Source organism: Camelus ferus, chromosome 1, assembly GCF_009834535.1.
Source record: "Camelus ferus isolate YT-003-E chromosome 1, BCGSAC_Cfer_1.0, whole genome shotgun sequence".
NCBI classification, from domain to species: Eukaryota; Metazoa; Chordata; class Mammalia; order Artiodactyla; family Camelidae; genus Camelus; species Camelus ferus.
In genome coordinates, this window is record NC_045696.1 from 2,317,483 (window position 1) to 2,457,546 (window position 140,064).

General features: G+C 52.0%; 2 protein-coding genes across 10 annotated transcripts; one reads left to right on the top strand and one right to left on the bottom strand.

The window, feature by feature from the left end:
• Positions 1–11,309: 11,309 nt before the first annotated feature.
• On the bottom strand, positions 11,310–36,606 carry RRP1B (ribosomal RNA processing 1B). 5 transcript variants are annotated; one of them, XR_004325839.1, is made up of 17 exons: positions 36,443–36,606; positions 28,480–28,562; positions 26,899–26,956; positions 25,649–25,734; positions 25,240–25,301; positions 24,796–24,925; positions 24,103–24,167; positions 23,382–23,563; positions 21,839–21,933; positions 21,138–21,235; positions 20,031–20,050; positions 19,101–19,232; positions 17,874–18,565; positions 16,165–16,314; positions 15,063–15,126; positions 12,213–14,119; positions 11,310–12,115 (listed from the first exon to the last, which is right to left on the bottom strand). XR_004325839.1 is itself a non-coding variant. In XM_032496605.1 (16 exons), exons 1-16 carry the CDS (start codon positions 36,570–36,572, stop codon positions 13,926–13,928), a joined length of 2,238 nt encoding a protein of 745 aa, XP_032352496.1. In that variant the 5' UTR covers positions 36,573–36,606; the 3' UTR covers positions 11,310–13,925. The 5 variants fall into 5 exon arrangements, 4 of the variants coding, with proteins under 4 accessions (XP_032352496.1, XP_032352387.1, XP_032352622.1 ...); XM_032496605.1 differs by having other exon boundaries at positions 11,310–14,119; positions 19,101–19,229; XM_032496496.1 differs by having other exon boundaries at positions 11,310–14,119.
• Positions 36,607–36,653: 47 nt separating this feature from the next.
• On the top strand, positions 36,654–101,765 carry HSF2BP (heat shock transcription factor 2 binding protein). 5 transcript variants are annotated; one of them, XM_032496805.1, is made up of 9 exons: positions 36,719–37,064; positions 37,532–37,789; positions 38,601–38,751; positions 46,984–47,087; positions 55,247–55,396; positions 57,120–57,252; positions 66,239–66,356; positions 75,156–75,259; positions 101,031–101,765. In XM_032496805.1, the coding sequence occupies exons 2-9, from the start codon at positions 37,754–37,756 to the stop codon at positions 101,237–101,239; spliced, it is 1,005 nt and encodes a 334-aa protein (XP_032352696.1). In that variant the 5' UTR covers positions 36,719–37,064; positions 37,532–37,753; the 3' UTR covers positions 101,240–101,765. The 5 variants fall into 5 exon arrangements, with proteins under 5 accessions (XP_032352824.1, XP_032352696.1, XP_032352788.1 ...); XM_032496933.1 differs by lacking the exon at positions 37,532–37,789 and having other exon boundaries at positions 36,654–36,827; XM_032496897.1 differs by lacking the exon at positions 37,532–37,789 and having other exon boundaries at positions 36,719–37,502.
• The last annotated feature ends 38,299 nt before the right edge of the window (positions 101,766–140,064 follow it).

Sequence of the window (140,064 nt, forward strand, 5' to 3'; positions counted from 1 at the left end):
CATTTAAGAAGCACTTGAATTGTGTTCTGCCAGACTACAGAAAGGGGGAGGCTGATAGAGGCAAAAAAGACACAAAGTTATGAAATTGTTTGCCAAGAATTAGGACTGGAGCTGGAAGAAGTTAAGGGTGCTTGTTAAGCAAGGATTGGCTAGGGTTGGAAATGATTACATAGTTGAGAAGCCTGTGTCCAGGGGGTACTTTGAAACTACAAGCTTGCAGCTGGCAGCTGGCAGGGGCCAACATACTGTTTAGGGAAAGGTTTGTGTATCCTTGATTTTGATACAGTTCAGAAAATTCAAGTTCTTGATGCAGGAATATTTTGAAACCACATCCACAATGGCCACCCATCTCCATTTTGGATGCCTGAACCACAGTTACTCCGTTTAGAGTTTTAAATGATCTTAAATATGTCATCAGGAGGTATAGGGTCTTCTGTTGGCCTCTGCTATCACGCCAAACAGGCCAGCCTCTCCTCAGCCCAGGGCTGACCCAGACCTGATCGCACAGCGTCAGAGCCTGTGAGAGTCCCTGGCTCGCCCACCTGTGGTCCTTACTAAGGACTGTGCAAGCCCGAGGTGAACCCTCAGCTCACCTCTGCCTAATCTGGAAAACGGGGCGATAACAGCATCGCTGGCTCAGATTTCCTGTGGGAATCACATCAGATGATACACACAACACATGCTTATGGGTTCTGTCCGTCATGGGTTTTGTCCAGCAAAAATCCCACTGCGGAAGGATGAGATTACTCAAGACTGTATCAGGTCAAGAGAGTGAGAGGGAGCCGGAGACCAGCCCCTCCAGAGCTCCGGTATTTATTGAGAAGAGTCAGACAAAGAGCCAAAGTGAAATGCGCCGTAGGAATGAGTAAAGGGGACGGTGCACGTGCAGGGACGCAGGCCAGCGGTTTCAGTTAGTGAGAAACAGAAACATTGTGATCTTAATTTATACTCGAGAGAAGGTTACAATATTGACCGTACAAACGGTTATTTTAAGCCTCAAACAATCATGAGCGAGGTTACAGTGTTCCCAACAATTGATAATGAAAACCCAGACCACCGCAGAGTCGCCGCACAACGATCAGAAGTCGTCTGAGCGCGCGAAGCAGCCCCGCTGTCCCCAGCCGAGGGCTCGGGCACTGTCTTCTGCGAGCAGGAGAGGCCCACGCTGTCCACCTGCGCCTGATGAGCGAAGCGTGTCCTGCCGGTCAGGGCGGGGGATGAGCTGTGGCTTTCCATGAGCGCAAGCAGCCCTGAGCCTAGGACCTCGAGCTCAGCAAAGCGAGCAGAGCGTGTCTCTGCTTTTTACGGAGAGGAGACAGTTTGTAGCAGGTCCCGCTGGCAAAGCGGCTCCGAGGCAGCTGAGCGAAGTTCTGCAGATGAGGAGGGGACTGGTATCGAGAGTTCAGCCTTTGTGCTGTGGGACACTTTGCTTTGAAGCAGCAGCACAGTGACAAGCACAGAAAGCGTGGGCTTTGGTTATACATGTCTTATGTGCCTACATAAAGGAGAGAATACGATTTGGTAAAGCGATCATTACAATATCGAAATCTGTTAACCCGAGCGTGTGCTCCCACATGTGCTGGTGATTAATAAAACCAGCTTCCCACCAGGCTAACTCCTTCAGGGCAGGGACCAGTGCTGGCTGGGGTGGAAGCTTCCAGAAGCAGTAACTGCAGGAACAGTGAAAATCATGCTTGACAAATGGCTGGAGGCTGAGTGTGGACTAACTTGAGAGTTAAAAACCCTTGGGGAGGGGACACATTGAGGCGGGAGGGTGTTGCCTCCAGGAGCACTTCCAGGGCCCAGCTGTAAAGATGGAGAGAAACGCCAGCCCTCCAGCTTGCTGTCCCAGGTGACCAGAGAAAGATGACTCAGAAATGCTTCTGAGCACACACCCAGGGAACTTCTCTTTACATTTCTCACAAGGCAGGTCTGCTGGCAACAAATGCCCCAGGTTTTGTTTGTCAGAGAGTCTTTCTCCCTCCTCCACTTTTGAAGGAAGGTGTCACTGGGTACGGAGTGCACGCTGGTTCTTGTCCTTTGAACACGCCAACTATCTCACTGCACCTCCTCCTGCCCGCGTGGTTTCTGGGGACACGTCAGAGGTAATCCTCACCCTTGTGCCTCCACAGGCCAGCTGGTTTTTTCCTTCAACCTCTTTTAAGTTTCCCTCTGTCTTTGGTTTCCTGCAGTTTGCATATGACATGCCTGGGTGCAGTCTTTTCGGCATTTATCCCACTTGGTGTTCTCTTAGCTTCCTGGGTCTGTGCTTTGGTGTCTGCCACTGGTTTTAGACAATCATCAGCCATCGTTCCCTCAAATGTTTCTTCTGTTCCTTTCTCTCCTTTGTCTCCTTCTGGGGTTCCAGCTGCGCGTGGGCTACGCCTTTTGTAATTGTCCCATAGTTCCTGGATCTTCTGTTCAATGTCTTTCTCTGCTTTTGAGCTGGTTTCTACTGATGGGTCTTCAAGCTCCTCAAGTCTTTCCTTGGTCATGTCAGTCTGCTGATACCCCCAGGTGCAGCCTTGATGTGGCCCTGCGTGGCAGCCTTCTCTCATTTGGAGCTCTAGGTAACAGAGTTCAGCCTCCTATCTGTCTGTGAGTCGCTGTGTTGTGTTCCACCATCAGAGAATGCAAAGAATATACAAAACATACAAAAATATACAAAAGATGTCCAAAATATACAAAGAATTCTTAAAACCTGATAATAAGAAAACAAACACCCCAATTAAAAATGGGCAAAAGACCTGAACAGACCCCTCACCAAAGAAAATACGCACGTAACAAGCATGTAAAGCTTTGCCAGCGTTATATGTCACCGGGGAAGCGCAAACTAACGCAGCTATGGGGGATCATTTATCAGGATGGCTCAAGTTCAGAGCCCTGACAACACCAGATGCTGACGAGGGCGTGGAGCCACAGGGACTCCCATTCACTGCTGGCGGGAACACAACATGGCACCTCCACTTTGGAACAGTCTGGCTGCTTTTAAAATAAAGCTACACGTAGTTTTGCCATAGAGTTACATTCCTTGATATTTACCTAGTTGAAAACTTACGTCCACACAAAAACCTGCACATGGACATTTATAGCAGCTTTATTCACAACTGCCAAGGGTGAAAGCAACCAAGATGCCCCTCAGTAGTTGAATGGATGAGCAAACCGAGTGGAATGTTATTCTGAAGTTAAACAAATGAGCTATCAAAGCACAAATGACCTGGAGGAAACAGTGTGTATTGCTGAGTGGGAGAAGCCAGTCCGAAAAGGCTACAGGTGATTCTGACTGTGTGACACTTTGGAAAGGGTCAAACTACAGAGGTTGTAAGAGAAAATCGGTGGTTGCCGGGGGTAAGGGGGAGAGAGGGGTGAACAGGCGGAGCACACAGCATTTTTAGGGCAGTGAAACTGCTCTGTGTGAGACGTTAATGGTAGACACGTGTCATTACACATTTGTCAAAATCCATCGGATGTACACCACCAAGAGCGAACGCTGTGCAAACTGCAGGCTTTAGTTACTCATAATGTTATAACGCCGTCTCACTGATTGTAACAAATGTACTACACTAATTCCAGGGGTTAACAACAGGGGACACCATGTGTGTGGGAGGGGTATATGGACATTTTCTTTACTACGTCCTTAAGTTTTCTATAAATGTAGAACTATTCTAAAAACTGAGATCTATGAATTAAAATAATACATGTTTATAAATAAAAATTGTGTGTAATTCTATGACCCATTGGTAGTATTTTGATGTAAACCTAGAATTTTTATGTTTCTTTTTAAGAGTAAAATAGATCTGTCACATTATTTTAGAACCTACCATTTTCATTAACATACGGTGGTATGCGTCTTCCCATGTCAAGGATAATTCTGGGGGGAGGGGAGGTAATCAGGTCTATTCATTCGTTTGTTCCAAATGGACGTACCGGGGAGGCGGCCCGGGCCCCGCGCAGCGGCGCACGCGCTCGGCCGCTGAGCCGCGCCCCCCTCCCCCCCGCCCCGCGCTCACTTCACGCCGCTGGTTTTCGTGGCAGTTGGACTCGGACACGTGGACGTTCTTATTTTTCTTCAGCAAATCCTGGTCCCAGTTAATGGATGTTTAGGTTGTCACTACGTTTTCACTCGAGTCTCACTTAACCTGCGTGAATTCAACTCCAGGCTCTGTTCTGGCCGCCCGAACTGACCAACAAACAGAGATATTTTTGTGTGGCATTAATATAATTCTCTAGGAGTGCATACGCCACACAAATTGACAGAAGATTGCGCTTCGCTTTGTTCTGATCTTCACCTAGCTCTGCTCATCATTTCATAAAACCGGGTTTCCAATGGCAACCCCTGATGGGATCTGAGTGGTCCATTCAGTGCGTCTCCGCCTGCATCTCTGGCTTCTGTCATTGCTCATTGTGGTGCTCAGCACGTCAGCCCAAGCACAGTCCTCACCCAGCCACTCACGTGTCGAAAGCAGGTGTTCTAGTTACAAACGTGTTTCCCTTTATATTACAAAGCAGGGAAGCGTAGCAGGCTCATTTCAGGGAGGAGGTGTTCAGGGTTTGCTATAGGGGGACCTTGGGTCAGACAGGAGGAAGTATTTTGTTCAGGGATCACATCCTCCCCGCCAGACACAGGACCCTAAGAAGCTCGTCTCCTGACTGTGACCCCACCCCCGAAGCCGTCCCGCTCGCTTTGACACATCTCCCCACACATTCCTGTTGAGGGAATGCGGACTGCCGGCTCTGTCACCGCTGGGGTTCAAAACCAGCCCCGCTGCTTCCTGCCTTACGCCACCTTTCTGTGCCTCGGCGCTCATTTGTGAAGATGGGGCTTTGAGGGCTGCTGTGACAGAGTACTGCAACCGAGCGGCTCAAACAACAGAGAGGTGTTCCCTCTCAACTCTGGGGGCTGGAAGTCGAGACCGAGGCGTGGGCAGGGTCGGTTCCTTCTTGGACTTGGAGGGAGACTCCGCTCCAGGCTCTCCGTAGTTTCTGGCGACGTGCTGGCCATCTCTGGGGTTCCTCAGACTCGAGAAGCATGGCCCCGATCTCCGCCTTCGTCTTCATGTGGTGTCCCCCTGTGCGCCTCTGTCTGAATCTTCCCTTCTCACAAGAACGCAGTCTAATTAGGATGAGGGCCCACCCTGATGACCTCGTCTTAGCTTGACTGTCTGCAAAGACCTTTTTCCAAATAAGGTCACAAGCACAGGTACTGGGGGTTTGGGCTACTGCTGCATTTTGGGGCCACAGTTCAATGCCCAACATGGGGTTAGGAATAGGGGGGACGACATGGAATGATGTGAGGGCTGGATGCTCTCCCAGGGTAGCACCATGGACTCATAGCACCTATTCCAACAGTTCACCGACTCCAAAGCCTGGGCAGGGTCCACAGTCAGCCAGGAGGGGTCCACTGAGGGCTCAGTGCATTCCCAAACTCACTGAGCAGCTCCTACGGGGCCCTGGGATTCAGAACTGGCTGGGAAGGGTGGGGGGGCCTTCCAGCCAAGGGATCCCCACGAACCAGAGGGCTTGCGGAGGAGGTGGTGAGCCGTGCGGTCAGAATGGGGCAGGGGAGGGGAGGGAGGCTCACGGTTCTGAAGGCAAACAAGGGGGACTCTGTCCAGCACCTTGGGACCAGATTGTGGCAAAGCATGCCTGCGTCCCCTCCAGCCTCATGCTCACCTTTGCAGCATTTTCATGGGCAGACTTCCGCACGTATTCATGCATCCATCATTTAAGATAAAGTTGCCGATCTAAAAAGAAGGACACAAAAGAACTAATTTACAAACCAGAAACAGACTCACAGACATGAAGAACAAATGTATTTACCAGCGGGGAAAGGGGGTGAGAAAGGAAAAATTGGGAGTTCGAGATTTGCAGATACTAACTACTATATATAAAATAGATAAACAGCAAGGTCCTACTGTGCAGCACAGGGAACTAGACTCAATACCTTGTAGTGGCCTATGATGAAAGAGAATATGAAAAGGATTCAGAATTGTAGAGCAGATAAACAAGATTATACTGTATAGCACAGGGAAATGTACACAAGATCTTATGGTGGCCCACAGAGAAAAAAATGTGAATATATATATGTTCATGTATAACTGAAAAATTGTGCTCTACACTGGAATTTGACACAACATTGTAAAATGATTATAAATCAATAAAAAATGTTAAAAGAAAATATAAAATTAAAAAAAAGCATATGAAAAGGAATACACACATATATAACTGAATCATTATGCTGCGCACCAGAAATTAACACATTGTAAATCAATTATACCTGACTTAAAAAAAAAAGAATAAAGTGACCAGCTCAGCTGTGTTAAAAATAAATAGCGTTGCCAGAATGGCTCCTGGGGAGGAAAGGGCGGTGACATCTCCTCTTACTACCAGAAAGTCAGTGATTGGGGGAAATTCTGGGCGTGGAACCTGCTGCCTTTTCAGAGTCATCATGGTCAGTGTGACCCTCAGGCCAGGACGTGGGCGCAGGGGGAGCAGCCATGGCGCTCGGGAGGAAGTGCCTGTGAAATGGGACTCACACCCCGGAGCTGCCACTTGAGTATATTGTCGACGTTTGTTGTTAAAAACCTCGGTCGAGAAGTAATTATAGGATTTAAAGACTGACAGGCTACAGCCTTAGTCAGCAGGCTGTGACTCATGCCGGCAGGAATTGCAGGGGTTCAGGCATCTGACAAACACGAGGCTGAACTGAGTCAAAATGCAGGTGGCCCGGCCCCTGTCTCATCGGCTTAAGAACTCAGTGTGATCTGCGTCTCCAAAGGGAAACGTAGCGTCATAGCCCACAAGGGGGGACAGCTGCCTCCTCTGGGGTGGTTCCGGAGCCGCCAAGAGCCCCCACCGTTAGGACCAGAACAAGGGCCTCCCGGGGGACCTGGCCCCACCCTTGCTGGCCCCCTGCCCACGTGGGGCACCTCTTTGGGTGGATGTTCCCAGAGAAAGGTCAGAGGGCACAGTGGTGTATGAACCCGCTGGCCCTGAAGGGGACCCCACTCTGGAAGCCCCTCACCTGTCACTTCCCCTCAAACCTGTCAATGAAAAATTAATCCATCAATCTAAAAAAGAAATGGAAAACTTCATTCAAGCTAAATCTGAGGATTATAACCTGAGAACAGCATCTCAGAGAACTTAGAACTGTTCCACCCCTTAGAAATAAAGGCACGGCAGGTGTGGGGGGCAGGGAGAGGGTGGAGCTCAGTGGCAGAGCGTGTGCTTAGCATGCACGAGGTCCTGGGTTCAACCCCCAGTACCTCCATTAAAAAAGTAAATAAAAAGCCCAATTACTCCCCTGCCAAATAAAGGCATATTTGTAGAAGTTTATGAGACAAAGGGCCACACATCAAATGATGTTCTCTTGACAGTTTATGCACAACCCAGATATAAGCGTCACCGTGGCTCCTAGCAAGACCAGGAAGGAATGTTAAGGAGCTGCCCTGCTGGTGCTGGGAGAATGCTGCGCCCTGAGGTTGAACAGGAGTTTCTGCCGACGGTGGGGGGTGTGTGGTGGGCGCATTAACGCAGACACACGGTGCACAGTGAGAGGGGAGAGGAGGCCGAAGGGCAGAGAGAGTGCTTCACGGTTACATTTTTCTTGTCTTGCCATAAACTCTGAATTTTATTTCACAAGCCCCACAGCGAGTGGCCTTGGGCCTCCTCCTTGCCAGGCTGGGGGTGACGGTGCCTGGTCCAAAGGCCAGTCTGTTTTGTAAATGAACTGAAGACCAGGTCTGCCTGACACCCAGGTCCCGGTTTTCCTCAGAAAGGAGGCACGGGCTGGCCTCCGCCTTTGCCAGCCTCCGCGGGCTCCTTCCTTCACTGAGCGTTCGCGGGGTGGGAGCTCTAGGTCTGCCCGCAGCTGCGCCACATGGGCAGGTGGCACGGGGTGGGGGGCTGGGCGTCCCCACCTCCCAGTCCCCCAGCGGCATCACCGCAGGACGCTCAGGCCGGCGTCGGACTCGGTTCCAGGAGGCGCTGCAGGCTCAGGAAGCAGCGCCAGCCCTGCCGCCGTCCTGCGTTCATGCTGTGCTTTTAAACAAAACTTGGACTTGGCTTAAGTTTCATTTATAGAAAAGTGAGATTTAGTTGGGGGAGGGTTGGTGAAATAATAGTTTATCCCAGAGTTTTGGCGACTTCTTAGGCAATCCAGCCACATATGTGTCTGCTGCCCGTGCGCTAATTCCAGAGTTTACGGACCCCTGAGGTCCCAAGTAGATCCGCAGCTTGGAGGCAAAGGCAGACGATGATTTGTGCTGGAGGAGGGGCACTTCTGGGGGACGGCGCCCTGTTGGGGCCGGCCGGAGTGTCTGGGATAGAACGCCATGCCGTCCATCATTTTCCCTGAGAGGGTTCAGCTGAGAGGAATCTAAGCCAACCCTTGGCCGGCGTCGGTGTCAGCTCGCTCTGGACGGTGTGTCTCCGGAATCGGCGGGGCTGTTTGCTCTGCTCACATGTAGCTCAGAAACATCAAGGCCACGGGGAGTGCTGAAGCTGAGGGCCCTGGCAGGATTCCTCCAGCCTGGACCTGGTGGATGCAGAGCGAAGGAACCCCTTTGCTCTTGTAGGTTTGCAACTGGGTTGATTCAGTTCAGCAAGTATTGGCTGAGGAAGCTTCTATGTCCAGGGACCCAGGCTAACGCTGGTCTCTGCACCAGCGCATCTCCCACTGTGTGTGTCTGAAGCCTGGGGTTCTGGGGGCCCTAACCCTTAGCTACATGGCGGGACCAGGGCCTGGTGGCGTTGGGGTGGGGGGGACCTGGGCTCCGCAGATGGGGGAGCTGGGATCAGCCACGTGTGAGCTGTGAGGTCTAGGCCAGAGCCCGACGTCTCCAAGCCTCCTTTCCCGTCTGTGACCGTGGACTCATCCTGGAACTTACCCTCCAGGAAGCAGTGAGGACTAGATGCAATGGCTTCTGTAAAGCAGAGCCTGGCAGGAGGGGGTCCCCCTGGGAGAAGCCCCCACATCTCCCTGGGGCTGCAGAGACACAGGCTTTTGCTCCAAGTGGCAGGGTCCCCCTCTGTCTGCATTTCAGAAGGCGCGCCCTCACAGCGCCTAGGCAGCCCTCACCCGCCTCCGGCCCTGCCTGTGTTCCGGGGCGGCTGTGGAAGCGGTGAAGTTACTCATCAGCTGCTGGGTCTACAAGGCCACGTGGAAAGGCTCCTGCACCCCAGGGAGGCCGGGGGGGAGGGGGCCCCAGTGCCAACCCACTGAAGCCGGCTCTGCAAGGCGGGGCTCTGGGTGCAGCCCCTCGCTTGACTGACACAGCCTCCTCTGTTCGCCGCGTCTGCAGATGTTACTGAGTAAATGCTTCTCAATTTGAGCTGAGCCCTTTGCTGTCTTTTGGGACTCTGGATGACTGCCAGTTTTGAGCAGCACGCCAGGCCTCTCCTGGGAGAGGTTTCCCTGAGCCCGTCAGGTGGCCATTCTCCAGGCCCCACCTCTGCTCGCTGCTCTTTGAACTCGCTGCACACGCCCCTGCCCCAGGGTCTTTGTACGTGCTGTGTCTTCTGCTTTCGATACTTGCTCTATATACGTCCGTGGCTCATTTTTCAATCTTTTGATCTCTGTTCAAATGTTACCTTCTTGTAAATAGTCCTTGCCCCGCAGTCAGGTAAAAAAGACAAAATTAAGTTTCAATTTAATATTCTTCCCAACACTTTATAAAACTAGCAACTGCTTCCAGATTGTCTTTATGTTTCTTTGTGCTTTAAGTTCATTAGAAACTGAGAAGGGCAACACGTTTGTGAAGTCTGACACCAATCTTACAAAACTGGCCAGACCTGCGGGTGGGGGCTTATCACTCACAAGACAGCACTTGGCCCTGATGCACTCCTGGCCTTCTCCCCGCTTTGTTTTCTCCCATTTGGGGCTCTTGTCCCCAGCTGACATAGCTTGCGGGGTCACCTGCTGTCCCCAGTGGGTCAGCTTCGTCGGGGTACTGCTTTTGTCTGCGCTGTTGCGGCCGCGGCAGGGAGCACAGAACAGGGCCTGCACACGGCAGGCGCTCAGCACTTGCAGACTGAGTGATGGAGAGAGAGGATACATTGTCAGTGTTCTGTGGTGCCTTCTAAGGAGGGTGGCTCCAGCCACAGGCGAGGCTGTTGTCTGCAGTGTAGGAAGCGGGGTCCCTCCTCGCTGAGCGCGCGGGGAGGGGCTGCTGGGTGGAGCTGAACTGTATCAAGACCGTGGGTGGGAGCATGGGCACTGGCCCACCCCAGGCTCAGAGCCAGAGGCATGGAAATGGTGTGACATCCCCAGAAACCCCACTCCGAAAAATGACGTGTTTCCAGCGTGACTTTAGATTGTTGGGGGTGACCGGGCCCTGCCCCTAACCCTAAACCTTCAGGAACAGTTCTGTTCCCGATGCCTGCAGTGTCTTGGGGCAGGGGGGCAGGACGAGGCCTCGTGCCCCACATCGGGGGAAGGAACGGGGAACAAGAACCGGGCAAAGGCGAACAGCGGAGCCCGGGTGTCCCCGAGAACAGACCCTGCTGGGAACCTGCATGCACCTCAGGGAGCTGCAGACTGGACTCCTCAGCTGACACCTGAGCTCTGCCTAGAACAGCAAGAGACTGACCTGGAAGTGCGCCCCTTGCTGCAGGGAGGGGTGAGCAAAGGCAGTGTCACGTGACCAAAGCCTCGGGGTCCTGCAGCTGGGACTGGGGTGAGGGCAGGACACGTGCAGGGGGCGCCTTCCTGGATTCTAGGTATTACTTTATGAGTTAAGTGACCCTGTGTGGGATCCAAAGCACAACAGGGTTTGCTCAGGGAACATCAAAGCGAAGGGCACAAAGGCTGTGTTCTGCCTGCCCCACGGCCGGCCGGGCGGGCCAGGCTGGGTAACAGGAGGGGGTCCATTTGCCCCCACCTTTTTAATACTCTGTGCTCACGGTGCAGTAAAAGTTAGAAAGGACAGTACATTTGTAAAGTGTGGTACAAATTGTACAAAACCGATCAGTCCAATGGGGCACAGGGGGAGACGGCCATCTTACAAAGTACTGTGAGATCACCAGCAGGAGGGGGTCCCCAGTGGGGAACACTTCTCTGGGGTGGAGCCCGGGGCCCCCGCCCATCCTCAAAGACATGGAGAAGCGGGAGCATCCGTGAGCAGCCGCAGAGGAAGATGTGCCCAGCACCCCCGTCACCGGCTCTGGCAGTGGCCGCACAACAGGGCAGGTGCCCCAGACTCCGGCTCTCAAACACTAACCACCGACCTGACACCCTCACCTGCTGCTTCATAGCAGTTCCCAGGGAGGCAGGTTATGCGCATCCCGACGGTCAGAATCAAACACAGATCTGAGGGCAAGGATGGATTTATTACTGGACTTGGCTTTGACACATGCTGATGAACCCTGCAGACATGAACATGAGTTGATTGTGGACAGACAGCCCTTGTCAGAGTCAGGAAAATTCAGAGAACACACACACACAAGTCAAACAACGGATTCGATTTCATCTTCTCTCCGACACCGGGACTGCCCCCGCCTTTTTTGTACTCTGTGCTCACGGTGCAGTAAAATTTAGAAAGGACAGTACATTTGTAAAGTGTGGTACAAATTGTACAAAACCGATCGGTCCGATGGGGCACAGGGGGAGACGGCCATCTTAAAAAATACTGTGAGATCACCAGCATTAATTTAAATATTTAAATTATTTCCTTTTTTGGGAAACTGCCAAGTCCCTCTGGCGATTTCATTTAGGAAAATAACATGCATCAAATAGAAAACCAGTCGTCTAAATACATTCTGCTCATGTGACGCTCTGGTGAGTACACGGAGTAAGAATTTTAAAAAATTGTTTTTGTTTTCCCTTCTCTTGTTGCCAAAATGTAGGCATTAAAAATGAACCACAGTAAACCTACTGTTCTCACCCACAAAATGGGGTAAGTTAGGACAGATTTAGAGGGCAGATGGAGTCCAAGGCACACTGCCACGCCGAGGCCCCGGCCCACAGGCAGGGCGCTCCCCTGGTGCCTCAGCCAGAGCGAAGGCGCTCCTGCACGAACCTGAACAGACACGCCTCTTTTGCCTTTGGGTGTCCTGCTAGGACATCTTAACATCACTGGATTACGTGGCCCATTTGGCTAGAGGACCCTCTTTAAAGCTGAAATAAAAAGTATTAGAAAAATAATTTGACCAAGGATAATGACGCTTTCTTCTTTAAACAGAAAGTTAAAAATATATGACTTTCCAAATCTCACCTTTCACACCGTCAGTGTCGGTTTCGATGTGATTTAAAGCATTACGTCAAGCGCAGCGCGCCGAAAACCACGCAGCCACCCCAGCAAGGCTGGCGTGCGCAAGACAGGGCCGCTCAGGCACAGCAGCTAACAGCAGTGTTGGCTCTTTTCATGGCCTAATTACAACAAAACTTAATTATAGAGCAGGCAAAGAGCAAAGTTCACACTTCCTCCTTCCCACCAGGGCCCCCGGAAGGCCAGCCCATCTGACCCACAAAGTTATCAACAACAGTCTTTGCAGAGGGAGGGCTCCACCCTGGTCACGTGACGAAGGAAACCAAAGCCAAATCAACGCAGCCCTGCGACTCCAGTGGGCCTCCCCGTCTCCCCCAGTTGTGGCTAGGACGACCGAGGCAATGCTGGGGTCCTTTACTGGGGAAGCGAAGGCGACTGGCCCGGCGTTTTGGCGAGAAAGCGGGGTTCCTGCGTGGGGAGGTGGGTGGGAGGCAGCTGTCACTTCCTGGAGGCCCGAGATTCCCCGGGATCCCCTGAGCCAAGAGAAGCCACGTCCTCCCCCGAAGATGCCGCCCCTGCCCCCTCCCAGGCTGCAACCTGTCAGCCTGTAAACTCAAGACGGAGGCAGGGAGGCGGCGTGCCCGGGGGGCAGGGCGGGGCTGGGGCTGCGGCTCCTCGCGCACCGCGTGCTCCATGCCGCGCCTCTGCTCCTCCAACTGACGTCTGGGCCTTTCCCACCCCCAATTCTATTAATTAACTAAAATTATAACTCTATAAAAATCTGTAAGTACAAGTGTCAATGTTCGAAAAAATGGTAGCTATGAACAAAGAAATAAGCGCAGACAGCTCTCGGCGGCCGCTGCTGTCTCCCGCTTCCGGCGGGCATGCAGGTGTCAGGCAGCACTGCCCTGCCTCCGCAGCCAGAGTCCGGGTCAGGGGTGGGAAAGCTGCTCCTGGGGCCGCCAGCCACTCCGGTTGGGGCTCAGACACTTTTTACAAGAGTAACCGAGCACAAGGGCCTGGAAGCGGGCGTGCCGGCCAGGCTGAGAGCGAGGGGGTGCCGGCTGTCACCGCTGAGGGCGCCCTGGGCTGGCCCAAGGGAGGAGGCCGGGGCAGGAGACCGGGCCGAGGTGGAGGGAGGAGGCGCCCCCAGGGCAGAGGTGTGTCTCTCCTGCCCCCTCACAGGGTCACCCCCACTGAGTGCACACAGAGAAAGTGCGGCACTGCTGATGTGGTGACCAGACTCATCTTGTAAGATGCCAAATACCCACAGGCGTGGGAACGAGGCCCTGCGCACCTTTTAAAAGGAGAAAGACCATTAGACTAAAACCACCCAGAAAACTAGCCCAGCAGGGCAGCCCGGGCCCAGCCCAGCAGCGCTGCACACGCCGGCGGCTGGCGGGGAAGCCCGGATGCTGGGAGCCAACGGTGCGACCCCGTCTGAGCGCCCAGCCACCACACCAGTGGGGGCACTGGAGGGACCCACCGCCGTGGACCCCCAGGGGCTCCGGCACGGACGACGTGGGCAGCAAAGGCTTCACCCAATGCCCGCAGCCCCTGCTGGAAGGGCCAGGGCCACAGAAGTGCCAGAGCTCACACTCAGAGCCACATGGACAATTCATGGGAATTTACAAAACAATAAAAAGGCCCCATCTTTTAAACGTTACAATTTATAGAACATCCTGTGCAAACGCAGTCTTTAAAAGGACTCTGCTACTATCAGATGAAGTCCACAGCCGTCGGCCTTCTCTTTGGCGTGGCAGTCAGTGGCTTCTTGGTCCCCAGGGGGGTGCTGGCTGGCGAGCTCGTGGGGGTCTTCAGGACCCCGTGGAGGGGCCTCTGCTCGGGGTTGAAGGCCACCCGGGAGGGGCCTGTGGGGCTGACCAGGATACTCTTGTCTGTCTTCTTGAATTCTGCCCCAGGTGAAAGCAAGGCACACATCAACAGGGTGCGATGCCTCTGTCCTGCCACCAGTCCCGCTCCCGCAGGCCCTGAGGGCCAGGACGCTCCCTCCCAGCAGGGCAGGACCCTGCACCAGGCCCCGCAGAGAGCGCCTGAGAGCTTTGGGAGAAAATGGAACTCACTAGCAAGGCTACTTCCCCCCACAGACACCAGCGGGTCAGGTCCCGAGGAGGCACTCTTAGGGGTGGGGGTAGTGATGAAACACATGCCCAGTGAACCCCGTGTTTGGGTCTCGGATGAACCCTAGGTTTAAACCGTTGCAGGAGGAGCCTTTCCTTCCTGGCAGATCTGTTCCTCCCATTTTCTCCAGCTCTAAAGACAAGAGCTTCTCAGGTCCTCCCAGAGGGCCCTGGCCCACCGCACACACACAGGCACACACACACACAGACACGTTTCCTTTTGGTCCCTAAAATGAGCCAGTCCTAAACTCATTACGTACTTCTAGAAAGTTTGGTTTCCTTTCAAAAAACAAAACAAAACAAGTGAATTGCAACAGTATTAAAAGCAGTAAGATAGAGTGTCCTAGGTGGGGGGCACAGCTCAGTGGCAGAGCGAGTGCTCGGCATGCATGAGGTCCTGGGTTCCATCCCCGGTGCCACCATCAAGGGGGAAAAAAAAAAGAAAAAGAGCGTCCCCCTTTCCCTTCTCTTGGCCAGGGAGGCTGCAAATCTCAGCGGAGGCAGCTGCAGCTGACAGACCCTTAGTCCCAAGCCAACACGGCTTTGGAATCCGGGCCAGCAGCCTGGAAGGCGGCGTCTCTTGGCGTCCTCTACCAGAGCCCTCCTTCCAGAAAACCGCCGCCTCCTGCCCGCTGCACCCCCGCTCCCACCAGACAGCCCAGGCCCTCTTCCACAGAGTGGACCCCACTGCCTCGAGGAGCAGACCTGCACTCACCCGCAGTCATGTTCCTGCTCAACCCAAAGGTCACCTTCTTGGAGCTGGATGGTGTTCTGCTCGCCTGCAGAAGAGAAACAACAGAAGGACTAAAGTGACAGCCGAGGTGTCCCCAAGGACGCCTGGTGCCGCCAGCCTGTGTAGCAGCTCCGCCAGGCCTGGCAGGAAGCTGCCTCGCCTGGGACGAAAGCAGAGCAAACTGATGGGGTCTGAAACAGGACACAGCCCACCGCCGGAGCACGAGAGGCTCCCACCTGGTGAGCACAGTGGACCAAAACCCGGTACCGGAGCCCGACTCCCTCCTGTGGGCAGTGGACAAGCACTTCCAACTTTTTGTGCACAAGGACTCAAAACTGACTTGCATATTCCAACAACTCATCAAAAATTAAGTAACTGTTCCCATTTAGCAGATTCCTGGAAGTGGACCCACTCTGCACGATGAAGAACTTTATCAAATTCCTTCTTCGAATCTCAAGTTTCTGCGGGAACCCCACAGTTCTACCTGGTATTGCTTTTTGCTTTAACATCAACACTTCACGAGAGGAATGTGACCTGTGCAAGCCCTGAGTCATTTAACAAATCTCCCTAAATGTCTTCAGGCCACTTACACGCCCACTTGCTGTGGGCGTCCCTGCAGGGCCAGCCCAGGCACGCCCGCCACCACAGCAGGCGTCTGCCCCGTGCGGCTCCACCAGGACCTCGGTCTCCCAGAGGCAAACGGGATGCACATCCCATGGCCCGGCCTGCACCTGCACCACCTCCCAGCATGCCTGGCAGAGCCAACCTCCCTTCCTGGACCCTGCGCGATCCCCCGGGCACGGTGACAGCCCTCTCCCACCACTGCACCTGGCTCTCTGACTGCTCGCCTCGTGAATTCGAGGACGCGGCACCCCAGTCCTCCTGACGCAGAATGGTGTTATGGACCGTACCTCAGAGCTGACCCCGCTCCCGGAACAGGGACCCGCATGCCGTGGACAGTAGCAGAGTTGAAAAGACGGCTGCAAGCGGGGTGGGTCAGGAGGGCAGCAGAGCCCACCATCTGGGCGTGGGGCAGCTGCGGAGGGACGGCAAGCAGAGGGACAGCTGGTGGCCAGGTGGGTACCTGCAGGGGGGCGCCCGGCGAGGTGGTGGCAGTGCTGCCCTTGGCCTTCCTGAAGAACAGGGGCTTTGGGCAGAAGGAGGCGTCGAACTTCACGAAGTCCTTCTCTGTTCTCAGCTTCTTCTTCAAAGGGCTGAGCGCCCCACTGCTCCCCTGGGAGGAGGGGCGAGAGGGTGGGGCCACTTGCACACAGAAGCTGACAGCACAGGGGTGGGAGACAGGACTTGGAGCATCTCAGACCCCTCCCCCTTCTCTTGTACCAGGTGGGTGCACACTGTGTGCAGACCTTGCGCACAAACCCCACTCTGCACACTGGCACCCTGCCGAGGGCTGGAAGTCTCCCGGCTGCTCAGCCACAAGAACCCATTTTCACTCATCTACGGACTTACACCCATGTTCTGAAAATTTCTGCCTTTCAAAGGCCACCTATTAAGTAATGACTCACTTTCTCATTTCTGATCAAAGACAACACTGTCCATGGAAAGCCTGGCAGGAAGAGCCAGCATGATGCTATCAGTTCTGCAGGCCCGTGATGGGCGGATGAAGGACGTTCGCTGGGGGTTTTACAGCGGACCACCACCCACAGCAGACCTCGTGCCAGTCCTGGGGCCTCAGGGCCCTGGGAGCCCCGTGAAGCGGCGGCCCCTGCAGACCCCACGGTGCCACAGACACGGAACGCCCTGCCGCCCCTTCGCAAGGAAAACCTCCCTCAACCCTGTGACTCACTTAGCAGCCTCTCCAACCCTCCCCAGGAGGCTTGAGGAATGAGACATGGAGGAGGAAACATCTCCATGCTCTTGCTGAAGAAAGTGTCAAGTGAACAGCGATTGAAGGGCAGAGGCTGCAGAGCCGAGGACGGTGACACAGGGCATGCGGAGGGCAGGGAGGGCCGCAGATGAGGCTCCCTGAGCCCCCACGGAGGCTTGCATCCCCAGACGGACCTTCTACTGACCATCAGTGACTCGCCTCCCCACCCAGGGCTCCTGCACCATGAGGCCCGGACCAGCGTTTCACCAGGTCCCCACGAGCTCTGTAAACAAAGGCCTCTGCGTCGTAACCACTGCCAAGCAGGGGACGCAGACGCGTGGGCAGGGTCAGGGCCATGCCGTGGGGGGGGCCAGGGAGCAGACGCCCAGCTCTGCAGAACCCCCTACTCAACTCTGCCAGGAGGGGCAGAAGCAGCCATGGAGAGCCAGGGAAACTGTGTCTGCCCCCCACCCGCACAAACGCACAGCCTGTCCAGAGGGGACACTCAGAAATGCAGATTCAGAGTCCAGTTCCTGGTTTACATCTGGCTCTAGAGATCCAAGTGGAAAAAAACTTTTTGTTAAAAAGGTAAGTGAGGTAAGAGAATCTGGGGCTGCTGCTTCTGCCAGGGGGGGCCCAGGATGGCGATGAGTCGGAGAGGAAAGACAAGACCAGCGTTTGATGGAGACACACATCTGGCTGTGTGGCCATGGGGACACCTCTCCCAGCTCGATGCTGGCCCTTCCTTCCTTCCTTCTGCAGCGCGAGTAGCCCGGTGTGGGGGGAGGGGAGGGGAGGTGGGGGGAGGAGGAAGCAGAGGGGAGCAAGCTGCTGAGATGGGCCACTGTGTAACCGCTGATGCAGGGTGTTACGAGCACTGCTGGCTCCCCGGCCCAGGGGTCTGACTGCGCCCCGGCCCGCCCCATCCAGGGCCCTGCACCCCTGCCCCGGCCTGGCCGCCTCACCAGAGCCTGGATGAGCCTGGCTCCTCTGTGCTCCAAGTTCGACATCTCTTTCATCTTCTTCCTCTTTTTCAGGATGGTGGTTTTCTGTGTGGACGGGTTGCAGCATTCAAGTCTGCTAGGCACCCCCTTCTTTTTCTTCGGTTTCCCGCCCTGGGGTGGGGCGGCAGGGCAGTCCTCTCCATCTGCTGGGCTGGCTGGAGGTCCCTCCCTCCGGGGCAGGGGCCAGGCTAGCGTGGGGGGGACAGTGCCGTTGACCAGGGGAGCCCCGAGCGTCCGCTTCCTCTTCAGGACTGGGGCGCCACTGGCCAGGGAGGCTCTGGGGGCTGGTCCCTGAACAGGACCGCCTGGAGGCAAGCCCTCCTCAGGAGACGCTGCCGACCTGGCGCTCTCCACCTGGACCCCCAGCCTCCTCTTCCTTGGTCGTTTCCTCCTGCTGTGTACGGAGAGCTGCTCTGAGCCACTGCGCTCCTGGGCGCCAGGTGCGGCCACTGCCCCCAGCTCTGCCAGGCTCATCTTCTGGGCGCTTCCCGGCCGGGCCCCTGGCTCACCACTCCCATTCTGCTCTGGGCACGTGGCCTCACCACCGGCCCCTAAGTGTTCAGGCCGCAGGTGGTTCTTCTTCTTCTTTTTCCTCTTTCTCTTCGGAATCCCACCTTCACTCTCCTCTTCCTCAGCAGGAAAGAACCTGGCTCCTAGGAAAACATGTAAACCCATCAACATGCACCCCAGCGCCAAGGCAGCAGGCCGGGCCTGGCCGGGAACTCTGGGGCAGCGTGAGGGCAGACGCAGCCTCTGCCTCCTGCCGGGAGGCTCTGACCCTCCTCCGCGCACTGGAACCCTACAGGCTCCCTCATCTGGCCCCCCCACTGTGACTGGAAACCTTCCTAAAGCCTATTTTGATATAAAAGGACCTGAAATAGTCTTCAGATTCCTAGTAATTTCCAGGCTCAGATCCAGGGCAGTAATAAAACAAATGTCCCGAAGGGCAGTGTTTTTCCAGCACCCTGCACGTCCTCACCCACTGCCCCCAAAGATGCCACCAGGAGTGAAAAAATGTTTTCAGGTTAGGAAGGCTGGAATGTGGGTCCACAGAAAGTAGCCAACCCCTGGCAAGCCTCATCACGTCTCAGCAGCTCAGAGCGGAGGCTTCTGCTCCTTGATGATCCGGGAAGATGAGAAGAGACGCCCGCCCCCTGACTGGCTCCCCACACGGACACAGAGGCTCACCTCCCTCTCCTTCCACGCCCGCTTTCTCCACAGGTTTCTTTCCTTTTTTCTTACACCTTCCTTGACTAAGGGCCTGGTCATCTTTGTCAGCAGATGTGTCCTCAGCAAAACTGAGTTGAGAGATACTGCCTGCTGGACACCAAAGCATGTGGTCAGCTCTCAGGCCCTTCACAGCTGTGTCCGGGATCACAAGCCCGCCCCCTGCATGCAGGCAGGTTTTAGCGCTGACTTCCACCACATTGCTGGGCCTCATGGCTTCTCCAACCCAATCCTGAAGGCTGCTGAACAGGAACTATGGACCTAAAGGCCAGTGGCTTCCTCGTCCGAGGTGGGGACAGACATGCAGACCTTGGGTGGCACCTCTACAGCTCACCCCGGGGGCTCGGCCACGCCATTCCCACCGTCCAGTGAGGTCTGGGTGCTCTCCGCATTTCAAGCACCCCAGGAGCACAAGGGAGGGTGGGGGAGCAGTGGATTCACCTACTCGGTCACATGTAACCAAGCTTATGGGCAGCAGCTCCCCAGGGGGACAACTGATCCCAACAGCAAGTGAAAGGGACTCTGAGACATCAACCCTCCTTCTTTGTGAAGGATCACAACGGATCCTTCCCAGGGTGGAAGGAATCCTCCTGTCAACTCCCTGTCCCCGGAGTTTATCCCCGTCTTGGCACTGGCGGGGAGAGGCCCCGTCTGGCTCAGCCTTGGTCCCGGGGGCAGGGCGGGGGTGGGTGGCCTGGAGAAGGTGGGACCCCATGTTCTTGCGAGGCTCCCGCTCAGCTGAGCAGCTGGTGGTGGGACTGATGGGCTTTCACTATTTCTAATGCTTTCAATGAACGTCTTCCAATCCTGTTTGTCAATATTTGGCATAAATGCCCTCAGTGGGGTCCATGCTCACGTAACATCACCAGTTACAGTCCTGATTTTCCTCACCTTCAGACAGATCTTGGAATCTGAAAAAGAGAACAAAGGTGTCCTAAAGAAACCACGTCTTTCTGTCTCCTACAAACACGTGCACTGAACTTTTAAAATGCAAGCTGGTATTGGGAGTTTGTTAGTTCACGTTCCTTTCTTCTCGAAGAGCAGGCTGAAGAGGTGGTGTGATGCGAAGGCCACAAATGAAGGACAAACCCACCCTCAAGTGGCACAGCATCCCTGACGACGTGGTGACGTAGAGTCCGTCTCGGCGCACCCGAATACAACCGAAGAAGCCGAAATTTCTTTTTATTCCTCAGACTGAAGGAGCTCAGGCCTCTACTTACATTCAGGTCTCCGCTCGCCAAGTGGAGACAAGCCCAGAGTGTCCTGCGCCATACACTGTGGGATGTCGGAACAAGGGGGGTGCAGGCGGTCTGCGTGGGGAGGTGCGGGGCCCGCAGGGCAGGACGGGGGAGCACACGGGCCTGAGTGCTGCTCCGTGTCCGGAAGCCGCAACCCCAGGCAGCCCGTTACATTCCCTGTGCGCCACGTGACCCATTTGTAAAATGGAGAAATTACAGACATGAAATAATTCATGTCAAGTGCTCAGGACGGTGCCTGCTCAGACTGCGGTCAAACTGAGCTGCTACGTGTCACCGGGCACAGCGAGCCCAGGGCTCTGCGGTGAACTGCCCGTCGGTCGGGATGGCGTGAAGGCCCGCACTTGGGGTGGACACACTGGGGACAGGGGGTAGGACCGAAGGGCTGTCTATGTCAACCCCGTGCCAAGAGACAGCACCGAACAGCATGGCCACGCCGCAGCGCCTCAGGTCTGTGGACTGGAGACTGTTGCCCACAGACGCCCTTCCCCCGCCTCACGGACAGCGGAGCCTGCGACTTGAGCGGCACCTGCAGAGCGGAGCTCGAGGGGCAGGGCCTCGAGGGGCCGTTCGCACGGACTCTTGCAGGTTGCCTGGCGTGAGTCCCGAGACTGTGGGCAGGAAACACTGAAAGACCAAGAAGACAGGTCCGCACGGCGACAGCCTGTCTCATGCTGAGGGAAGCAGGGGGCTGGCCCTGAACGCGGACCACGACCAGGTGCAGCCTCCTCCCCGCACTTACTTCCTGATGAGTCTGCAGAGGCGCTTCCTGTTGAAGGGAGGGATGTGCTTCCTGGTGGTGATTCCCAGGAGTCGCTCAGCAACGGCCTTGTAGTCAAACTGTGCGAGGAGAGAAACCAAAGGCCGGCCCCAGCATGGCGCCACTGCCGGACCTGGGACTTCACACGCCCTGGCGACAGACACCCCGCAGCACGGGGTCCTGGACGCCCTCAGCTACAGGCTGGTCTAGCCCGCACGCGCCGAGGCTTGCCAACCCAGGGCCTGAGCGATAGCTTTGGAAAAGTCCTTCTATTTATTCTTGGGAGAAGCTAGTCTCTATTTGCTCTATTTATTCTTCCCTAAGAGAGAGCTGCGGTAAACGCACCACATAAACTGTACCTGGGTGTGCTTTTCTGTCAGTTTGCACCTGGTAACACAGTAAACGTTCTTTATTTGAAAACCACCAGCGAGCTGGCTTCGCTGGAGGGACAGGGCAGATCTTAGCAACTCACGCCAGTAAGGACTGATACCTTTCAAAGCTTCATTCTATTTAAATTTGTCTCCAATAAGCGCATTATAGGAAGTGACATCAGTGACCAAAGGGATTTAAAAAGAACCTCACACATTAGACCTGGGCCTTACTTAGCTCTGACCCCAGTTCCCAAGTAGCCAGGCGGCCCCACAGCAAACCCGCATCTATGAAAGGTAACAAGAGCCACCAACCTGGAGGGGCAGCCCGCCGTCCTCCCCGCTTCCTCCACCGGCCGCGGCACCCTCATCGCTGGCTCCCTCTTTTTTGGGGTGATATTTGCACGGGGCTATCAAAACAGCCACAGACACAATTCTTCAAATACACAGCAATGGCTACTCTCAAACGAGCTACTGTCCAATTAAGTGTCTCAGGGAAAAAAAGAGCATCCGTTTACAGAGAAAACCCTGCAAATACATTTAGAATTTCCCAAAGATGTTTTGGTTTTTCAGCCTCTAGACATTAAAAAAAAAAACCTGAGAGAAATTGCACATGTTGCCTCTTGATTACCCCAGACCAAACCCCTGCCGTGGAGTGCAGCAGAGGTGGTCGGGGGAACTCCCGGGTTAGGGGCTCGGCCAGTGGTTTCAGTGGGTCTGGGCCGCGGTGAGCGCTGTGCAGCAGTGCACTGACACCGCGTGGCCGCCTCGGGAAACACAACAAGCTGATTTTAACATGAAAATAATTCAAACATTAAAACACAGCCACTAATGAAATCTCTCAGCTTCTTCAAGGTGTACTGTTTCTGGAATCTATCAGCCCCTCAGCAGTGTGGCCTCAGGGCAGGGCGTGGAGGAGACAGAGGGCCCCCTGCGAGCACCTGGCAGACGACACCAGGAGAGGGTCTCCAGAGGCGCCCGTGGAAAGTGGGGATGCCTCCAGCTTAGACAGAGACAACGCAGAATCTGCTCAGGGCCAGTTAGTTAATTCTGTCCCCACGTTGAATTTAAAATTAGAACATTTCTTCTTTTCTTTTTTAAAGGTTTGTTTTTTTCCTGACTAAAAATATATGATCATTGTAGAAAACTTAGAAAAGTACAAAGATAATAGAAACCACCCACAGTTTTGCCACACGGGGCTCACCATCACCATCTTGGTACACATCCTTCCAGACACATACACACCATGTCTAAACATAAATGTTTAAAACAAATCAGGCACCTTCTACAGAGATTTGTGTCCTGCTTTAAAAATTTTTTAAAAATTAAATTTTCGCTGGCTGTTACTTTGTGAAAACTAATGCAAGCCCCACACAATCCCCGTGGGTGTGAAAGGGTGCTGAGAACGTCTGTCCGCAGCGGGAGTTACACACCCACAGGAAAGAAAAAGAGCCCCAGGAACTCGGGGATCAGAAAGGAGAGCTCCGGAAGCACGTGAGCGCTCCCCACCGGAACTGTAAATCGGCTCTCCGGCACGGGCCCTCTTACAGACACGAGTCCACATCGCACCAGCAAAGCTGAAACAGAGAAACCACAAAAACCCCAGAGCAACGACAACGGAAGTAAAACCCTCAAAGAAAGTGCTGCGACACTGGGAGATACAGAAATGTGCGCGGGCCCTGGTTGGGACCAGGCCTTGAGCAACCACTCCCCTGCTTCCTCTCTCGGGTGGGGCCCAGGCAGAGCCACCTCTGATGGATTCTAGGGTGTGGCCAGTGAGACCCCAACACATGCATTAAAAAGGGTCGGTTTGACAAGAACTTCACCTAAAAAAGACCACTCAAGGAACTCCTCTCACCTCTTCTCTTTTTACTGATGGGTTTTCTCCACGTCGCCTCATTTTCAGGTATCTCTTCCTCAGAGAGGCCACCATCACTGCCTTTAGGTTTCTGGCCCTCCACTGCCTCTCCAGGCACAGGAGGAGACTGCTCTACGATGACGTGGAGAACAGCCCGGGCTATGGTCTGCGCCAGCGCGCGGCTGGGGGCGGGAGCACAGCGTGCGCGTGGTCAGACAGCCAGCCTGGGCTCCGACCCCCACAGGACCGGAGGGTGAGAAGCTGGGGGGGGGGGCCCTGCACGGCCAGTCTCAGCCCACCCAATGCCGAAGTGATCAGCGTACTCCCCACCAACCGACTGCAGCCACGAGGAGCCAGCTGACTACCTGTGATGCAGCGGGGGGAGGGATGGCAGACCGAGCTCTGGGCGTGGGGGTCGGGTTGTGACTCCCGGAATGACTGGGGCCAACCCGCTAGGGAAGTCAAACTCTTGGTTCTTCAAATGCCTTGCTGATGGGAATTAGGAATTCAGTTGTTTTTTTGGGGTGTGGGTACAGCTCAGTGGTAGAGTGCATGCTTAGCATGCATGAGGTCCTGGGTTCAACTTCCAGTACCACCATTAAAAAAAAAGAGCTGTTCTTAGCTTTGGGTAATACTAGGTACCTTGCATCATGTCCTACCTATAATCTCACCCAATTAAGTGCCAAACGAAGCAGTAAAAACAAACACGTGCATCACTTACTCCTTAGTCTTGGCGGCGATTTTGCAGAATGGATCAATAAACTTGAGATTTTGATCTGCCAAGAGCTGTAATTTAGAAACAGGAAAGAAAAATATGGGGGCGGGGGAAGAGAGCAGTTTCTCCTTTCTGATGTGCCCTTGCAAAGGGAACCACCTGCTGTTTTCACAAAAGCTATCAGACCAACACCACTGCACTGCAGCCTGGAGCTAAAGGTCCTCCACCCACTCAGCGCAGGGGCCAGACGACACTGCACAGCCCAGCCCACACCGCTCTGCTCCATGACCCCGCACATGGCCCTCCTCTGTGGGGCAGATCTATATGGATGCTACAGAAACTAAGAGGAAGGAATTAAAAGAATGACATTGCACTTAAATTAAAAACATACACGTTCATTGCAGAGCACCTGTAAGACGCATTGTAACTGACTATCCTTCAATTAAAAAAAAAAACTTATGAAAGAAAAAAGTAAACATTGCTTCCAATCCCAAACTCAGATAACCACCCGCAGGCTAAAAAACGCGTTTCCTTTCCAGCCTTCGTCTGTTCACACAGGAACATGTGCTTTAAGAAAAGTCACACTATTCCCCAGCTTTGCCTACTGCCTTTTTTCCTTCTGCTTTTTACAAACTCAGCATCACAAGCAGTTCCTCACGTTACCGAATTCTCTGTGCAGGGCATCTGACCACTTCTTACCTCCTTCCCTCCCACTTTGGATAGTTCATCCACATAAATGTCAATGAAGTGGAACTTCACTCCGTTAGGAGACTGACTCTCGGGACGCAGGATCTCCTTCATCAAGACGTCCAGAAAAAGCTTGATTCGGCTAAAGGAAACAAGACACATGGTGCCAGTCACTACAGCACCCCCCACAGAAAACAGCAACATTCAGACTCCTTAACAGGCAAGGCGAGGCTGGAACAGTTCGACAAGGAGAAAGGCAATCCCTGAAACCAGTGTAAAATGCCGACTGCTGGATTCTAAGTTCTTTACGTGGAAGGATGCTCTGCCCTCAATACCCAGAGTGGAAAGCACAGATCAGGCAATTCAAACTTGCTGATTAACTGAAAGACTTGGAAAACACACTATCACCTTAAAGGTTTTAGGGCCGCCGACACCTAACCCAAATAGTTCACCAACCTTTCTTCCCAGCCGTTTCGCTTCAGAACTTCAAAGGACTGCCTCAGAACCAGACGGATCAGCTAGAGACAGACAGCATTTGTTACACAGGGGAAAGTGAGAAACACGGCTCAGCTCAGCAGAGTGGGGAGACCAGGGAAGCTCACAGAGCCTGGATCCCAAAAGTGAAAAAATTTCCACAATAATCACATTTAACTTCTAAATCAAAAAATGTTAACTAAGGAGGCCGAAACTCATATACCTTTGAGCACATACTCAAATGCGATCTGATGATCACATAATAGGTGTCACACCAAGCCTGGAACTTGCTTTGCTTCAAAAATAAGCCTTTCCATTGTTTTTAAGACGCTCAACACTCTTTCCTGCCCCGAGCTCTGAGGCGAGCTGGGGGCAGGCCCCCGGGGCTCACCATGTAGAACTTGTCCAGGCGCAGCTGGTCAATGCCCTTCCACTCTCGGTTCATGGTTTGCCAAAAGGTCTGAATGAACAGGTGCTCTGCAGTGAACAAAGGGCTCTGAATGCTGGGGTTCAGGTTAACACGTCACCACATAGCAAGAAAGTCAGGAAGAGGAACAAACCAGGATTATTTATTTACTGTTCTCAAGAGTTCTTGGTCAATAATTAAGTACGCTCAGTAATTTCTGTTCCACTTAAATAAAAGCACATTATCACGACAGGGAGGCTGGTCATGTTCCACTGCTCGCCTAGAACGCTCCCCGGAGCCTTCTGATTTATCTGTTGCAAAGTCATGTTTCTATCAAAATCAAAAGATTCCCTGAGCCGCAGCTGCTGGCCCCTTCCCCCCGTCTCTCCTAACAGTCAGCCCAAGGCCGTCAACCCCGATGAACACCTGGGTGACCCACACTCAGCGTCAGCTGGGGGGCGCTAACAAAACAGTCTGTTTTTCTCTTCTGAGCCATGAAATTAGCACTTTTTCATCCAAAAATAGTTTGTTTTTCTGCTCTATTTCTTCTTGCATAACTTTCTTGATATAGGAAAAGCTATTGTAAATTCCACGTGTAGAATTTTGTCCCTTACTAGTCAGCGGGGACCCTGCTAAAATCTAGAGAACCACTGAGGGTTGATAAGGTCATTAGGATGGTTTTGTTCTGAGAAGTGCTAAGCAAAATAGATGCTTTTTCTTCGTTTGTAAATAGTCAAAGCTTGAAGGAGCTGGAGACAATCAGCCTCTCCCTGTTTATTCTTTTTGGTAAATGGGGTCACTTTACAGTTACTACCAGCGACGCCCTCAGACAGCTCTGGTCTTCAGAAGGGTAACCTGGCACCTAGAGGCTGCTGCAAACACTGGCATATTCGCACACAGCCTCCAAGAATGTCATGTTAACTCAGAATCTGAGAACTCTGGAGAACTGTTACTTCTCAAAATGTTTCTTTGAAGACGTCACGTGTGACATTCCACCAGACACCCCCTCCATTCACCTCTCACAGAGGCAGCACCTACATGTAACAGCTTTCCCCAAAGGACGGGTCTGTCGCCCGACATCACACATGAGCAGCCCAGGCTCACGTGACGCTAGCCCACTGGGAACGGAAACTCTGAAGGAAGGAGAAGCAGCAACACTGACTAAATCTCTCAGGCAAGTTACCAAATCTGACGAGCAGGGAGGTTGTGAAAGCCAGGAGAACACCAGGACTTACGGGCCTCTGAGTTGTTAACAACATGGATGAGCTGGGAAATAGTGTTCGCTAGCTCCTCCTGCAAAGGCGGGGTTGGGGAGAAACACGGGGGTTATTACGTGATACCAGCAGGGGGAAACAGCATCACGGCCTGCGCCTCTCCCCACGGGCCGGGGGGTGGGCGTGGGGGTCCTGCACCATCAGTTTTCAATGTCACTTCCTCTAAGAAGTGTGTGCTTGAGTATCTGGATTTTATCAAGTGTGAAATTCTCAATTTCACTGGACTATCGTGTCAAGTTAAAATGCTTTTGAGACTTGCTCAAGCTGCATGTTTACATAAGTATCTCTAGTTATGAGTTCAAATGACCTACAGAAGAAATACATTAGCTGTCAACACTTCTTGGCTTTCAGAATATATTCTAACAAATTGAGATTCCATCCGAATCCCCCAAATAATGGGAACACAGATGCCAGCGAGGGGGAGTCGCCAGAGGGCAGACAGTGGGGACTATCACAGCGTTAAGGCTCCGGGTGTGGACCAGGACGTCCTGTCCTCGGCTGGCTCAGAGACACACTGCAAAGGCAGGGCGGCAGGACGCAAAGGTTAAGGGCACCCTACTTGCACGCGAAGAGCCCGGCCTGCTGAGATGCACCGGCCCGCCTGCGGGGAGAACTCCGAGCTGCGGGTCTGTGAAGAAACCTGCCTTGGGGAGGGTCAGCAGAAGAACTCTGCTGGTGACTCACGTAAGAACTTGGCCTTTACCTAGACTCAGTCTTTCTCACCCATCTTACATGAACTCCCAGACTTGAAAGTGTTCCTGTACATCTGTTTTCTTCCTCCACTAAAGCTGTTGGTTGTTACTTTGAATGTAATTTAAAAATATTTTGCTCTGCTATCCTACTCAAAACATGTTCAGTGGAGTAAAGGCAGTTAATCAAAGCAAGCTATTACATGGCTTAGGGGGAAGGGGTAAAGTTGCACATTAGAACCCAGACAAGTAAAACAGGCTTACCCCTTACTCCTGCAAAGGCAGGCTGGCTTCTACACACCAGAACAAAGCTCTGTAAAGAGTCTAAAACATTATCCTAACTAGTGTTGGTGGTGGGGCTCACGTACACCTGTGCCAAGCTTCCACTGACCTGAAGGGTGAGGCCATCAGATCTGGGGCCACTGCTCACCCTGCAGAGTGTAGACCCCAGCAAGGTGGCTGCCCAGCTTCCTGGGCACCCGCAGAAGAGGGGGCCTGGAGCCCGGGGAGTGCACAGGATCTTAGAATAGAGATATGCTATTTTTGACCACAGATAATAAAAGATGAAACAGAAACATTAAAATAAGTCACGTAAAACCTACCATGGAAACTATGAAACTGTGACAGAGAAATAATACATCTGATTTACGAGCCTTTTTTGAAAAGACAATTATGCACAGCACTGGGCACACTGCGCCTTTCCATTTGGATGAGGGTAAGAAAGTGAATCCTTGAAGCAATGACTTTCAATTTGTTTATGTGCGTCAGGGAGGGATACAGCATAACACAGGCAAGTCTTGTTCATCCAGTTGTGCCCCCAATCCAGTAAAGTGACAAAGGGAGCTGGTGTTACCTGCAGAAGGGGTTCGTCCTGCACCCACATGCAGTAGAAGAGCCCTTTCCATATTTTCAGAAGTTCTTCTTGGCTGAAACCCCCTAGAAAGCAAAACAGCACAAAGACCGCATTTTAGTCTCCACGTTCCCTAAGCTTAGAACTGCCACACAAGCAGCGAAAGGGACACCACATACATTTTCCTTCACAAATGTCTTTTTTTTTTTTTAATTCGAAGCATTCGTTTTGTTGTCACCAAATAAACACGTATAAGTTAAGCGGTTTATCAGCTGTGGGGCGGGGGTGGTGGTGGCATGTCCTCATCTGTGTAATGCATGGAAACAAATGCCACCACGACAAAAATGTTAACCGACAGAGTGGTCACTTATAAAACAAGTTCCCCTCCCTACTTAAAACTAGCACCTCACCCTGCACACCAACATCTCTATTGGTCTTGCAAAGTAAAATTGCAAATCCACGGAAGACGAAGGACTTGCTCAGGTCCCACACAACTGGCCCCAGGGGAAGTGGAAAGCTTTGGGATCTTTTTTTTGTTGTTGTTGCAAAGATGACCCTTTTAAGGATCCTGCTATGAGGTCAAACATGGCTGTACCCCGACCTCTCTCTCTGCCGGTCACGGTTTTCATCTACTGGGCAAGCACAGTCTTGTTTTAAGTGGCATCACTTTGGTCAGTCTTACTCCCACTCACTATTCGAGCCCTTTACCACCTAACCACAAGCTGCACACAGACTCTTGCCTCCTGGGTCGACCCCAGGTGTCTTGCAACAATTGCGGAGTAACATAAGAAATCACAAAATCAGGTAAGTGCACACTCTTGGGAGTTTCCAAGCCTATGGAGAACAAACAGAATCCTCAAGCCCTGATGGATGATACAAATGGTCTTCATGAAGATTTCACTCAGAAGGTACTAGGAAAAGTCTTCTGGTGTAGCCAAGGATAACTTAGGTGAGTGTAAACAAGCCGGTATTTGGAAACAATGTGATTTCAATAGTCCAAAAGATAATTAAATTAAAAAGTGACAAATGGACCCCTTTTGACAGAATGAAGTTTACTTAGTGCACTTGCCATAAGCGTTAGAGCATTATACTGACTTCCAAGTTACTAAAGACCCTTCTGCCAACGGTGTCATTATGGTGCGTTTTGATTCTTTGTGATAGTCTCTAACTTAAAACCAACACACCATAAACTACAGTGTAATTAGTTTATTAAAGTGCATTTCCTTTAGGGGTTGGGCAAACAATACTCCCACTGGATTCCCTCCCCAGTTGTTACAAAGAAGCCACACTGGGATCTTCCCGCAGACACACAACTATGCTGTGAGTCATCGGTCCCACCAGAGCCGAGCCAATTGCTGTTGCAAGGGCAGTAACTTGGTCATGGTGACCTGGGTTCATATTCAGCCCTGTTAAGACTAATGAATTCGTGGATCTGGGCAAGGATGGTCAATGTCTGCTAAAACATCAGATGAAAAAACATGGAGGAACTTTGAAATGGATACATCAGGCTCACAACACCAAACCCACTGATCCATGTTAACTCGCGCAGGCAACAACTATGCATTACATGCCACAAGTGATGGGACAGGAGGAACACGGCACCACCTGCTGACTATTCCTACAGAAACAGACAAGCTAAGCGACACCGCTGCAAATTCAACTTCTAACATCAGTCTGCAGGGAGCACAGGGGACAGAAGGACATGTCAAATGAGGCCGTGGACGCCGTCAGCAAAACCCCCAATGTCGGAAACTACAGGACAGACACCTTGCAAAGAAAAAGAAGCTGGGTGAGAACTGTCAGAATTTAAGAGTCTTAGCAGTCATACCAACCAAATGTAATGGGTAGGTCTCATCTGATTCTGATTTCATGAATAATTTATGAGATGATGGGAAAAACTCAATAGATTGGAAAAAAATTTAAAAGATGTGACAACAGTCCTGTGGTTATGTTGAAAACAGCCTGTATCTTTTCAGGATACATCCTGAGGCCTCGGGAGATGACATGAGATGCCACGGATTTGCTTCCCAAAAATCTAGGAGAAGCAGAAAGGGGCCAACCGATGTGTGAGTGCACTCTTTGTGTATTTGAAATATTCCTTAACACAAAGAAGAAAAAAGGACTGCATGAGACTACGAAAATTTTATCATGGGTTGCTTTCTTCTTTTTATTGTTCAGAAAATTTTTAATAATGAAACCGGAAAAGCACGAACACTGATGAACTTGGAAGCAAACAGGATTTAAAAGACACTAGTTCCTGCAGGAGGCCCGGTCCTGGGCGTTCCGTGTTTGCCAAGCAGCTACACTGCTGTCCCCTCCAGGGCTGACACCTTCAAGGCCGGGCCTGGGAGGGAGGCAGTGGGCTGGGAGGGCTCACTTACATGGAGGGAAGCAGCCAGCCGCGCTCACACCAGAGCAGCATGGGTCACCCCACTGCAGGTCAGATCCTCCTCCTCAGGCCTTAGGAAGGACCCAAGATCTCTCCCAGGAGACTTGGAGAGAAGACACAGCCTGCACCTGTGCTCAGTCACCCTGTTAAGTGCTGGGCAGCCTGACAGCAAACGGAACCAATCTGGGGGAGCAGAGTGTGCTATGGAGAAAAGCTAGGGTCCGGTGCCATTGGTGGAGCTCCTGCATTTGTTTTTTTTTTCCCTGAAAACTAGTGTGGCTTGGATGTTCTGTCAAGTTCCAACTGCAAAAGAGTCCCAACCAATAAGAATATATTTTTATGGCTTAAAGACTTAAACGTAAGACAAGACACTATAAACCTCTGAGAAGAAAACATAGGCAAAACATTCTCTGACATAAATCTTAGCAATGTTCTCCTAGGGTAGTCTACCCAGGTAATAGAAATGAAGCAAAAATTAACAAATGGGACTTAGTTAAACTTACAAGCTTCTGCACAGCAAAGGAAACTAGAAGCAAAACAAAGACAACCTACAGAATGGGAGAAAATATTTGCAAAAGATGAGACTGACAAGGGCTTAATTTCCAGAACATATGAACAGCTCATACAATTTAATAAGAAAAAAACAACCCAATCCCAATCCGAAAATGGGCAGAAGACCTAAACAAGCAATTCTCCAGTGAAGACATATGAACGACCAATAGGCATATGAAAAAACGCTCAATGTCGCTAATTATCAGAGAAGTGCAGGCATCACCTCGTATCTGTCAGAATGGCCGTCATTAAAGAGTCCACAGACAAGAAACGCTGGAGAGGGTGTGGAGGACAGGGAGCCCTCCCACACTGCTGGTGGGGATGTAGTTTGGTGCAGCCACTGTGGAAAACAGTATGGAGATTCCTCAAAAAACTAAAAACAGACTTACCCTGTGAGCCAGCAATCCCACTCCTGGGCATATATCTGGAGGGAACTCTTAATTCAAAAAAGATAACACGAACCTCAGTGTTCATAGCAGCACTACTTACAATGGTCAATAAACAACCTAAATGTCCATCAACAGATGACTGGATAAAGAAGACATAGTATATTTATATAATGGAACACTACTCAGCCATAAAAAGGAACGAAATAATGCCATTTGCAGCAACATGGATGGACCTAGAGATCATCATTCTAAGTGAAGTAAGCCAGAAAGAGAAAGAAAAATACCATATATCCCTTATATATGACATCTAAAAAAAGACACAAATGAACTTATTTACAAAACAGAGACTCACAGACACAGAAAATAAACTCATGGTTACCAGAGGGGAGAGGGGGTGGGAATGGGTTAAGTTGGGAGTTGGAGATTTGCAGATACTAACTAGTACATATAAAAGAGATAAATGACAAGTTTCCACCATGTAGCACAGGGACCTATATTCAGTATCTTGCAGTAACCCGCAATGAAGAAGAATCTGAAAAGGAACATATATATGTATACGTATGACTGAAACGTGCTGCTGCGCACCAGAAACCAACAGAACACTGTGAACTATACTTCAGTTAAAAAAAGAAAATAAAGATGTAATAAAAACCATGCAATTCACATACTGTATCAGAGGGTACAACGGAGAGCGCCTTATTCACCACCCCAAACCCCAGTCCCCCCACCAGAACCACTGCTCCCGCCTGGTGTGCACCTTTCCAGCGCGTGTCCGCAACACTCACACGTGATATAGAAACGCGCAGTGGTGTGTGCACAGCCTCAGTACACTGCATTCTGACATATTCTGTATTCTGACCTTTTCACTTAAAAAGAGCACAGTGAATATTCATCTGCAGATGTTCCTGCAAGTGCGGCAGCACGTCAAGCGATACCGCGAGCTACCCACGTGCCTCGGGAGAGCCCACGCCTGTGACGGGCAAGGGCACGGTGTGACGCGCTGCAGGGGCCTTTGCGAGAGAAAACAAGTCGATTTTGACAAAGTAACAGGGGGAGAGCAGATCCTGGACAGCGGGCCAGAAGGGAGCTGGACATGGAAATACTTTGTTTCACCCTATGTGAAACAAAAAAGCAGAGTGGAAACAAAGTGCTGGTTAGGCCCCAGTCTGCTGTCACCAGCTGTGCACTACTAGAGGTCCGCCAACTACCCCTTGAGCCTCAGTCTCCTCACCTGTGACGCACGCAGGGTCCACAGTTAAGGTCCAAAGTACGAGCAGGGGTGAGACGCGCTTTGTAAGCGCAAAGCGCTGCTCAGCTGGCGGCTATGGTGCGATCACCTCCTGTTCCCTCCCCAAGATCAGGGAAGCTCTTTTCTCTTTAAAAACAGCTATTTTCAATATATGTATAAAAACCACTTGTTTTCACCCACGAATTTAGCTGGTAAAATCTAGGTACCCATCGTTGAAGCGTTTAAAGCAAAACAGAGAAATGCACATTTTCTGGTTTCTTTCCGAACCCTGAAGGTGAAGACCTCTAGAGCCGAGGCAGTCCTGTTCCATGACTGCCTTTTATCTTTTCTTCTTGAGGTTGAGTTTCTTAAACTCAACACAACCAAGTTTCTACAGCAATATAGATTCAGTTATTTCAAAACAAATGAGGTTACCATGAAGGTGAGATGTGGAAACAGTAAATACTAACAAACCATGAGATGAGAAAAGTCCAATAGCCTCTCTCATCACAAAACAGCCCAGGAGCCGTTTTAGGTGAGACGTAAAGTGTTAGACCCAACCCACACCTGTGACGAAACAGCAACAGCTCCCAGTTATTCCAACTACTGGGTCGAGACCCCAAACCCTGTCTGTATGAAGAAACTCGCTTCCTCCCTCGCATCATTGAATCTACGACACCATCAGCTATGTGACTGTTTATTTCACGTGCCACCAGAAGAAAGCAAGAGTGCAAACAAAAGTCACAAGGATGATTTAAAAATTTACCCCAATTTTAGCAGATGTTAAATGTTTAAGGTTGCAGAATGGACAAAACAGGCAGAGACTTTTGTATGTTTTGCTCACTGCTCTGTTCCCAATCCCAAGAGTGGCGTGCAAAATCCCAGCACACAGTAGGTGCTCCGCGTGTGTGCTCAGCACACGAGTGAATGAACAGGGACAAGTGGGCCCTTCCGAGTAAACCCACGGTTTTATTCTACGAAGGTAAAGGATCAACACGAACACTCAAAGCAGCAGAGCAACATTTAGTTGCTTTTAGTTCTACAAAGTTTTCAATTTGCTTTTAAAATCACACTATCTACATTGCTATCGGACAGTGAGTACAATTTCAGCCTGCCTTTACCATGCCTGAGACAAGTCACACAGACATCTGAGCCTGTCAATGAGATGCCATGGTCAGGCAAGTTATTCCCCAATCTGTGTTTCTGTTCTGACGAGCACGGCGGGGTAGAAGTCCTGTCTGCACTATGCCATCAGCGCCGTCCGTGACACTCACTCTACACTTGCTTTTCTGAAGGCCCCTGCACTCCCTGCAAGGCGGACGTGATGGGGAACAAGATGTAGGTGTGGCGGCATGAAGCAGCCAGCACCCTGGGCCCTGGTGCAACCCCGTGGGCCCCCTGCCCCTCAGCACTTGACACGCTGCGCCTCTTCCCCCAAGGGCCCCGCACAGCAGGCTCTGTCCGGCCGGCTGAGCCCCGTGCGTAGTGCGTCTGGTGTTTTCTCTTTCTCGGCGTGCACAGGCCGGCATCGTCCGTCTGGATGTGCTCCCGTTTCCAGCTAAGAGAACAGATGGAAGCTTACATTGTTTTGGGTGAAGAATGATACATCAGCTGATAACTAAGAAGCAGTGTAGCTAAGGGCCACAACAGAGACACACTGGGTATTTCAGAATCCTAGAGGAATGGGGTGAGACAGGAGGGAAGGCATTTGGGAGCGAGTGATGCTGAAGCGAATACTGGGATTGGATCCAGCTGGGAATCTTTTCAGTAAACAGGGGAAGTGAAGGCAGAGAGGTGAGAGCTGGCGCACTGTGCACCAGGAACCAGTGTGGAGCTGTCATACCGGGGCTGAGATGGAGAGAGAAAGGCAGGGGGGACAGATCACGATCTACAGACCTGGAATTCCAGGAAAACAGTGACCTGATGGAACTGCTTCAGGAAGATGAGCCCAGACTTATTCATGGAGCACAAGTTCAAGGGGGCACAAAGGGAGATGAGATCAGTTAGGAAGTAAGCAGGTACAGAAATCTAGAGCAGATGAAGGGTGCCTCTGGTGAGGGCAGAGTAACTCAGGGAAAGAAACAGGTAGAACCAAAGGATACTGGATGCAGGGCTAGGGGAGAGGATGAGGAGGAGGAGTCCAGGACAACATCATGTGTCCAGCTAGAGTCTGCGGGGTGATGGGACCTAGCGCCCAAATGAATGAGCACAGGCAGCAGAGCAGCACCAGGACACGAGGTTGTGGGGGGAAGAAAATGAGTCATTTTGGGCATGGAGTCTGAGGACATCCAGGTGGAGATGCCAGGTGAGGAGGGCATTATCTAAGCTGAAAGTAGTAAAGGTATGGCTTAGAAAGTTAGGTTCAGGAACCTCTAGCATATAGGGGATGAGAGTAAATTAAACCTGTCAGGGTGACGCCTAATAGAATTCAAGTCAGGAAGTTTGGCTTCACTCCTCCTAGCAGACTTCCCACGAAGTTGTACTTTCTTTTTCCTGTGTAGTCTTTTGTGATTTCTCTTCAAAATAAAACTAAGAGCGTCAGTACAGGGGGAAACATAAATTCTTTCAAGTAGACTCCAGATATTAGTACTAGCGAGAAATAAATCAGACTTTATCTTAGTGCAATAAAAAACTCCATTTCACACTGGAGTTCATACCCTCCAGGGTTTACAGATTGTATTTTGAATCAGGTAAATGGAATCCTTCAACGGCACCCCAATGCAGTCAGAACCCATACTACAAAGCCTTGTGCGACCTGGCCACTGCCTACTTTTCCAACTTCACGTCCAACATCGTCGCCCTCTCCCTTACTGATCTTCCAGCTCTTCCCGCCCGCCTGGGTTCAGATCTGCCGAATGCCGCCCTGGAGAGGCCTCCCTGGAACAGCCGATGTCGAGCCGCTCCTTCTTTCCTCGGTTTTCATTTCCTTTTAATATTCCTCCCTAGATTTACTGAGACAAGTTCCTCGAGAGTAGCGATTCTATCTTCTCTCTTGTAACCCATGCACCTTAAGGTGTTGGTCAGAGGAAGGAGTAACTCAGTGAAGAGAGCACCAGAATAAACCAGGCTAAGCCCAGGGATCCCACGTGCAGGCTCGGGGTACGACAGACTGGGCCTATTCTCCGCTTCCCTACTCACCGCGACTTTCAGCACGCCACCTAACACTGCCGGCGGCTGTCTCTCAACCGAAGAACCGGACGAGACGCAGCAGGGAGCGGACACGCAGAAGCACACGATAGGGGCGCGAGTCAGTGCCCCACGCTCTCCCCGCCCCGCCCGCGGCTCCCTTGGGCTGGCCCCCTCCCCACACCCTCTGCCCGGCTCCCCACCCCCGACCCCGCGGTCCCCGCCCACCCTGGGCCCCCCGGGCCCGGCCGCCACGTGCGCGGCGGACCGCCAGGCGCCCACCTGTCTCCCTTTGCGTCTTCACGCTGATGTACTGGCGCAGCTTCTTCACCGCCCGGTCCCGGATGCCCTTCTCGTGGGACGCCAGCCGCTGAGCGAACTGGATCTCGGCCGGCTGCATGGCGGGGGCCATCGCGCCTGTTGGGGCATCCCCGGCCGCAGCCAGCCGCCGCCAAGCGCCCGCCGCTGTACAGCCCGGGCCGCGACTGCGCAGAAGGCGGCGGCGCGCCAGCTGATGGCGTCACAAAGGTGCCGCCGCTCGCAGGGCGTTCTGGGAGCGAGCGCGCCCGGCCCGGCAGTCGGCGGAGCAGCCCAGCCGGCGTTGGCGTCGCGCCTCCCCGCCTGCGCTGTCTCTCGGGCGCCAAAGCTCGGGGCTGTTGACGGCGAGGTTAGCCAGCGTTGAGTGTTGGCCAAGAAGAGGCGGGCAGCCAGTTTTAAGTGGTCTAGAATCTTTACGCCCACTCCGCAAAATTCCCCTCTGATCGGCTGCTGTTCCGCCAAATACGCGGAGCTGTCTTCGATCGTGTTGAGCTCCTGAGGCCGCCTGCGCCGGGTGGAAGCTGGGAAGACGGGCCGGCCTGGGTTTTTTGGCGGGATGCCTCGGGCAGCACCATCGAGGGCCCAGGTCTGGGTCCTGGGCCGGGGCAGGGGCGAGGATTTGGAGCGTGTGCTCCGGAGACTCGGGCAGGGGCAGCTTGCGGCCGGTTTCAGACAGACGAAGTCTTACGTGTACGGTAACCCGTACATTTGAACCCACAGGCTGCACCGTAGTTTGCGAGCTCATTGGGCGTATTGGGGCAAGTGAATGGACCAGGTGGTGTCTCCGAGCTCATGGCGGTCATCTCAGTTCCTTACCAGCGGGCTGGACTAAGGCTCCCACTGCACGCAGACCTCCGGAGCAGCCTGTTGTCAGAAAGCTTCGACCTTTGCTGATGGAGCTTGGAGCTGAGCGCGGGAGCGGGCCCCCTCGCTGTCCGTTCACTAGAATGTGTCGCCCCTTCGTCTAACATACCTCGCCAAACCGGAAAGGGCCGATTCGATTTATTCTACCAGACATTCAAACGTGGGTCTCACTGTCCTTATACTTTGCAGTTAACAGGTTTACAAACCCGGCTAAGCCAGAAGAGCCAACGCGGGATCCCGCAGACCCACCCCTTGTCCTTGGGGCCAAGAATGCTGCAAAAAAGCTACGCGGTCTGAGCCTCGCGGCTCTCTGTACCCGAGCCCCGGCGTGGACACTTCCCACGCTTTCTGGCGTGAGGGGTCAGAGGGCGCGCCGCCGCGCAGGCGCACAGAGCCGAGGCCGCGACGGCCATGGGCGAGGCGGGCGCCCCTGAGGAGGCCTACCGGGTCAGTACGGGGGCCGGGGTCGCCGCCCGTGGGTCCGAGCTGTCGCCGTCCACTCGCCTGTGCCGTGTCGCACCGCAGCCCGCCTGGGCCTCGCCCAGTGCGCTCGGGAAGGCCTTGGGCCCCGTCCGTGGACAGCGTGGCCCGGGCCGGCAGTGGGGGGGTGGCGACCCTCGCCTCAGAAACCGCGGGTGCAGGTCCAGGAGGCCGCGCGGTGGCGCGGTGGGCCAGCTCCTGTGCCACCCTGGGCCCGGGCCGCCCTCGAGGCCCTAACGCTGTTTCGGCATCGCGGTGCCCGGCTGCTGCAGCCGCTGCACGGGATGCTGGAGCAGGAGCTGGACTTGGGAGCCACACCTGGATTCAGATCCTGGTGTGCCCCTGGTACTGGTGTTACTGTGAGTCTCCTCGCCCCGCTGTGCCCTGGTTCCTGACCCGGACAGCCTTGAGGGTCGTGGGGAATACGAAGTCAGGTGGCCCGCAAAGGGCTGGCGCTCCCACTGGGAATCCAGTAAAATTCCTTTTCCTCCTGATTAGCTTGGCTCTGGAATGTTAAGAAAATATTGCTGGCATTTTCTTTGGCTTTTAGGAATAGGGCCTCGTTTGTACTTAGAAAAAATTGGCTCGCAATTTGAAGGCTGGAGCTTCAGCTCTCAGGATATAATATGCATAGCAGAGGGCACACGTTTTAGAGACAATTAATGAGCACACACACAAAAAAGAGGCCTTAAAGAAAAGGAAGCCAGCTGACTTGGGCTGCTAATTTCAGTCATCTGAAGGGAAGTGTAATAATCTTAAGATCTGCTTGTCCTTTTAGCACATGGGAACTAAAGAAGAATTTGTTAAAGTCAGAAAGTACGACCTGGAACGTCTGACAACTGAAGTGATGCAAATCCGGGACTTCTTACCCAGAATACTAAACGGGGAAGTACTGGAAAGCTTCCAGAAATTAAAGACTGTAGAAAAAAGTGAGTCTTACTTCATCTTTAGCAGTCATTGATGGTGACAGCAATCTGTTTGAGCAGATTTACTTTATGTAAATAACCATGAAGTGATTATAAGTAAACTTTAAGATACCATTACAGTCTTTGTAATTACGTTTGGGAGAGTCAGATAAGACATAAGTAAAGGAGATGCCCACAGATGAGTAACTTGGATGTGTAAGTTTGTGTTGGAGGAAGGGTTGCCAGCTTTCTGAGTATCTGTTAACCAGCTTTTCTTTCTCCTCCTTTCTTCCTCGGCAGGAAATTTATAGCTTAAAAGCTCTATTCTAAGAATTAAGCCCTTGTCTGTGTAAGTCAGGGGTCTTGCCACGAGGCAGCCTTGCATGGACTCCGGTGTTTCTCTGGGCTGAGGAGCGGGCCAGTTTCTAGCGCTGGTTTGATTTCAGGCTCACTAGGGCTTGTCCGTGTGGATGCTGAGATTTGAGCTTGGCTATGGTGTCAGGTGTCAGCCTGCAGAAGCTCTTGGAGTGGTTTCGGGATTGACACAGCACTTGTCTGATGGAGGGTGCGTTACAGTTACACAGCCTGCAGTGGTTAAGGTTCACTTCCCACGTTGCTTTTGACTGCTAGCCATCACTGCGTAGCCTCTAGAGGAGATGTATCTTGGGGGGCCGGTTCACGTCTTTAGCACTAGACAAGGACGTATCTTGAGTTTCTGGTTTGAGGAGATGTATCCGGTCAAGGCGGCAGCCATATCCAGTTAGAAGGGGGAATGCTCATGGCTACCATGTGCCCTGCCTGTTTATTCTCTCTTTTGAATCCTCAGATCCACTCTACTCTGACCCGTGGTGTGCGGGGAGGTGGACTGCTGCGGACTGCATGCCTCTTGCTTCCTTGCTGGCTGCCGGTAGGGCTCACCAGTGGAAGGCATCAGTGGGCAGAAAACGGTTGGGATGTTTCCTCCTGCTATTTCCACTGTGCCTCCTGCTCAGGGGCCTTCTCTGCAGTCCCAGCTCTCACTGGGCTCCAGCAACCTTTTTCTTCCCTCGTTCTTTCAGCCAGAGGGTGCTGCTAGTCCTGGGTGCCTTTCCATCCCTTCTTGGGTTTCTTACCCCTTGCTGTCTCTTCTGTAAGTAGCCCTTCTCATAAAGTGAACATCTAGTTTGCTTTGTTTCCTGTTGGGACCCTGCCAGATAAGCTCCAGGTCACTGGCTTCTTGATCTCCCTAGTTCTGACCTCTTGCTCCGTCAGCAACTTTCTGAGAGCAGTTAGTCATCCTCTGTGCATTTGTCTTCAGGGAAGGAAAGTGCCAACCAGCAGCTGAGGATGTCAGCCTGCTGGGTAGTTTATGTTTCTTGTTGCACATTAACTTGGCATTCTGAAAAGTACATCAAAGTCTCAAGGGTTGCTTAGCATGAGTCAATTTTTGGAGATTAGTCCTCTGCCAAAATCATACTAGTGCTTATAAAAGGGAGGCCTACAAACACATGCGTAGTGACTTGATCAAAGTTGAGCTTCAGGAGATCTTGCTCCCCAGTCCTTGGCCTTCCCCAGCCGTGTCGTCACCTCTTTTCCTCCTGGCCTCTCTGGCTGTTTCTTCTCAGTCTGCTTAGCTAGTTCATCTTTCTTTGCAGCAGCCTTTCAGCTGGTGGAGTTGCTTGAGGCTCAGGCCTAGGCCCCCTCCTGTCCTCGCTCCATGGCCTCTCTGTGGGCAGTCTGTGCACACACATAGCTTTAGTAGCCATCTTGATGCTGGTGGTTCTTGGATTTATCCTTCCTGACCTCTCCTCCAGGCTCAGGGCGCTGTATCTGACTCCTCCTTGGCATTTCTTCTCGCATGTTTTACATTCATTACAAATTCTAAATGTTTGTTTTAGCCTGATTGGCCTGCAACCGTCAGGAAGGACCTGTAGTCTGACAAGGTCAGATTACTGGCTCGTGAAATAAGGGAGACCACACACCAGAGGAAGTGAGCATCTTGCCAACAGAGGAAAGGGCTAGTTGCTCTAGGATTTGGAGCAGGGTTCAGTTTAGATGAAATACAGATGAAGCTGTGTTTTCATGGGCTCCAAGCAAGGTAGGGCTGTGTGTGAAGGGGTCAGCATCAGGTCTCACTGCAGTGGACCCAGGTCCTGTTTCCTTGAAAACCACAAAATTTAGATAGCTGGTAGAACGTGGTGTTTAGAAATCCTCTATTTGAAGCTCTGCAGCTAGCTGGGTATCAAGGCTGCTGCTCTGTGTCACAGTGCCTTCCACCCTGCAGGAGACAGCGGATGCTTCCTCCTTCTTACTGATATAATTCCAAACAGCAAAATTTCTGGAAGTCTAGGATTTTATAGAAGGGACTTTCTCTGAACAAGAAATCAGCAGTCACTGAAAGAAGGGGTCATTATGACACTTCACTCTTGCAGTATGTCCTTGAGAGAAACTATTTCCCATTAACTTGGTGGCCAGCTTTATGTGTCTTGTATCCCAGCCTAGCAAGTTTCCCTTCCCCACTCCACTGGACACTGGGCTTTCTCAGCCTCCCCAGGGCACCCCCATCCAGACAGAGACCTGGGATCCTCCTTGTTGCTCACCCTTCCTCTCACTATTCACTTCCCTTCCACCCCCAGCCCCTCTGCCAGTAAGTCCTGTGCCATTCCCTTCGTGGCTGCATCCAGAATTTGTCAGCCCGCCTCCATTGCCACTGCCTTCACCTATGTCCAAGCCCTGCCATTTTGTCTGAATCTCTGCTTCCTCAGAGTGTCCACTCATTGCCCCTTGCCAGTCCATTCTGTATACCACAGCTTGAAGAATTTTTAACAAGCCAGTCTGCTTAAGTCAGCTTCCATTGCTCTTAGGATAAAGACCAAAAAACTTGAATATGCAGATGCTTTGGGGAAGAGTGGGGGAGAAAGTGGAGCTCACTCACTTAAGTGTGTTTCCTTCTTCCCTAGGTCTTGGCTCTCAAGGCCTGTGTGACTTGGTAACTCTCAGTTACCTTGAAACAGTTTTTTTGGTTTGTTCAAATTCCACTTTTTGGTTATTCTCTAGGGAAGACTGATCTGCTGTACCACCGTGCTAGCTGGAAGTGGAAGTTCTTCCGCATGTGGTATTATGATTTTTAAGTTGTTAAAAATATATTGTTTGAGGTCATACAGAAAAGACAGGTTATGGAGATGTTCCAAATTAAAGGGGACTAAAGCTACATGACAGTTAAATGCAATACCTGACCTTAGACTGGATGCTGTACCTTGGGGGGAGAGAGTGCTGCAAAAGGCAATTTTAGGTCATTTGACAAAATTTCTAATGTTCGTGGTAGGTTAGATAAATGTATTAATATTAATTTTCCTGGAGTTGACAACTGTATACTGGGTACCTAAGACATTATCCCTATTCTTAGAAAATATTCACTGACGTATTTAGAAATAAAGGGCCACGATATATGTAACTTACCCTAAACTGGCTGAAAAAAATGTGTGTGTGTGCAGGTGATGAGCAAATGTGGAGAAGTGTTGACGGTAGGTAAGTCAGGGTAAAGGGTGTGTGGGTGGTATTTGTAGTATTTTTATTTATACGACATTTTGTAAGCTTGAAATTACTTCCAAATAAAATGATTAAAAACTTATTGTAAAATGGAAATACTAATTAAAGATTTACAGAACCATGAGCATCCCTGAGGCCTTGGGTTCTTAGCAGTGGGGTTTGAGAAGCACTGCACTGCATGATTTCTGAAGCAGTTGTAGGGGTTTTGAGATTAATTTCCCAGCAGTTTGATATTAATGAGAAGAGAGTAGACCTCTGTTTCAGCTCAGCGAAGAATTATTCTGGCCGGTAGAAACATGAACGGGAGAGATAATCGATGAAGGGTGGGATAATCATTGAAGAATGGGTGCCAAGAAGAGATTAATTTGACCCGAAGTTTATGTATTGTGGCCCAAATTTGATAATATCAGAGTGTGTCAATCCAAGTCCTGGCAGGAGACGGAAAGGGAGACTGAGAGTGGTGAAGGGATGACAGACAGGTGTGGGGCAGGGTTTAGGGGACCGTAAGAGTGGGGCCCTGTGGTCTCCCAGGGAGCTTCCGGACCAGCAGGGGGCCGGGCGCTGGTAGGACCAGGGCCTCAGCTGGGAGGAGGAGGTCACTGCTGCTTGAACCTGGCAGGGGTGACTCAGTGGGCAGGTAGAAGTCCCATCTGCCTCCTGTCCTCGTTTCCTGTGGGGGCCGTCACTGTGCAGTTCCAACAGGAAGCCACAGGAGGGGAGCCCGGTTGCTGTGGGTGCTGACTGAGCCTCCTGGGGCAGAGCAGGATGAGAGCAGATCTGAAGGGCATGTGGGGACTGTCCAGAAGGCAGGGCCTGGGAAGGGGGAGACAGACATGGGGGTCTAGGGACAGAGAAGGAGAAAGGTAGTCAAGACATCCGTTACTTGAATGTACCGCTCTTGCCCAGCCAGCATTCTGTTTGTGTGCCAGTAAATGAAAAGCACAGGTCCCTGACTCTGGTTCATTTGGGTTCAGCAAGATTGATCTTAGTGTTTTGTGGTAGAATTCAGTTGATAAATCAGGCAGGCAGGTATTCTCAGTATGACGCATTTGCCAAGGTCCGCTGGGTAACGTGGGCATATAACAAGGGTAAGATGGGATCCTTTCCCTGGCAGTTCACAAGCAGACTGAGCTCCACCGTGGAGATGGGAAAAGGTGGTGCGGGTACGTTGGCAGCACCAGGGGAGGACAGATTCCTATTAGTCACACATTTGTTTCTCTTGTAAAAGAGTGTTCCAGTGGCCTTTACGTTAGAAAAAGCAGCAGATTTTTGGCAGTGCAGGACAAAAACGCTATTTCCATATTCTGGTTTCAAGTCTCCTCCCCATCCCTTAGGTTTGTTTTAAAATTTTGACAGCTAATTAGTGTTGTTTGCCTGGAAATGCATTTAAGCTCTTTAACTGAGAAGTTTGTTTTTTTTTTTAAATGAGTCCTGGAATATTCTCATCTTTTCACTTTTTTAACTTACATTTTTGAAGGCTGGTTAAATTAGGATCAGGTCTTTGGGGTGGGCCCTAACCCAGTATGACTGGTGTCCTTATAAAAGGAGGGAATTTGGATACACAGACGGACACCCACAAAGGGAAGGTAACACGGAGAGACGGGGGGGGGGGGGGGAACAGGCAGAGGCGGGGTGGGAGCACACTGCCGCAAACCCAGGAGCGCCTGGGGCCACCCGAGGGGGAACGAGGCAGGAAAGGGTCACAGATTTCAGAGGGAGCGAGGCCCTGCCGGCACTTCGATTTCAAACTGTAGCCTCCAGAACTGTGAGAGAACGCGTTTCTGCTCTAAGTCACCCAGTTTGTGGTACTTTGTTATGTCTGATCTGGGAAACTAATACACCCTTCAAATCGCAGCTCAAAGTAAAGAAGGAATCCATCAGTATGTAATTCTAAATTCTTTTCTAAACTTGTTAGTGATAAGAAGCCAGAAGTTGATTGCTTAAAAAGCCTTTATTTTGGATTTGAGACTCCTTACTGAGCTATTTTAATTAACAAACATTTTCATATTAACATGAATTATCTGATAATGTATTAAATAATATAAATGGAAACATAAACATGCCAGATGATAAAGGGCAGGAGACATTGATTCCTTTTTTTTATAGTGTAAATTTCTTTCACTGGGTTTTGGTAGCCCTGCTTCTCATCTATGGCTCTCTGTATCCTGCCTGTGAATGAGCTGATAGTCACTGTCATGTAATTAATACCATCAAAAAAGTAAATTTCAGAAGATACATAGATGTTGAGGTGGCCTGTGATTTAGATTGTTTCTGTTTGTTTTTGAGTGCTTAAACTTCGTAGTTGAAATACAGTCCAGGCTGGGTGGCAGCCCCTTCCTGTTCTAGTACTGAGGCTGGGTAAGATAATGTCTTACTCATATGCGATGTATCATTCACTGTCCGTAAAAAATCATTCTGTCCCTGATTCTTAAAAAAATTGCAAAAGCTATATATCCTTGTTATAGAAGAGACATGTAATCAAAACAACCGTGTTTTTTCCTCTATCCAAGGATTAGCAGAAGGAATAAAGAAATGAAATTCATTTACATGGCAAATATTTATTAAGTGCTTACTAGGTGCCATGTACTGTTCTAGGCATTTGGGATGCATCAGGACCCATGACGATCCTTGCCCTCATGTAGTTTAGGTAGCAGGTAAGCCCTGGGCCAAGTCAAAAATGCAAGGAGGGTGTTTTGTCTGGAGGTGGCAGCAGTGCTCCTATCTGGCCACACGGTGGTGGCCTTGGACAGCACAAAGGCACCTGCTTTCTGGAGAGCTGGGGTGGGTGGTGGGGCAGGGTGAGAAGGTTTAACCCTGTCCCTTTGTTATGATAACTTATAATAAGGTCATAAGCAGCTGTGTAGAGAGAGAGACTATGAAATTAGCTTAATGGAAGAGTCTTTTGGGTGGTCTTAATTAATTCCTACATATTTTTACCCCTAAGGCTTGTACCACGTTTGAGCACCATACAGTTTAATAATAGAAGAAAAAATGAAAAGTTAACTGCAAAGAAACAGTTTTATGCCATCAATGATCTTACCTTAGCTTTAAAAAAATTTTTCTTTTTGCCTGCGACCATTTGCAGTTCATATTTCACTTGTAATTAAATGTGTTTTCATTTAACGTTACAGAAGGCAGATACGTAGTTTTCAAAGCATAGTGCTTGATTGGTATAGTTGATTTCGCGGGTGGCCAGGATTAGTGGGACAAAGTAAAGAATCCTGGTGAAAGTCATGCAGTGGCGTAATACATCATAAAAGCACAGAGACCTGACTTCAGGGAGAAGAAATGGTCTTGTGTCACTTCAGCGTAGTGTCAAAGAAACACATTTTAGAGGAAGCTTTGCCAGCCATTTCAAGGTCTTAACTGAATGTATGACTTGGCAAATGGTCTCTAGAAAACGTAGGCTCCCTGCATTCATTGTTCATTGTTCGTGGCACTAACACCCACCCCACCCCAGCTGAGTTTCCTTGCGGCCCAGACCCCCAGGTCATAAAGCCGCGCCCCTCCTCTCGTGTCTGCGCTGCACTGGAGGAAGTGTCTGTGAGCCTTCTCCTTCAGGGTGCAGTGCTGTTCCGTTTTCCAGCCTCTGCCCTTTGAGGCGCTCACGGCAGGCTGCCTTTCACCCCCCTCCATTTTTACGCTTTTTCTCATTCCTAGCACTGGGTTCCCCTGTTTGCTGTCGCCAGTTGTGTGTTGATTGCGTTTTGTCAGTGATGAGACGCTGGGCCGGGCTGTTGTCCTGAAGCAGCGGTCCTCAGCATCTGTTCCCAGGCCAGCAGTATCAGCCTCACCTGGGAACTTGTTAGAAATGCAGATTCTCAAGCCCACCTCAGGCCTTCTGGATCAGAAAGTGTGAGGATGGGGCTGCGCGGGCTGTGTTACAACAAGTCTTCAGGGGATTCTGATGTCCGGTAGAGCTGGGAATCGTTGTCCTCAAGCATTGCTACTTTACTTAAGCAGTCGCAGCAGTAGCTCTGAGCACACTCCCCCCCAGTTCTTGTTAAATTCTGTTTGCATAAAAACTGATGATATCCTCAAGACCAAGGCACTTAAAACTTTGTTCCTTTGCTTTTTGAATGTCAGTATTTCTGTAGCATGGTATTTTTAATTGAAAGTGGATAATACTTTTGATTTCAGATTAACATGAGTGTCTTCTGGGATTTTCGTGGGCTGTTTGAATCATCGCCTACACGCATGAGGTGGAGAGGGAGCGTTCAGTAGTCCCCGCCTTTCCCTGTGGCCTTTCCGCGTCTCCATCCCCGTTGCTTCACTCCCCCACTGATTCCTGCAGCTGTTCCACTGAGTCAGTCTGCCAGTTGGGAGACTAGCTTTGTGGCTCGGCCCCGGCTGGCACCGTCCCCTCAGTGAGCTGCCTTCTGCTTTAATGGAGCAGATACAAATCTGTGCCATGAGACAGTCGGGCTCTCAGCCCTGCCTTCAGTCCTTGAAATAACATACTTTCTTAAAACCTTGCGTGCAAGTCTGGCAGTAAAATGAGGTCTTAAAAGTGTAAAACAGAAAACAAAAAAGTGCTCACTGCTATGAGCTAAAAACTAACAAAAACTTAAAAAGCAGGTCTTGTAGAATATTGGTTATTCAAGGACTGGTTATGCAAATAATTCTACCTCAGAAAGAAGGGTTTTCTAAGAGAAGATGAAGCAAAATGGATGTTAGGGGAGAGCTGTGATCTGAAATACTGAGTATTTTTATGTCTCTTTCTTGTAGACCTGGAAAGGAAGGAGCAAGAATTAGAGCGACTGAGGATGGACTGTGAGCACTTCAAAGCCCGCCTGGAGTCTGTGCAGGCGGACAGCCTGAGGGAGAAGAAGGTACGAGGCTCGCTGGCGGCTGCTGGAAGGCCAGCGTGTGGCCGTGTCCACAGGGTGCTGCTGGCCAGTCTAGCCCTTGGCCTCCAGAATCAGCGTTTTTAAGTGCACGTATCTCTGTGGGTTGGAAAACAGTTGATCATAGGGATTTTGCAACCATTTAATGTGGAGATTATTTTAAATCGTTACCGTTAATATTTATGTTTAAAAGACCATTCATATGTTAAAGTTCATAGTATAATAAGAATCTTGGAAAAATAATGCACATAATGATTTATAATCAGGGAGATATATTAAATCGAAATATTTGTAATTAACTTAGGAGATCGTGTACTGATATTTTAGAAATAACCAATTATATTTTATTTTAATATTTGGGGAGACTAATAATATTTCTTTAAAATTACACATTTTTTTGTATGGAATAAAGTATTTCCTCTTCTCTTAGAAGAGCATTAGCCCCTCTTCCCTTACTCTCTCAGAACAGCTCTCTCAGAACCGTTCTGCCACTTCTGGTAAAAATTGGAGTATGAGTGTATTTTTATTTCTGAACAGTGAAACAGTAGCATGAGTAACCGCGGCTCCCGTGTGCGGTGTGCTGGGTGCTGCAGTGGCCAGCTGCTGGCCTGCGTCTCCGGGCCTCTCCCAGCACAGCCGCGCCAGCCGGTTCTGGTCGCCTGCAGGAGTGTTAGGTAGCTGCTCCAGGGTCCCACTGCCTGTGTTCTGAGCTTTGTTTCATACCCCCTCCTCACGTGAAGGAGCTCTGAATGTCTGTGGCTGCAGGGGAGGGTTTCCAAAACTGGTGGATTTTTTTTTTATAAATTTTAATGTCGAGCAAGTAGAAAAGATGAGGGAAAGAGGGTCAGTCTCAAAACTGAGTTAGGTTGAGTGTCACGTGTCGAGAGCTGAAATTTCAGCTCTGCCGTATTCTGTTTAGATCATGACAGACTAAGAGGGACACATGCTTAATTTGTCGGGACTTAGAAGTCTCGTGGTCTGAAGGAATTGATAAGTGTTAACAGTGCGCTCCAGGAGGTTAGTACGTCCTTAGAATGGAGACATCCTCGTTAAGGTTGAAGCTTAAATTGGGCAGAATCTTAGATTTCCTATTTTTAAATTGATAAGCATAGGAAAATGCATGTTTTGTTGGCATTTTAGATGTAGTGCTTAAAAATAAGCCATTCTGGTAAAGTGCCAGAAGGAAGAAAATGGCTGTGGGAGAGCGGTGCCAGGTCACCAGCGTGTTCTGCCCAGACACGCGACCTGCATTAAAATATTTATTTTAATATTTTAGGTTATATTTTAGGTTAGGTTAATATTTTAGGGAATATTTTAGGTTAAATTATTTCCTATTTCCAGTTAAGTTTCCTGTTTAATAGTCCCACCAACTTAATACAGGTGGGCACCCCTACGAGTTGGCTGTGACGAGGCCCTGTCTCTTCCTGCTGTGGACAGCTGGTAGTGGCCTTTCCTGTAGCCTGCTCTGTGGTCTCTGCCCAGGTGCACAGATCGTGATGCTGGACTCTGGAAGCTTATTTTAGAATTGAGGAACCAGAAAAGAATCCAGAGACTGGATCCCAAGCTCGAGTATTGCTATTAAGTACTTCAGTTTGTGTACAAGTCGTTAGGAAGAAGGCAGAAGTCACTGAGTCCAGCATGTGAGGAAAAATCAGAAAACAGTGTGGACTCAAAGTCATGAAGAAGCATGCTGGCCGAGAAGCAGCACCTGACCCCCAGGGACTGGTCTGTGGGACAAGGGAAGCTCGGGTCATGCCTCTGTTGAGCTGGCTCCTGGTGGTGATGGAATGCCATCCATGGAAGAGGCTCTCTGGGCCTTGATGCGACCCAAGGGCTTGGGGAGGAGAGTCCTGGCTGTAGCACCTTTGAACTTGAGAGAAGAGCGGGCCAGTGGAACTGTTGGGGGATGCCTGAATTTCTTCTGAGGGCTGTACTGTTACCGTGAGGTTGGGTGAGGCTTTCTACAGAGCCTCTGCTGGCAGGCTTTTTAGTGCCAGACCGGGCTTTCCCATGTGCGGACTTGTCACGGACGGTGCGCAGCGTCACCCCGTGCTCTCTGAGGAGCTGCGTTTCTGGGGCTCGCCTGTGGCTTCATCGTCTGTTGTTTCCTTGGGACAACATCTTTCATAGTCAATAATCTAGCTTAAATATGGACTGCTACTTTTATTGTTAAAGTTTTTTTTGAATTTGTTAGGAAGGAGTTGCTACTTTTGTGATAATATAGAATCTTTGCAACAACTTCCTGTTTATTATTTCAGGAAACTTTTAAAAGAAAAATTAACTGGTAGTATAGTTCAGTTAAAATCAGAAATGAACTCCAGAAGGATTTTGAAGGAATCTTGAAAAGTTTGTGCTTGATACTCTGTCATGATGAGTATTTGTTTTAGGTAATACATTAGGGTTTGATTATTGTTTCCTTTTTAAAAAACAGCTTTATTGAGGTATATTTTGTATACAATAAAATTTGTCTATTGTAAAAGTATAGTTTGATCATTCTTAGTAGATTTATGCAGTTATACTACTATCCCCCCAATCCAGTTTGTTTTTTAAGATTTGTTTTTTGAAATAACTGTAGAGTCACAGAAAACTGCAAAAAGTCCAGGGAGGCTTAGTGCCCGTTACCCAGTTTCCCCCAGTAGTGGTCGCGTTCACAGCCACAGAACCCGGTAAAGCAGGAAGCCGACACTGGCACAGCCCACAGGGCTTGCTAAGGCATCACCAGCTTCCCTAGACTTGTTTGCATTTCGCCAGTTTTGCACGTGCTCATTTACGTGTATGCGCAGAGTGCTTTGCGGTTCTGTCACGTGTATAGATTCATGAAGTCACTTGCACGTTCAAGACACAGAGCTGTTCCATTCCCCAAAGCCCCCGCCAGTGCCCCGGTGCAGCCCCGCTCGCCCACTTCCCCACGCCTGCCTCCCGGCAACTGCTGCTCCCCACGCGTTAGTGTCTCTAATTTGTTATTTCAAGAATGTCATAAAGTGAAGTAATTCAGTATAGAACCTTTTGATACTGGCTTTTTTCACTCAGATCCATCCAAGTTGTTGCGTGTATGAATAGTTTGTTCCATTTTATCGTTGCGTAGTATTCCATGGCATGGAATATCACAGTCTGTTCACCAGTTCTTCCACTGAAGGACATTTGGGTTGTTTCCATTTTTGTTTGCTGCTATGAGTAGAGGTGTCATGAGCATCTGTGCACTGGTTGTTGTGTGAGTGCATTTTCTCGTTTCTCTGGGATAAATGCCTGAGAGTGCCACCGCTGGGTTGTGTGGTAAGTGCATGTTCAGTTTTATAAGGAATTACCAAATTGTTTTTCAGAGCGGCCGGAGCCTTTTACATTCTCACCAGCACCGGTGAGAGGTCACTTCCTCCGCATCCCGGTTAGCATCTGCTGTTGTCACTGCTTTTTGGTTCAGCTGTCCTGAAGGATGTGCTGTGGTTTTAATTTGCATCTCCCTGTGGGCTAAGGGTGTTTTGGGAGCTTGTTTTGCGTCCGTCCGTGCGTTCTCTCCTGTGAAATACTTGTCTGTGTCTCTTGCGCATTTTCTAATTGGATTTTTTTTTTTTTACTGTTGAATTTAAAGAGTTCTTGATAGATTTCAGGTAAAAGGCCTTTGCTGCGCATACAATTTGCGCCTGTTTTCTCCCGCTCTGCAGCTTGTTTTCGTCTTCACAGGATTTTTCAGAGCAGAAGTTTTAAATTTGAATGGAGTCCAATTTGTTGATCTTTGCTTCCATGGACTGTACTCTGTGTGTCATGTCTGAGGACTTTTCACCTAACCCTTGGTCCTGAAGTTTCTCTCCGTTTTTTTTCCTAACAGTTTTATAGATTTACATTTCACGTTTGTGTTCCATTCTGAGTACATTTTTGTGTAAGGTGGGAACTAATGTTGTGGTTCTTTTTTTTGGGGGGGCCAGTGGTTGTCCAGTTGCTGCAGCGCCATTTGCTGAAAAGCCGCTTTCACGTGTTTAATCGCTTGTGCACCTTTGCAGCAGTCAGGTGGGTGTATTTACCTGAGCCTGTTCTGGGCCGTGGGTCTGCTCTTCCACCAGGACCTCTCTGTGCTGATGGCTGTGGTCACACTGTGAGCCTTCACATCGGGCAAAGTCATTCTTCCCATTTAACTCTTCTTTTTCAAAATTGCACATGTTCCTTTTCCATAAAAAAATTATAACCTCAACTGTATCTACAAAAATTCTTGCTGGAATTTTGATAGGAATTGTGTTACATTATATAGAGATCATTTGGGGAGATTTGATATCTTTCTTATGTTGAGTCTTTCGATCCCTACACAGAGTATGTCTTTTCGTTTTGTGTAGGTTTTTAATTTCTTTCATAAGCACTTTGTAATTTTCAGCATACAGATTCCATACAGGTTTTGTTAGGTTTTTACCCAAGTATTTAATTTTCTTTGGAGCAATTTTAAACCGTGTTGTGTTTTTAATTTTGGTTTCTACTTTTTTGTTTTTAGTATAGTGAAATGAGATTGCTTTTCGTGTTGATCTTCTATCTTGTGATCTGGCTGAACTCACTTATGACTTCTAGTTTTTTTGTAAATTCCTTGAGGTTTTTTAATATAGACAATCATGTCATCTGCATGTAGGGTCACTTCTGTTCTTCCTTATGCTCTGCATAGCTTTTCTTTCTTTCTCTTGCCTTATCACACAGTTTGGAACTTCCAGCACTATGTTAAATAAGAGTGGTGAGAGCAGACATTCTTGCCTTGGTCTTCATCTCAGTCTTCAGCCATTAGGTTTGATTTAAAAAAAGACAGGCTTTGTTGTTTAGAGAAGTTTTAAGTTTATAGCAAAACTGGGTGGCAAGTACAGAGGTTTCCCATACGCTGTCTGCCCCTTATGCGCCTCCCGTGCTATAAACATAAACACGATTTTAGCTGTAGGTTTTTTGTAGATGCTTTTCATCAAATTGAGGAAGTTCTCTATTCCTAGTTGGTTGAGAATTTTTATCATGAGTAAATGCTGGATTTTGTCTGATTTTTTTTGTTTGCTTTTTAGGTTTTGTTTGTTTGCTTGTTTTGTGGGGTAGGTAATTAGGTTTATTTATTTATTTTAATGGAGGCACTGGGGATTGAACTCAGGACCTCATGCATGCTAAGCATGTGCCCTACTACTGGGCTATAGCTTCCTCCTTGACCAATTTTTAGAATGTTTCCATCACGTATCTGTTTTCGGTTAGTCCTTGTTCTCTTGTCCAGCCCTTAGGCAACCACTGATCTGCTTTCTGTCTCTATAGATTTGCCTTTTTTGACTATTTTGTACAAACGGAACTGTACACTGTGTAGTCTTCTGTGTCTGGTGTAGTGTTTTGGAAGCTCGTTCATGTTAGCGTACATTGGTTGTCTGTTCCTTTTCATTGCTGGGTAATACTCCATTGGATGGATAAACCACATTTCATTATCCGTTTACCAGCTGATGAACATTTAGATTATTTGCAGTTTTTGACCATTGTGAAAAATGCTGCTATGAACATTTGTGTACAAGTCTTTGTGTGGACATGTTTTTTAATTTTTCTTGGGGGAGATACCTAGGAGTAGAATTGCTGGGTCGTATGGTGAGTATATGGTTAACTTTCTGAGAAGCTACTAGCTGTGTGCCACAGTGAGTGTACATTCTGCATTCCACCCAGCGGTGTGTGATGGTTCTGCTTTCTCCGTATTCTTGTGAGCACTTGATGTTGTTGGTCTTTTAGATTATAGTGGCTATAGTGGTATCTTGTGGTTTTAATTTGCATTTTCCTCACAACTAATTTTGTTGAACATCTTTTCATGTGTTTATTATCCATTCATGTATTTTCTTTGGTTACTAAGTGTTTATTTAGCTCTTTTGCCTCTTTTTAATTGGATTGTTTTCTTTTTGAGTTGTAAGAGTTCCTTATATATTCTGCAGGCAAGTCCTTTTTGAGATACAGAAATATTTTCTTTTAGTCCATGGCTTTCCACTTTCTGATTGGTGTCTTTTGAAGAAAGAAAGTTTTAAATTTTGATGTTCAATTTACAATTTTGTAGTGGGTTGTGGTTTTGCTGTGCTGTCTATCTGATAAATATTTGCCTGGCTCAAGATGACAGAGATTTTCTCCTAGAAACTTTACATGTAGGTCTGTGATTGATTTTGAGTTGATTTTTTCCACATTTGAATATCTAGTTATTTTAGCATCTTTTTTGTTTTTGTTTTTGTTTTAGCATCTTTTGTTGAACAGATTACTTTTTCCATTGGATTGCCTTGGCAACTTTGTTCAAATTGATTGACATAAATGTCGGTGTTTCATTGATCTCTGTGTCCATCCTCATGCCAGTACCGCACTGGTTTGATTCCTGTAGCTTTATTACAAGTTCGCTTTGAAAATAGGTGGTGTTAGTCCTCTAACATTGTTTTTCTTTTTCAGGCTTTTTTTTTTTTTTCATTTCCATGTGAATTTTAGAATCAGATGATCACTTTTGTGCAAAAAAGCCTGCTGAAATTTTGATAGAGATGGTATTGAATCCATAGATCCACTTGGGGAGAGTTGCCATCTTACCAATACTGAGTCTTTCAGTCCCTGAACATGGTGTTATCTTCCCATGTATTTGGATCTTTTTCTTAATAATGTTTATAGTTTTTACTGTAAAGCATTATTTTTATTTATTATTTTCTTAAACTAATTTTCTTAAATTTATTCCAAGGTATTTTCTTAATTTTGATGTTATGGAATTTTTTTAAGTTTCTCTTGATATTATTGTGCTGTTTGTGCAGCCCTGTGTCAGGCCATGTCTGTCTGCAACCACCAAATATGACCATAGAAGGCAGTTCTGATGGTCATTCTCAACAGTCCTGTGATCTAGTGGAAAAACCGCCATAAACAGACTAATTGGAATGCAGCCCGCTTCAGTTCTGAGAAAAGCTGGAATTCTGAAAGGAAATGCTGTGATATAGTTTTGCGTGTGTCACCATTGCCTGAGTGACTGAAGAGTGAGTCTTGGAACCAGGCTGCTATTCTGATGAAGTCAGATATTAAAACCCAGAGTTTATAAATCGCATAAAGCAGTTTTAGGATGAGTCAGGCTCAGCGACACTTTTCTCCTAAAGTAAATGTGACTCTACGTGTGAATGTGTATGCAGCTCTGTGCACCAAACGCACTGTCCCCTGGGTGGGCGTGAGCGGGCCACCCTGGGCCGAGCCATGGAGTCAGCAGAGTTTGATCTGTGGGCCGCTGCTGCGTTTCTAGCCCTCGGCGAAAAGCCCCTCTGCTGTAATTGTCCTGCGCTCACCTCTGTGAAAGGACATCCTGAAACCGCATAGGCTCTCCCTGTGGGCCCTTGAGCTAATTATACTTCTGTATAAATGACTTTGGGTTTTTCTGTTTTTAAGTTTACCTGTTGTTAAGTAAGGAAATGCTCTCCTGTTTTAAGGGAACTTCAGGTTGCAGGAAGAGAGAAACTGGTGGTGGTGATGCTTGGAGGGGTAAGAAGCCTCGTGTCACCTGAGGCCCACGTGAAGCTGACCCTTGGTCAGGGTGACATCAGGAGGACAGCTCCCTTGCGAGGAGCCCTGGCTGAGACTTGCTTCTCAGAAGCTGCTGGTGGGAGGTTGAGAAGTCTTATCTGGCCTCCATGTTCTTGTTACGCTGGTGCTTAGCTCGCTGCGTCAGGGCACGCCTGGGGGGCCCTTCCTTCTCCCCCTCCCCGCCTCTGCTCCCGTCTTCCTGCCTGGGCTTGGCTGTCACGTGGCGCTTTCACAGTGCAGGGCCGCTTGGCGGCTGCAGGCTCCTTCATTAGAACTGTTGCTCTGGTAGATACCGCTTCCTTCAGGTGTGCTAGCTGGTGCTGGTCCTGGGTGTAGCCATTGGGATCGGAGGTGCCTCACTGTTCGTCTTACTTGAAAGAAGACGAATTCAAGTCTTTGGCAGTATTTATAAACTCCAGTGCAGTACTATGTTCATTTCTATGAGTGTTCTTTTTGCCTCTGAAGTTTTTAAAAAATAAGGAATTTGCCTCTCTAAGGGCTAGTATTCACTTACCACCCGTTTTCTATATTCTGTGTGTATTCCTTTTCTTTAAAAATATCTTGGAAAGAGGAAACACAGTAGAGATATTTCGAGGTTGAATGCTATTTATTTTTCTGATTTTATTTTGTTTTGCTTTCAGGAGAAACTGGCTCTTCGACAGCAGCTGAATGAAGCCAGGCAGCAGCTCCTGCAGCAGGCAGAGTATTGCACGGAGATGGGAGCAGCTGCCTGCACCATCTTGTGGGGCGTGTCCAGCAGCGAGGAGGTGGTCAAGGCCATCCTGGCGGGGGTAAGGCGCCCTGCTGCCTGGCTGTCATCGGTCCGTGCGCATGTAACCGCGCGGCTGCTGAGGCACTGCGGCTGCAGCTGCTGCTTGTGCTCATGGAATCGTTGTGGAATAGCAGCCGTGCAGGGTTGTGCCCTGCTGCTCTGGGGGATGTGTAAACCGAATACAGTAAGATCCCAGATTCTCTCTCAGCATCAGTGTGGCACTTGTGCAGGTAGCTCTACTTCAGTATTATTTCTTGACATTTAGGTGCATTTAATACATAAATGTACATATTCCATAGATAGTGTAGTATTGAATTGACTGAATGTTACATGTTATTTAACATACACATGTTGATAGCATGCGTGCACACACACATCAGGGAGCTTCACTGACGAAGAGAGATTTGAAATGAACCTTGATAAACTTGAATAGGCAGCAGTGGAGAAAATGAGGAAGGTCACTCAGGAGGAGAGAAACAGCGGAGTCAAAGTCGTGGAGTGAGAAGTCTGGAGTTTGTTCTAGGGACAGTTCATGGGCCATTTGACACAGAGTGCAGGGTTAGTGTGGTAAAGTCGTAGGGAAATGAGGCTTAAAAGGTAGGGTGCAGTGTAGTTTTGGAAGCCCTTAATGCCAGGTTGATGATTTTATCCAGTGGGTGGTAGGACTGGATTCCTTAAGGGTTTTGAGTCAAAGAGTGACAGGACAAGAGAAGAATGTGGGGAGATTAACCTGACAGGAAGTGAGGAGGGGGCACTGTGGGTGTGGGGACGGGACAGGAGGACTACTCGGGAGGCCAGCCCAGGGGACCGGGCAGCACCCCAGGCACTGGGGGCCGGGAAGTGGGAGAGCTGTGTGGTTGAGGCCAGAATGGTGGCTGAGTGGCCCCTGCAGCCGAGAGGACGACAGGAGCCCCAAAGAACTGTGCTTTGACTCTGGGAGGACGGGGGGGCCTGACCGGGAGTAAGGTGGTTGGCCGGAGGCCAGTGGTGCGTTACTTGTCACTCGCAGAAGTAAAAATGGTGGAGACGCTAAATGTGTTTTTAAGTTTATTGACCTTTATTGAGGTATAACTAACATACCATAAAATTCACTCATTTATAACTATACAATTTAGTGGTTTTTAGCTAACTTGTAGAGTTGTGTCTTAGAATATTTGTATCACAGTCCAGTCTTAGAACATTTATGTCAGTCCATGAAGTTCCCTTGTGCCATTTGCAAATGCATTGGTTTTCAAACTGTTCCTTAGAACCCAGCCCCCCAAGGAAGTGCTTTCAAGGTTCTGCATACTTGGAGATACTTCTTGCTGAGGGATGAACACTTAACCCGCCCGATGCAGCTGCTCACAGTCTTTTACGTATCGAGGTTTCAGTTAAGACTTTGTTTCAGAAACAGTTCTGCCAAAGGTGTGAACACCTCTGGGTTCATGCCTAGAGCAGAGAACGTATTTTTCTAGTGTATCTGGGTGAATGCATCTCAGCACTTCTGTCATTGTGTAAATGTGAGCTGTTTCCTGTAAGTATTTTTATTTTACTCTTTCTGTCAGTCTGCAGGGTGCTTTTTCTACGTGCGCCAAACTTCTTTCTTCTGATCTTTTCAATGGGAACTTTTAATGAAGGAATGGATTTAAAAATATTGCTTCTTTGGTTAGAACTGAAGTCTGTCTCCTGTGTCCTGCGCTTTGAAAGTGTTTTCCCACTGGCATCTGTGAAAGGGTGTAATACTTTCATTTCTAAACTTTCAGGATAAAGCTTTGAAGTTTTTCAACATCACTGGTCAAACAATGGAGAGTTTTGTGAAGTCACTGGATGGTGATGTCAAGGAGCTGGATTCTGACGAAAATCAGTTTGTTTTTGCTTTGGCTGGAATCGTAACAAGTGAGTAGTTCTTTTCAAATGTAGCGACTTTCGGAAGTGTGCTGCAGACCAGCGGTCACAGTCGCGGGTGTGTGCGCATGGTCTCCTCTCAGGAACGCTGTCAAGCCGGCTCCTGCCCTGGCGAGTCTGACTCAGCGGGTCTGGGAGAGGTACCGGGAGTGTGTGTTGCGGGGCAGCACCCCGGGGATTCTGATCAGTGTCGGTGAGTGAGAAGGACTCCTCCTGGGAAACAGTGGGTGAGCCTGCGTGTTCTGTTCCACCTGCGTGACGGCGTCAGGACAGAGCTGTAAGCTCAGCCACTTGTCACCGGGAGCCATCCCCCATGTACCGTCTAGCTGAAGTGACAGCCTTACGCTGAGCCGAAGTGAAGCTCTTGCTGCTGTCTTGGTACTGTAATTAAAGAATTCCAAAACCCTGAGTTGTCTCTTTTGTGAAGTTCCCCCCAAAATTATAGTTATAGTTAGACAGAATTCTCTGGCAAAACTGCTGAAAGGATAAAGCCAAGTGGCCAAGTACGTGACGCTGCCGTCCCAGCGTAGCCGGAGGCGGCGAGCGCGGGGGGCGTCGGGCTCGCTGTTCTGTAGTCAGTGGAGCTGTTCCGTGCGGCTGCCTGCCGTTTCTACGTAGCTCTTTCGTCTCTGCTGTGTCCTGTGCTGCTCTTGGGCTGACTCTGCCGTGAAGGAGAGAGGAAATTTTGTTTTTCCTCGTGGCGTTGTCCTTCATCTGCTGAAACCCTAATGAAGTGGATCCCGCGTAGACCGTTTCTTCTTAATCCCTTAAAAATCGGCGCTGTTCTTCTGGGGCAGAAGCTGAGACCCAGGTGGTGCCTGGGCCGGTCCTGGCTTAGCCTGGCTGGCACGTCAGTCTTCTGCAGGAGGGCCTTCCGTACTTCTGCTGTTGCACCTTCAGTGGTGGAGGCTTCCATTGCTCTACCTTTTAAAATTGCTTTAAGGTCTTTTTTTTTTTAGTAGAAGGTATTTGCAAATTTGATGATTCAATTTTCTACTATTTGCAGGTGACCTCAAAGGTCTGTGATGTGTGTGATTTTTCATTCTGCTGAGTTGGGGATTTGGGCTGCTTGCATGGCCAGCTGGTGGGCAGTGGTGGGGCAGTGGCCAGCGGGTAAGGCCAGCCTGCTGCCCAGTGTACGAGCGCAGCTTGGCTTTGTTTCTCCCCGATCGGAGGGGCTCACGTGGGAACCCCCTGAAGAGTCGGAAAGTGGGCACTTGTAGTTCCCCCTTACATGTGATGCGTTCGCTGGGACGATTGCACCCCGCAGTGGTGGTCTATAAAAGCGCTGCTCCCCAGAGGCCTCGGGGACTCACATATCTGGATGCCAAGACTCTAGTCCACAGGGAGGCGGCATTACCGCAGAGACCGCGGTTGCTGTCAGGTCCTCTGCTTCTAAAACAGGATTCTTTTAAAAAAATTTACACACAATAAATTAACCTATCACAATTTTTCCGTCACCTTTTTATGGTTCTGCAGGTTTTGTCAAATGCATTTCGTCATGTAACCACACAGTTAAGGTGTGGAGCGGCTCCATCGTGTCTCCCACCTCTCCCCTTCTCCCACTGTCTTCCCTTTGCAGTCAGCCCCTCTGCCCGCTTGTCTGCCCAGGCAGTCGCCCGTCTGGTGGTTTGTTGTACCTTTTGACTGAATCTTTCTTGCTGGCCTGTGTGGCACCCAGCGTCTGCCCCCGGCCAGCAGGCGCTTGCCTCACACCTCTGCTCACAGCACCTCCTTTCCTTATTTTTCGTGTCAGTTGGTCAATCTTCAGCCTCAGTTCTCTGATGTGTTCAAGATGAGTTGTGTTTTTTCAGATCATCTACCCTGCCCCTTTTAAAGAATAGAGGTATAGCTCGCTCCATTTCCTGAATCCTAAGCAAAAACTGGGTGTCAAGGATTTGTTTAAACATTGATGTTGTTAAATTTCTTACTCACCCATAGTCGCTGTTCTTAATCATAGGTTAATATGGTATGAAGGGTCTGGATTTTTAGGCCCAGAGAGTCCACTTCCCAGGATGTAAAGTCTCCGGACTTTACTTCCCTCGTCTGCGGAGTGGAGTAGTGATACCTGCTGTAACCGCGTGGCACGCTGCTGTGGCTGTTTCTGAGTTGTGGGGGGCGGGCAGCACGCTGTGTGGGCAAGGCATTGTTTGACATAGAGGTGCAATTATTTTCAGTGACTGTTACACGTGGACAAAAAGGAACTTAAATGAAGATGGCAGATTGTTATCACAGCCCTGTGAAGATTAACTTGCCTAGCTTGCAAGTGGAAAACCTATTTTTCTAACTACTTTTTCTGCTTTTTGGTGATTTGAAAATCATAGTTACATTCCTTGCCCCTTAATTCTGAGTTCATTCATTCAAACGAGGTATTAGGTAATGATCATAGAATCAACACGACTGATTTTTGATAATTCACGGCAGGACTGGATCCAGCTTATCTTTCGTGGACGAGATAGTCCCGCAGAGCTGGTAGCAGAGCAGCTCTGTGTCAGTGGCCTTGTGTCACTGCTCCCCGCCCTGCTCTCTCCTGCTCCCCGTCCCCCTCCTCCATGCACTCTCCCTGACACGGGGAGCGGTGGCTGTGTGAGAATGGAGGCCAGTGTCCACTTCTGCTTCCATCACTGACCAGCCTTGTGTTCTTGAGTCTGTGACCCTCAGGAAAAGACTTCTGAGAAAAGACTCTTAGGCCCCAGATGATGGTTAACATCTGCCCCGGCCCTGGATGTGGGTGGGTCTGTGTGTGGGAGAGCAAGTTGCCAGATCTGTGCTGTGACATTTAGCCAGGCTTCTGTCACCTAGTCCAAGCCTGGAGTGAAGTGTCAGCGCTTGGGCATTTGGGTGTTTCCGCTCTCTGGCTGTTAGGGGTAGTGCTGCTGTGAACGTTCGTGTGCAGGTTTCCGTGTGAACATGAGTGCTCAGCCCCTGGGTGTGCTTGGCAGTGGAAGTGCTGGGTCACGGGGCAGCTCTGTGTTTAATCTTTGAGGAACCACTAGACCCTTTTCCGCGTGGCCGCACATTCGCCTTCTGGCAGTTGCTCTTCCCTAGGTCTGCAGAACGTTCCAGCTTTTCTGTGTGTGGGGATCTCTGTTGTCGCTGGAGGTGGCTGGTTGTTTGAGCTCCAGGAGAGATCATCAGGGACTGTGTGGACCCTCGCACTGTGGTCGGGCCTCCTGGAAGGTGAGGCTGGCTGGGCGGGAGCTGATTTTCAGTGTGAGCACTGACCACTGTGATTTCATCTTGGTTCTGTCTCTGAATCATTCATCGAATCAGCTTTCAGGACAACAGCCGAACGGAAGCATTTAGGACTCAGGGACAGATGTGGGACAAGTATAAGCTAGGCCCTAGGAGGACACCCTGGACTGGTGACCTGATCGAGGTCATGACCAGCTAGTGTTGCCCCTTTTCCCTTACGGATCAGACCCCTCAGCGGACAGCGCTAAGGTGGCTTGGGAAGGGGCGTGTCCTCTGCAAGCTGTCTCCCATCGTGGACACTTGCACTGTAGAGAGAACCGAGGCTGTCTGTCATCAGACAAGTCTAACAGGTGCTGGGCTGAGGGTGTTTTGCTGACGTACTGTTACGTCAGAAGGAGAAAGTAGTACTATTTCATAATTGATTTGAGGGAAAGTGCTGGGTATTTTTGGTTAGCAGTTGGGATGGTACCGCACGTGGTGCCACCAGGCTTCTAGGTGATCCTGGCACAAGGCCTGAAAACCATTGAATTTAGCTGAGTGGCAGTTGCTCTGAAACAAGGAGGCAGTGAGCCTTGCCTCCTGGGTTAAGGGACAGGCCCTGTGAGGCGGTGGGTCTTTGATCAGTGCTGTGTCGTTGAGTTCATGTCCCTAGAGCAGTGCTTCTCAAGCTCAGCAGTAGAATTCTCTGTCAGGAGGGGTGTTCTGTGCATTGTTGGGGTTTAGAGACACGCCTGGACTCTACCCACTAGAGGCCAGGAGCAACCCCCAGCTGTGACAACCAGGAAAGTCTCCAGATGTTGCCAAATGTCTGCTGGCAGCAAGATGATCCTCCTTTGCTACTTTGAGAACCTGTGCCCCAGAGCGTGGCCTTCACCTGCCATGCACAGAGACAGAGTGGTGTGTGACACTCGGGAAGAACAGAGGTGATTGTGGAGAGAGATTTTGAGATCACCGAAGGCGTTGTGGCTTCTGTGCCCCGGGCATGTTTGCGTCTAGTCATGTGGAGGTCTTCCTAATTCAGGGCAGTTTGGTGTCTGTTATCCACGGTATCCAGTTAACCACAGTTACAGGTTGGGAGAAATGAAAGATGCTGGGAGTCTTTCTTTCCTGAGAGTGCGGTTGAGTGTAAAGGGAGGGATTCTGAGCAAGTGGCGAGAACAGGAGTTCCGCTCGCAGGTGAGCCGTGGGAAGGCGGGGGCTCCTGCTTCCCTCCTGGTGGATCTGAGGTCAGCGCATTTGGCTGGAAGTGAAACTGTGTCACCATAGGCTTTGCCAGTGATTTTTCTATGACTGGCTGTCCTCACAAAGTGTGCTCATTCTGCAGTGGAAACTTATCTAACCTGGCGAGGCAGGGTTTACGGGCGAACACGCCAGCAGATTGTAAGCGGTGTGGGAACGGCTCCCAGGAGCCTCTCTGACACTGCAGAATGACAGCAGCAGGCGGACGGCCTTGCTTCATTCCTGCCAGCTGACCCTCAGGCGCTGGCTGCTTCTCTCTGATCGGACTTCTCACCACAGAAGCCAGGAGAGAAACTGGATTCTAGAAGCCACTTCCCAGTGGGACTGGACACTCCCTCCAGCTCTGAGGGGGGCTTTCCATAAATAGTGTACAGAGGCAGTTCCCAGACTGAGATTACCCATGGCCTTTGGCCTACTCCCACCCCGACAGCTAAGTGATTGACTTGATAAGAAAGTACCACAGCACATGCAAAGGAAAGAACCCAAACAGTAAAACAGGGTCATAGTATTAATAGAGCAAACTTGCTTATGTTTATTTCAAAAAAATATGGCGAATTAGTGCTACAGATAAGTGGTTTATAGAACACAGGCCCAGGATGAGCAGTAGAGACTGAGTAACCCAGTGAACGGGGCTGTGTGTCCCTACAGTTACTCCTTCTTAACAGCTTTATTGAGATACAATAATACACCATACAGTTTGCCAATTTGAAGTATATAATTTGATGGCATTAGTACATATGCTATGCATCACTTTCCATGATCAGTTTTAAAGCATTTCATCACCCCAAAAGAAAGCCTGCCAGCCTCCGCCATTCCCCAGCCCTGCCGTTTCCCTGGCTCCAGGCAGCCACTAAGCTGCTTCTGGACTCCGGATTTTTCCTGTGCCTGACACTCCGTATAGTGGACCCATAGAGTGCGGTCCTTTGTGACTGGCTGTTTGTTTGCTTTGTTCACTTAGCATAGTGTTTTCAAGGCATTTATGTCATAGCGGGTGTCAGCGCTTCATTCCTTTCTGTGGCTGAATAGTACTCTGTTGTATGGCTACCACATTTATCCATTTATCAATCGACGGACATTTGGGTTGTTTCTGTTTTTTAGTTATTGTGAATAATGATGCTGTGAACATTTGTGTACGAGTTTTTTGCATGTACAGGTTTTCATTTCTCTTGGGTATACAGCTCGGAGTGGGCTTGCTGGGTCATACAGTATGGCTTTAACCATTTGAGGAACTGTCAGACCATTTTCTGACATTGACTTCACCATTTTACATTCCCACCCGTGCTTTTTAGTTATTTTTTTGGTTAGAGCCATCATAGTGGGTATGAAGTGGTATCTCATCGTGGTTTTGATTTGCATGTCCCTGATGGCTAATGATATTGAGCGTCTTTTCATGTGCTCTTTGGCCATTTGTGTATTTTCTTTGGAGAAATGTCTATTCAAGCTCTTTGCCCGTTGTATAAAATTAAGTCCTTTATCTCTTTATTATTGAGTTGTAAGGGTTTTTTGTATATTCTAGATACCAGTCCCTTGTCAGATACACGATTGCAAAAAGTTCTCTCATTTTGTGGTTGTCTTTTCACTTTCTTGATAATGTCCTTTGAAGCACAAATGTTTTAATTATGATGACATCCAGTATAGTTTTTCTTTAGTTGCTTGTGTTTTGTTGTAAAACTAAGAAACCGTTGTCTACTTCAAGGACATGAAATTTACTCCAATGTTTTTTTCTAAGGGTTTTATAGCTTTAGCTCACACATTTTGGTCTTTGATTCACTTTGAGTTAATCTTTATGTACGGTGTGAGGTAGGGGTCCAGTTTCATTTCTTTGCATGTGACTATCCAGTTGTCCCAGCACCATTTGTAGAAAAGATTTTTCTTTTGTCCTTTCTCCATTCAGTTGCCTTGATACCTTTTTGGAAATCAATTGGTCATAAATTTGAGTATTTATTTCTGGACTCTTATTTCTGCCATTGATCTATGTAGCTGTCATTATGCCAGTACCCTGTTATTATTTCTTATTGTTGAAAATAAGACAAAGTTATTACAAACTAAAGCAAAAATATCAGACATGCTATACTTCAATTCTTTATATTTTTTATCAGAAAACATAATTCACACTAGTTTCGTTTTTTATATAATTACTATGGTAACCTCTAGAAATATCTATAAACTTCAAAGAAAAATGAGCCTACAAAAAATAAGTACATTTTAACAGAAAATTAAACCAACAATCGTTTTTAGTCCTGAGGTTGACTTTCGTAAGCATCCCAGACAGTCTGACAGACACTCGAGTTATCAGTGTACGAGTTTATTCACATTTATTTCACCTCACAATTTGCTCTTCAGTTATCGGCAGTCAGTGAAATGCAGGGTTGGCATTTGCTGTCCTAGTACTGGATACGTGATACAGGGCTCCATCTCCCGGTAAGGTTATTGTGTTTGTTGCTGGTGCCTGCTCTGATACCATGTACCTTTGCTGTGTAGTGTTTCATCAGTGATGTGTTAGTGATGTTCCCACTGTCTACTGCTATGTAACAAACTGCCCCAAACTTCATCTTTAAACAGCAGTCATTTATTTTGCTTGCAAACCTGCAGTTTGCTCAGGGCTTGGCAGGGATGATTCGCTGTGGCTCTGCTCTGTCTGGGGCCTCAGCTGGGGTGACCCAGATTGCTGAGGGATGGAACAGCGAGGGGCTGGTGGATGTCCTTCTCTCCTCTGTGGTCTTAGGGCTTCTCCACCGTGTGCTTTTCCTGTGGTCTCTGCACCACAGCAAGCCTCGGGAGAGTCAGATTGCTTTTCTAGCGACCCAGGGCTCCTAGAGCAAGTGGCAAGAGACCAAGGTGGAAGCCGTCAGGCTCCTCTCCACCTTTCCTTGAAAGTCACGCAGCAGGTCTGATGTGTTCTGCTAGTTACACATTGAGTCTTAGGGCAGGAACAACCCAAGGGTCTGCAGAGGCACGGTCTTGGGAAGTCGTCTCTGGAAACTACCTACCAAAATATGTGGCTGGAATGTAAGTTTTCCTGCAAGGTTCCAGTATGTATCTTAACATGAAAAATGTTTTCCCCCCAAAAACTACCTTAAAATGATCTTCTCTCAGCTTATGACGCCAGATGCTTCATTGTCCCCCCCGCCCCCCAAATATTTCTTCAGTCGAGGTAGAGTTTTACGTGATAGAAAATACACTCATCAGGTTCAGATTCACTGAAGAAAGGAGGTGTCAGTGAAGGGGTCCGTCTTCAGCAAAGTTACAGCTGTCATAAAATTATATACCAGATGAACAGCACCGATTTACGAGGCAAACTTGGTGGGAAGATAAGCAGAAATGGGAAAAGAAATGTTAGGTTTAAGAGATTTTAATGTACCTCTTTTGATCCTCATCAGCTTAGAAAAACAAAAATAAATAGGAATATCCAGGATCTGAGTCTATAAAGTTGATCTGGTTGCATAGATTAACTTTTATAGTATGACTGAAAAATTATGCTGAATACTGGAATTTGACACAGCATTGTAAAATGATTATAAATCAATAAAAAATGTTAAAAAAACTTTTATATTCTACCATCAGATACAGTTAATCAGAGGCAGAACAGGTAAGTGATAAAATTCATCCTCCCTCCTGGACAATTATTAGTAAACTAAAAATAGAACAACACTTTCTTGAAGGAGAGAGGACATCCGCCAGGACCCCCGTCAGACATCACGTTAACTGAGTTAGGAGACGCGTTTCCATCGAAGTCAGGGGAGGAGCCAGGCTGCTGCTGCTCTTCCACGCTGGCTGGCTCGTTCGTGTTAGGGGTTTTAGTCACTTTGAATCATGCTTTACTGTTAGACCTAGCTAAGAAGAGTCTTACCAACACACACATAAGTGTTTTTGGATCACCGATGTGTCCTTCCAGGTCCTTGGGAATGTTGGTGGAGCATTAGCTGCAGCTCCCTGGGGAGCCCGTGTAATGACCAGGTCTGGTCTCCACGCTGGTCTGCAGGGCCTCAGGCCTGAAGAAACTGTGATACTGTTGACCATTACAGGATGCACAATTCAGAAAAGTTTTTTTTTTAGAATCAATTTTCATACTCTCTTTTGACCTCATGATTTCAGTTTGGTATTGTGGTTCAAGCCATTAGGATTTCAGTCCCGGGGCTGAACTTGGGTTTTGGTGTCCTGGTCCCAGATGAAGCAATCAGCCCTCACCTTCCACTTGGACCCTGACTGCTCACAGCTGTTAATCCAGCCTTCTGCAGCCCGGCGCCCGCTTGCTGTGCTGTGCTCAGGCTGCGGAAACGTTAGGCCCAGTGCTCTGTTCCACCGCCGGGCACTTGCTGATCACAGAGGCCGTTGCTCACTGTCTCCGTAGCTGCTGTCACTGTCAGTCACTCCGTCTGGGCTGCCCACCCTGTGGACGACACCGCTTAGCGCCTTGTCGGCCGTCTGCGTTTCACTAGGTCTGTGAGGAGAGAAGCAGCAGCAGCCGTTCTGCCTCGGACAGGCTTTTCTAGGCACTGAAGCCACAGCGATTCTGACGCTTCGTTTTCTCTTCCTGTTGCAGATGTTGCTGCCGTCGCATGTGGCCGGGAGTTCCTGGTTACCTCAAGCCGCGTGCTCTTGGACACCATCCTGCAGCTTCTGGGAGACTTGAAGCCGGGACAGTGCACCAGACTCAAAGTGTACGGTGGATAATGTTTCAAAGTTCATGTTTAGCTACATGTTAGTTAGCATTTGCAGGTTGGACCTCTTTTTCAAGTAAATGCACTTAATTTGGCTATCGTCCTAAAAAATCGAAGAAACAGATTTCCTGGAGAATTAAGGGATGCACTCTTTTCAGTACTATTTTAGGAAGATAATATAAACAGAAGGAACGTTCTCACCTCAGGGCAGTGGGTGAGTTCCAAATGCTGTCACGGGCACTTCACGGTGGTCATAAAACAGGTGCTTGTCGTGGCAGCACCCCACTTCCAGGCGCCAGAGTCCATGCTCGTTTTCTGCTGCTGTGGAACAAATTACACAGCTTAGTGGCTGAAACAACACCCTTGGTAAGGTCTGTAGGTCAGAGGTCTGAGCGGGCTTGATCAGGTTTTCTGACATGTCTCGCAGGGCCAGAATCGGGGCTCTTTTCAGGAGGCTCTGTGTCAGAATCTGCGTCCAGGGGTGTCCAGGTTGCTGGAAGAATCCAGTTCCCTGTGTTGATAGGACTGAGGTCCCTGTTTCCTTGCTGGCTGTTGGATGGGGCCACGTTCAGCTTCCAGGGACCCCACCCCATCTTCAAGTCACAGCAGCTCACTGAGTCTTTCTTACACTCTGGAAATTCTTGGGTCTCCTCTTCTGCTACCAGCCAGAGAAAACTCTGCTTTTGTTGGGCTTGCAGGTTTAAATTTGGTGTAACTGGGCAAATACCCTTTGATTAACTCAGAGCCAGCTGGTGAGTAACCTGACTTACACTGCAGGGTCTCACTGCCGTGCCCAGGTGGCTTAACATGGCCAGAGGGTTATGTGTGCAGTCCTGGGGGTTAGGGCAGGAAATTGTGACCCGTTTTAGGGTTCTGCTCCTGCATCATTTATGTTGAGCGTTTGCTTTGACTTCTTGGAGTGCTTTATGAAACAGCTTCTTTAAGTCTTTGTCAGGTATGTCTCACATCTGTGTCGTCTTGGCCTTGGTTTGTCTTGATTGTCTTGACCCACACGAGTTGGGATTTTCCCTGTTTCTTCACAGGCTGGGTAACTTGGATTGTGTTGTGAACACTTGGATGTTGTGTTTTGAGACTCTGGGTCTTGTTTAAATCCTGTGGGAAATGTGGATGTTTTTGTTTCAGCAGGAGATCAGCCTGGTTGGGTTCAGTCACAAGTTCTGACCAGCCTGCACTGTTTGTGGCTTCCACATCAGTCCCATTTTTAAAAAACCTTTGTGGTGACATTGGGTCTGCCTCTCATGTCTGTCACTGAGACTGGGGTGATGGTCGACACTTTGGTCCCCAGAGTCTTAGATGTGCTGTTTACCATCAGGTCTGCACAGATGTAGCTTGGGCTGAGGCCAGGAGCCTGTAAACGCCCTTGTGGGGTCCCTCTCCAGAACTCTTAACTCCCCACACATCTTGGTACTTGGGAGCTCCCCGGGGCTCCCCTTTCAGTCCTTCTCCTGGAATCCGGGGTTTGTGTGCCTTGAGGTGTCACCTGCATCTGTGGCTCTGCCCATGTCCAGGGCAAGCGGGAGCGCAGTGGATCACAGCCCTTCTGGCGGGGAGGAAGGTCCCCTCACAGAGTTTGTTACCTGGGGACTCCCACTGCCTGTGAGGTCCCTGCCAAGAGGTCCCTCTCCTACGCCTCGAGCTTGAGCTGGAGGTCTTCTCCTGGTGCCATCTCTGCGTGGGTCACTGCCACTCTTGGACTTGGGGGCTGAGTGGTAAACTCATTGCTGGTTTGGTGGCTCTTATAATTCTGGTCTTCTTCTCAGTCCACCTGCTAATGTTGGCTTCTCAGGGCTCTAACATAGCTGCTCCCTGTATTTGGTTCAGGATTTATAGCTGTGTTCAGAGGAAGGAAGAGGGCAGGTGCATTTACTCCATCTTACCTGGAACCAAGCTCTTCAGTCCATTAGTGTTTTGTGCTAACAGGTGTATGTACATGAACAACATGGCTAATACAGGACGACATATGACTGTCATAGTCTTGTGTATATTCTTACAAGTTGTCTGTGGATCTGCTTGATTCCTCTTAAGTAACTTACATCAAAGAAAATGTCATGTTTGGATTGTCGTCTCACTGCTGATGGACATTTAGGTCACTTTTAGCTTTTACTCTACAAGTATTACGCTGCAGTGAAAACATTTGGTAAGTGTTTCCTTGCTGACCTGTGTGAGAACCCCTCCAGGAGTTTCCCAGAAGTGCAGCATTTGAGAAGTAGGACATGCACATTTCCAGTTTTATAAAATGCTGCAAATTTGTCACTGAAGTACACACTTCCACCCGTATGACATCAGTGTTCTGTGTTCCTGCACCCTCATGCACACTTCATTATTATATTCCTATAAAGAATACTTGTATTATCTATCCACGTCTGTCTGTCTGTCTCTAGATTTAGCTTACCAGTAAGGTTGAGACTCTTCACACATCATACTGTGAGTATTACTGTGAATTACCTGTTCATGTCTGTTGCCCATTTTCTATTAGGTTGTATTTTTCTTAATGATTTGCTGTCACTCTTTGCATATTCTGGATACTAAGCCATCATCTCCTTTGCTTCTGTGTCTGTACACAGTGTTTACAAGAGCAGCCAAACCCCTCCTCCAGGTTGCAAAGTGAGGCTTTGTGTGAGGGCTGCGTCTCTTCTAGCCTCTCTGGCCCCAGCGTGCAGAGCTCTCTGCCTTTTCGTCCTAGTGAGCCTTTGTCCATTGCCGTGGGTGATGAGGAACCGCCTGCAGAGACATTTGCTTGCTTGCTTGACAGTCACGCCAAATCTTCAGGCAGCCAGTGATCTCAGCACCCACCTGTGCTCCCTCCCCTGTTCACTAGTCCTCTCCCCACCTCCTGCAGGTGCGAATGACTTGAACATCTTTGTTGGTGACTTGTGCAGCAGTTAATGTCAGGGTCGTTGGCCTTTCTCGGCTGCAGAGATGTTAGGTGCTCTTCCCTGTGAGTAACCCGCCCTGCAGCCACGTCCTGGATGTTGGCACTGTGCACGCGCTTCAGCCTCTGAGATGGAAGCTCTGCCGTGTACCCCAGATGCCTTCCTCTTGCTCGACTCCTTTTTCCCCTCACTCCTCCCTTCACCTTGCAGCGACCCCTGCTCCTCACTGCTTCTCTCTCCTCCAGTCACTCCATCTGCCCCACGGCTTCCCCTCTGTCCAGCTTACCTGGATCCCCTCGTGAGATGCATTGGGGTTCTGTTCCTCCTTCTGACAGCAGCCACGGGTGCCTCACTGCTGTCTCCCGAGGCTCTGACCTTGGACCAGCCACGTGCCTTCTCTTCTCCTTGTTGCAGTGATACTTGAGAAGGTTTCCTGCCGTTCTGCCCCCTCCTGGTCCTGGGCCCCCCAGAACCCTTCTTTGTGTCCTCATCAGCCCCAGTCAGAGCTGCACAGGGGCCAGGGCAGAATTCAGACTGTCTCTGTGACGCTGACCACTGTGCTGTTCTTCTGTCCTCTGCAGGGTTGGGGGGGTGTCCCAGCAGGTGATGGTCCTTCCTGCTCCCCAAGGAGAGCCGAGGGGTGTGGGTGTGAGCTTACTCATGCCCACCTCGCCCTCACTTCTCTCACGTGTCGGAGGAGCGTGTGGCTTCTTGGGGTTTTTGGCAAGCGGCCCGCCCACCGCTGGGTGGGGCTTGCTGTGCTTTTGATGAGTGGCCCCTGGGATTTTGCTCAGTCAGTGGCCGTCTCTTGCTTCTGCATTTCCAAGTGCTCCCGCTTCCCTGGCTTCTTTTCGGCCTGTTTTCTCCCAGTTGTGCTGTGACAGCCTTCAGCAGGGACCAGGGTCCATACCAGGCCATTTGCCAGCTCTGCTAACATTTGGAGGGGTTCTGTCCACCTCCTCCCCATGTGCCTGTGCGTAGCCTGTGCGTGGTCAGCCAGCACCCGGGCTGAGGAGCCAGGCGCTTCCCCAGCCTCGCCAGCCCCGGTCCTCTTCCTCCCCCCTCCGGCCTCGGGTGTCAGGCCTGCATTCCCGAGTCTGGTGTGGGGTGGGGGTGGGCAGGGTCTGGGCCGTGTCTGGGTTGCAGAGGGCTGCCACGCATCGTGCTGGCACAGCCTGGCACGGCGGGCCCCGAGCCTCTCCTGGTCAGTCTGGTTTCCCCACTGCTGTCCTGTCGCCGTTCTTGGTTGGGTTCCTGAGTTGTTCCCAGTCAGACCCTCAGTAGTCTAGGTGGTAGGAGAGTCGTCGTTGAAGACGTTCTGATCGATTTCTAGGATCTTGGTTAACAGTTAAGTGTTTGATGAGGAAAGTACACCTCGGGCAGCGGGAGCAGGGACAGGCAGACTGTGACCGGTACGTGGGGACACAGTGGGATGCAGTAGAACACGCGGGTCCGCATGGCAGATGTGTCGCCGTGGAGGGGAAGCCGCTGTGGCCACCCGCTGATGTGGACGCGGACGGGCGTGGTCAGGGCTGTGTGCGCGTGCCCGGAGGTGGGTGGCGGGCACGCGCACGCAGCGGGGGAGGTGGGGCCGGCCCTGCAGTGCGGGCTCAGGTTCGGCTGGCGGGGTGTGGCTGGGGGGGAGGTGTTCTTTCTCAGCCGGGGGGGTCATGTTCGTTCTCTCTGTTCTTCAGTGTGACGTTTAGTCTGAGGTGTCTGATTGGGATTACGCGTGGTACGGACCACAGCCTTCAGGTTCTGCCTTGCCTGGGGAGGGGACAGCGGGTCTGAAGCAAGCCCGCCCGGCCGCTGATGGCGGTACCCCTTTAACGGCGGTGGGCCTCCAGCCGCAGGCTCCGCCGTCATTTGGTCTGAGTGTCCGGCTGTGCTGCCCGCCGGTGCTTTTCTCTCCCGGGGGAGACCTTCACTGCTCCTTGTTTCTTGGAATCACTTGGTGGTGCTGATTGGGCTACTTTAGGTTTTCATCCGTTTTGGGTGATTGACTGTGGGCTTCGCTTCAGGCCGGGAGACGTCACAGTCGTGCCTTTTGGGTTATTTTTATTGCTGGTTTGTTTGAAGCGCTGGGTGTGCTGATTCCCTGCTGCTTCTAGGTTACGAGTTATACTTTCTTTCACGATGAGGAGTAAGGCGGTTGAGTTGCGTCACCTTTGCTTTTGGTGACTCAGCCTTGGACGCCAGGCAGTCCGGAGGGCTCTGACTTCTCACCAGGAGAGACGTTCACTCCCTGGCGTGGCCTGGGGTCTGCAGGCGAGGAGGGGCCTTTCACTCAAGGAGGGCTGCTTTTGTAGCACTCAAGTTTGCTGCTGCCTTTCAGTCCTTTTTTAAATCAATGTCAAGTGCATTTAAGATTCTAAAGACTGCAGAGATCGGGAAGCTGCTCTTTTGGAATCCATTAATCCATTTATTATGTATCTTCTGCTCAGGATCATGGTAAGAAGCAGAAGTTTGCCTTTTTTGTCACTGGAAGGAAAAACGACTCCTGGAACTACAGCAGTTTGGGGAATGACATTTACGTTCCACACTGAGTGCCGGGAGAGTGAGCTGGATGGGCAGTCTCTGCTGACGTGCGGTCAGAGACTTGGTACATTATTTACAAAGTGCTTTCGGTTGGAGTAGAAATGTTGGAATGGGAAGCATTCTCATAAGAACCAGAGTTCGTTGTTTGCTGAGTCCTGGTGTGACCTTGAGGAAGCCTCTGGTCTTCTGTAAGATGGAACCTGGCAGTAATGCCAGGTCAGGTGGCACCGTGGTCGTTGCAATTACGTTTGGTCCATTTTAGCTTCTTAAGGATGGCTGATTGTGACCAAATACGAAGTTTCAGAGATGTTTATCAGTTTATGTTTTTGCCACCTTAAAATTAAAGGGCAGTCAATGAAGAATTTCAACTAGACATATTTTTTGGAGTTTGCTCCATATTTCAGTTATTATCCAGATGTTAACTTCACCTTTTAAGATCTAGAGAAGATTGGCTTACCTTATTTTCATGCTCCAAAGCAGGGGTTGGCAAACTTTTCCTCTAAAGGGCCAGACAGAAATGTTTTAGGCCCTGAGGGCCACGTGGTTCTGCTGCAGTGACTCAGCCCTGCTGTGGTAGCCACAAAGCAGCATAAAAGATACATTGAGTTTTAAGGAATTCCAACTATCTGTGTTGGTGATCTGAAGTAGGAACTTTGCTTGAAATCCTGGATGAGAGATCTCAGAAAATTCTAGTTAGTGTGCTGAATTTTCGTCATGAATATGACATTTGAATATCCGTTAATAACTCATTAAATGGCTTCCCAGTGCATAGATTTTGGATATGTGTAAAAATTGTCAGGAAAACTTGAAAAGATTTGTAATTTTGGGTCATTTTGTGGCCTGTGAGGAGGCTGAGAATCGTGATTTGAGAGCCAGGCATCACTGCTCTCAAGGGCGCTGGTCTGGTGGTGTCTGCCTGGACAAGAGCGTTGCCTTGGCTTTGAGAACGCCCGTGGGAACCGGAGAGACGGACTGTGCGGCGAGCTGTCCCACCGAGGCTCTCCGTCCCTGGGGGTCAGTTCACTCTCCAGATTTAAACTGAGTGCTGACAGTGACCACAACCCAGGTACTGTGCTAGTCTGTGTGTCTGGAAAGACAAATGGGCCATGGAGCTTGCTTTTGACAAACTACTTTTAGTGGGGAAACAAGCCTTTTTTTTTTTTTTCTTGATGCCTATATATATATATTTTTAAATAAAAATAACAAGTTTTGGCAAGAGTGTGGAGAAAATGGAACCCTAGTACGTTGCTGGTAGGAACATACAGTGGCACCAGTGCCTTGGAGAACAGGCGGCGCCCCTGCAGGCTGCACGTGGGGTCACCGTGTGACCCAGCAGTCCACCCCAGCTGTGCACCCGAGGGCTTGAGTGCAGGAACTCACACGGATGCTTGTATGCCAGTGTTCGAAACCAGCCACCTTAACAGAATACTGTAATAAACGTTTTCCATGGCGTGCATGTGCGCATGCACCGTGAGTTACTTCATTGGTCCCTTGTCAATGGAGTGAATCACTGTTGCTGACTTTCCTTTGGCCTCAGACTCCAAGATGTCTTGGTGCGGTGCTGTCACTGGTCCTGTCTTCATTTAAAGTTTTGGTGTGTTGCTTGTTACGGAAGTTTTGCAGTAGTTTTGATTAAAAATTACATTATATTAAAAAACATCTTGGTTTCTAAGCTTTTTGGCACCCCTTAAAATGGTGGCCAAAGCAAGCGCCTTGCCGTCCCCAGCCTCGCTGGGCCTGCTGGCTCGCGGTTCGGCGTGTCCGCGCTGGGCCCGGGGCTGCCTCCTGGGGAGGATGGGCGTCTGTCCCTGCGGGGACTTGCTTGCCTGACCCCCACGCCCCGGCCTCCCTGAGGCGGTTGGTGGCCGAAGCCCGCGCCCCGTTCTGGGCCCTCCTCGCGCTCTGCCCGGCCCCTCGGCGCCTGCCTCGCGTTTTCAGTGCGTTGCTTGTTCTGGTGCCCGCCTTCCTGGGCCCCTCCTCCCTAGCCTGGCTGTTTGCTGTGATTTCTTTAGCTCTCTCTTCTGCTTAGTCTTTCTCCTTTTTCAGGTGTCAGTTTACAGTCGGGTTATTATTGTTCCCTTTGTTGCAAGTTCTCTTTTGAGCTCCTTGACGGTGTTTTCAACTTCTTTTGGAATTACTTACACCTATTAACATACTGTTCTGCACGGACACTGTAGTATCTGATGGCTTGTAGATGCCGTCTCTAGTTCTTAGTCCTGGGGGTCTTATTTTTCACGTTTTGTCATTTTCACTCTGAACTCACAATTGTTACCACTGTATTTGTGGGAATTATTTGAAGACCAACTTGAGGGTCCTTTCCTTTAAGAGAACGTTTACTTTGGCCAGGCAGCTGGAGCAGCTCCTATCCCAGGCCTCCTTTCTTTATTAAAATGATGGGGTTGGGGATTTTCAGGCCATACGAGAAGTATGGACTCACACCACGCTTGACAGCTCACTCTTGCCTGGCTCTCTGCAGGGCTCTGTGCTCTGAATCCTTGTCTTGCGTTGGTCTGAGGCTTTTCTTTGTGTCCCTCTGCACGAGGCACCAGCACTGACACTCTGTGCCTCTGGGATCTGTCATCTTTAGGGCTCACCTTCCTAAATTTGTGCTCCCACTAAGTTCCTGATCTGATGTTTTCCCTTCATTTCTTGCAAGCTCATCCATTTTTTCCAACGGTTTGCAAAATATTTGTGTTGCTTTTTCTGTTGCTGTGCAGTGTGAAGGTTTTGGGGTCTCTGTACTCCGCAGTGTTACCAGAAGCCAGTCTGTAGTTTTCCAGTTTTCATCTGACTCTGCGTTAGCAGTCATGCTCAGTCCCAAGACCACCTGTGAAGCCCCGCGTGACTCTGGACACGTAGGGCTGTGGTGTGGCGCCCTTCTTCCCTCGTGCTGTGGCGTAGACAGGGTGTGTGGCCTGTGCTGGCCCCCAGACATTGTGCGCGGCGCTCAGCGAATGGCAGATGGGACTAGGTTTTAAGCCGTGACTTGAGCTCCCAGTGTGCAGTGTCCTGGTGAGCTGAGGGTCACTGGTAGATAAACGCAGGGCTCGTAACCGAAGAGACTGCTCAGTGCGATGGCTTTGAGGTTTCCCGTGCCTGCTTTGCACTCGTGTCTCTTGATTATGTGAGCTTAATCATGGTGTTATGTGGCATTATTGCTAGTGTCCCGTTTTCATGTAGCCTCACAGAAACAAGTAGCATCTCACATGCCTTCTGCTTGCTGTGCCTGTCTTCCAGACCACAGAGCTGGACGTGTGACGTGTGAGGACACCCCTGCGTATGCTAAGGCCACATGAGCCAGGAGATGTGTTTCGAGTGAAACGGTGGGGGCACCAGCATTTCAACACCGTTCTCTTTTGCGTTTCAGGTTAATGCTGATGTCCCTGTACAACGTGAGCATCAACCTGAAGGGCCTGAAGTACATCAGTGAGAGCCCAGGCTTCATCCCTCTGCTCTGGTGGCTGCTGAGTGGTAAGGAGGGGCCTCCCTGTGCCCTGGGCGCCCCGCGGGCGGCCTGTGCCCCTGCCCCACGGAGGCGGGAGGGAGGAGGCAGTGTTGGAAGCTAGGATTGATCTCCCCAAGGTGCTGTTATTTATTTTAAAAAAGAGGTTTCAAATGATGGAAAACTCACTGGCATGCTCAGTCATTCCTAGTTCTGCTTCTAAAGTGTTGCTTTCAACTTGGTTACGATTCTGCGACACAAAGCAAAATGATCTAGTAAGACAGCGAGTGGGTGGCCTTAGCCGCTCCCTTTCTCTGGGGTGAGCACAGCACTGCGTGTGTGGCCCACGGCTCAGAACCCCAGGTGAAGGGGACCCTGCAGCTCGGCAGTGTGGGGAAAAGGAGGGGCGTCTGAGGGAGAGTGCCGCCCTGAAGTCACGTGTGTTAGTGGGGGGGCTTTTGTTTTCTTTGGGATAGAAGCTGTCTTTACTGTTTCTCCTCCTCCTCTTCCTCACCGCCAGTGTAACCTCAATTTTTGTCCCAGTCTGTTCATCGTCACTTTTAGCACTATGTCTTCAGTAGGGGCATATTTCATTCAAGTGCGCGCGAAATTAACTTCCCTTGTTTTTTCATTATTCAGATCAATCTCTGTTTTTGAGCTTCAGTTCCATTTGGTGATAAATGCTTATTTTTTGTAACAGGTTTTTTTTAAATTGACATGCAATAAACTGCACACACTTAAGCAACAATTGATAAGTTTTGACGTAAGTGTACACCCATAAAATCATCACCGCAGTCAAGATGGTGAGTGTACCTGTCACTCCGAAGGTGCCCTGTGCTCCTTGGGTCCCTCCTTCCCGGCCCTCTGCTCCCCTCTTCCCAGAAAACCACTCATCTCCTTTCCGCACTGCAGGTTGATTTTCATCTTCTAAAAGCTCATATGAATGGAACTAGACATTCTGTGTTCTTTTTTGCCTAGCTGCTTTCACTCAGCAGAATTATTCTGAGGTCCGCCCATGCTGTGTGTGTTACCAGTTGGCGCCTCTTTATTGCTCAGTAGTATTCTGTGATGTGGATGTGCTGCAGCTGCTTTATGTCCTCGGCTGCTGCTGGACGTTTGGGTTGTTCCTGGGTTTTGGCTGTCATACATAAGCTGCTGTGAACATTCTTGTTTGTTCTGCATGGATGTATGCTTTCATTTCTCTGGGGTACACACCTAGGAGTGGGGTGGCTGGCTCGTATGAAACCGCCAGCCCTGTCTTGCGAAGCAGCCGTGCTGCTCTGCACCCCCCCGCCCCCGAGGTGGTTGGTGTGCTGGTTGTTGCCTATCCTCGTCAGTGCTCGGTGTGGTCGTTCTTTTCAATTGTAGATGTTCCAGGAAGAGTGTGACAAATCACTGTGGTCTTAATTTGCATTCATGTTACGACTAATAATGGTGAACATCTTTTCCTGTGTTTATTTGCCCACCCGTATATCTTCCGTGATTAAATGTCTGTTCATATCTTTTGCCCATTAAAAGCAAATCAGGTGGTTTCAGTTGAATGTTAAGAGTTCTGTGTGTTTCCTGCCGGCAAAGCCCTTGTCGGCGTGCAGTTTGCAGATACTTTCAGTCAGTTGCTTGTCTTTTCACTCTCTCAAGAGCATCTTTAAGAACAGAAGTTCTTAATTTTGATGAAGTTTATTTAATTGTTCTTTTTCTTCTATGAAACATGCTTTTGGTATAGAAATTTTTGCCAAACTCAGGGTCACACAGATTTTTAAAATGTGTTTTCTTCTATTATTTTTTTTTTCAAGTACTGTTAGTTACAGTGTGTCAGTTTCTGGTGTTCAGCACAATGTCACAGTCATGCAGATACATATGTATTTCGTTTTCATATTTTTTTCATTAGAGATTATTATAAGATACTGAGCATAGCTCCCTGTGCTGTATAGCAGAATCTTCTGTTAGTTTTATAGTTTTGCATGTTACATCTAGATCTGTGGTGCTTTTGAGTTAATATTTATGTATAATGAGAGGTACAACTCAAAGCTGGGTTTTTTTGCATCCAGCCGCCTAGTTGATCTACCAGCATCTGTCCTGAAGACCCTCCTTTCTTCCCCGAGTTGCCTTTGCACCTTTGTTGAAAATCACATGACATATGAGAAGGTGTAGTTGTGGACTCACTTCTGTTCCGTGGATCCATTTTTGTATATTTATGCCAACAACGCACTTTATAATAAATCTTAAAGTCACATAGTGGAAATCCTCCAACTTTGTTTTTTTTTTTTTTTCAAAGTTATTTTGACTGTTTTTAAGTCCTTTGCATTTCCATATAAATTTGAGGATTCTTTCTTACCCCCCCATATTTTGTTGGGATTTTTATTAGGATTGTGTTTAATTGACAGTTCATTTTGGGGAGAATTGACATTTTAGCAATATCACATCTTCTGATCAATGAAAAGCGTGTGTGTGTCCACTTATTTAGGTATTGTTGAGGGAGCAGAGGGGCTGGCCTCCTTTGTCTCTGGCTGTCTTTTCAAGGCTGCTTGTGTAGTGAACACCCATAGAAGTCAGAGATGTCGTCTGTGTCCACAACAGAGGGCGGGTCTGCTTGCTCTCACGCAGCAAGGACAGCGCTCCCCCTAGGGAGAAGGTCTGGCGGCACCGCTCGCACTGTGAGGGGCTGGGGCTCCCTTCTGTAACACAGCCCGCGGTGCGTGCCTGGTCCTGTGCGCTTGGATCTCATTGCACTGGCACGAGCCTGACCCTCTGGAATGGCTGTCGCCGTGAGGGGCACAGCCTGTGCTCGGACACAGGAGTCGCGTCTCTTCTGCCAGATCCGTGAGACTGTGGCGTGCTCTAGGGCGAACTCCAGACCTTCTGAAGTTGTGAGGGCAGGCTGGGGGTGGGGTTTGGGGTGCAGGATGACTCCTACCCACAGGGTTGGACACTTGACCACAGCCTTTTTCTCTTGAGAATGTGAACCAAGGGACCCATGGAATCAGAAGTGGGCCTTGGATTGAGGTACCTGTGCCGACTGGTTGTCACGGGTCACGTGCCAGCAGGCAATGCCCATTGGAGGGGGATGGGGACAGTAAGAGGGACAGAGCGATTCAGTGAGAGAGACCTGATGCTCTGAGCGCAGCTTCTGTCATAAGTGCTTTGCACATAGTCACAGATTTGTTTCTTTACATCTCTCACAAGGTGAACATCATGATTTATGTTTTATACATGAGGAAACTGAAGCACACAGAGGTGGAGTGAGCTCCTCTAGGTCCTGCAGCTCCGGGGTGGACGTCCTGGCCATCGGGCTCCAATTCCCGGCCCCCAGCCGCCCCCCCTCCCCCCGCTGCCCTGCAGGGGGGGAGCCTCGGTTCTGGGGACTTCTGCCCTTCCTGGGCGTGGCCCTGGGCTAGGTTCCTGAAAGCGTGCCCCTGTCGCTAGGCTCGCTCGCAGCCAGTGAGTGTTCAGCGCCTTCTGCCAGCTGTTCACTTTCTCAGAAAGAGACGGCCTGAGGCTGCGTGTGCTCTGGGGCCTTTTCTGGCCCTGGAACTCCAGACCTTGTCCAGGGCCGAGTGACAGGCCTTGTGAGTTTTGTTGTATTTTATGCGGCTCTCTGGGTTGCGAGCAGCCCGAGAGTCAGTTCCCAGCCCTCACCGAGAAGGTGCCCTTCCAGCAGGGTGGGCCGTTCCTGCTTAGCCTTTCGGTCCTGTACAGAGGGGTGTGTGTGTGTGTGTGTGTGCAGTGGCGTCAGGCTCTCTTGCTCGTGAAGGACAGTTACTGGTTCCTCTGACACGGCGAGCACAGTCCAAAGCCCAGTAAATCTTTGTTTTCTTCCTTTTCTTGGTTTTTTTGTTTTTTGAAGTTTTCTTTTGAACTGTAGTTGATCTATAATGAATAAATCTTTTGAAAGTTCGTCTTACTTGCTGTCTTTAGAGTTATTTGTTGTCGTAGTCGAATAAAAACAAGGACTGTAAGGCCCAGGATGTGTGACCCCTGAGTTATGTGTGGAATTAGTTTACCTTAGAAATGGAAATTTGTCTTAGAATTTGGTGTGTATTTTAGGCAGATGAGTCTATAATTTATTACAGAAGAGGAAAATAAAACCCAGAGAGTTCCCTGAGAACCAATACATGCTTCCTGGTGCCTGGTGGTGGTGCGGCTGCAGAATCCTAGACGCCGCAACTGCTTCGGCCTAAAAGAGCGTGTTAGAGCTGGCTTGTTCTACCCATGTGCTTTTAGGTGGATCTGCTGTATGAAATATACTAGAAAATGAGAATCTCTGGTAATTTTTAAAAGATTAGGAAACAAAAGATTTCATTATTTCTTTTAATAATTGGTTCCTACGTTTATCAATTGTCCCACTAGGAAATTTGATGTGTTTTAAAGAACATGGACTTTGAACTCATTAGACTCATTGAAATGACAGCTTTTCTACTTGGGAACTTACCTTTTAGGATCCCTCTTTTCTGACCTGCAGAATGGGGATTTCTACCTCAAGGGTCTTTTTTTTTTTTTCCCCAAGGGTCTTAATGTGTATTAAAATGCAATAATGCCCAGACCAACACCTAACGTAGTAGGTGTTAAATAGGTGTTAGTGTCCCTTTTAATTTATAACCTAAATCTTTTTGCCACAATGAAAGCTCATTTCCTTTTAATTCGTTTGACCCGAAGGTGGCAAGTTGCTTTCAAGTATTCGGACTTCTTTGATCCAGAACACAGGACCAGTTGCTGTTAATCACCCCTGACTAAGTCATCTCATTTCCTTTAACCTCTGCCGGGTTTCATTTTCCTACCCTTTATTCAGCTGCACAGCTGGCTTGTTCCCAGGCTTTCTCCAGATTCTTTACATTCCTCTGCAGCTGCAGAACTGGCAGGAACTGTAGCAAATGGCTGATGAGGACAGAGCGTTGTGGGAGGATGACCGTGTGTTATGTAACTGTTCGTTCAAACTCGTGCTTTGCTCACATTTCTAACTTTTTAGTGCTGCACTTCCTACCTGTATTTACAATGTTGAATAGGGATGTAGGCATTTGCCTCCCATCTCACATTTATTTGGTTTGTTTAAGTAATATCAAACATTGAAGTTCTACCCAACTTGTATCTTTAGCCCAAACCTCTCTCCCAAACTCCGGACCAGGTGTCTGCCTGACGTTTCCACATGGAACCTCACGCACTCAGACTCAGCGTGTTTAGGCTGAGCTCCTCCCCTCCCCGCTAAGCTCTGCCCCGGCCTTTCCAGTCTTCGTTGTTTCCAGTTCCTCAGGCTTGTCAAGACCTTGGAGTGTCTCTTGTCTCCTTTCCTCTGACACCCACATGCAGTGTGTTAGGAAACTCTCAAATACCTCCATCATCTGCTTTCAGAATGGCTCTACTTCCCGGGTGTAGCCACAGTTTGACCATGACTTTATGACCTGGACTTGTGTCCCATCACCTGTTTAATGAACTTTGGTTGCCTCCTGCAGACCTTCTGATAGGCCATCCTTGCAGGCCAAGAATTGGGAGGCAAGGTTGTGGTGGAATAAGTCCCTGACCAACTCTCCTTACCGAAAATGGTCAAAATGTCAGTGAGATGTAAAAAGCGCTTTAAAAATGCTCCTCTGAGCTAGAAAAATAGGCATTATACTTCAGGGCACAAAAGCCAAATCAAAGTGAGATGCCAGAGAGGTTAACAGAGACCTGAGCTAACGCCTGCTTTGGGGGCGTTTGTCAGAATGACCTTTAGTTTCCATGTCCTCACAGGGTGTGGGAACAGGAAACAAAGCCCAGGGCCCACCCTAAGTGAGTAGCCTGCTGTGGGACTCCCAGAGGTGTTCACCAGCATTGCAAGAGCAAACTGAGGACCCGCTCCCACCCTGGGAGACTACGGGGGGACTGCCTGCTTTGACCTCAGGGACTGCGCACAATGGGCGGACGTCTCTTCTGAGAGGAACCTAGGCTACAGTGGAGGAAAAATGTCCTCTGAGAATTAATCACCGTAGATGGGTTGTCACGCAGCTTTGAAGCCTCAGTTCAAACCATCCGGGTGGTCCCCACTTACAGAACAATGCACGTCCTTTCTGGAGGATTCTTTGACTTCCACCAAGTCCTTAAAGAATTCTTACAGGTAAAATTCCAAGAATCAGAGCTCACATATTAAAAATCACAAAAAGCACAGAAAGTATCATTAGTGAAATAATAAGTAACATAGATTTGTAGAAGATTTCAGATATAAGAATGATCAGGTTAATAGAAAATAAGTATGTTTAATATATTTAAACAAATAAAAAAAGGGATTAATATGTCAGTAAAGGGTAAGAATTATAGAAGTGACTGGGCAGATCAGAAAAAAGATCAAATAACATTTCTGGAAATGAACAATATAATGATCGCAATTATAAATTTACTTGAAAGCTTTAACAGCGTATTATACACAGTTAAAGAGATAATTAGATTGATGTAGACAGATCTGAAGAAATCATCCAGAATGAAGCACGGAGACAGATGGAAAGCAGGAGCAGGCACACAGGCCCGAGACGCAGCGGGGAGCCTGGGAATTGAGCATATGACCAGTCAGAGTTCTGGAAGGAGAGAGAGTGGAGCAGAGTGACATTGGGAGAAGTAATGCCTGAGAAGTTTCCCAAACTTGTTTGCACTTAATATGAGAAGTCTGCCTAATTGTAAGCAGCACAAATGAAGACATATCTACACTAAGACACATTGTGGTGAAATCTGCAGAGTGTGAGAGAAGGTCCTAGAGGCAGGCAGGCGGAAAGCAGCGTACCTGGGAGTTGGCCCCTGGACAGCGACAACGCGGTTTCTCAATCCCGAGAGAAGACACCTGTGAGCCCTTCCCCCAACAAGTGTCCTTCAGAACACGGGCGACATGAAGACGTTTCAGACGAACAAAAACTGAGAGTCTGTCACCCAGAGACCCCCCCTCAGCAGGAGATTCCAAAGGATGTGCTGCAGGAGGAGTTTAATCTCAGATGGAAGGGAGACGCGAGTAAGAATGGTGGTCAGAGAGGGAAGCAGAAGTATGGGTTACTCCGACACTGACTGTGGAAAGCAGACCACCGGGGGCCACAAGGGCAGAGTACCAGGAGCGGAGCAACAGTGCGTGCGCTGGGAACAGGTGGGCGGAGCCGCAGCTGTACCGGACCCGGCCTCTTTCCAGAGGGCAGAATAATGATTAATTTCAGACTTTGATAGTTAGTGTGCAAGTAACATGGAGAAAACAGAAATAGAACGTACACCTGCAATGCTAATATAGGGTGAAATGGAACGTGAGAAATAATTCAAAAGATGACAAGAAAGAAAAAAGAAAAAAATGAAAAGATATGCATAAGTTGAAATATATGTACAGTTAATTACAACTGTAAATAGACCAAGTGACCTAATTGAAAGATAGTTATGTCAGACTGGATTTAAAACAATCATCCGATTATGTTGTTTATAAGAGATTCATTTAAAACTGGATTATACATAAAGGTTGAGAATAAAAGGGAAACAGACTAGGTAGATTCTCATCACCAGATCCTGTGTCACCAGGGTGTAATAATTCTGAACGTATATATGCACTTCCTTAAAGTCTCAGAACAACTGAAAAGAGCATAAGAAAGAATTCACAAATCCCCCACAATCAGGGACATTTTAACACACTTCAGTCAATACTTGATAGCTAAAAAAGACTAAAGAATTGATAAGGATATGAATGGTTTGCCTCACTAGATGCTTGGGAGAATTTACAAAAGTGCCTGTTTTCCGGGTTTCAAAGCAAGTCTCAAATGTTAGATGATCAGAATCATATGGAATATCTTTGACTACAATACAGTGGAGCTGGAAATTAGTAACAAAAAGAGAATTAGCAAATCCCACATATAGAAATCAAATAACCCAGGAATAAAAGAAGAAATCATAATAGAAATCTGATATTTTAAACTATATGATAAAATATTACATATCAAAAATGGTGCGTCTAAATCAGCATTTAGTAGAAAGTCTATTTAAAGAAGAAAGCAGAAAATGAGCTACACATCTACACAAGAACTTGAGAAGCTGAAACAACTCCAAGTACAACAAAGAAAACAAAGTAGAGATTAACAGACTTTTCTGGGCAGGTTCAATGGCAGATTTGAGCTGATAGGAGGAATCATCAAACTTAAGGCCAGATAAATAGTGATGATCCGGTCTGAAGAACAGAAACAAAAAAGAGCAAAGAAAAATGACGCTGGGAGACCCTGGGATGTCATCAAGCACATGGACATGAGTGGAGTGAGAGTCCCTGAGGGAGATGCTTGAGAGAAAGGGCAGAAAAAACATTTGAGAAAGTAACATCTGAAAGCAGTCTGACTTTGATGGAAAACAGTCCATACATCCAAGAAGTCACGTGAACTGCAAGTAGGGTTAGCACAAGGAGACCTTTACGTAGACACATGTAGACACATCATAGTCACAGTGTTAAAACTTAAGACCAAGAGAACGTCTCAGCATCAGCAACACACGTACAGGGGAACCACAGTGAGACGAAGAGCTCGCTGCTCTCCAGAAAGAGTGGCGCTAAAACAGAGGCGTGGTGTCTGCAGGTTCTGGAAGAAAAGACCACCTGCCAGGCGTTCTGTGTCCAGCTAAACTGCTCTTCAAAATGAAGGCAAAATGCATTCCTGGATAAACAAAGACAGGTTTTATTGCTCACAGGCATTCTTTACAAGAGAGGAATCTCTTCATAAAATAATGCCATTTGCAGCAACATGGGTGGAACTGGAGATTGTCATTCTAAGTGAAGTAAACCAGAAATAGAAAGAAAAATACCATATGATATCGCTTTTATGTGGAATCTTTAAAAAAAGAGACAAATGAACTTATTTACAAAACAAACAGTCACAGACATAGAAAACAAGTTTATGGTTACTGGGGGTGAAGGGGGTGGGAAGGGATAAATTGGGAGTTCGAGATTTGCAGATACTAACTACTATATATAAAATAGATAAACAGCAAGTTCATACTGTATAGCACAGGGACTATATTCAATACCTTGTAGTAACTTATGGTAAAAAAGAATATGAAAACGAATATATGTGTGTTCATGTATGACTGAAGCATTATGCTGTGCACCAGAAATTGACACAACATTGTAAACTGACTGTACTTCAATAAAAATGTACATATACCAAAGAAAGAGAGAGAGAGAGAGAGAAAGAAAGAAAGAAAAGAAGAGAAGCTCTTAAAGCTGAGAGACGGTGAGCCCCGCACATCGCTGCGACCCCGAGGTGCTGGCAGAGGCTGCCCTGCTGGGTGCTGAGTGCAGTTCAGGTCGGGCCGGGGTTCCAGAGACGCTCTCCGATGAGACTGCCGTTGAAGAGTCTTGTGGTGGGAACGAGAGCTCTCACCCCACCTCGGTGCGTATCCAGAAAGGACCGAGAAAGGGATCTTGAAGAGATGTTTGCACACCCACGTTTACGGCAGCATTAGTCACAACAGCCGAGATAAGGAAGCGGCCTCAACATCCATCAGTAGACGAGTGGCTAAGGAAGATGTGGTCTAGACGTGCAGTGGGATGTTCCAGCCTCAGGAGGGAAGGACACTGTGACATAGGCCGCAGCACGGTTTAGCCTTGAGGATGTTACGCCGAGTGAAGTGCGCCAGTCGCAGAGAGACACGCCACCCGAGCTCACTTAGCAGAGCTGTGTGCAGGGACCGGGCCGGTGGCCCCGGGCGCCCCGCGCTCTGCCGGCCGCGCCGTTCTGCCGCCTTTGCCAGCTCATCTCAGGTCACGCCGCTTGGTCATGCCTCTTGGGAGCTGCTTCTGCAGCTCCAGCCCACATCCAGTTCTCTCTCCTTTGCTTTCCTGTTTTACTTAGAGGCAAACTAATTTAACATTTTCTTGTTACCTCGTTTCATAACTGCCAGTCATCTCCAACTAGCCCGTCGTCTCTCTTCGGCAGGAACCAGATCCTAGGTGTCCTGAAGCTCCCGTTGGCAGGATCCTGCCTCTCGCAGGACATCCGCTGTGGCCCCATCTCCTTAGGGGCGGCTCTCCCGGGAGGGGCCGGCGCCGGGTCCCCCTCGGGCCGCGCAGCAGGCGGCTGGCCTTCCCTGTGCTCTTCACGGAACTGCGCGACTGGGGCTCCGAGGTGCTTCTGAGCCCCTAGCCCTGCACCCGGGCCTCGGGTCTCTCTGCTGCGGCCTGCAAGCAGGTGGTGGCTGCCTGCCTCTGACCCAGCGTCACCTCAGCACTCTGCCCGTTCTGGACGTACCTCAGGGTGACCCCAGCCTCGACTCAGTTGGGCCCCCATGTCAGCCTTTAGTGGCACAATGGGCTTGGGGCGAGGAAGGTCAGCCCTGGACTTGGTTTCTGCAGGGCTGCTGCTCTGGCTGGCTCGGCGTGTTCCTGCCAGCTTCCCTGCAGCAGGCCTTCGAAGGCCCTGCCCCTCGGGCAGCGCAGGCTGCGGCAGTCACAGCGGTGGTCTCCGGGCAGGCACGTGGTCTGGGCCGGGCCAGCGGTGTCTCTAGGAGTGTTCTGGCTGGAACTGCTGAGGACTAGTGTCCCCACCTGGGCCGGGGAGCTGCTCGGGGTGGCCGCAGAGCTGCCCGTGGCTGGCTGCCTGGCCAGCTCAGGTGCTGACGCAGGAGAAACAGAAAGCTGGCTTCACCATGCCCTTTCCAGAGCTTGGTTATTTAGCTTTTTCTCAAATTTTGAGTTACTCTAGCATCGTCTATGAAGAGCAATTCTTGTTTTTCTAGCCTTAGTTTACGCACCTTTTTCTTTTCAGTTAGGGCAGTGGGCCTCCCTCCCCTCCCTCACATCGGCGATGTCACTTTCTCTTTTCCATGGCACCAGCCGCCTTCTGACGTACTGGGTGATCCCTCTGGTGCTCGTTGTCTGTGCCACGCTGGAGTGAGAGCGCCAAGAGGCAGGCATCTTTGTTTGGCTCACGGATGATCCCAGGCACCGGTGACACAGGAGGTGCTCAAAACACGTTTCCGGTGAGTGAATGAAAGACGTCAGTGTATGCCGCTGTGCGTCCTCTCACACGGAGATGAAAATCCCTTCTTTGGAATTCGGTATGTCACGGAGGATGCTTGGCATTGGGTTGTGTGTATTTGGTGCCGTGCACAGGGGAAGGCTGAGGTTTGGATAGCTGGTGGAGCTCAGTGCATGCCTTCGGCGCTCCTGTCGGCCCAAACGTGTCCTGCAGGGGGCGTGGTTCTGGTGAGCTTCATCCTGATTACACGAACAAGGATGCTGACTGTGTGGTCAAAAAGCAAAATGTTTAAGGTCTTTATTTACAGAGATTTTCAACATAAATGTTTTACTGAATTGGTTAAATATTTCTCCTACTTTTGCATTAGCCCAGTGTTGAGGCTGTTAGTGCAACAGATGTGGAATTTGTCTTTAAAAACAAAAACCAAAAAACCCTCTCAAACACTATTGACCTGAGAGTTGTTGGACCTGAGAAGGTCCAGCAGGACAAGTCAGCCTTCCTGCAGGGGACTGGGAGCTTGTTCTCTTGGACTAGTCACACCTCACACAACAGTCTAAACAAGAAACAGTCTAAATGTTTGATTTTCAGCTGTTGATAGAATTGAGTGGTCAAATGACTATTTCATATCTTGAAGGACGGCAGAGCACATTTGACTTACATATGTCAAATCCGGCAAGCTGGGAACAACTGAAAGTTTACTGTAGTCTGATCGAGGTGTAACAACTCGTAGCCACAATTTAGAAAGGGGAGCTCGTTTAACATGGAAAGATGAGTTTGGTGTGTGAGACGTGCTCAGTTTGAGGTAACGATAAAATACATATATCCGAATGGAACTGTCTAAGAAATCACTGGAGCTGAGAAACATGGAGTTCATATGATAAGCCAGAGGCATGGGCTGGGAGTTGTTCTTGGAGACGTAGCAAAGCGCATGACTTGGGGGTGGAGGTGGCCGTGCAGCTGGGCTGGCTCTCCCAGGGCGGCGGGGAGGAGGCCTGAGCCCCGAGGAGGGGTCTCCAGGAGCCTGGAGTCAGGAGAGGCTGGCCAGGCAGAGAGCATGGGCCCAGCCCCTCTCGGGTGGTTCCTAGTGTTTGTCTCTGGGTGAGTCCCTTAAATTACATGATAATCAGGCTTGTCATCCACAAAATAGAACTACAAATGTTCTTTCTTCCTGCCTCAAAGGGTGGCTGTGAGAATTTAGTGGAACAATAAATGGAAGTGCTTTATACATTTTTAGAAAAGGAGAAAATAGTTATTTGAGAGGAAGGGAGTCTAATAGTATCAGATACAACTTGGCAATCAATATGGCTTGACAGGAGTGGAGGAAAGGCTGGGACAGCAGAGAATCATCGGTGACGTTCGGCAGGGTTTTCTGTGGAGCAGAGTTAAGACCGGGGGCGTGAGGAGGGCTTGGGAAGGGAGAGCCGTGGGAGGGGAGCGCTGCCGGGGCGGGGCTTCGTTAGTGAGACGAGGGTCTGGTGTGTTGGTGTCAAGGCTGTCAGGGGTAATCAGGTCCTAGCTTTCAGGTTTCCGATTTCAGATAGAAAGGAAATAACCGCAAGCAAGAGTTGCTGTGCGTCTACTTCAAAACGCGCTGCGGCCGTGACATTTTCTCGGGTGAGGAGTTACTTTCTCCTAGAGTTAAATGGTGACTTCTTTTCTGGCATTAGAGGAGGTTGCTAAAATGTAATGCTTGCTTCATTTTTGGTGGTTTGTTTTAATATAGTCTAACATTAGATTAATTTTTATAATCACCCTTTCTGTATGAATTCTGCGTTATTTTTGAAGAAAAGATGTCAGTTAAGTATTTCTCATTAACTCACTGATGGAAGGTCCAGTGCTTAGGACTACTGTTCTTTACAGGGTCATTAAAGCTCAGCTAATGAAATTTCCCATATGACTTGTGAGCCTTCCAGCCGTGAGCACATTCTACTGGTCACATTAGTTATGTAATATCTTGGAAGCTGTTTTATTCAGGAATCAAAAGGAACTCTTTAGAAGATGAAAACTGGGGAATTAGCATTTATCAAATATTTGCTGGGTTATATTTCTAGACATAAATATAATATTTTAAGTGCTGAAGTTGTAGAGAAAAACATCCACGTGCCAAGGTCAAATGGTTCCGGCAGAGATCCTGGCTGAACTTGGAGGGACACAGCCAGAGCATCTCCTTGTCTTGCCTGCGTCACCTGCCCGGCCAGAATGTCCCACCAGGCCACAGGGGCTTATGCAGAGCAGGGGCAGTGCCATGGCCACTGCGGCTTCAGCTCAGGAACAACTCAGAAGGCAGGGACCCCTCCCTGCATTTAACCTGGGAAGGTGCCCATTAGAGTTCTGCTTACGTTATGTGCAGGTCACAGGGTTCTTCAGAGTCATTGCGCACAGCTGGGTCAGATCATAGCACTCGGAGACTCTGACCGCTGTCTCACGGGCAGAACTGCCCTGCACAGTGCTGAGGCTCATACAGTTCCTGAGCCTGCTCTGGCTTGGATTAGCAGCCACGCTGCCTTTCTTCCGTGATTTACCCAGTTGTGTCTGTATGTGCTGTGGTGGTGTCCACACTCTGTCTTCTTCCTCGTGTCGAGCTACTCAGGGCTTCACTCTCCCTTTCTTGGACCACGTGACACGGGGATAGGGGCCCTAACCTCCAGTAGGGGCTTTTGTGGAAATGCATGTGCACACACACACACACACACACTACAAACACGCACACTTACATGCACACACATATACACACACACTTACACACGGGTACACATACACATGCACAGAGGTGCACACACATACATGCGTGCACACGTGCACATGCACACACATACGCACATACACTACACACGTATGCACACACACACACCTGTGCCCTGACAGTCGAGCTTGGGTCCCCACCCACAGAGGCTGTAGTTTGATTGACTGGGAGTGGGACCAGGCATCAGGGTTCTCACACCTTCCCGGCGACTCTCGTGTCAGACAGGGCCAGGTGATCGGCCTGAGGCAGCCCTGGCAGTCTTGTCGTTGTGCCAGTGACTGGTTTCAGATCACGGTAAATCCACTCAGTGCGTGGCATCCTTCTGCCCTCAGTCGCTGGTCTGGAAGTGGACGCGTGAGCTAAGTTCGGCCCATCTGGACCCCAGGGATGGTGGGGAGGTGGTTCCTTCGCCGGGTGTGGACAAGGAAGCATGCAGCCCTGAGTGCTGGCCGCCCCTCCCCGTGAGCGAGGTGCCAGCCTTCTGTGATGCGCGGGGGCGGAGCGGGGAGGAGAGCACACCCAGGCCTGTGGGGACGTGGAATGTAGCCCTCCTCCTGGGCTTGGTGGGACGTAACACGTGGGTCTGAGTGGTAGTTTCGTCTTTCTAGCTGAAGTGGTCTGATTCACTATTTCTGTTGTAAACACAATAAAATTTCCCACGTCAGTTCCAAGTTTGATGACACGCAGAAGAGACATAAAGGTGTGCTAGATGGAGGTAACGTCTGCATCTGCTTAAAAGCATATCCTGCCAGCATCAACTTACCTGCTCTTCTCTTCTTGACAAGTGTGGAGACTGAGCAGAGCCCCTGCATGTGCTGGGCGGTGGAGGTTGGGGGGTGAGGAGTGTGGACCCTCCAGGGTGCTGGTGGAGGTCGGGGGCGGGGGATGTGGACCCTCCTGGTGCTGGTGCTGCTCTTGGTGGCCCCCCTTCATCTGTGCACAATGACCGTGACGTCTGCTCCAGAGCCACCCCAAGGACTCAGGCAGTCCATCCACCCAGAGCACCCAGCACCGCCCCGGGCACAGGGCCAGGTCAAACCACTGAAACTGCCAGGATTTGTGCATTTTGAACCTATAAAAGTGACGGTTTCACAGGATTTAGCTGAACAGATTTTTGATAATGGTGACTGTTACCAGTAACGAGTGAAAATTGGGGACTGGGGATGTCATCAGAATAATTAAAAGAACTATTTTGGCTTCAAATAATGATCAGTGAAATTTTTTTTTTTAAGTGGAGTTAAGTTATGTTTCACTTCACATGATGTAAAACCTCAGCCAAAGAAGTAACTTACATGTTTAATTTTCAAAACTGTGTACAGAGCGCTTAATTCTTAGGAGGACAGATTCTAACTGTATCACTCTATTAAAAGGTTTAGCATCACCAAGGCAGGTTTCATCTCTGAGAGGTGGCGGTGGAGGGCTGCCTTCTGTGTACTGCTTTGTCGAAGGTGTGTGGCGGGCCTGGGCAGCAGCGGAACGCGCGGGCACACCTCGTTCTCTCGTGCACCTGCTGCGTGACCTGCCGCTGGGCTAGGCCTGTGCTCGCTGCACCTCGTTCGGTCTTAATGGCAGGTGTATTTTGTACACACAGATGCCGGGCTCATGGAGGTGAAGAGGGTCTCTGAGGCCGCACAGCGAGGAGTGTGCGCTCTGGCGGAGCTGATTCAATGCGAGTTTAATGCTGTGGACAGTCACGGCAGTGTCAAATGAACCGTGTAACCTTAGCTGCTCCTCCACCTGGAAATTTCCGTCACTGAGCTCTGGGCCCAGGAGGGCGGGGGGCCCATCTGCGGTGGGGGGCACGTGGGAATCTGGAAGAGACTTTTGAGTTAGGGTTTGAATGTCCTTAGGACCTGCCGCTGCCTTTCAGTCTGCCGCTCCCAGCCACTCTTCACTACAGACAGGATGAAAGGTCCTTTAGGAATGTTCTTATTCTGCGCCAGGGGCCTCACGGTCCCCTCCGTCATCCTTCTGGGTCACGGAGAAGCGCTTCCTGCTTATTTGGCAGGCCTGCTTGACAGCAGTGTCTCATTTCTGTTTGGCCTAAAAAGATTCCCCCCGAGCGAACACGCAGCACCGGGTGCGCAGGCACTTTGTAAGTGGCGGCTTGCGGGCAGGGGTAAGCTGTTTTCGTCGTCAGTCTCCTTCTGGAAAGAGTCGGGCCTGCAGGGTGGCCGTTGCTGCGCGTGGCCCTGTGGCAGTTGGTATCAGCTCCTCCCGCCACGCAGCTGGGGAGCCCAGCGTCTTCTCCATTCCTGAAGGGCGGCTGAGCGCCCAGGTGACGGGTGTGTTTCTCACGCAGGTTTATGGGTCTCCGTGGAAACGCGCAGGCTTTGAAATGAGTTGCTCTTAGCTCATTGTGAAGGGCTGGCCCGGCAGCGCCTAGAAGAGGGGCTCGCGGGTCCGCACGAGGCGCTGCGCTTCCGTTCGCTGTGGCCCTTGTCAGCGGCTGACCACCTGTTACCAGGGTTGTGCTGTAAACACTGTGACGTTTGGAAACTGCCAAACCCTGGAGGTCCAGACATTTTGAGTCTGATTCTTAAACTAGAAAGAAAATATGAACAGGCTGTTTTTTAAAGGGGCTTGGTTAGAAGTGAGGAAGGGGAGGGGGCCCTCTCATGGCTCCTGCATGTGGATCGCCCTCTGCACCCCCGGGCTCTCGGTCCTGGGTGGAGAAGGAAGTGGAGCCGGATGCCCAGAGCCCTGCAGGCCCTCCTCAGCCGCTCTCTGAGCAGGAGAGAGGCGAGCAGCTCCGACCTGGCCATTTCCTGGCAGTCCCGAGCGGGGCAAGAAAGGCTTCTGCTTCCCAGCAGGGAGAACCAAGATCTGTCCGGCAGACTGCTGGCTTCCTCCCTGAGGCCGAGCCTTGGGACTCTGGGATCTTCCAGGGTGCGTGCGTGCGTGTGTGTGTGTGTGTGTGTGTGTTGGTGTTGAGGACGACTGATTCATAGCTCTTATCAGAATCTGAAGAGGGTTTTTTAACTTAGAGAAAGACGGTAAGAATGTTGCTCCCAGGTTAAACGCCCCGCTTGCGGGTTTGCTGGGCATCTGCACGAGAGTCGGCGGGTGTGGGCAGCTGGCTGGTGAGAGGACGGAGGGCTGGTTTTTATCAAAGCTAAGTGCTAAAGAGACTCGCAGGAAGGTGCCTGTGATGGTTTCCAGGGGAAGGCTCGGTGGTGGCCGTCCGCTAGGAGCCTGCTGGGCCGAGGTCTGGGCCGCCTCTCCAATTCAGGGCCCGGGAGGATCAGGGCAATGAGAGGCTGCCGTGGGCCGAGCTCACTCACAGAAACTGAGGCTTATGGGGCGGGGGTAGCAGAGTCCTTGACCTCAGGGTGGTCACCACTCAGGACTGGGAGGCTCTTGTCTCCACAGAGCACCTTCTTCCAAATTTCTGAGTCCTTAGCGAGCCAAACTACCTGTCACAGAGCTTCCCGGAGACCGTGGGTGTCTGAGCAGAGGAGGGATGTGCAGAGTGTGGAGGCAGGTGCACCGAGAAGCCCGGGGTCACCTGCCCCTCAGCTTGGCGCTCGGCTCGGTGATGGGCCCACACCGCACGCGGTCCTCAGTGCTCTCCCCACCCTGCCTCTCTGCTATCTCGTGCCTCATCGAGCCTGGGCAGCCCCTCCATCCACACGGTCTGCCTGCCATTACAGTCATGCCTTCTGTGCCCAGTGAGGGCCAGGATGTCGTGTCCTATTCTCTGCTTGATACTCAGCCGCCGCCTGGGTTTGAGGCCCCTCAGAGCCCCGTTGGCATCTGTCAGGTGAAGGAAGGATCTTGGGCCCGGCCTCCGGAGATCGCAGTGAGGTCCACAACTCTCAGTTCACGCTTTCAGTCAGGTTCCTAACTTGTGCGCCCTAAGCATGCAGGTTCTCCCCATTCACCCTGAGGAGGCAGCATTCTTCACAGGTCCCTGGGGGACCTCAGGTCCTGTGGGCCCCACAGCACACAGCCAGTTTATGGAGCTGTGGGCCCCCGCACACAGGGCTCACCTCACAGCCGCGTGTGGGGTGGGCTGTGTTCACCCCATCTGTCACCTTGGGCAAGAACGTGACACCTGGGTGTTCTGGAGTCACGGAGCTAGCAGGTGGGTGAAGCCCCAGTCAGACCCTGCTTGGCTCACCCACGCAGGGCTGTGGCAGGTGACTGCTGGGGATCATGCTCACTCCTGCACTCCCACTCATGGACTCACGCGTTTGTTCCCTTGACGTCAGTGAGCACCTGCTAGTGACTCGGTGACACGCTGTGGGCGCGGGAAGTCGGATGGGGAGGCTGCGGCCAGGGAGGGTGATGGACTCAGAGTAGCTCCAGGGAGGGGAGAGGTGGGCCAGGGCATCATTTGGGAGTCTGAGAAAGGAGAGAGAAGCCAGACAGGCTGAATGAGGCCGTTCGGCCCGGAGTCCAGATGTCCCTGGATTCCTTGGGGAGAACAGACTCAGTAGAGTTGTGGGGCTCGAACCCGTGCCAAAGGGCTGGGGTCGGAGGGTGGTCGGCGTCAGGAGAGGAGGGAGGTGGTGATGAGGAGGGAGTGCCTGCAGGTGCGCTTTGGGGCAGAGCGTCAGAGGGGTGGCATACGAGACTGTGAGTCTTCTGGGGGCTGCAGTTGTATCCAGGTGACCTCTTGAGGATCCCCGGATAACTTACAGCGAAGAGAATGGTTGTGCATCTTTCTGTTTTGAACGTGTATGAAAAATCGATCACATCTGCACACAACGTGATGTAGTGTGTTAAGTGTTTCTGACTTGGGGATTGGGCACCATCTGACTCTTCAGTAAGTTGTATGGCACATGTTCTAATTTAATATTTAATTTCCAAATATTTGGAGATTTTCTAGATATATTTCTGGTATTGATTTCTAGTTTAATTTGCCGGTGTCAGAGACCATACCGTGTCTGGTTCCAGTCCTTTTAAATTCGCTGAGACTTGCTTTATAGGGCCACCCACGGTCTGTCTCGTAAATGTTCCACAAGCACGTGAGACGAGCGTGGGCTTTACTGTTTGGGAGTGATGCGTGCTGTAGCGCCAGTGCTTTCAGGTCGGCTGTCACGCTGACGTCTTCTGTGTCCTTGCCCGTCTTCTGTCCGTTGTCAAGAAGGGGATACTGAAGTCCTTGGCCATCATTGTGGATTGATTTTCCTTTCAGTTCCATCAGTTTTCACTTCACGTGTTTGCAGCTCTGTTACTAAGTGCGTAAACGTTTAGGATTGTTATGTCCTCTTAACTGATTGACTGTTTTATCATTGCCAAATGTCCTTCCTTATCCCTGATAATAAGCCTTCCTCTGAATTCTTCTTCGCTGCGGTCAGCATAGCCACCGCACCTTCCTTTTGACTAGTATTAGTATATTTTAAGTATATGTGTGTCTGTAAAATACACGTGCGTGAAGTATATGTAAAATGTTTAAAAATGTATTTCTATGCTTTTACCTACCTGTGTCTTTATATTTAATGCAGAGTTCTTAGAAACAGCATATAACTGGGCCTTGAGTTTTTTAAATTAATCTGACAATCTCTGCTTTTTGCTTGTAGTATTTAGAGCATTTATACTTAATGTGATTATTTCTTTGTATGATTTTAAACCTGTCCTCTTGCTGTTTATTTTCTGCTTGTCCTGCCTGCTCTTTATTCTTTTCCCCCTTCTTTCTTTTGGATTAATTTAGTATTATTATGTGATTCAGTTTTATCTTCATTATTGGATCATTAGCCATTTTTCTCTTTGGTTTTTTTTTTTTTGGAGGGGGAGATAAATAGGTTGGTTTGTTTGTTTGTTTATTTACTGGAGGTACTGGGGCCTGAACCCAGGACCTTGTGCATGCTAAGCATGTGCTCTACCACTGAGCTAGACCCTCCCCTCTTCCCTTTGTTTTTAAAATTTTTGTTTTAGTGGTTGCTCTAGGGTATAAAATGTACATGTTTAACTTGCCGCAGTCCACTTTCGAAAAGACTTGACGCCGCTGACCTGTAGCGCACAAAGCCTGCAGCGGTGCTCCTTTCCCCCTCCCGTCCTTTTCCAATTGTTGTCATGTGTATGTTGAAAACCTCAAAATACATTTTTATTATTTTTGCTTTAAACAGGTACCATTTAAAGAGGTTGACAAGATACAAAGAGAAATGTCCAGATTCACCATTTCTGGTGCTCTTGTTCCTTCGTGTGGATCTCACTTTCTTATCATTTTCCTTCTGCCTGAAGAGCTTTCAGCATTGCTTGGGGTGCAGGTCTGCTGGTGTGGAATTCTCTCACTTTCTGTTTGTCTTGCGAAGTGTTTATTCACCACCATTTTTGGAAGATACTTTTGCTGGGTGTAGAATTCAAGGTTGACAGGTTTCTCGTTCTTACTTTAAAGGCATTGCTCCCTGTGCGCTGGCCCACGTGGTCCTCCCCAAGGCTGCTGTCACTCTGCCCTCTCCCCCGAACATGTTTGTTTCCTCTCGTTGCTCTGGGCTGCTCTCCGTCACTGTTTTCAGATTGGATTGTGACGTGCCTTGGTGCTGTTTTGTATTCCTGGACCTGTAGGCTTCCAGTTTACCTCAACTTGGATATTTTTGGCCATTGTATCTTCAAAAATTTTTTATGTCTTCCCCTCCTCTCCTTCTAAGGTTCCAGTAACATGCTTGATATTATCCCACAGGTCACTGGTGCTTTTTGCTTTTTGTTTTTAATCCTCTCAGCATTTTTCCTCTTTGTGGGAAGGCAAAAAGTTCAGTGAAGAAAATTACAGTATGAGGAGCTTTGGTGGTTTTATGTTTTCCCCTGGGCTTGTGGCCGTCATCCTCCTCAGAAAGCCTCTGGGAGCAGAGCCCCCAGCCGCCTCCTCGCTCTCCTGCCACCGCTCCTCCCCATGCGCGATTGTCGCAGGAGACCACGGCGTCTTTCCCAGCAGACTCTCATGTTTAAAACTGACCACCCATAAGCTGAGCTGAACTGCCAAAGGCGATCCTGGAGCTGCTTCCAGGTCAGGTGCCTGAGTTCTGCCAGGCTGGGGCCAGTGGCCAGTTGAGTCCCGACAGCTGTTTGTTGAGTCCCCGCTCCACCCAGCACATGCTCACGTGTGCCCCCGACTCTGTGAGAAGGGCGTACGTTCTGGTTTCTGGACCAGGAAACCGAGGCTCAGACAATGTGAACACCTTACTTGCCCAGGCCAGTCGGTCAGGAGGGACCATATCTGGGGCTCATGTCCTGGTCCTCTGAGTCCAGACACTCCACCTGAGCTTGTGTGTCTTCTCCTGAGCCGTGTTGGGCTGATAAATTAAGCCTAGTTTAAAACGTGGAAATTGTGTGTTGCCTCCGTTGAGTAGATGATACACTGTTCTGAGAATTCTGTTTTCCAGTGGTATTTCGGGTATGGTTACTGACGTCTGCTTATTCTAATGGATTTTGACGTGTGTGGAAGTGGGACTGACTTGGTTGTGGTCCAGGCTCTGCATTTATGTCAGAGCGGCCGCACAAGTGTATTTTAGAAAGGAGCAAATTCCCGCTTAGGCTAAGTGACGCCTTTCCACCTCACGCTGTGTGTGGTCTGTTGTCTGAAATATCGTGTTGAAGAAGTTGAGCAGTGACCTTGGAAAGTGGGAGGTGGGGAATCTGCGCAGATGGGCAGCTGGAAGAAGCCAGGACGCTCACAGCCATCAGCAGGGAGCTTTCATTTGTACAGGTTAAAGTTACAGCATCTCTCTGGATTTTGGAAAGAAGAAATTAGAAGCATGAAGTAGCCTGAAGTCTTAGCAGTCCATCTCACAGTCCTCTAAACTCTTACATACATTGTGTTCCCAGACCTTCAAGATCCAACCTGAAGCCACTCTCGGGGGAGCTGTTCCAGATGTCCCAGCCCCAGGCCTCGTCACTCCTTCAGGGCCTGGGGGGAATGTTACAAACAGACCCCTATTTGTGCTTTCTAATTTGTTGCTTGTTAATGGCCTGGGGTTTTTTGTTTTTTTTTTTAAATCCCCAAATAGGTAAAAGAGTAGAGACTGGAAATTGTTTTCCTTTTGTCTCCCCCAGAGTATGCTGCTGGGCGTGGCACCCACTCTGCTGCTGAGCCGGGGCTTTAGCTGCCCCCAGGGTGGTGGGTGCTGTGGGCAGGGTGTGCTGCAGCTTGGAGCGCTGGGGCAGCTGGTGTCTTACAGGTGTTCCTTGAGCTCCCAGCCCTGCCCTAGGAGCTGGTGGTCCGAAAGTGAACAAGACCGAGTTCTTCCCTCATGGAACTTACATTCAGGTGGAGAGACTTGATAGCAAACAGGATGGTGATACAGATAAAGATGGAGTGGTCTGAGGTCTCGACAGCCGAGGTGGGACTGCTCTTTGGGTGAGTGGAGACCCAAGTGAGGTGGAGGACAAGCCGTCAGAGGCCTGTAAGCAGAGTGTCCCAGGCCGAGGACGGTGGTGGGCAGCCGCGGCCGTGAGAATGGGGTGAGGAGGCCGGTGTGTCCGAGAGGGGGTCAGGGAGCCCATCGGGCTGGGGCCCGTGGGGCCTGCAGGTGACTGAAAGCTGAGTGGGGACAGCCCCGTCTGATGGGCCGTCACCAAGCTTGCACCGGCTGCTGCGGGGAGGGCGGAAAGGAGCGGAGGCATTGCCGCGGGGGGTGTGTGTGTGTGTGTGTGTGTGTGAGATGGTGGGGGGGACCTGGGTGCAGCAGCAGCAGGGCCATGATTGATGTGACTACATGCAAGGTAGGTTTTGAGTTAAGAGGGATATGACGGGGGAGGTCCAGGGTGATGCTTCGCTTTGGGGGCTGAGTAGCTGGGTCCCTGCTGGTGCTGCTGCGAGCACTTGGGGAGGAGCAGGGCGTTTGGTGCATGCTGGCTCTGAGATGCCCGCCTGACGGTCAGAGGGAGCCGTGGAGCACACGGGGATCCCGGAGCCGCGGTTCGTGCAGGGGCCAGGGCGGGAGTCAGCTGTGTGAGCCGGGCCGGCGCAGTAGGGGGCTGCGTCTTCCGAGGGGTTCCGGGGGCTGCAGACGGGCCTGGGGCGCTCCAGGTGCGGGAGAAAGAGGAGGAGGGAGCAAAGGAGACTCTGAGGGAGCACGGCGAAGCAGGACGAGGGGGAGGAAACCAGGAGGACACGGTGTGCTGGGTCTAGTGAAGACCATGTTGCCAGGCGCAGGGAGCGGCCACGTCGCAGGGGGCGTGGGGGCGCGGGATGGGGGTGCTGAGGCCAGCTGCTCCCGCCCCAGCCCTTCATCCTCGGAGCTCCCAGCTCGTGCGGCGTGACTGAGTGCCCGCCGAGTGTGAGAATCCTGGCGAGGGCACGGGGCCTCTGAGTCTAGGGAGGTCACACTGGTTTGGATACAGCTCACAGACTGGCTCTGAGGGCACTTCCAGGAGGCATGAGTCCATTTCTGTTTTGTAAATAAGTTCATTTGTATCTGGATCATATGGTAGTTCTGTTCTTAATTTTTTGAGGAACCTCCGTACTGTTTTCCACAGTAGCGACACCAGTTTACATGCCCACCAAAATGCATGAGTTCCCAGTGCTTATTTTTTTGCCACAGCCTCCCCAGTGCTTATTTTTTGACTTTTTGATAGTTGCCATTCCGACAGCTGTGAGGTAGTGTCTCATTTTGTTAATATATATCACGTTGGTTCTTCTGCAGATGCTGACTATTCTTGCCTTCCTGGAGTAAATCCCGCTAATCGTGGTGTATGATCCTTTTAATGTGTTTGTTTGGCTGTTATTTTACTGAGGGTTTTTGCATTTATGTACTTGTACTTTCTTGCGTGTTGTCCTTGTCTGGTTTTGACACCAGGGTGATGCAGGCTTCATAAAGTGAGGCCGGAAGCACTCCCTCCCGCCCGGTTTCTTTGGAAGTGTTTGCGCCTCTTCGACTTCTAGGAGCGCTTTTGAGAGATGTCCTCTGCGTGCTTCCCCTGGATCCTGTTGAAGCCCTCATCTCTGCTGTCGTGTGTTTGAAAGGCAGATGTTTTTAATTTTGATAGAACTTACTTTTTCCTTGTATGGATTATGATTTTAGTTTTATATGTATCTAAAAAATTCTTAACTCAAAGTTACCAAGATTTTTCTCTTGTTTTCTTTTAGAAGTTTTTAGTTTTGGGTTTTACGTGTAAGTCTATTATTAATTTTCATTTAACTTTTATACGTGAGGCAAGGTATGGATTGAATTTCTTTGTTTTTGCATATGGATGTTCAGTTTTTCCAGCACCATTTATTGAAGAGGCTATTAAAAATTAAAAGTCCTTAAATAATATTATACTGCTTCAGGTGAACTGTCAGAACCCTAACGCGGTGCTTCTGAGAATGGTTACCTCTGAGCTGGTCTCTGCTGGTGACTTCGCTGTCTCACTGTGGGCCTTTGCCCCTTGCTCTGTCGCCGCCATTTCTGACTGCGTGCTACGCGTTGTGTGTAGGCGGCAGAGCAGAGGTCAGCAGACCTCTCCTGTGATGAGCTAGATGCTAAATACTGTGAGCCTTGAGGGTCACGTGTGGTTTCTGTTGCGTATTATTCTTCTATTTTGTTTTGTTTTCTTTTAAAATAACCCTTTAAAGTGTAAAAACCACCCTTAGCTCACAGCCTGTGTAGAGATAGGCCATGGGCTGCGTTTGGCCTTTGGGCCACGGGATGCCAACCTCTGCAGAGGGAAGAGGTAGAGTGTTTCCACCTCTTGTTCTGCTGGGCTGTCGTGGGGCTTGGGCTGGGCTGGGATTTATTGCTGCTTTGGGCACCTGCCTGCACCGCTGGGTTCAAATTCCCCTCCTTCCCTGTGCTGAGCAGGAGGACTGAGTTGCAGTGTGCCTGTCTCCCCGTCCTGCTCCAGCCTCAGCTGCGGGCCTTCCCCTGGGTCTGTGCCTGAGGGCGCGTGCCCCTCCTGCCCTCCCCACTGCACGCTGCTCGCCTTGGCTGCTTGCTGGGCTGCGGCTGCGGCTGCTGGAGAGGAGGGAGTTCCCTGTTGTTTGGTTCTGCATCTGAGTGGTGGGGCCTTCCCGGGGTCCTGTCCTCCTCCTGGGGCGGCCACTCTGCCCTGTGCCTTTAGGGGTTTGGGGCTCCCCCGGCGAGGGAGGACTCTGAGGGTCTGGGCCCAGGGCGAGCAGGGGCTTTTCCTGCTGCTGCGCACAGCAGCCCTTGCGGTGCCTGGTGGCTCTCGTTGAGCAGGGAAGGGCGCGGGGGCCGTGGTGCTGGGGCAGTTCCCATTGAGGGTTTGTTCCGTCTCCTCGTTCAATCCGCTTACTTCTGAAAAGGTCTTTGAAGTATAGTGCTAAGAAAGTGGTGCTGATTTGGAGCCTGGTTCCCATGACGGTGTCCAGTCGAGAAGGGAATCAGTGGCACTTAGCGGCTCCCAGCAGAGAGACACGCAAGGAGGTGCCCTCCTGCTGGGGCTGGGGCTCTGTGCCGGGCGGCTGCTTTAGCCTGGCTGCTTTCCAGTGGCGGTTGTAGTACATGCAGGGCTAGCGGGTCCTGCAGCTGCAGGGAGCGCCGCGTGGAAGAAAGTGGAACGGGGCTTGACTGTTACAGCCAGTGACTTTGTGGAGGCCAGTGGCCCTGAAGAGAGGCTGTCTCTGCGTGGTCTCCGGGGGACTTGCTGCACTTGGAGTGAAGATGAAGTGATAACTTTTATGACAACCTTCTAAGTGGACAGAATTGTAGCAGACTACAGGAGAAGTCCTTGTATTCTTTTTTCTTTTTAATTTTTTTAATTGAGTTATAGTCATTTTACAATGTTGTGTCAGATTCCAGTGTAGAGCACGATTTTTCAGTTATACATGAACATACATACATTCATCGTCACATTCTCTTTTGCTGTGAGCCACCACAAGATCCTGTATATGTTTCCCTGTGCTACACAGCACAATCTTGTTTATCTGTTCTACATTTTGAAATCCCAGTCTGTCCCTTCCCTCAAAGTCCTTGTAGTCTTAATCCAGCATTTTTGTGAGTAATACTTGAAGGTAGAGTGTTCCTGCGTGGAGGATGGCTGCGTTTTGTCATGCTCCTCTTAGGAGCTAAGCTTTTACATCAAGAAGTGACAGAGTTCTGGGACAGCCCAGAGTTTACCAAACTGTCACACCTGTCATTCCGAAAGGCCAGGCGCCCTCGAGGGGTGGCCCTGCCCAGGGCCCCGCAGAGGCCGTCTTCTAACCAGAGCGCTGCCTCTTGCCCCTAGATCCGGATGCAGAGGTGTGTCTCCACGTGCTGCGACTTGTCCAGTCTGTGGTTCTGGAGCCGGAAGTCTTCTCCAAGGCGGCGTCTGAGTTCCGGAGCTCCCTGCCCCTGCAGCGCATCCGGGCCATGTCCGAGAGCCGCAACTCCCACCTGCAGACCGCGGCCCGGGAGCTCCTGGAGGACCTCCGCGCTCTGGAGCACGACGCGTAGGGCCGCGCGACCTGGCCTGCCTGCTTCCCCTGGTCCCCGCGCTGTATTCATTTTCTAAAACCACCAGCTGTGTGCCCCAAGTTACTGGTGGCAAAGTGTGATTGACTAGAGATGGATGTGAATTGATATGTGTCTCCAGAACTTCCTCCTGGAAGGGAACGTACTTGTGGGTCGACCTTGCCAGAGGGGAGCCTGGGATAGGGGACAGTCTTCTGGAAAGGCCCATGTCAGCGCGCCCAGAAGGGGCTTCTCGGAGCAGCTCCCCATGCCCAGGAGACTCAGACCTCTAGGCCCCCCAAGAAAAGCGGGAGGTTAAGTAACCACCTACCCGGCTGGTCAGCGTTTCCCTGGGATACAGTTTTTGAAAAACAATTCATTCTCTCTCTAATAATTATAGTTAATCCTCCCAAATTCAAGTTTACCTTCAAACCTTTTGGTAAACCTGCTATTTCAGATGACATTGGACATCTTAGTTCCATATTTTTGTGCCTCTTTTATTTTTGAATAAAGGAAGTCGGAAGAGTCATTGGTGTGCTTCAGCTGTTGCGTTGGAAACTTGGTATTAGGCAGTTGTGTATTGTAATGCACACACGTGGTCGGTAGAAAAAGCTCTCCTTACATTGTTTGTTTTGGGCCCGTTAGCTGTATACTCAGAAGTCCGGTTTTTCATAAAACAATGTCACAGCAAGGGCCTCAGGGGTGAAAGCGTGTGCACGGGTGTGTGCCAGGCCCCGCGCTCCACGGCTCCTCCTCAGCTGCGCCCGGGCCCCTGGCGGAGAACGGAGGGGGACACATTTCATTTCTCACGGATGCCAGGACATGTGAAGATGGAATTCCATCTCACTCACTCCTTAGAGTCACAGCAGCACGTGCCATGTCCCTCAGTGTGACACCGTAGGCGCCTGGGCTCTGGGCCTCCTGTAGGAGCAAAACCAAAACCCGTGTACATTTGTGCTCTCTTTCTGCCGCGCGTGGCAGTTTAGAATAACTGCGTTTTTCTTCTCGGTAGGTTTTACGGGCCAGTGTGCGGCTCACGGCTGAGGCAGAACGAAGCAGCTTTCAGGGAGGCAGAGCTGCTTGAGTTTCATGAGCCGACATGCTGTGGAGCCTGGCTCATCAGGACCGGAGAAACGTTGTAAGAGGCAGTTTAAAATTCGAGGCGGAAATCGGTCCGTCTCTGCTGCGTGGTTCTGTAGGTCCTGATCGTCGGCGAACAGCGTTGAGGGTGTTGCGTTTGTGCTTTGCTAGCCTGGTGCCATTTTCTTTTCAGCTGTTTGTTTGATGAGGTAACAGGAGATAAACTAGTATGATTAGTTAGTTCTGACTCTAGAAATGCAGGGTCTTTTTTCTGCCAAAGATGGGATCAGTGGCACATAGAGAAAAATGAAGCTGGGCCAAACCCGTGAACGTTGTGTAGTTTAGCTAATTAGTAGAGGGATGTGACTAAAAAGGGTAAGTTTGTTTCCTCCTAAGTTTACAGTGCTAAGGCTAGCAGGAGTTCTTATGAAGACTCCTTTAGGAAGGAACGTATGTCAAATACATGCTTTGAATGTGTCACTGGAAAAGTGCTAACAGCCAATTTTAAGAAGTGACTAGCCTTTCTAATATTTTTGCTCTTCTTATGGAGGTCAAAGGGAAAACATGGATTCTCCAATTTGTTTTACATCTAAAGGCCTAAAAAACTCTCAATTTTGAAAGTATGCATAAAAGCCTGTATGTGGCAGTGTCTGAGGCGTCTTGTGCATTTTAAAATCAGAAATAGAAGCAGTAAAATGGTACATAGGTTTTTTTTTTTTTAATTTAATTTTTAAAAGAGTTCCTTTTCTGTTTAAGTTAAGAAACTTTGTCTCCTTGGTGCTGTCAGTTTGTGCGTAAAGGCCTGAGGCCTGCCAGGCCGACAGCCGGACTTCACCTGCCCCCGCCGGCGATCAGGGCAGCCCCTCGCTGTCAGGTTGCTCGTGGCCCATCCGGTCGGTGCTCCGTGGGGCCTGAGGAGCAGACGCTCGCTAGGATGCAGATCAGCACACTTGCTCGTGGCGCGAGTGGGGACAAGCCTCGCGTTGCAAGGAGTTCTCATCCCAGATGCTTGTGTAGCCCCGTGCCTCTCGCTTGTTCAGGGATCTCCAGGCTGATTAGGGTGCCAAGCATAGTGTCACAAGTCTGGGACTTGAAGAAGATCAGCCAAGGCCTGAAGTCAGGCCACAGGCAAGGAGGGGTTTTAGGAGAAGTTGTAAATGTGCCCGTTACCCTGATCCTGCCAGACCTGCCGTTAGCTGTACGGCATGATGTTAATATGAATGCAGACGGTTGAGAAGTACTTCTGTAGGCGTGCTAGTTTTCTGAGAAGCCTTGAAGCTGACGTCTGCTCTGTTTCCGTCCGTGACGTAGGTGCTTAGACCGCTGCGGGAGGACTTCTCTGATGCAGCGTCCTGTAGGGAGTGCAGCCTCAGGAGGCGCAGCGAACGAACCCATTAAATGGTCTTTGGATACTTTTCAAGTCCAGGCCCGGGTCGGGAGAGCAAGAGACAGCTGGTCCACCTTCTTTTTCCTGGGGTTCATCTTCAAGGCCCGGCTGTCTCTGCTCTGAGAGTGTGCACGGTTGTTTGTCTTCAGATGTCGAATGCGGAGGCCTTTTAATGTGCCAGTGCATGTTACACAGGGAAGACTAATGCTGCCTTTTTTTGTTGCTGTTATTTGTAATCCTCAAGTTTTTTGAACTGTGGTAAAATTTACCACAGAAACATAAATAATGAATGTAAAATTTACCATTTAAGCCATTTTTAAGTGTGGAATGCACTGGCATTAAATATACTCACAGAGTTGTGCAACCGTTAGCCCTGTGTTTCCACAGCAAGCAGAAGCTCTGTACCCGTTCATCTTCCAGCTGCCCTCCTCCCGCCCCCGGCACCCTGTGTTCCGGTCCTATGAATTTGACTTCTCAAGTACCTCATAGAAGTGGAATCAAATATTTGTCCTTCTCTGACTGGCTGACTTCACTCGGCATAAAGGCTTCAAGGTTCACCCATGTTATAGCAGGTGTCAGAACTTCATTCCTCTTTATGGTGCATGAAATTCCCTCGTGTCTATGTAACACGTTTTGTTTATCCATTCATCTGAGGATGGACAAGGGTTTAAGCTTTGGCTGTCGTGAATGCCGCAGTGAACGTAGGTTGTACAGGTATCTGAGCTCCTGCTTTCCAGTCTCTTGGGTGTGTGCCTACGTGTGAAACTGCTGCACCACGTGGATCAGGGTTTTCTCTCGACATAAAATCGCATTGTCTGCAAGTAGTGATAGTTTTACTTTTTCCTTTCCAATTTGGATGCCTTTTATTTCTTTTTCCGCCTGATTGCCCTGGCTAGGACTTTCAATACTACGTTGAATAAGAGTGGTGAGAGTGGGCACCTTTGTCTTGTTGCTGATATTAAGGGAAAAGGCTTTTTCACTGCTGAGTATGGTGTTAACTCTGGGCTTGTCGTGTGTGGCCTTTATAGTGTTGAGGTGCGTTCCGTCCATGCCTACTTTGTTGAGAGGGTTTATGATAAATGGATGTGGGGTTTTGTCATGTGCTTTTTCTCCATCTGTTGAGATGATCATGTGATTTTTATTCCTCCACTTGTCAATGTGATGTATCACATTGATTAATTTGTGGATATTGATCCACCCTTGGCATCTTCGAATAAATCCCACTTGATCATGGGCTACGATCCTTTTAGTGTGTTGTTGAATTTGATTCGCTAATATTTTGTCGACGATTTTTGCATCTGTATCCAGGGATACTGGCATGTTACTTTCCTCTTTTTGTGATATCCTTCTCTGGTTTTAGTATCAGGGTAATACTGGCTTGCAAATGAAACGAGTTCGGGAGCAGTCCCTCCTCTTCAGTTTTTTGGAAAAGTTTGATAAAGATAGGTATCAAATTTTCTTTGAATGTTTGGTAGAATTCACCAGTGAAGCCATTTATTGGGTCCTGGACTACTGTTTGTTGGGAGGTTTTTTTAATTGCTGTTCAGTATCCTTACTAGTAATCAGTCTGTTCAAATTGTCTATTTCCTCATGATTCTGTCTTGGAAGATCGTGTTTCTAGGAATTTATCCATTTCTTCTAATTTGGGCTAATTTTAATGCCCAATTTCTTGGCCTGTGATTGTTCGTAATAGTTTCTTACAATTGGTTGCATTTCTTTGGTGTCAGTTGTGATTTCTCCGCTTTCATTTCTGGATTTATTTATTTGAGCCCTCTCTCTCTTCTCTCTCTCTCTTCCCTCTCTTTTTAGTGAGCTTATCTAAAGATATGTCAATTTCATCTTTTCAAAGACCAGCTCTTACTTTCATTGATCTTTTCTATTGTCTTTTTGAGTCTCTATTTCATTTATTTCCATTCTGATCTTTATTATTATTTCCTTCCTCTGTTAACTTTGGGTTTTGTTTGTTCTTCTTGTTTTAGTTCCTTTAGGTGCAAAGTTAGCTTGAGAGTTTTCCTGTGTCTCGGGGGGGACTGTGTCACTATGAGCGTCCTTCTTAGTGTATTCCAGAGGTTGTGGTACGTTGCGTTTACATTTTCATTTGTCTCAAGGTGTTTTTAAATTTCTCCTTTATTTGTTGATCCATTGGTTGTTCAGGAGCATTTTGTTTAATCACCACATGTTTGTAATTTTTCCAGTTTTCTTCTTGTAATTGATTTCTAGCTTCATACCATTGTGGTCAGAAAAGATACTTGATACGGCTTTAATCTTCTTAAATTACTAAGGCTTATTTTGTGGCCCAGCAGGTGATCTATCCTGAAGAATGTGGCATGTGCACTTGAGAAGAATGTGTATTCTGCCGCTTTTGGATGGAATGTTCTATATATACCTATTAAGTTCATCTGGTCTGATGTGTCGGTTCAGGCCGGTGTTCCCTTATCGATTTTGTCTGGACGGTCTGTGCACTGATGTAACTGGTGTGTAAAGTCCCCCACTCGTACCATGTTGCTGTCAGTTTCTCCCTTTGGAGCTGTGAAGCTCCTATGTTGGGTGCATAAATGTTTACAAATGTCGTATCTTCTTGTTGGATTGGCTCCTTTATCATTATGTAGTGTTCGTCTTTGTCTTTTGTTAGTCTGTCTTAAAGTCTATTTTGTCTGATAAAGTGCAGCTAGCCAGCTTCCTTTTGGCTTCCCTTTGCATGAAACATCTTTTCCCATCCCTGCACTTTCAGTCTTGTGTGTGTGTTTACTTCCGAGGTGAGTCTCTTGCAGGCAGCACAGAGACGGGTTTGGTTTCTATCCTTCGGCCACTCTGTGTTTTATGATCGGAGCGTTCGATCCGTTTACATTTACAGTAATTGTTGATAGGTCTGTGCTTACTGTCGTTCTGTTGTTTTCTGGCTGCTACGCAGTTTCCTGTGTTCTTGCTTCTCTTGTTTTCTTCCCTGGTGACTTGATGACTTTGTGTAGTGTTATGCTTGGGTTCCTTTCTCATTATCTTTGGTGTGTGCTATAGATTTTGCCTTGTGGTCACTATGAGGCTCACATACAATAGCTTACATATATATATATATATATATACACATACATACACATGGATGTGTGTATCAGTCATTCTAAGTTGGTAACAAGGTAAGTTTGAGCACGTTCTCAAGCTCTGCATTTTCACTCCCCTACCCATGTTTTATGTTTTTGATGTCACATTTTGCATCTTTCTATTTTGTGTATCCCTTAATTATTACACAGTTACTTTACCACCTTTGTCTTACCTTGCATACTAGTTTTATAAGTGATTAATCTGCCTTCTTCATTATGTACTTAAACTTTACCCGTTCGATTTTTCCTCTTACCTGTTTTCTTGTTACTCATTGATGCCCGCCCTTCTCAGCTTAAAGAAGGCCCTTTCACATTTCTTGCAGGCTTGGTTTAGTGGTAATAACCTCCCTTAGCTTTTGCTTGTCTGGAAAGCTCTCTGTCTCTTCTTCAGTTCTGAATAATAACCTTGCTGGGTAGGGTATTCCTGGTTGGAAATGTTTTCCTTTTAGCACTTTGAGTGTGTCGTGCGTGCCACTTCTGTCTGGCCTGCAAAGGTGCTGCTGAAGAGTCTTCTTGTAGGCTGATGGGGCTCCCTTGTATGCAACAAGGTGTTCTTCTCCTTTTTTAAGATCCTCTCTTTGCCTTTGACTTTAGGTATTTTAATTATAGTATGTCTTAGTGTGGGTCTCTTTAACCTCATCTTGTTTGGATCTCTTTGGGCTTCCGGGATCTGGATGTCTTTTTCCCAGGTTAGGGAATTTTTCAGCCATTATTTATTCAGATAAAATTTCTGCCCCTTTCTCTCGCTCTCCTTCTCCTGGGATCCCTGTAATGTGAATGTTACTCTGCTTGATGTTGTCACATGGGTCCTGTAAGTTATCTTCACTCTTAAAAATTCTTTTTTCTTTTTGCTACTTTCAATTAAAAAAAATATTTTTAGTTTTTTTTGGGGGGAGAGGGTTTAAGTTTTTGAATTTAGTATTTATTTTAATGGAGGTGTTGAGGGTTGAACCCAGGACCTCACACGTGCTAAGCACACTGAGCTATCCCCCCCCCCCCGCTGCCTTGTGTGAGCGCCACTGCCCTGGCTCCACGTCGCTGATCTCCCTGCTGCCCGTCTAGCCTGCTGTTGAGCCCTCCAGGGTGTCTTTCAGTTGCTGTACTCTTCAGGCCTGTAGCTTCTGCTAAGTGTTTTCTTATGTTGTATGTCTCTTTGCTGAAGTTACCTATGTTCACCCATTCTTCTGAGTTTAGTGAGTATTTTTATTACCATTACTTTGAATTCTTTATCAGGTAAATCACTTATCTTTGTTTTATTAAGATTTTTTTCCTGGGCTTTTTCCTTGTCCTTTCTTTTGGAACATGATTTTTCTGTTTCCTCATTTTGCCTGATTCTCTGTGTGTGTTTCTGTGTGTTGGATGAACATCCCTCTCTGCCAGTCTTGAAGGGGTGGCCCTGTGTAGGTGACGAATCTTGTCATTTGACCTTACCCGTTCTTGGTTGTCTTTCGAACTGTCTCTCTGATATTTTCAGACCCGTGGGGTTCAGAAACGAAAGCTCCTGGCCACCAGGGCCTAGCTCAAGGGGCATCCCCTGTGTGGACTGCACATTCCTGTTGGCTTTGGGGTGCCATGGGGGGCAGAGTGCTCACCTGCCACCTCTGGCGGGACTGTGGGAGTGACGTGGGGTGGGGACAGGGCAGGGGCAGCTGCATGGTGAGGAGGTGGGTGCTGTCAGGTTAGAGTAAGTGTGGAAATGGTTCCCACCAGCACTGATGCTAGCAAGGTAGAGGGAGAACATAAAAATGACCCCTGCCAGCACCCATTTTGAGTTAGTTTCACATATGGTTTAGGGGAGAGTTCAACTTCACTCTTGCATGTGGATGTCCAGTTCTCCCAGCACCATTTGTTGAATTTCGTAACTGTCAGTTGCCATGATTCATATATACTATTGCTCATTGTATTTTAAAAACATGTTTCATAAATAACCTTTATTGTAAGGATTTTAAGTTGTTCCCAGTGGTGCTCCCTTAGCTGTGCTTTCCCGCCACAAATGCATATTTAATGTCCTTAGAACACACCTAGCACAGAATAACTGTCAAAAAAATGGCTCCCAGTCATAGTTTATGGTTTTTAATTGAGGGCATATTTTGCAGCCCAACTTTTCAGAGTAAATTATTTAATGCAAACTGTTACTCTTAAATGTCTGTGATGGAGTCCAGGCAGTAGGAAGAGTGGGTGCAAACACCCTGGGGCACTTGTTTGCAGCACATTTGAAGATAGCAGTGAGTGCGCAGGCCCGGCCTCAGGGAGGACGACATGGTTCACTTTGTGAGACGGCAGATTGTTGGACAGTAGGGAGCGGGAGCAACATCTGATTTACATTTTAAAATGCAAAAAAAGTCACTTCCATTTTCAAAATCATTGGTTGACCATTAGTTGACCATACCCTCTGACTTTAGCCGAGTGGTTGTTTGCCAGCCCCCAGCACTATAGGTGGCAGAGTCTGAGATACCAAGACCAGAGAAATGAGTTTATCTCCAAACTTGCTTCCTTAGGGCGGGGCGTTCGCTGTGCCTTCCAGAGGGCGGCCTGTGGACTCGCCATGCCCAGGTCCGAGGCCCAGGGTGCAGGCTGTCACTGGATCCCGCGCCCGCCCAGCTGACAGGCCGTGTGCGGAGGTGGCACGTCCCTGCCACGGTGGAGGGGAGTGCCTGCGCAGTGCCAGCCCTGGCTGTCTGCCCTGCTCTCAGCCACTCATGCCAGTGGTCCCACGTCTGCCCTGTGCTGGACCGCAGGCCCTCGGGACAGAGGTTGTCAGCTGCTGCGGGGTCACGGAGCACATTGACAATCCGATAAACTGCTCTGTACAGAAATGCCCGTAAGCACGTGTGTGCTGCTTCCTACACAATTTCTGAGAGTTTGGGGGGACCCCCTCATCAGTAGCTCTGTATGGACCCCTTGCCCTGGACGTGAGTCATGTCTGTTGAGTCCCTGCGGCCTCATGCAGTGCCGGGCGCATAAGGAGGCCTCCTGGCATGAAAAGCATGTAACAGCGTCACAATTTCTGTGAAAACCGTCAGGCTTCCCACACTGACGTCAGCCCTGTAGCTGGACACAAAGCATTTGGTCTCCTGGTGGCGGTCAGGGCTTGTGTCCAGTTTACACCAGCCCAGTCCTCACAACCACCTTCTGCGGGTGAGGGGATGAGCCCAGAGATGTTACGCTGCCTGCCTGCGGGGCCAGCTGCCATTCGAACCTGGGTGCCTCTTCAGTAGCCCTTCAGTACCGTGTGGCGTCACCTCTGGCCCCTGGGGCGTATGTCCACCCTCCCCTGTGGTCACTTGTTCTCCACAGCAGGGCCTGGTCCTGCCCTTGGGCTTCCGCAGTTCTAGTGCCTAGCAGTTCAGGTCCGTCTGGCACTTTTGGCCAGTGTGCTCTGGGTGCCACTGGGCAGGCCTGTGGGGTAGGGAGGGAAGGGAGGCAGAGGACAGCGGGCAGACGGCCACCAGCCAGCCCTCTGCCCACCCCAGCGGCAGTATTCAGTCAGCATGTGGTGACACGGGCAGGCTGCTGGGGCTGCCTGATCGCAGGCGCCGTGTGGGAAGATGTGGAGAGGTGGATTTAATCATCAGTGCTAGAAACGAGTTTAGGAGGTCCTGTTCTGCATTCGCAAGCCGATTTACAAGACGAGTGTTTACTCCTGTTCCAGGGAGCTGACTGTCACAGGGTCCCCGCAGCCTGCCTTACCTCTGCCTGGGGTCACTGAGCATTTCTCTCTCTTTCGGTCTTCCTTTGAGACCCCGTACTGCTGAAGCAAGTGAGGCCGGCAGCAGACACACCCCTCCACCTGCCCTGGACCGGAAAGCCAGCCCCGGGCGCGGTGGGGATTGGAGATGACGGGGCTCCTGCCGGGCTGTGGGGCCGTGGGGGCCGGGGGAGAGGCCGCCCCTGCAGGGATGGCTGGTGCGCTTTCTTTTCTTTCTGCTCTTTAACCAGATGTCAATAGAGGAGAAATAACGGGCAGCTGAGCTTGGCAGGTGTTATTTAAGGGCAGAGTGAAGCAAGTCCTTCTTCTTGGCAGGAAAGTCATGAAAAGAGCATTTCCCAGGCCCTGGAGCTCACCTCTTAAGCATCAAAGCCGTTTCTTTTGAGGTGAACCATTTTCAGGACAATCTTTTTACATGACATCACACACTTGCTGCCTTCGTAGGTTGAACTTGGCACATTTAACTCTTCTCGATGAATCAGGGTCCCGCCAGCCAACGAGGTAAGTTTCCAGAATCTCAGCTCTGCACTTTGGCATTTGAACACTCTTCCTCCAGTTTCGAGAGGAGGAGGTGTTTCTCATGTTGGGATGAATTTCTCGCCTGTGGGTGCCTCCTGGTTCCGGGGGCAAGAGTGAAGGCATTGGCCCGAGTCCCTTTTGGTCAGAGGCGGTTTGGGTGTGGTCTGTCTGGGCACAGGGAGTGAGTGCCTGCCACCCCAGCCGAGCTGTGATCCTGGTGTGACAGCATCCCGGGGCGGGTGCTGTGTCTGGAGTGTGGTCACGTGGGACCAAGACCTCGGTGTTCTCCCTTCAGGTCCTCCTGGTCTGGGAGAGTTGCCGGGGAAGCAGGCAGAGCCTCAGCCTCGCCTCTCCCGCCCCCAGGCCGGCCCCTGGAGCCCTGGCCCCCACTGGCTTGGCCCAGCACCCCCTGCTTCTCTGCCATCTTGAATTTCACCCGTCTGGACGCCACCGGAGCCCTGGATCCATGGCATCCTGGGAGGGGAGGAGGGAAAGGAAAGCCTTTCCCAGGAAGCAGCCCGCCCTCCGGAGGCCTCCGTGGCTGAGGCCCTGGGCTCCTGGTGTCATGCTTGGTTTTTTCCTCCTCTGGAGCGCACCACGGGGCGGCTGGGACACCCCCGGCTGAAGCCACAGCCGCCACTGTCCTGTGGCGTCTGCTCGAGCTGCTGAGCTGTCCCTGCTCGTCCCCTCTCCCCACACGCACACCAGCGTGGGGTCTCCCCACGTCCCCTCCCTCCCTCGCACTTCCCTCCGGGGCCAGGTGTGGACGCAGTCCAGGTCTCTGTAATGATGTCCCTGGCTGGTCAGTGGGTGGATACATCCCCAGATCTTGTCTGTGTGCATGTCTGCACGTGTGTGCACCTGTGTGTGTGCATGTGCCAGTCCACCTCTGTGTGCCCAAGCATGTGTCTATATGCGTGTGTCTGTGCGCCTGCGTGTGGGGTTTGTCCTGCCTTCCTGCTCTGGGCGCTAAGCAGTGTCTTGGCTCTGGTCAGCTAGGCTACCCTGATGTGCCTGGTCCCCAAGCCCGTCCATCCTGGCAGGAATTTGGCCACAAGTAAGAACACCCAAGCCTTCATGTATAGGTTTCTTTCCAAGAGTGGAGGGGACACTCATGAATGAATAGAAATCCAGAAGCAGCCGTGTCCTTGGGGATTGTCCTCCAGGGAGTGGCCGCAGCCACATGCTCGTGGCAGCAGCACACACAGAGAGGAGGGCCGGCCCGCTGAGCCCCTCCCACGGAGCTGGCCCGGGGCTGCCCTCAGTCGCCTGGGTCGTCTGTCTCGTCTGTCTCGTCTGTCTCAGACGGATTCTTACTTTCTGTCCAGTGTGTGGTCCAGCATTCCTGTGTGGAGCTAAGGAAACCACAGTGAGCCGGGCCTCTTGGGGCTGGACTAGCGTTCAGAGTGGGTTCGTCCTCCTGTCCCCTCACTCTGCGGCCCCACGTTGGGCAGGGCCTGGGGTTTGTGTGCTTGCTGGAGGGCCGTGGCTGCAGGACACCCGGGGACACTGAAGACGTTGACACCCCACGTTTCTGGGGATGTCTGTGTGTCGGACTGTTTTGGCTGTGGACCAGGTATACGTGTGCTCGGACATTGGGTCAGGCTTAAGGAGGCTGAGACAGGTGACAGGGCCCTAAGCCCTGCAGGACAGACTTGAAACTCCCTGCTTGTCTGAGGTCAGGTTTGCATTTCCCCTTAAACCGAGTGACCGGATCCTGGGCTGACGGCTGGCCCGAGGCTGAAGCCCCTGGGCTGCCAGCCTGCTCCCTGCGGTCCTGTGACCTAACCCTTTCTTAATCTTGTTTTCCGCCCTGTGGGGGAAGAAATCCTGTTCCTGGAAGCTGCCTGGAGAAAAGCCCTGTCTTAAGGTCAGGGAGCGGGGGTACAGGGATGTGAGCAGACCGGGTCTGCAGCTGGAGGCGCAGGATTTGGGACTGGGGACCGTGTCTCAGAGGCCCAGGCACCTGCTGACCAGCCTCCCCGACTCCAGCCCGGACGCCCGCCAGCGTCGCTGCCGAGAGACTCGGAGTGAGGAACAGAACAGCCTGTCCTGTCGGGGCCCCGTGCTGTCGTCTCGCAGGAAACCCTGACCGGGCCCTGGCAGGTGCGGAGCCTTCCTGTTTGCCCCGCGATTAGTCACACTGACTGCGCGCCAAGACGCGAGTCTGCCCCGATGTTAATCCCCAGCCCGGATTAAGATGGCAGGCCCCAGGCTGGCACAACCGGCCGCGGGACCCTTCTTCCTCCCCGGTAGCCGGCCACCCTGCCCTACTTGGCACAGACTTCCTCTTCTCCAGGTCCTTCTGGAACATTCTGATCTGGGCCTCTCCCTGCCCTGCTCAGGAGGGGCAGCCTTTGTCACAGAGGGAGGCTCTGCCCCTGGGCTCCTTCCGGGGGCCGCTGCTCCTGCGCTTCCTTGTCCAGAGCAGACGGCACCGGCGGTGCGGCCTGAGCCCTCGGCTGGGTGAAGGGGCCACGCGCATGCTTCGGAGTTCCTAGGACTAACAGATGTGCATGCAGGCCAAAGTTCAGCTGGGTTCTTTCTTTACAAACAGGCAGGTGAATCTTTCGGGGGAGGGATCAATTAAATCACCTACTGCAACATCTCCAGACAAGCTCTGCACGAAGCGGCGGACATTTCTTGTGGCTCCAGGCCTGCGGCTGCCGGGCCAGAGCTCCCAGCGGGCGGCCCAGCCATCCCAGGGCCAGGGCCTGTCCCACAGCAGGGAGAGCGGGGCGCTGGGCTGGTACTCACTGCGGAAGAGGGGAGCACCGCCCACAGTAACTGGCTTCCACGCGTGCCCCTCCGCCCATGGTTTGACAATTTTTCATTCTTAGGAGAGTCACTCAACTCGGAGCAGGGTGACAGAGAGGTGGGGGCACGTAGGAAAGCTGATGTTACAGGTTCTAGTCCAGATCAGTGCTCACTTCTGCCATTGGGACACATTGCATGTTTTTTGCCCTAGTTTTCATATTTTTCCTGAGAGCATTTGGTTTGAACTCCTGTTAAAATCTGTCTGTGCTTCTCTGCACACCCCAGGCACACGGGAGCTGGAGGTGGGACTTCGGCCAGGGACCCAGGTGGCCCCCAGACAGTGCATATAGGAGACAGTGATGCTGTTGGGGTGAGCCTGTCTCCTGGGAGGCTGGACGGGCATCCTGGCCCTGCAGCCCCACAGCCTGACCACCTCTGAGATGGGCGGCCCCTCCTGAGACAGGCTGGGACCCGGGACTCGGGACCGCAGGCTGCAGTGCCGTCTCCTCCAGCAACGGAGCACAAACTATAAGGGACTGAAGATAACTGCAAGCACGTGCCGTTAGGGCAAATTATACACAATAAGATACCAAGAGGCCACAAGCCAGCTGCCACTCCTGAGGTGCTGGGAGCAAAAGGAGGGCACTGGGCATGGTCCCCACCCCGTTTCGGTGATCAGCTCGCCCCCTCAGGATGCAGGCAGGAGCCCCAGTAAAGCCTTGCCTGGAGTTCTCATGTGGCCTCTAGTCAATTTCTTTTGATTTAAGCGTCCAAGGGCCTGGGTCAGTATCATTCCCATTTGCTCGGTGCGGTCACTCACACTAGGAATGCGGCAGGACAGCGGGTGCACAGCCGGGAAGCCATTCTCAGAGACCCGCTGTCTGCGTCCCCTCCTCCCTGGGGGCTCCCCAAATGCTGGGCATCCTCGCATGTGACAACTTGACATCAGGCCTCTGGCCCTGGGCGAGACCCTGCAGACTGGGGTCGAGTCAGGGTCAGACCCTGGGTCAATCATCAGACGTCCTCCAGGAGCTCAGCACGTCACCACACGCCAGGGCCTCCTCTGAGCCGTGTCCTGGGAGCCTCCCCAGACCTTCTGGGTGAAAACTGGAGCCGTCGGTTACCCTTCTACAGGTGAGGAAACTGAGGTTTTGAGAGGTTAGGTGCCGTGTCCGGGGTTACATTTCTGAGAAGAGTGGGATTGGGCGTACCGTTGGATGGCGGCTCCCTGGCGTAAGAGGAGGAACTGGGGGTTCTGAAGGAGCACAGACGTGAGGCTGCCTGAGCTGGACGCCAGGACGCACAGCTCTGCAGAGGAGGCGGAGGGCGGGGTCACGTGGGAAGTGTGGATTCTGGGCGGGGGTGGGGTCCCCCAGGGTGTTGTTTGGAAGGAAGTGGGAGCTGCAGGGTGACCCCAAGGCCTTAGCAGGCCAGCCGGGGCCCAGCGTGACCACAAAGTTTTTGTGTCTTGTCTCCCCATCGGGCTGTGGTCTTTGGGTCCCAGCGTCTGGACAGAGTAATCATCGCATCCAGTAAACGGTGCTGGACTCCAGTGAAGGCCACTTACCCTCGGATGGAAAGTTCTGGAGGGAGGCCACCCAGAGGGAAGTCGGGGAAACGAGGACGTGTACGTGGGGCTCAGTGTCTGGGCCCCTCATGCCGGGGCCCGGCTTTCCTCCTGCCTTTTAGAGTGTCCGAGGTTCGCTGTAGGCGGGGGGCCAGCAGCTTCTCGGGTGAGACTCAATTGTGGGGCTAATTATCAGGCCTGAGGGGTGGCCGTGCGGTGGGGTGGCTCACGCCACAGAAGAATGGCCATGTCGCTCCTGGGGGGCAGGCAAGGAAAAGGAGTTCGCCTGCCACAGAGTACTCTCCAGAAATCAAAGGCTGCCCGGGACTGGCTCCCCAACCCTGTGCCTCTCTGGTGGCCCGAACCCTCTGACAGGGTCTGCATGGCAGGGGTGACAGGGGCAGGCGTACGAGGGTGTTCTTTCTTGGGAAAAATCTCCTTGGCGCACTCTTCCTGCCGATACAGCTGGGTGAGAAGGGACCCGCAGCCTGGCCCGGGCACTGTGTGGGCATCCAGCCAGGGGTGGACACGGGCCTTGGCCCTCAGGCCTTCCAGAGCCAGCGAGCAGAGCACGCTGCTGTGAAGGTCAGTGCTCCGGGAGGAGAGGGGCGCTGTCTGAGCGCGAGCCCCGAGGCAGGCCGGCTCCCCGGCGGCGGCATGCTCCCGCCTCGCACTGCCCGCCAGCAGCTTCTCCCTGAACTCTGCCTTTCCTGGAGACTGGCCCCCATCCCCATCCCGGACACCAGCGTCAGCGAGGCCTGCTCTTCCTAGAAGGCTGGTTACTAGAATCTGACTGCAGGTGCTCCCTGGGGAAATGTGTCTCATAACCATCACTTGGTCTCGGTGCCTGGTTTCACCTCTGGGACGACAGACCCATCTGAGCTGGTGCCAACGGGCTGTTGCAACATTTCAGGGCCCGCGTCCGTGTCCCTGATTCAGAGCTGCCCGGCCGTGCAGGCCAGGGACGGGCCTCTGAGCTGGAGGAGGCTGACGGAGAGGCCCCAGGGCTGCTTGGTTGTGCTCGAGGCCCAAGGCCTGGGCAGTCTGAAAGGGGCTGGGGAGGAGTGTGGTGGGGAGCAGAGTCCTGGGTGGGCTGAGGGCCCTGCTCCCAGGCTCTGGCCCTGGTTCTGGGGGAGGCATCTGGTGCTGAGCAGGGTGTGTGTGCGCATGCGTGTGTGAACTGGAAGCCCACGGAAGGTCCAGTTCCAGCTTGGAGGGGCCCCCCTTGGAGCCCTCTCTGAATGTGGCTCCAGCTGTCCAGTGGGACTTGGGGCCCTGTCCCCCACCCCTTGGACCGCTGTCACTACCAGCCTCCTACCTTTTGCAGGTTTTCCGTCCAAACCCCAACTGAACCCTCCTCCAGGAAGCACACAGGTGGACGGTTGTCTGGGGGACGAGGGGGTATTCCTGGTTTTGCTGGGAAACGAGGCAGGACGCTGCCCCGAGAGGCTTGTGCGGGAGCCGCGCAGCCCACGCTTGGCCGCGCCGGGGACTTTGAAAGCCGCCCTGGTGGGGCCAGCGCGGCGGGGTGCCGGGGGGGCCTTCGGGGGCTTTGCTCCCACAGAAGGTGTTGGGGTGGGGAAGAAGAGAAAGAGGCTTGAGCAGGCTGCCGGCCCCCTCGGGTGGGTCCCCACCATCTGCCTGCATGCTCCGCAGGGCCGGGCACTCCCCAAGCTTGGGCAGCCTGGCAGGGCAGCGGGTTCAAGCACTGGACACAGCAGCCCCGCGGAGCCAGCAGGTGTTGAATCGCTGTGCCCCAGCACGCCTGCTGAGGGGTGCCGGGAGGGGGACATCAGTCAGAGCCACGGTTGCCACCGCGATGCTCAGTGTAGGACCTGGGAGCCCCCCTTCCCTTTTCCTGTGTCCACGCTCCTGAGGCCTCTCCCCTGGGCATGTCGATGGCTATCTGCACCATGTCCTCGCGTGATTGTCCCAGGGCATGCCTGTGTCCTGATCTCCTCTTAATAAGGACACCGGTTCTATGGGATTAGGGCCCACCCTCGTCACATCATTTAACCTTAGTCTCCTCTGTGAAGATGCCGTCTCCAACACAGGCATGTTCCGACCTGCTGGGGGCCAGGACTCCAGCGTAGGAGTCCGGGGGACACGACAGAGCCCGTTTCAGTCCCGGGAGCTCTGGACACCGCCTGATCTGTAATACCGTGTTCTTGTTTTGTTTTTCTGTTTCTCTCTCTCACGTTTCCTGGAGGTACAGCTGTTATCAGCCAGGTTCCCGGGTGGGGAGACTGAAGCTCAGGGCCTTGAAAAGATGTGTCCAGAGACTGTGCCGGTCCTGTGGGGACAGGGTGTGTGCGCCAAGTTAGCGCTAGTGCTCGCCCAGCCTAGCACCCGAAGGCTGCCCCTCTCCCTGGTCACCGCCTCGGCCTCTGTGGCAGAGGGGCAGAGGGGCAGAGGGGCAGAGGGGCAGAGGGGCAGAGGGGCCGCCGGCGGTGAGTGGTGGGATCACATGTTCTGCCAGCTCCTGGCCGCTCTCCCTGGAAGGTTCTGGGACTGAGGAAAGGACACTGGGGGAGCTGTCCTCTGAGGCCTTGGCCGGCCCAGGAGGCGAGGGGAGACTGTTTGTGGCTGGGGACACTGGTAGGGGGCTGGGGCTTGCCCAGGGTTGAGGTCAGTCATGAGCGCCCCTTGGAGGCCGGCTGCCCTCTGAGCTCCTTGCCGGTTCTGGGAACACAGGAGATGGGGGGCCAGCCGTGCTTCCTGAGGAAGTTTCTTAAGGAAACGCACTGGGCCCCAGGGAGCCCAGATCTGATGCTGGAACCAAACCTGGGAGGCTGGGCTGCAGCCTGTAGAGCGGGGGACAGTGGGGAGGGGTGGGGTCTGGGGTGGACAGGTGCCAGTTGTGCCCTCCGCCACCACCATCCCAGCGCGCAGCCCAGGGCCAGCTTCCGGCTACTCCAGCCCAGGATGGAGGCTGGGCTGCCCGGAACCAGGCTTCCTGGAACTGGCCCAGGGGAGATGCGGGGGCCTTCCAGAAGACGTCAGTCCACGAAGCTTTGTTGATCTGTTGGTCTCAAAAGGATCAGATTCAGATTCCGGCCCGGCCTCAGATCAATAGCCAGTCCCCACTCAGGAAGGCTGGGTGGGGTCAGAACGGGGACTCTGGCTGGGACCTGGGGCGGGACCGCAGCCCAGTGGGCCTGTCTTCCACGGTGAGATCTGGCCAAGCTGCATCCTGAGTCTGGCTCCCGGGGCCCTGGGGCAGCAAGAAGGGGGCCGCACCCCAAGGCTTCTCGCCCAGGAGGGCAGTGTGGGTGCTGATGGCCCTGAGCACCACTCCCTGTGGGGCCGGATGGGGCGTGCTGAGACCTCAGGGTCCTTCCCAACTGTCTAGGGGCCCCAGGGCTGGGCGAGGGGAGCCTGGCAGCTGCGGGTTTCCACCTGCTTGCGGCCTAGACAGGAGAGAACTAGACTCGGTGAGAGGTGGGGTCTGAGGACACAGTGCAGTCTGTGCAGGAGGGGGAGCCGGGTCGGGGGACCCCCCCCTACCCCGTGTGGCAGCCGTGCCAGGCAGGACTCCTGACTTTCCTTCTCCGCGGGCCTCACTTTCCAGCAAGCCTCCCTGCCTCAGCTGCCTCCTTCTCACCCCTCATCCTTTCACTGCCCTGCACCCTGGTGGACGCTGGGGACCTGGCGGGACACAGCAGACTGGGATGAGGAGGAGATAGCAAGTGGATGGCTCACTCCATAAGATCCTGCTGCCCGGGGAAGGATCTGAAGGGCACAGGCAGTCAGTAAGGTGGGGTGCCAGCAGGACAGGCAGGCGTAGCAAGTGCAAAGGCCCTGAGGCAGCAGAGAACCAGGTGCCTGGGGACGTACCGGGAGCCAGTAGGGCTGGAGGGGACTCCAGGACGGTGCAGGTTTGGAGCAGTGCTGCCCCATCTCTCAGTAAGCAGGTGGTCAGTGACGGGAAAGGCCAGTGACCTTCCCAGGCTCTGGGTTAGCCTTGGTGGTCGAGGAGTGTGACCAGTGGCCTGTGCAGGTGGCTATTCTCTGATTGGAAAACCAGTCCAGGAACACGCAGACCTGCCTTCCTCCTTCCCCAGGAATGGGAGGGTGGGGCCAGGCTCTCACTAGGGCCATCAGCCATCTGAGCTGGGAGCTCCCAGCTGGGAGTTATAAATGGACAGGAGCGGCTGTTGCCACAGTGACCAGAGCAGCTGCTCCTGGGCAGCCCTGTTCGGTGCCCAGAAGCCCCTGCAGCCCCCGCCTGCCCTCCTCAGCCTTTTAAGGGCGTTTCTGGGACAGCACCTCATCTCCCTGCTGCACTGGCTGAAATGTGCCCTCAGGGCGGCAGGAAGCTCTTCAAGCTGGGCGGGACCCCCCGCCGCCCCTTGGATTTGGATGGGGAGGGGGCACAGGACACGACCCAGAGTGTCAGGGTTTGGCCGCAGAAGTAAAAACGCTTGTGGAGAAGACAGCTTCTGGGGGAGTGGGGCGTCTCTGGAGCCCTGGTGGGTGGGGGTCAGGGCCGTGACCTCCTTAGATTCAGGGCATTCCAGCTCCCCTCCCCCGGCCCATCACTCTCAAAGCCAGCAGCACCTGTCCCTGCAGGAGCCCCTATGGCAGGAGGGGGAGCTTGCCAGGACCACCCAGGGTCTCGGGTGGGGTTTGTGGGTGGGGGCTGGGTTCTCAGGAAGCCTGGGCCTGAGGCCCCTCCTCGTCCCAAGGCTCCCTTGTGGCCCCGTCAGGAGGGTGGTGAATGCAGCAAGCTTAACACAAGATTGTTGTGCAGGAATAGACGATGCTCTACTTAATGAGCAACGAGCAATTCAAAATTAAATGAAAAATACCACCAAATATGTGAACTCTTTAGGGATATGGCTTACAAAACAAGGTGCACGTCCTGACTGAAAATTACCAAGTATTGCCTTGAATTACGTAAGTGGAGAGAGGTACTGTGTTCATGCACTGGGAGATGCAGTGATGTTAAAATGTCCGTTCTCCCAAGTTGATGGACTCCTTCAGAGCCATCCCAGTCCAGGTCCCCTCAGGCTCTTGGCTGATGCTGATTCCCAGTTTCCAAGGGAGATGTAAAGGACTTAGAAAGCCGGCATAAATCTGATAAAGAACACATTTGGAGGACATAGAGAGCCTAGTTTCAAGATTTACTGCAAAGTGACCACAATCAGGACAGTGTGGTGTTGACATCAGGATGGACAAATACATGAATGGAACAGAATGGATGGTCCACACGTATGTGGACAATTTTCAACAAGGGACAGACAGTTCAGGAAAGAGAAGGTAGTCTTTTCAGCAAATGGCGCAGCATAACAGGTGTCTGTGGGCACAGAAATGGGACTCGGATCCTTCTGTCTCACCGTATACTAAACATTGGCTCAAAATCATAGACCCAAGGATATAATCTAGAAATAAAATTTCTGGAAGAAAACATAGGAGAAATTCTTTGTAACCTTGAGTTAGGAGAAGGTTTCTTAGATAGAACCCAAAATGAGTCATAAAAGAAAACGGGTAAGTTGGACTTGAGGAGCATGAGGAACTTCGCTCTCCCAAAGGCCCTGCTACGAGCTGGGGAGATGAGCTGCAGCCTGCGGGAAGCTTTGCAGAGCGTATGTCCAGTAAAGAGTTTGAATCCAGAACCCCCTGAACCCCCCAGGAGGAAAACCACCCGACTTAACAAACAGGCAGGAAACGTGAGTGTGCACTTCCCCGAGGAACTCACGACGGCAGACACACAGGTTCCGCGCCACTGGTCATCGGGGAGATCCAGGCTAAAACCCAACCAGAGGCCACTGTGCTCTAATTAGGAAGTCTAGAATTTGAAAGAGGGAACATCCCAAGGGCCCGGAGGCTGGGGATGAATGGGAACTCTCATTCCTTGCTGGGGAGAGTGTGACTGGGTGCCACCACTTTAGAAAACAGTCTGGAAGTTTCTTCAAAAGTTAAACGCACGTCAACCGTAGGACCCAGCCGTTCCACTCCTGGAGGAATGGAGGCCTTCACCCCTGCAAGGACGTGTGCACGAGTGCTCACTGCAGCTCTGTCTGTAACAGCCCCGAAGTGGGAACAAAACACACGTCCCCTGGCGGGGAGTGGAGAGAACCCTGCAGACGCCCTGTGCGTGGAGGACGACTCGGCAGCACAAGTGCACCTCCCGGCAGCAGGTGAGAAGCCAGGCAGAGCAGAGCCTGGCCGTAGGATTCCACCTGCACCTCCCGGAAGATGCAGACTCACCGCAGTGACAGCGCGCGAATCGGTGGTTGCCTGGAGACGGCAGGGGCGCCGGGATGCTGCTCCCTTGATCATGGTGCTGGGTTTACATCAGATCGTCCACTTTACACGTGTGCACGTTCCTGTGCGCCAGTCATACCTCAGTCAAGTTGTTTAGGATGTGAACACACAAAACACTAACAAGAAAGACATACACTGCGTGCTCTCAGGAGATACGAATATATGTCAGATTTCCAGAAATTCAGTGCAGTGCTATTTCAAAGAGTGCAAATCCTGAGGAAAGGACCGTCAGCAGTGGGGCTGTGAGGATGCCCCCACGCTGGGCTGCGGGTTCCTCGGCCCAGGCCCGCTTGGCCTCCTGTCCACCTGTGCCCAGCTGTACGCACCTTCCACGGGAGCTCAGGGTCTCGGGACCCGTAAGTGGATTCAAAGCCTCATCTGGCTGGTCCCTGGCCGCTCCTCCCCAGCCTCCTGCGGTTGCTCAGGAGGCTGCAGTCCAGCGGGAGGGGGACGTGACCCTCCCAGAGCTGGCGCCCCGGCTCCTCGGAGCACAGCTTTTCCAGCTGAAAGGAGGTGTGATGCTCTCCTGCGCCAGTGGAAGGAAGGGCCTGACGCAGGCCCGGCTGCTGAAGGGTCTCAGGCTCCCCGCCTCCGCCTCCGCCTCCAGACTGAGAGAAAACTCCCCATTGTGGTGCTTTGTTGCAGCCATCCCAGGACCCGGATTCCCGGCTGAACGCTCGCTTCTCCTGTGGGCTGGATGCCCGGCACAGTCAGCAGCCGAGTCCGCCCTGCTGCAGGGGTCCTGGCCCCCAGCCTGGACACGCCACCCACCGAGGCAGTTTGCAGACCGAACATACGAAGGGCCCCTTGCGGATTAGAGGGTCTCTCAGTGACGCTTTCTGTCCCCACAGGTCTCCTGAAGATGGGGCTGCTCTCTGTGGGGTGCTGGTCGGGGAGGAGGCTCAGGGGCGGCCCCCCCGAGCCCGGGGTTCCGTGTGCTGGACCATATCTGTTGAGACACGGGTCCTTCTCCACTCCTGGGAGCTGGTGAAGGATCCTCACGGCCACAGCCTTTGAGGGGGAGCCCCAACACCACGCCTGCCATTCAGAGCAGGGCCGGGGGAGTGCTGTGAGCCGGCTCGAGTCATCTTTGCAGCCCTTTGAGCCCCGCTGCATGTGTGTGCAGAAGTGCAGGCTTGTGCTGGGCTGGTTGGTTCCCAGGCTCACCGCCTCCCTGGGCTGGAGAGACATGGGCCCGGGCCCCTCCCTCTGGTGCTGCTGGTTTCCGGCCCCGGAGCTCTTGGTCACCCCACCGGAGCACAGTCCTGCTGGGCTGGGAGACCCACCACATGGTCCCTGATGACAGCACAGTCCTGCTTGGTTGCCTGGGGGATGGGTGTGGGGCTTCAGGGATCCCAGATGCTCGTTGGGGTGCAGGGGAAGCTCCCCATCCCCCAGGCAGGTGTCTTCCAGGAAGGACGGAAGAACACTGGCCTTGCTCAGCCCACATTCCTGCTGAGAGGGACGGCCAGTTTGCAGAGACCCGGGTTCACTATGTCTGGCCCCCTCCACCGCAGGAGATGTGCCATTGATTTGAAAACCACTCCTGGCAAAAACACAGCTAACTGTCTCCCCAAAACGAGGCTGCTGGCCACCAACACACATCCCCAAGGGTCCCTGAGTCTTTCATTGGAGTGAGGCCTGCCCCCGCTACGTGGAGGGGCTGCTGTGGGGGGGTGCCCCCCTCCGGCCCAGCCCCCCAGCTCTGGTTGTGTCCATGGGGCCCTGTCCCCAGAGCTGTTCTTGAGATTTAGCCAAACTGCTGTGAAACAGCCATTTAGGGGGAGGGCCGCCTGCGAAACAGGGCTGACACTGCACGCAGCTGATGGCACTCTGGGGGTGAGACAGGCACCTGGAAAGCTCTGGAGGCTTTGGGCAATGAGGCATTTAAGCCCCATGATCTGCTGGGTCTGGAGATGGCACGGGGGTGGGGCCAGCAGATGGGCAGGCCACAGGTGGACGGACCAGGGTGGGGGCCACCTGAGGGTCCCTGCCAGTCAGCATCCTGTGTCACTGACTCCTGAGATAAGTCCATAATTTCTTGTCCCCTGAAAGCTTTGGGGTCGAGAGTGGCTGTCCGGTTGTGGTTGTCCAGGAGCAGAAGTCCGACTCTCATACTTGGGCCCGAGAGCAGGAGGAGCCGGGCAGCTCCTGGTCCCTCTGAAGATCCAAATGAGTGCCGGCTGCTGGCCTGGCCGGCAGGGCTCTGGAAACAGAAGGAAAGCCCCACCCTCCGGCCAAGGTTTTCCTGCTCTTTGAAAGGATCTTGGTTCCAGGATCCCACCCTCGGAAGGTTCTGGAATCATCTTGTTACCCCCACCCCACCCTGCCCCAGGAGCACCCAAGGGGTTGGGGGTGTGAGCCAGCTGGGTGGGTGTTTGTCCCAGGAAGGCTCTGGTGATGCGGCCCCAGGGGACACCACCCCTGAGCACTGGACAGAGATGCGCCGGCCGCTGAGCCCTCTCCCACCGGAACCGGGTCCGGCCCGAGGAATAAACGGGCCAGATGCAGAGAGAGGCTGGGACCTGTATCCCCTTCCAGTGGGGGCCGGGGGGGACCCTGAGTGTCCTGCCTGTGCGAGCCCCATGCATGGGCGGCCCGCGTGCACAGGCAGCTCCAGGTCCGCGCCCGCTGCAGCCGAGGGGCACACCTTCCTCCTCTGCATGCGCAGGCGACGTGAGCTGCGCCTGGCCTGGCTGCTCTCGGGGTCCGAGCTGGCCGATGGGACGGCAGACCCTCCAGGCCAGCCTCCCCCTCCCTCCCTCCCCACTCCGTCCCAAGGCCCTGGTCTGCTGCTCTCACTCCCACTACGGGGATGTCCCCACGTTCTGGCAGCTTCCTCGCCTGTACACACCGTCTGAGCCAGGCTGCTCTCGGGCTGCAGAGCTGCGGGTCTGGGAGTGACTCACGGGGTCAGAGGAAGCCCTGGCTCCCCCAGCCCTTTAATGCCCGGGGCTCTTCCTGCACCCAGACCCTCCCTCTGGGTGGGGGCGGCGTGGCCCCCATTTCCGAGGCCCCTTCTCGTCAGAGGGTAAAGGCAGACTTTGCCCCTCTCCTTCCCCTCCAGGAGTCGCGCCCTGTGCCGCCGCCCAGGCTTCCCAGTTCTGACCCCACAGGGGGCTGTGGGCCTGGGCGGTGGGTGCCTGGCCGTATCCTCGTCCAGGCTGTGCTCTTGGCCCTTGACCTGTGCCTTTGGCCTTTGACCCAGGCACCAAATGACAGTTCAACAGAAGAGATGGCGGTGCAGCACCTACGCCCCCCAAGGTCACAGACCCATGGTGGGTCCTCCAGGGTGCTCCCCCTTCCTCCCCCTCCCCGCCATTCCTTGTCCCAGAGACTGGACCCTCTGCTGCGAGGGATGCTGCCTGCAGGGGGGTGGCGCAGCCTGCCCACCCCCTGCACCCCCACCCCCACCTCCTACCCTGTCCCCCAGACAGCGGCTGAACCCTTCTGGACCCTGGCCCCCATTCACATCCCACAGCCCTGCCCACCCTGGCCCAGTGCAGGGGAAGGCGGGAATGTGGTGGAACGCGTGTCCTGCTGGTGACCATTCCCGCTCCACCGCCAACCGCATGTGCCCAGTGCTGGTGTGCCCAGTGGTCACTTTTGTAGAGACAGCAGGTAACCTCCAAAGCATCGTCCCGAGTGGTGCCCGGCTGAAGGGTGGGGCAGGACGCTGTAGCCCCTACTCGGGAGCAGCTGTGAGGACTGTCCTTTGCTCAGTGGGCAGGGCCGGCCTGGCTCTCTGCACGCCCTTGGATGGGGGCTCAGAGGGCGGAGTGGGCGCCAGGGAGCCGTGGGCTGGGTGCACCGATGTCCAGGCCTGTGGGGTCGGGCGAGTCGCCTGGGGTGGGGACCCTGGAACTGCCTGAGGGCTCCCAGGCTGTCCCCGTCCTGCACCAAACCCATGCAGTCCCGCAGCCCCACAGGGCACGGGGCTCAGGCTGACCATGCCCACCAGGCCCACTCCAGTGGTGGCGAGGACTTGGGGAAGGGTCTTCCCGCTCTGGGCCTTGGCTGGCACTGGGAGGTTGGCGGGTCCCGGTGGCAGGTGCGCTGTGAACGAGACCCCCAAGGTCTTGGGGGAGGTGGTGGGACCTTCCTGTTGCCGCAGGAGCCTCTTGCGAGGAAAAGCACTGCTGGGACCCGGGCCCCTGCCACCGCTGTACACGGGGGTGTGTGCGCGCGCGTGTGAGCACAGCAGGGCGGGAAGGGGACAGGCCCGAGCTCTTGGGACGTCAGGGTTGGCAGAGCTGAGGGTGGGTGTCCAGAAGCTGATCTCTGACCCAAACACACCCCTCTGGACAAGCCCACAGCGGGCCCCGGGTTGAGAGCTACCAAGCAAAGCCAGTTTTGGGAAAAGTAATTAATTTGGAGTGAAATTGCTGTTACTCTTAATTGGTTGTTTTCCCTGAAAACTCAGAAAAGCAAGGAGGCAGGACATAGACCCTCCCTTCCCCTGGTCGGCACAGACCCCAGGAGGGGTCGGGGTCTCTTAGGGCCCCACAGGCCCCGTTGGCGCCCCGTGGGCGGGGTCCCAGATGCTGGGAGTGGGGAGAGGCCCTGGGCCGCACCCCCCAGTGCATTCCTGCGGCTCAGTGGGTGGGCGAGATGGCTCCGGCCGCCTGTCTCGGCAGGCCCGCCCTGCTCAGTCCTGGCTGGTGGCATGTGTCCACCGCTGCCGCAGCATGCCTGGCCATGTCCAGAGCCGCCCTCAGGGCAGCCTGACCTCAGGGGGAGCACATGGCCACCAAGAGGAGTGCCTTGTATTGGACCGCAGCCCCTTCCAGACGCTCAGCTGGCCCTTCCAGGCCCTCTGTGGGTGGCTGGCCATTTGTCCCCAGTCCCTTCCTGGGTCCTTTTTGAGGAAAGGCCTCTGTCCCACCCAGTCCCCTAGCTGGAGCTAAAAATACTAGGGTCGTACCCAGGCCCCCACCCTGCCTCTCAGAGGGCCTTGCCTTCCAGTCTGGAAGCCACCGAGCTCTTTGGATCATCAGCACGAGTTGCTGGCACATGACAGCCATCTGTGTTTTTCTTTAAATTATGCCTGTCATAGTGTCGTTGGCTAATAGCTCAAGGCCCAATACACTCTTTTGGTGAAGTTCATTATCGTGGCAGCAGGTGTAAATCCACCACACGGACGGAAGCACTGAATCCAGTGGCCTCGAAGGTGACTTTCCCACGGGCTGTCAGCGTTTAGTCTGTGAGCCTGGGTGACAGCGGGACAGCAGCTGTTCCTGGGAGGTCCCTGCTCAGGCCCCCACCCCCAGGGGAGCCCTAGGACGCGGGAACTGGGCCTCCTGCTGGCTCTTTCTGCCCTGGGTGCCAGGGGTGTCGCAAAGAGGCTGGGCTGTTCCTGGAGGCCAGGCTTGTGTCAATGGTGACCCCTGGGGGGTAGCCCAGTCTGGGGGACTTTCACACTCCTGAGACTCCCAGGGCGGGTCTGGCGTGGTGCTGGACGTCCCAGCAGCTGACGCCGGGACTTGGGATATCTCCCTCAGGCTCCGTGTAGCCATGGCTAGGGGGCCCCACAGAGGTGGCCGAGGCCACAGCTCAAAGCCAGTGAGCCATCTGACCCTGGGCACAGACCAGGCTGGGCCGCAGGTGGACACCACTGCCCCGTGCGGAACCACGTGGAGGAAGGCCCCGCACAGCCCTGCCTGTGACTGCACCCTCTGCCCTCTGCCCTCTGCCCTCTGCACTGCACTTACTGTGGCGCCCAGAGATGGTCTTCCCGCCCAGGCAACTGCTCTGGACTCCAGGGTGGACTCTGCATCCCAGGCTACTGGCGTCCCCTGCGTTGTTTTTATTATGGTAAAACACCCACAACATAAAATTTACCACTTTAACCATTTTAAAGTATCCAGGTCAGTGGCATTAAGTCCATTTGCATTGTTGTACAAACGCCACCACCCACGTCCATCTCCAGGATTTTTCCTTCTTCCCAAATTGAAACTCTGTCCCCATTAAACACTTACTCCCCTTCCCCCAGCCCCTGGCCCCCTACCCTCCTGCTTTCTGTCTTTATGAGTCTGACTCCTCCAGGGACCTCATGTAAGTGGATCAGACAGCACTTGTCCTTTTGCAACTGCTTATTTCACTCAGCATAATGTCTTCAAAATTCATCCATGCTGTAGCTTGTGTCAGAATCTCCTTTTTTAAGGCTGAATAATATTCCTTGTATGTTGCTATAGACTGAATGTGTCCCCCCAAAATCCTATATTGGAACCCCAGCTCCCGGTGTGATGGTGTCAGGGTGGGGCCTTTGGGAGGTGATGAGGTCACGAGGGTGGAGCCCCATGAACGGGGTCAGTGCCCTCATAAAGGAACCTCAGAGGACTCCCAGCCCCTACTGCCACGTGAGGAGGCAGCAGGAAGACAGAACCAAGAACAAGGCTCTTCCCAGAATGAATCTGCGGGCATTTGATCTCAGGCTTCCAGCCTCCAGAATGGTGAGAAGTAAATCTCTGTGATTTATAAGACACCCAATCTTGGTGTTTTTTAATAGCAGCCTGAATGGACTGAGACATGTATATAGTGCATTTTCTACCCATTCATTCATAGAGATGTCCAGAATAACGTTTAACCAAGTATCTGGGCTCTGTGGCCTGGCCGAGTGAACACATAATTAACCACCGATAATTTTCACTGGACAAGTGTTTTGTCTCCTTGGTTAAATTTATTCCTAAGTATTTTATTTATTTTCTGATGCTATTGTAAGTGAAATGATTTCCTAATTTCCATCTTAGATTGGTTGCTGTGTTTGTGGACAGAAACACAGCTGATCTCTGTGCTGATTTTGTAGCCTGCAGTGTCGTTGAATTCTTTATTAGTTCTACCTGTTGTTGGTTTGTGTGTCTAATCTTTAGGATTTTCTACACGTGAGACCATGTCCTTTTTGAACAGAGATAATTTGACTTCTTTTCCAATTTGGGTGCCTTTCATTTCTTTTTTTTTAACTTACATGTATTCCTTTTCACATTCTTTCTCATTATACGTTACTGCAAGACACTGGATGCAGAATAATACTACAAGAGACTGAATTTCACTTCTTTTCCTTGCCCGACGGCTCAGGCTGGAACGGCCTGCACGGTGTTGAACAGAGGTGGGAGAGTGAACCCTCGTCCTGCTCCTAATCTCAGAGGGAAAGCTCTGGGCTGCCCTGGGCCGTGGTGTCTGCTGTGGGCCTGGCCTTTCAGCCATCAAGGTTCTCCTGGCCACATGGAGTGTTTACCCTTGAGGGACGGCACGGTTCACTCGGGCTGGTCAGAGAGGCCCGGGGAGCTCACTGTCATCCTCCTTCCCTGTCCTTGCACAGCACGTCCTCCTGACAGTCTGGCAGCCCCAGCCAGCATCCCGGTCAGCATCTCAGGCCTGAGGGCCGTGCTCCAGGGGCAGTTGGTGCAGGACGGTCTGCCCAGCGGGAGCACCGCCAGCGGATGCTGTGTCTGCGGGCATGGCAGGACCTGCACAGGCGGGCTCCAGGCTGGTGTTGGGGTTGGGGGGCTGCTGCGCCCAGACCCACTGGCAGGAACTGGGGAAGGAGGATCCTCAGGGCCCCTGCTGGGTGTGGGGGGGACAGCACAATGGGGGTGGGAGGGAGGGGTCATTACCCAGAAGCGCCCAGGGGGACTCTGGCCAGGAGAATTGATGCTCCATGGTTATCCATCCATCATTCAGCCAATGTTGATAGAGCTGGGGGTCCTGGATGTCAGTATGGGGACCCCTTTCTGTCCTGGGGGGCCTGTCTGACGGGAACTCAGGGGTCCAGGCTGGGTCCCAGAGCTGAGTGGGCAGGACGCTGCTGAAGGTGGCAGGACACCCAGAATTCGGGCACTGCTGGAGTGCTGGCCCTCCTGTATGTCCCCCACCCCTGCACCCTCTGGTCACCCTGTGAAGTCAGCATTATGCTAGGACAGTGGCATTGTGGGGAGCGTGAAGGGAGTCCCCCCTAGTCTGGCCCTGCTGCCCCCATCTTCCCACTGCACACACACTGGCTGCCTGACCCTCAGAGTGAGAAGGACCTGTGTTTAGGAAGCCCCAACCGGGTGAGAAGGGTTTCAGGCTGGCCCTGCCCCCCAGGGTTGCCAGCCTGGCCTGACAGTGGCTCAGAGACACTGAGACAACACTGAGCATCTGTCATCCAGGGTTAGGGGCATGACTGAGCCCCATCTGTTTGTTGCCCCGCTCCCCACAGCCACTTGCCCGAGGGGGGACTGTGACTCTGATGCTGGAAAAACGGTGTGGGGCATGAGGAGGGCTGAGTCCCAGGTCTCGGCTGAGCCCCTGGGACGCGCCCCGCCGAGTGTGGGTCCTTGGCTTCGTGCAGGAAAGAGTTCAAGTGCGAGCCGCTGTTGAGTGAAGGCAGATTTATTTAGAGAGATGCACACTGCATAGAGTGTAAGGCCAGAGAAAGGCCAGGCAAGAGCTGTGGGAATTGGGTGCTCAGGTTACAGTGAAAGTAGGCACACACACACACCACAGAGTGCGGGCCGCCTCCAGAGGGGAGGGAGCGAGAGAGGGCCGCCAGGTGCGCTGCTGGTTTTTATGGGCTGGGTAGCTTCACAGGCCTCCAGGTGGGACCATTCCAACTGCCCGGGGGAGGGGGCTGGGGCTCCCAGGGCCTGGGCCCCCGCCCACTCTGACCTTCTGTGGTCGGCCTTGGGGCTGTCCTGGCGCCCGTGGGCATGCTATTTATCATGCTGATACGCTACATACACTGAGCATATGATGAAGCTCAAGGTGGGCTAGAAGTCAGACCTCCTGCCGTCTTAATCCTCCCTGTGCCCTGCCCCCTTCCAGCCTGTCTCAACTGCTTGCCTTCCACTCGCTCTGGAGTAAACGTCACCAGTCCTTTCCACACAGGAGGCCCTGCTCTTGGAATTCTGTGTGTGTGTGTGAGAGACAGACAGACAGACAGAGATAGAAATAGGGGTAGAAGGGGGCAGTCATGAAGAGAGGAGCTGAGGCAGGGAGACCGAGGGCAGGTGGAGTATCTTCTCTGGTGAGACTGTTAGTTGACAGACGGACCCTAAATTGGAAAGCCCCCCAAATGTGTGGGTCCTTGCCCGCTGACTGGGAAAGAATTCTCAATAGAGGCAGAGGGACAAAGTGACCCAAAAAACGGCTGCTTTTATTGCTCAGAGAGAGAGGAAAGAAAACACTGGGCGTGGGGAGCCGCGGGCCGGGAGCCCATGGAGACAGCTCCAGCCCCCCTACCCCCGACCCCCACCCCGGCGTGGGGCCTCGCGGGGTTATCTTCATCCCGGGGGTGGTGCTAATTCCTTTCCGTTACCGCTCTTCCCGCAGTTACAGGAGCTCAGCCCTGAAACAGAAAGTTCAGAGGGAGAAAGAGAGCAGAGAGGATACTGGGGTCTGTCCTTGGAGTTCCTGCAGCAGCCCTGGGACCCAAATCGTCCTGTGGTAGGACTGTGTCCTTGGAATTCAGGAGCGGCTGTGGGATAAGAGACGCCCCTGCCTTTCATCAGCCCAGCCCTGCCCCCCCTTGTCAGCCAGATCAGTCAGCCTCCCAGTCGCCTCTGTCATGACCAGCCCTGCAGCCCAGCCTTGTGACCCCTGGGTGGGAGGTCGCCCTCTGATGGCCCTTCCCTGTGGGAGAGGAAATGCCTTTCCTCACAGTGACCCAGGACAGCCCTAGGGGCTGAGGCCCTGGGCTGGCCTCAGGCAGAACCTAGTAGCAATGCCCCTGGGGCTCCCCACCAAACCCCCACCCCCGCCCTCCCTCCCCAGGCTGGGGCGAAGTGTAAGGGGTTAATGCCTCATGGGAAAAGCTGTGTTTCCTGTGCCCCACTGTCCCCGCTGCTGACCCCCCGGCTGTTTCCCCACACGAGCTGCGCTCCAGTGCCCTGCAGACACCAGCCGGCTGTCCCACAAGTCGATTCAAGGCTGACATCAATTACCGGAGTCAGCACAGGGCCCAGAAGTGAGGGGCTCAGTCCCACAGGCTACCCCTGCTCCAGAGCCGGCCATGGTCCCCAGTGCACCCCCACTTCTGTCTGACTTGGCTTCAGATCAGAGGGTCCTGTCACTCCCCCCCCATGAAAATTTGCCAGGATGGCTTACAGTGCCTCCCTTACTATTGCCAATTAACCACAAAGACAACACAGGAACATCCCACGACGCGGGGAGCGATGCCTGGGCCGGGCGTTGGGGAGGGGGCCCGGCTTCCAGCCCCTCCACGTGTTCACCACCTGCAAGCTCTCTGAACCCTGTCCTTCTGGGGTTTTTGGAAGTTCCATTACATGGTCATGATTGATTAAGTCATTGGCCGTTGGTGACTGAGCTTTCCCTGGCCCCTCTGTCCTCCTCAGAGGAGCGGGTGGGGAGGTGGGGCGGAAAGTTCCAGCCTTCGTGGCAAGATTGGCTCCCCGGCACCTGGCCCCCATCCAGTGGTCATATCGGGGCTTTCCGAAAATGATGTTATGAACGTCAACCCAGGTGTGGCTGAATGTGATTTGCCAGGAAGAACCTCTGAGGAAGTCCCAAGGGGCCTGAGCGCTCCGTGCGGGGACAGGGTGAAGGCCGATTACATGCCCCTGTTGTGAATCAGTGCCACAGGGGCCTTCGGAACTTTCCCTTAGGGACGTGGACATTCGGCCACACTCCTGGTGGTTAGGAGATCGGGCTGGACAGGCTCCAGAGAGGCTTGGGGGGTTAACGTTTAACAACCGGCCCTCCAGGGGCACCCGGGCAGCTGCATCTGCTAGTTTACTCAGTGTAAACACCACAACAGACGTCGCTGAAGGCCGGGTCTGGAAGAGCTGGGTTGTGCCTGCACCTGTGCGGGAACGTAGGGGCCGGGAGGAGGCTGGGCAGCCAGCCTACCGACAGCGGGGTCTGGGCCCCTTTGGTGAGGGCGCCGTTTAGCCTTCCGAGCAGGGGACAGGCACAACGGCGCGGAGCCTGGGGTCTCAGCCGGGGACAGAAACATGGAGGTCACTTGTGGTTGGACGGTGGAGTCTGAAGCCCAAGTCCTGGGGAGCGAGAGGCCCTGGGGCAGTGTTGACAGGAAGGCCAGTGGGTGAGCCTCGGGCTTCCCAGCACCCGGGGCCAGTCCTGCAGGGCGGTGCCCGGAGGGCGGCCAGCGAGGGGCCGGGTGGGTGCCCTGGAGCAGGGGAGGGGGCGCATCCGGGAGGGCCGCCCGCTGTGCCCAGCTGAGGCCTGGCCCCATGCACCTCCTTGGAGAGATAAGAACCCTCCTGTTTGAAGAGGGGCCGTACTCAGGCTGCGGTGTAGATGGCTCTGCTGGGATGGGGAGGAAACGACACAGGCCGCAGGGGCTGGGGAGCGCCCCGGGGGGATGAAGCAGGGGTCCCAAGGGGGTGAGGGTGGGCCAGGGTGGGTGAGGGCGGCTGCCGCCACAGGGAGGGGGGCGGGTGGAGGGCAGAGCCTGGGGCTGCGGGAGCGGGGCTGAGAAGGTGACCTCGCCCTCCCGCCGCTGCTCCTGCTTCCTGTCCTGCCCGGGGAGGTAGCTGAGGGCCCGGGCAGCCTCACGGGCATCTGAGCGAGGCAGGCCTGGTGCTGCTGTCCCGGGAATTCTGGGAGGGGCCCCAGGCTGGCCCGCCGAGGGGTAGGGGAGAGGGGAGCGTGGAGGGAGGGGCAGCTCCTCTCACCCCCTCGTGACCGCCACCTACAACCGCGATTGTCTCCATTTTAGAGATGAGAAAACTGAGGCCCTGCCCGGACCCCCACCACCTAGGCCTGGCTCTCCCTCCCTGGCAAATGTGTCTCTGGCTCAGGGAGGGGGCAGGGCTGACAGAGCAGGGCCAGAGGGGGCTGCAGGAGACCCTGGCCCCCAGCGCCACTGTCAGGTCTTCCTCTGGGCGGAACGTGCAGGCCTTGGTCCCTGTTCCTCTGTGACTCCCCTTGGATGTCCCCAACCAAAACAGATGAAGCTGTTTCATCGCATTTGGTTGGAGTGTGTCAGTGGGGAGGTGGCAGAGGGCAGGTCCCGCCCAGTCCCTGGGCCCCCAGCACGTGGCTGTGCTCCAACCGCTGGGGGAGGGGCTGTCACAGGGCGGCGTGTCCTGGGTGGCCTTGGGGGAGGTGGGCAGCATGTGATGTGATGCAGTTTGCAGGGCAGGAGCGCTGGGTGACCTGGGGCAGGGGTCCTGGTCTGCGACAGTATGGCCGTCCAGGTTAAAGGGTGTGGGGCCAGGCCTCAGCTGGGCACAGCGGGCGGCCCTCCCGGATGCGCCCCCTCCCCTGCTCCAGGGCACCCACCCGGCCCGTCGCTGGCCGCCCTCCGGGCACCGCCCTGCAGGACTGGCCCCGGGTGCCGGGAAGCCCGAGGCTCACCCACTGGCCTTCCTGTCAACACTGCCCCAGGGCCTCTCGCTCCCCAGGACTTGGGCTTCAGACTCCACGGTCCGTCCGAAGTGGGAGGAAGGGGCAGGGCACAACCACTGAAGGAAGGACACAGCCGTTGAGGACAGGACACACTGGTTAGAACCAAGAAGGCAGAAGACGCGCCCTCCAGTAGACCTTGGGCCCGCTGGTGCACCCACAGGCGCCAGGACAGTTCCCTGGCTGACCACAAAAGGTCAAAAAGTGGGAGGGGGCATGTCCTGGAAACCCTCGCCCCTTCCCCAAAGTGGGTGGTTAGCACTTTCGCACGGGAAATCACGCAGCCCCTAGAACCTAACCATCCCGCATGGTGGTCGCTCTCACGCTCCCCCTCTCGCCTCCAGGCAAGAACCTATTCTCCCCCAACACATCCACCAATGGCTCCCACGGTTCTGTCCCCGGCCGAGACCCCGGGCTCTGCGGTCATCGTGCCTGTGCCCTGCTCGGAAGTCTGGAGAGTGTCCACACCCGCAAGCCCCGACGCCGCTCTCGGTTCCCCCTCCCCGCTCCGCCCGCTGCTCCCCGCCTCCCTCTTCTCTCCCTCGTCCTTCAAGCCCCCGACCCCTGACCCCTGCGTGCAGCCTGGCGCCCAGAGCAGTCACAACTACCATTTGTGTTTAGATAGACTTAATTTTAGGTTTACAGGAGAGCTGTGAAGACAGGGCAGGGGGTTCCCGTCTGCCCCGCACCCCGTCTGCCCCGTGACTACCTGTTACTAACCCCGCACGTTACTGTGGTCCATTTGTGACAGGAATGAGCCAATACTGACCCACCGATCAGGATGGGGTTTTTTGTTTGTTTGTTTTTAGCTTTTTCCTACTTTCTGGCACCGCAAGTGCTCCAGGCTCATCTCTGATATCTCCTGCCGCTTTCCCCGGAGCCCCAGGGCCTTGTCCCGGGACGCGTTTAAGAAACTGACGTCTGGCACTGGGTGTGCTCACTGCTGGGGGGCCGTTGCGTCCAGGCCCTCGCAGCTCCTGCGCACAGAGGTGCTGCCCCGTGTGCAGCGGACACAGGCCTGTGAACGTTTCTGTGTAACTGGTTGTATCTCAATAAGCCAAATATGGGTCTCTGACCTAATCTAGACCCCATGGGTCATTCCCGCCTCCTCCTCTTGCTTACCTGGAAAGTCTGCCTTATCTTTTGATGGTGTGAAGCTTTCTCAGGACCTTTGCACATGACAGACAGACGTGGCCAGACACCGCTGGTCACCGGTCACGGCTGGCGATGGCTGTGGGCGTGACAGGCCCTGGGTGTTTATTATGCTCGTCGCTCTGTGTTGGTACATGTTTGACAATTTCCTAATAAAAAGTGAAAAATCAGCCAACAGGTGGACGGTTCATTCCATGATCGCCATTGGTTGAGAAGGTAATACTTTCCTTGGGGTCTCATAGGACTTCTGCAGCCCCAGGACTTGTCTACCTAATATCACTTACGCCGCAGCAGGACTTTAAAACCAGCAGAGCTAACAGCTCGGAAGGTTTAAAACCAGCATAGAAGTTAATACAAAAGTGAAACTAAACATGGATGTTTCAGAATCTATTTTTTGCAACTGTAGCCATAATTTTGATGATAATTATATTCGTGTATGTTCTGTTTGCGGTGCAAGAAGTTTGAAGTGTTCAGAAGAATCTTTCGCCCTGAATCAGCGTTTGCAGTTTTAATGGTTTGAGGGAACTTGCTTAGGCTTATGATCAAGCCCTAAATGGCTAAAATGAATTGCGTTTCAAAGTTGCTCTTGTTTTTGTGTTACGTTTGATAAATAAACATCACGAAGGTGCGAGGCTGTGTTAGAACTCCTGCTTCATGTTTCTTCCCAACGCTTCTGGGACCAGTCATCATCTTCATCTTTCTGTCTGTTCCAGGACGTCTGCCCTTGGGGTGGGCCCACCAGGTGAGGGGACCGGCCTTGGCCAAGGTCGAAGATGGGGGTGGGGGTGTGGCTGGCAGGCAGAGGATGGAACTTGAGGAGAGGCTGGTGTAGGGGACAGGCCTTTCCTGCTGGAGCTCCCTTCACCCCAGGAGAGCGGGCAGCTCGGGGAGGGTGCAGGACGCTGGCTCCCCCGCCTCTCTCGGCAGATGCCTGGGTCACAGCCCTTCTGAGTTGCCTGTGGGGCAGAGATGCCAGCTGCAGGCGGGGCCATCCTACCACCTCCCACACACACAGAGAACGTGGGGCCTCCAGACAGAATGTCCCCGCTGCAGCCAGGGACACCGCGTGCGTCCTTCACTCAGCTGCCTTTTTGTTGTTCAAGTTTTTTTGTTGGAGTTACAGAGATGACGCTGAGGAAAGAGAGCTTGGTGGTCACGAGGCCCCATCCCAGGTAACAGCGGGAAGCTGACAGCCCAGGCAGCTGCCTTTGGGGTGGGGCGAAAAGCGTGGTGACAAGGGCTCCCGGAGCAGGCCCGACCACCACCGCCCTCCGCCGCCTACTGCCTGAACTAAAATTCACCTGTTTTACGTGCATTTAATTGGTGACTTTTAGTAAATTTACCAAGTCATACAGCCATCACCATAACCCACTTTTAGAACGTTTCCGTCATTCTGAAAAGACCCCTTGTGCCCCTTACAGGCAGTCCCTGTTCCCACCAGCTCTGGGCTGCCATGAACTTGCTTTCTGCCTGTAGATTTATCGTCCAGACATTTCCCGTAAATGGGACCATCCAGCACGTGGTCTTTGTCTGACTTCTGTCCGTCAGCTTGTTTTGACGGTGGACGGGGGCTGCTGGCGGGGGTGCACCTCACTCCTCACGGCTGAGCACTGCTTGGCTGTGGGACCGCACCTGGGCGGCCCTGGCATCTGCTGCTGGGCGTCTGGGGCGTTCCCCCTCCCCGGCTGGCAGGAGCCAAGCTGCTGCACGCCCTCGGACCTTTGTGAGCAGGTCTTCAGCTGGACGTGTGTTTTCACTTCTCCTGGGTAGACACCGAGGAGTCTCTGACTGTCACTGAAAATGTATTTTTGAAGTAGATGAGACATGCCCAGAACCCAGAATTCAAAAGAAAAGGAAGGAATAGAAGGAAGACTGAGCAGTGGATTTCCTGCCCCGTGGCTCCCCCGGGCTGTCACTGTCACCACATCCCCAGGATCCCCCCGGGAGGCTTTCCACGCCTGTCACTGTATTTTATATGAGGTGTGTCTTAGCTGGGGTCCCCTGAAAGCAGAGCTGGAGACAGACTTGTCTGCAGGTGGGTAACTTGCAGGGGACCCAGGAAGTGTCCCAGGAGGAGTGAGAGGGCGGGGCCCTGTGCGTCCATGTCCAGGAGCTCACTGGGACGCCTGGGCTCAGTCCTGCGGGGCACCGCTGAGCCCCGACCCTTGAGGCTGAAGGACAGGAGGTTGGGTCATTTATCTGAGGACGCCAGGCTCCTGGGTGAGGGCTGGCCTGGGGGAGCCCCATCTGCACGTCCTGCTCCATGGCAGGTGTAGACAAAATGCGTGTACATGTCGCACGAGGGGAGCGGCCTTCCCCCTGTCCTGAGCGCGTCCTCACCCGCCCGCCCGTCTGTCTTGGGGACGCCCTCCTCTGAGGGGCGCAGCACCCCCTGCCCGCTGTGCTGTCATTCACTCACCAGCCCCCACTGACAGACACTTAGATTGTTTAGTTTTTTCCCTTAAAAAGGGCTGCGATGGCTGACTGTGAAACGCATAAAAAGTAAGACGAGCTGATGGCGGGGGGGCTGCCAGCCGGACGTGGGGCGTGTGGGCGGGAGAATGACGAGGACCCGCTGTGCAGCCGGCTCAGCGTGGCCGCGGGTCTGCTCCCTGGCGGGGTGCGGCGGCAGCCGCGGGGTGGACACGCCCGTGTGACACTGCCAGCAGCGAGGGGGCAAGTCGCAGCCTCCTTCCGTGTAAAGGCCCCAGAAGGACGTGGTGTGGCCTCTCAGCGGTGGGCCACGGGTCCACCGGCTCAGCGTCCTCCTGGGCAGGTGCGGGCCTGGCGGAAGTGCAGGGGAGGAGGGTCCCCAGTCAGGAAAACATCCCCCCGCCAGGGTGGGGGTGGCCTGCCTGCAGGACCTGCCTGCACAGTGGAATTGCGGAAAGCTGGCAGATGCTGGGACCCAGACCAGTGGATGCCCTGGGGTCACAGAGCCCGTGTCCACGTGCCATCGGGTGTCTGAGCCTCCCAGAGGCTCCTGTCCCTCCACTTTCAGCCCCACCTGCATTCCTGCTGGACCCTGAGGTCCTGGGACACAGGGCAAGTCACTGTGTCCCTTCCAAGGGGACGGCGCGTGGACCCCTTCCACATGCCAGGTGCTCACCACATAAGGGCGCATGTCCACTCCCGGTGGGCCTGTGGGATGCAGGGTGGGGGTGTTGCAGCCCAGGGAGACGAAAGGCAGGGGAGCCTGCCGGCACTGGCTCCTCGCCCTCCGTCCCTCCCTCCTGTCTGCTGAGTGAATCGCTGTGAGACCCTCTTAGGGGCTCTCCAGCTCTAGGAAGCGGGCAGCGTTTGTGATAGCCCGCCCTGGCTCCCCAGCTGGGCTGGCCCAGGAGGCCCAGGCTGACGCTGCAAGGTGAGGGCGGGCTTTTAGGTCAGATAGGCTGGGAGCAAGGCAAGGAGAGAAAGTGGGAGATGGGAATGGTGTTGGGGCTCGGGGTGCCTGGTGCAGGCTTTGCATCACCTGTTGTGACATTGGCTTCAGAGAAGGGGCAGGTGGAGCTGATCGCCTCAAGCCTGGGGACAGAAGGGCCGTTGGCGGAGGTAGGAACACCGGCAGGTGTGTGTGGAGGGAGGTGGTTCTGGTCACACGGAAGCAGAATGTCAGACAGGCAGCTGGAGGTTCCTGCCGTCCGCCGGTGTCTGCTGGGGGCACCCCTGCACTGGCTGCCAGCCAGCTGAGTTTTGATGAACTGTATCAGCTCCCAACTGGCTGAGCTGGACTTCTGAACTGAGCTTTTCTCCCAGGATCTGAGCCCCCTCCTGTCCCCACAGGGGCCGGGGGGCATAAGGTGGCTGGGCAGAGCCAGGAGGCCACACCAGCTTTGTGGACCCAGCTAAGAGGGGATGGAGGATTCGCGCTGCAGCTCAGAGCCAGACTTGGAGAATCATAGGCCAGCAACACCGCCGATGCAAACGCGCTGACTGCACCCCTGGGTTCACTGACTTAGACCCCCCGCGGGCCCGTGACAGGGCAGTGATGACGAGGCCAGAGCCATAGAGATGCCATTTAAAGGTTCGCCCAGCAGGCTCTGAGTGGTCCAGTGACTCGGCTGCACCAAGGTGCCCCCGACCAGCTTGGGGGTGCACACAGTGGGGCTAATCAGGACCCAGCTGGGGCAGGTGCACGGCAGGTGCACGGCTGGCGCAGGTGCTGCCTGAGCTCGCCGGGTGCCCAGCTGCACAGTGGGGGCCCCAGACAGCGGCCTTACTGCCAGCCGGCCTTGTCCAACGGCGGCCAAGCAGGAAGTCTGCAGTCGCTGTCACTTGCAGTAAGAATGAGCGTTGGCGGGTGGACCCAGCTCAGAGAAGGCCCCCAGGGGAGTCGCTGTCGGTGGGTGGGGAGGACTGAGGGCCCCCTCCCCCTCCGGTTCACATCCATATAGATTTTCAGACTAGTGCTAGCAGGGCTCTGGTGGGCTCTGCGGGTGTGCCTGCGGGATGGAGCAGCCTGGACACACGGGTGGGGCCGGAAATGAGAGACAGGGGAAACTGCTTCAGAGGGAAAAGAGAGAAGGGAAGGAAGGAAGAGACTGCTGGACATGGGGGCCAGGAGGGAGTGGTGGCCAGGGAGGGACGGGCGGCTGGCACGTCCCCTGTGTCTCCATGGGGGAGAAGCCAGCAAGGAGAGAGCTGCTTCTGGGGGCTTCCAGGAGAAGCCCCTTCTGCTTATCCTTTCCCAGGGCTGGGCAGGGAGCTTCGGCCGAGGTCACTTCACTTCCTCCAGAACACAGGCCCCGAAGCAGTGAGGGGCCAGCTTGTGAACGGAGCCGCAGGTGGCCCTGAGTGCCCGATGGCGGAGCCACAGCAGGAACCCAGAGCATGGTGACCTCCACAGAAATTCACTGGGCTATGTGGTCCCTTTTAATCCTTACAACCACAGAAGGGGGAAGGAACCGAGGCACAGAGAGGGCGCTG

Bases quoted from the DNA above. Each gene is read 5' to 3' on its own strand.
- RRP1B (XM_032496496.1), bottom strand. From the start codon at position 36,572: ATGGCCCCCGCCATGCAGCCGGCCGAGATCCAGTTCGCTCAGCGGCTG. The intron at 24,168-24,795 runs GTAAGAAGTGGT...TCTAAATTACAG, and splicing joins CCAAAGTGGGAGGGAAGGAG to CTCTTGGCAGATCAAAATCT. The intron at 23,564-24,102 runs GTAAGTGATGCA...TCCCGCCCCCAG, and splicing joins ATCGCCGCCAAGACTAAGGA to CCGCGCGCTGGCGCAGACCA.
- HSF2BP (XM_032496933.1), top strand. From the start codon at position 36,675: ATGGCGTCACAAAGGTGCCGCCGCTCGCAGGGCGTTCTGGGAGCGAGC. The intron at 36,828-38,600 runs GTTAGCCAGCGT...TTGTCCTTTTAG, and splicing joins TCGGGGCTGTTGACGGCGAG to CACATGGGAACTAAAGAAGA. The intron at 38,752-46,983 runs GTGAGTCTTACT...TCTTTCTTGTAG, and splicing joins ATTAAAGACTGTAGAAAAAA to ACCTGGAAAGGAAGGAGCAA.